This window comes from Armigeres subalbatus, chromosome 3 (genome assembly GCF_024139115.2).
Source record: "Armigeres subalbatus isolate Guangzhou_Male chromosome 3, GZ_Asu_2, whole genome shotgun sequence".
In the NCBI taxonomy this organism is placed as follows: Eukaryota; Metazoa; Arthropoda; class Insecta; order Diptera; family Culicidae; genus Armigeres; species Armigeres subalbatus.
This window is the reverse complement of record NC_085141.1, coordinates 88,955,234-89,099,412: the sequence shown is the minus strand read 5'-3', so window position 1 is coordinate 89,099,412 and position 144,179 is coordinate 88,955,234. Positions and strand designations below refer to the sequence as shown.

The 144,179-nt window shown below is 40.2% G+C and overlaps 3 protein-coding genes across 4 annotated transcripts; 2 read left to right on the top strand and 1 right to left on the bottom strand.

The window, feature by feature from the left end:
* Positions 1-46,911: 46,911 nt before the first annotated feature.
* Positions 46,912-60,084, top strand: LOC134220297 (nose resistant to fluoxetine protein 6-like). Its single transcript, XM_062699311.1, has 6 exons — positions 46,912-47,312; positions 57,421-57,619; positions 57,695-57,862; positions 57,932-58,220; positions 58,277-59,381; positions 59,929-60,084. Exons 1-6 carry the CDS (start codon positions 47,066-47,068, stop codon positions 60,027-60,029), a joined length of 2,109 nt encoding a protein of 702 aa, XP_062555295.1. The 5' UTR covers positions 46,912-47,065; the 3' UTR covers positions 60,030-60,084.
* An 11,083-nt stretch (positions 60,085-71,167) lies between these two features.
* Positions 71,168-138,399, bottom strand: LOC134221323 (YTH domain-containing family protein). 2 transcript variants are annotated; one of them, XM_062700521.1, is made up of 8 exons: positions 137,490-138,399; positions 137,372-137,396; positions 90,549-90,671; positions 89,514-89,653; positions 88,173-89,446; positions 87,464-88,116; positions 86,989-87,403; positions 71,168-74,269 (listed from the first exon to the last, which is right to left on the bottom strand). In XM_062700521.1, the coding sequence occupies exons 1-7, from the start codon at positions 137,508-137,510 to the stop codon at positions 87,003-87,005; spliced, it is 2,637 nt and encodes an 878-aa protein (XP_062556505.1). In that variant the 5' UTR covers positions 137,511-138,399; the 3' UTR covers positions 71,168-74,269; positions 86,989-87,002. The 2 variants fall into 2 exon arrangements, with proteins under 2 accessions (XP_062556505.1, XP_062556507.1); XM_062700523.1 differs by lacking the exon at positions 90,549-90,671 and having other exon boundaries at positions 137,490-138,398.
* Positions 138,400-142,661: 4,262 nt separating this feature from the next.
* Positions 142,662-143,736, top strand: LOC134226289 (large ribosomal subunit protein eL30). The gene is made up of 4 exons (XM_062706961.1): positions 142,662-142,755; positions 142,845-142,898; positions 142,964-143,109; positions 143,405-143,736. Exons 2-4 carry the CDS (start codon positions 142,878-142,880, stop codon positions 143,586-143,588), a joined length of 351 nt encoding a protein of 116 aa, XP_062562945.1. The 5' UTR covers positions 142,662-142,755; positions 142,845-142,877; the 3' UTR covers positions 143,589-143,736.
* Positions 143,737-144,179: the final 443 nt, after the last annotated feature.

Genomic DNA, 144,179 nt, shown 5'->3' with positions numbered 1-144,179 from the left:
GTTTCAAAACTCCGACGGTGCGAACAGTAGTGTCTGCAACTATTTCACCATGCATACGATCGGTTAGCCAGTTTGAAAAATTGAACAAAGTTATGCATACCTTTGCTCGAAAGGAATGTCGTCGCTTATGAGATCATAGTTTATCGTACAATTCAGATTTTTTTATATTAGGTGTTACAGGGCAAACTAAAGCTGGAAAATTGAACATAATGCAATAAAAGATCAATTAAATACACTCATACAAATGCTACCTCAATTAGTCGAGTTGATTCGATTATTATCAATATACGACTCCCAGGCCAAGATCCAGCAGGAATGTAGGTCCATTAAAGGATTGGTACACAAATTTCAAGAAAAAAAAAATCTCATTTGGCCTCAATTATTAAAATAAATACACTATGCTCAGAGAGTCGAAAATGTTTCCCACACGAAAACAGCCTAGACCTGGTGTCCGAGTATCGAACTCACGATCTCCGGATTGGCCATCCTTCGCATTTGCTCGCAAGGCTACATAGAGGCATAGGTCTTCAACATAAATTTCGAACTGTTTTTGGGAGAATCATAAGACCTTGAATTGAATTGGAATAGTGAAACTACCATAAGCCCCATGCAATGTACAATCAACGGCAACAATTATATCCTCGTTTAATTCGTTTAATTCAAACCAACTCTCATTGTCAGATTTGCTCCAAGTAGCACGGTGCAGCCAAACTGTGTACGTACGGAAACAGTCGCCTCCCCAATTACTGGTCCACTAAGAGAGTTCTTCACAGCTAACAGAGCTGGGCAGTGCGGTGGGAGCACCGGGGAGCAGAAATAAGCAAAACAGCTACATTCTCGTAAAAAGCGATAAAACCTATTGAAGTGCTTCGCAAACACTTTGACACCAGACACACTAGTAGTGCTGTACGCCAAAACACACAGTTTTGGTGCTATTGAACACGAGCAGCTTTCCACCGTTAACAGAACTATACGTACCCCTAAACATTCCGAACATCGTTTTCGGTCGTTGCAAATACAATTGTTCCCCATCAACGGAATGGATAATATTATTGAATAGGGTAAACGGGTGCCAAATAGAAACGTCTTATGGTTTTAGAGGGTTAAGGATCAAATGAAGGTTTATATTTCTGTTACGAAGGAAGGTACGATTCAAAGATCGGTTGAGCTCAAAATTTATATTAATGGGAGAATATTTAGCAGCATTAATCTTCCTAACGTGTTTGGGTCAACGACGTTTCTGAAGGGCTAAAAAGCTCAAGGTGTTCGGGTCATATTGATCCAGATTTAACTTCGCAATATGTCAGGCATTTGTCAGTCAAAGTCACATGTTTGTATACTAAAAAAAATCATTAGTTCATAAATTTTCCGAAACTGACCTCAGATTGTTGATCGGATATACCTACATCCTGTAATCGTCGGAAGAAAGATCAACTTTCATTTAAAAAACAGGAACACCGTCTTCGGCCATAGGTCGTACAGACTGGGTAATATGGTAACTGGGTAATGATCACTTAACACCTAGCATAAGACAACGGACAGGGCACATAACACCCAGTGGACCAGTGGAGAACTTTCCGTTACACGAAAAGATCCTCCTTACTGGGGCAGCAACCGACACATTCAATAGCATATGCACATAGCACATGATTGACGCCGTTAGCCGGCCACGAAGCCCACAAAATTGCGCAAGAATATCGCGCATGAACGATTTTCATCCGTTTTTTTCTCAAAAATGTACCCGGTTCTTTTTTTTCGCTCCCCTGTGCTTAAACGATTGTTCATGCTATTTTAATAGTCCTCCCAAATTTTTAGCTGATTTGGATGTAATTTGATTGTGCACGTGCCATTTGAAGGTTATATGAAAATTACTATGAGAATTGCAACTTATGTAAAGGATCGTTTCGTGAAGCAGCCCAGAATTTATTTGAATATATTTAATGCATCGCCATCATAGAATAGATCCTAAGCTGAAAGTCAGTTGTTGTTGCGAAGCAATCTGACTTTTGTGAGCAAAATTATAAAGAAAGCAGAAATGCTCATTATTGATATTGATGTTGTTCTTTTACGTGTTAAATTGAATTTCCCACAATTTAGTATCTTCCTAATAACTTTTGTTGCCAGCATCAAATCGTTTAGCAACAACGACGATATTTTCCCTTGTTAAATTTCCTATGTTGCTAACGTGTTCATACATTTTAAGAGCTTAATGGGCAATGATGAGGAACGCTTTTTCACAAAAGTTAATGTTTTCATAGTAATTTTCATACGAGCTTCAAACAGCTTGTGCTAGGTCAAATTACATCCAAATTAGTTAAAAATTTAGGACGATTATTAAAATAGCAAATGTCATCGTTTAAGCATAGGGGAGCAAAAAAGTCAAAATTTGAATCACTCCAATGGACAGGTTTTGATCAGTTTTAGATACCCCCTCCCCCCGCGTGGACAATTGCTGATTCAAATTTTCAAAAATTTGTATGAATCGTGAGCAATCGCCATACCCCCTCCCCATCCTCCCTAACTGTCCACGTGGTATATGGACAACCCCTTGGTACGAAACCAATAGCGACCCATGGTGTCCATACAAGCCCTTGGAGGCCATGCCCATGCTTTGCGATTTAGATCTGTCCAAACCGTATGTTCTAAGTTCTCCAAATTATTCTGGAGTTCAGATGAATTGGTCTACCAAGTTTACTGAGCTCAATACACAGCCAACACCAACCCATGAAATCCATACCTGAGCCCTTAGAGCTCATCTACATGATTTGCAATTTAGAAATGTCAAAGCGGATGTTCTCAGTCCTCCAAATCAATAGTTTTAGTTTAGTTTTAGTTTAGTTTTAGTTTAGTTTTAGTTTAGTTTTAGTTTAGTTTTAGTTTAGTTTTAGTTTAGTTTTAGTTTAGTTTTAGTTTAGTTTTAGTTTAGTTTTAGTTTAGTTTTAGTTTTTGTTTTTGTTTGGTTTTGGTTGGGTTTTTTGTTGGGTTGGTTTTGGTTTGTTTTTGGTTTGGTTTTGGTTTGGTTTGGGTTTGGTTTTGGTTTGGTTTTGGTTTGGTTTTGGTTTGGTTTTGGTTTGGTTTTGGTTTGGTTTTGGTTTGGTTTTGGTTTGGTTTTGGTTTGGTTTTGGATTGGATTTGGATTGGATTTGGATTGGATTTGGATTGGATTTGGATTGGATTTGGATTGGATTTTGGTTTGGATTTGGTTTTGGTTTTTTAGTTTTGGTTTAGTTTGGTTTGGTTTTGGTTTGGTTTTGGTTTAGTTTTGGTTTGGTTTTGGTTTGGTTTTGGTTTGGTTTTGGTTTGGTTTTGGTTTGGTTTTGGTTTGGTTTTGGTTTGGTTTTGGTTTGGTTTTGGTTTGGTTTTGGTTTGGTTTTGGTTTGGTTTTGGTTTGGTTTTGGTTTGGTTTTGGTTTGGTTTGGTTTTGGTTTGGTTTTGGTTTGGTTTTGGTTTGGTTTTGGTTTGGTTTTGGTTTGGTTTTGGTTTGGTTTTGGTTTGGTTCTGGTTTGGTTTTGGTTTGGTTTTGGTTTGGTTTTGGTTTGGTTTGGTTTGGTTTTGGTATGGTTTTGGTTTGGCTTTGGTTTGGTTTTAGTTTGGTTTTGGTTTGGTTTTGGTTTGGTTTTGGTTTGGTTTTGGTTTTGGTTTGGTTTTGGTTTGGTTTTGGTTTGGTTTTGGTTTGGTTTTGGTTTGGTTTTGGTTTGGTTTTGGTTTGGTTTGGGTTGGGGTTGGTTTTGGTTTGGTTTTGGTTTGGTTTGGGTTTGGTTTTGGTTTGGTTTGGGTTTGGTTTTGGTTTGGTTTTGGTTTGGTTTTGGTTTGGTTTTGGTTTGGTTTTGGTTTGGTTTTGGTTTGGTTTTGGTTTGGTTTTGGTTTGGTTTTGGTTTGGTTTTGGTTTGGTTTTGGTTTGGTTTTGGTTTGGTTTTGGTTTGGTTTTTGTTTGGTTTTGGTTTGGTTTTGGTTTGGTTTTGGTTTGGTTTTGGTTTGGTTTTGGTTTGGTTTTGGTTTTGGTTTGGTTTTGGTTTGGTTTTGGTTTGGTTTTGGTTTGGTTTTGGTTTGGTTTTGGTTTGGTTTTGGTTTGGTTTTGGTTTGGTTTTGGTTTGGTTTTGGTTTGGTTTAGGTTTTGGTTTTGGTTTGGTTTTGGTTTGGTTTGGTTTTGGTTTTGGTTTGGTTTTGGTTTGGTTTGGTTTGGTTTGGTTTTGGTTTGGTTTTTGGTTTGGTTTTGGTTTGGTTTTGGTTTGGTTTGGTTTGGTTTTGGGTTGGTTTTGGGTTGTGTTTTGGTTTGTTTTGGTTTGGTTTTGGTTTTGGTTTGGTTTGGTTTGGTTTGGTTTGGTTTGGTTTTGGTTTGGTTTGGTTTGGTTTTGGTTTGGTTTAGTTTGGTTTTGGTTTGGTTTTGGTTTGGTTTTTAGTTTAGTTTTAGTTTAGTTTTAGTTTAGTTTTAGTTTAGTTTTAGTTTAGTTTTAGTTTAGTTTTAGTTTAGTTTTAGTTTAGTTTTCACAGCATCTAGAATACCATTTGACCCAAGCTCACCGTACATAAATGTTTATTTCTCACTTTTCGGGTACGCTAAGTGTCGTTGAATAAAACGACACAGGACCCAGTGCGATTGTTGCGCGCACTAAACTAACTGTTGGAAATGTTTCCGAAGCAGAGCGGGTTGAGGCTTACCTACCCACACAATGATTATCATATTACATGTGCGCCGGGATTCAGAAGCAAAATGAAAACCTTTGGGTTACACCAAGATAGCGAAGTGCAGCAACTGACGAGATGAAACAAATATTGTTATATTGAAATTAATCCGATATTCATTTAAGCTTCTTGATTTACATTGCTTAAAATGATTTTAGAACATAATGAAGGGTAGTATTTCAATGGTTGTGCCAAAGTATTCAATTGAAACATCAATGTTAGTTGAATAACGTTTCTGTCAGTACCTGAGTAAAAATAAGAAGAAGACACACGACGGTGTGAACTTGGCAATAAATGTTCGCTTACCGTATATCAATTGTTTGCAACGCGGTACACTAGATCGATTTCAATATGATTTTATTGAACTGACACATTCTCTATCCAAGCGACTGAAACATCAAGTGAAACTTTCTCACAATATTCCGTGTTCAGTCCGCATGGCAGACTGAAAGATGAAATGCTTTACCACTAACAGCACGCGTTCCAAACTATCGATTGTTGCACTCGACGTTCAAAACGACGGTGGGAACATAAATAACAACAGCAGCACCGACACGACGTCTATCCATCTAGCGAAGCAGCACCCGTCGCCGACGACGCGAGAGAGTGAGTGTCAGCATATCATCGACGCGACGCCGCGGTGAGTACCACTGAAAGCGAGAGATATGTCACCGTGCAGTGGCGCGCAAGGGCAATCGTCATCATCAATCATCATTGTCATCATCGATAACGTACGCGGTACGCCTGGAATACTCCACGTGCTGCGTGATGTTTCTGGAATGCGCGTCAAAGGGATATAGGGTAAAATGCCCAATAGTGGACCCCCTAGTAGCGGAATTTTGCTTTTCCTGTCATAAGGAGTAGAAATTTTCAACATATTAATTCTTCTTGATATCGAACAACAAGCTCTGCATCTCCTCTTCTCGATACATACATAAAACACCCAAATACACGACGTTATTCGTCAAAATTATCATTTTAAAGTCTAACTGAATTCGTCCTATAGTAGACCCTTGGGGTCCATAATAGGAAACTGCTTCCCCATAGTCAACACTTCATTTGATTTTCATGTTCCGTTTCGTGACGCTCTTCTCTCCTATTATGGACCCCCGAAAATATTCGTATAATGGACACTCTCGTATTTATTTTTTATAGAATTGTAAAAAATCATCTAATTTTACTTTCCATAGCATTTCCAATGCATGTAATCAAATCATAGGACTGTAAGGTAGGTTCTCTCGATGGAATTTCATAGGAAAATGTTGACATTGTGCTGTAATAATGCAAAAATGGCTGGAGGGTCCACTATTGGTTAGGGGTCCACTATTGGGCATTTTACCCTAAATATGCGCGCTCGTCGCGCAGTAGATTTAGTACGAATTTGAATTTGACCTGGCTAAAGGTAGTGATAAGTAGTGATAGCATAGTTATTAATTGAAGCCTGGCGAAAGGCAAGTGAAGTATAAGCTTGAAGTTTAGCCTGGCAAAAGGCAAGTGAGTTTGAGTATTATAAGACCCGGCAAACGGTCTAATGAAGTGTAATTAGTGAAAGAGAAAATGCTAATAAATCTAGTGTAAGGTGAATTTATTCCGGTGTTTCGTTTCGAAGTCTGAAGTCCGCCCACATAGTACCGTGGTGCTCTAGGATGAGCACTTCCCTTCCGTAAAGTGTTTAGTGTTTGAGTGAAATTGAGGTGCTGCCAGTCGAGCGAGACTGGTCCAGTCCACCACCATCAAGGTGAAGTCACAGGGACTTCACAGCCTGAGGGCCATCCAGGGAAGGAGTCACCTAGCACTCCTGCTCCCACCCGGCTCCGTCACTGCGGGACGCGAGCAACAATTTCTAATCCACAGATTTGCTTCCACAATCCACACCATCCGAGAACCACCTATACAGTCCACTTTTGAGAAATCCAACATTCCGACTTTGGCAAAGTAACTGATTTCAACAAACACCAGAACAGCCGAAAAAAATAAGTCAGAATACCAAAAATTTGGAAATATATCTTCCCTTACTTATTGAAATTTTACTCTTTGAGCTTTTCCCGAGTTTTGCGTTAGAATTCAATAAACTTGTCAAGATGCTTCTTGATGCGCTGTTACAATCACTAACAGCAGTATAACCAGAAAATTTCACTAACTGCCGACAATGATGATTTACCACAATTTCAGAAAAATTCAATTGAGTGCTGATCATTGTGATAACAGCCAATCGTTGACGTACAACAAAACCGCAACAGTTGGCACGTTTATTCCCTGGCAGTAACCATCCCGCGCTACTCACGCCAGCGGCAGAAATAAAATTTCTGCAACAACTACGCCGACGATTCCGATGTTGGGACCACTCGCCGCGGATTCTCGAACAAAATGGCTCGTGCGCGCGGTAAAGCAGCAAACCCGTTATGCCCGCCCCTTTGTTAACCGTTAAGGGTGCACATAATATTACTACTGGGGCTACTGGGCTAACTTTACTGGACACAAGAAAGCTGCTTTCCCGTACGCGAGAGCCATTTGATTCGACATTCCATGGAGAGCGGTCCCATCGGCATCGGAGAGCGGTCCCAGCATCAGTGATGGTGGTCGAAGGCATGGCTAATGCAGAGAATGGCGATGGCGTGGATAGCGTTGTGTCTCTAGAAGCGTAACTCGGCTGTTTTCAGGACCACCAGATAAAGCGGAAGAGAGTTGATTTGAGACGAATTTTCTTCAAAGTGACAGAAAATTAAATAGCAATGATGGCGTTGGTAGTACTTCCAACGGCATCAGACATTTTCTAATGAACCTAGTGTATTGGATCGCAACGACAATCTTTGGAAAAGATTAAACAGTAAAATTTCAATAAGAAAGAAAATATAATTTTCTAATATTTGGTATTCTAAATTCAGTGAGCTGATTTCCAGCTGTTCTGGTGTTTTTAATGTCAATTATTTTCAATCACTGACTACAACAAAACCAAAGTCGTAATCTTGTGAGAAAATTTCACTTGAAATCTGCTGACGCCGATGATTTTCTTCCGTTTTGCTGCTGAATTCTCACAGACGCCATCCTAGTTAACATTTTTTGCAGCCTGTCGACGGTAATCACTGGGACCAATACTGACGCTATCGAGTTCTCTGCAGTCACCATGAGACTGTTCTTTGTAGTGTGCAGAAAATTTCCTCTCGATTTAGCATTGTCTAGTGTATAACAGTGTTCCTAAACAGGACCGATCAATCTCCAATAAATCTCTTTTACAAGAGTAGCAACAGTTTGCGAGAAAATTTCGATCGACAAATTCATGTAAGGCGAATCAAACCTTTTTGGTCCTGAAAAAGATCGATTTATTTTAAATACACCCGATTCTTTTTTTGCACGGGGGATGCGTTCCATGTAAAAAAGTTTTCAGTTCAAAATTTGAAAATCCGTGTAAAAAAAGTTTAATATTATCTCGACAAATCATGCAAAAAGCAGCAGCATTGAAAAAAAATTGTGTGGGATTTTTTTACAAGACCGTGTGGAAAAAAATCCGAGTAAAAACAGAATTGGGTGTAATGCGACTATGCAATCACTAACATCATTGCGTTTACTATTAATGATTCTTCAAAGATATTCTCTGTCTGATTTAGTCTCACTCTCTCCTCTTCTTAAGTAAAATGTTTGGCCATGAAAAGGACCGAACAACTTATAACCATGGCACGGCAAATGCTGGGTAAAGCGTACCATTGGTACTTCGCGTACCTGAAGGAATAAAATAGACCCCATCTCGCGGTCCTTAGCCTCTTACCCAGCAACTCCTATCCCTAGCTCCCCGCGGTGCTGGCCGGGATACGAGCAACCTTAGGGAAGGTCGGGTAACCAACCCCGGTGGGAACTATGGTCGTATACTGACAGGGAAGGGGGGTTTGCTCCTCTCCGGAGGTGCAAATCTTATTGAGCGTCTGTTCTCCATGTCAGGATCGGCTCACAACAGCGTATGTTCTCCATGTTAGGGGCGGCTGATCATCGTCCGAGTGCCAGCGAGGGACTCTAAGTGAAACTGTGCACCATGGTCCACCGGAAATAAGGAGGAATGGTCCTCCGGAATTTTAGGGGGTTTGGTGTCAGGCCCTGCAAGCCAGCCTTTAAAAAACCATAAGCAACGAACAATCAACAAGAGAGTACGGACCGGAATCATCGACGAAGACCACTGCGACGAAAAGGGACTAGCGATTGGAAACTCGGTTCGTGGAACTGCAAATCTCTCAACTTCATCGGGAGCACACGCATACTCGCCGATGTGCTCAAGGACCGTGGATTCGGCATCGTAGCGTTGCAGGAGGTTTGTTGGAAGGGATCAATGGTGCGAACGCTTATAGGGAATCATACCATCTACCAGAGCTGCGGCAACACACACGAGCTGGGAACAGCTTTCATAGTGATGGGCGATATGCAAAGGCGCGTGATCGGGTGGTGGCCGATGAATGAAAGAATGTGCAGGTTGAGGATCAAAGGCCGGTTCTTCAACTTCAGCATAATCAACGTCCACAGCCCACACTCCGGAAGCACTGATGATGATAAGGACGCATTCTACGCGCAGCTGGAACGACAGCTGCCCAAGCCATGACGTCAAAATCATCATACGAGATTTGAACGCTCAGGTTGGCCAAGAGGAGGAGTTTAGACCGACTATTGGAAAGTTCAGCGCTCACCGACTGACGAACGAAAACGGCCTACGACTAATTGATTTCGCCGCCTCCAAGAATATGGCCATTCGCAGCCTCCTTCCAACCCTTCCAACACAGCCTCCCGTATCGGTACACCTGGAGATCACCACTGCAGACAGAATCACAAATCGACCACGTTCTGATTGATGGACGGCACTTCTCCGACATTATCGACGTCAGGACATATCGTGGCGATAACATCGATTCTGACCACTATCTGGTGATGGTTAAACTGCGCCCAAAACTATCCGTCATCAACAATGTTCGGTACCGACGACCGCCGCGGTACGACCTAGAGCGACTGAAGCAACCTGATGTCGCCACTGCATACGCGCAGCATCTCGAGGCAGCGTTGCCGGAAGAGGGTGAGCCTGATGGGGCCCCTCTTGAGGACTGCTGGAATACAGTCAAAGCAGCCATTAACGACGCAGCGGAGAACAACGTCGGGTATATGGGTCGAAGTCGACGGAACGATTGGTTCTGACGAAGAGTGTAGACAGATTCTGGAGGAGAAGGACGCAGCGCGGGCGGTCGCGCTGCAGCAAGGTACCCGGCAGAACGTGGAACGTTATAGACGGAAGCGGAGACAGCAGACCCGCCTATTTCAGGAGAAGAAACGCCGCCTGGAAGAAGCGGAGTGCGAGGAGATGGAACAGCTGTGCCGTTCTCAAGATACACGCAAGTTCTATCAGAAGCTCAACGCATCCCGCAAAGGCTTCGTGCCGCGAGCCGAAATGTGCCGGGATAAGGATGGGAGCATCTTGACCGACGAACGTGATCGAAAGGTGGAAGTAGCACTACGAAGAACATCTGAATGGCGCTGAGAGTACAGGCAGTGAAAGTCAAGGCAGCGGAGGAGATGACTACGTCAGTTCAGCGGACGATGGAAGCCAACCAGCCCCCACCTTGAGGGAAGTTAAGGATGCCATTCAACAGCTAAAGACCAATAAAGCAGCTGGTAAGGATGGTATCGGAGCTGAGCTCATCAAGATGGGCCCGGAAAAGCTGGCCACTTACCTGCACAAACTAATAGTCAGAATCTGGGAAACCGAACAGCTACCGGAGGAGTGGAAGGAAGGGGTTATATGCCCCATCTACAAGAAAGGCGACAAACTGGAGTGTGAGAACTTTCGAGCGATCACCATCCTTAATGCCGCCTACAAAGTGATATCCCAGATCATCTTCCGTCGTCTGTCACCATTAGTGAACGAGCTCGTGGGAAGTTATCAAGCCGGCTTCGTTGACGGCCGCTCGAAAACGGACCAGATCTTTACTGTAGGGCAAATCCTTCAAAAATGCCGCGAATACCAGGTCCCAACGCACCATCTGTTCGTTGATTCCAAGGCGGCTGACCAGATCATTTCGTATTAGGCTGACCAGATCATTTCGGTGAAAAAACGGGACAAACGCACTTGCAAAACGGGACATGTCAGAAAACCTTGTGATGAAATCTCGCTTAACTTTTCAAAAGGACCTAAGTAACATTTTTTTCATGAATTAATTTGAGTACTGCAGTCAAAAGCTTTCATGTTGTTCTGTTGATTGCGCTATTCAAATGATTTCATGAAAAAAATGTTACTTAGGTCCTTTTGAAAAGTTAAGCGAGAAATCCAAGAGCTGTGGAAGCTTAATTTTCATTCCCCTTTTTACACGAGAGAAAATTTTTAGAGTGGATCATTCACCACCATAACCTTCTATAGCATTAAGTTAGTTGTGGAAAAAAACTAAACTACAAATATTTCACTTTTCAAAGGGGCGCGGAAAAAAACACAAAAAATACGCATTTCTCAAAATATTTTTAAAAAATTGTTGGGGTTTGATTTTTTTTGTAGACTTCTCTTACACATGGATTTTATTACTGACCAATATCAAAAAAATTGCAATTCTTAACAATTGAAAATGACAAAAAATAGTCAAAGTATCCAAGCCCAAAGCCGGTCTGGGCTTAGAGAAATAAAAAAAATAATAAAAAAATGTATTTTTTTTTAAATTCTTGTACTAAATAAAAAATCATGAACATAAGTGAGAGAAAATCTACGGATAAGAATATCAAGAATATCAACAAGTAAAGAACATAAATAAAATGTAATTTAAATTATTTCCATGAACATGGTTGGCGCATGTGAATAAATGTCAAATCTTATCGATTCACAGTGATTTTTGATCGAAATTGATTTAAATGACGCTAAAACTAGCCTAGCCTCACACCTCGGGAATCTTTTCCATTGATTTTGTTCCCATGTGCTTCCAAAAAGGTGGGACTCATGCAATTTCGTCGTGGAAAGTAAAACAAATCTTGGATAATTTATAGGCTGGTTTACAGCTCAACCTCTCGGAGATTTCCGCCGGACTATATTCTGGATCTTTCTACAAATTTCTACAACGAAATCCCAAAAATCCCACTCACTCATATACAAGTAAAATTTGCAGACAACCTCCTGATCTGTCTTAAGTACGTTATAACCGAAATTCCTCGGTTTGGAACTGCCTTAAACTCGATCTTGTTAAGGTGATGTATAAATTATTTTTTAATATCGTCGTTTTATTACAGTGGATGATTTTGAAATATTCAGAATTATTCAGAAAGACTTTGAATGATTCTCAATGTTTCGAAAAGAATCAATCAGGCCTTCGAAAAAGTCATTGGAATGGAACTGTATGAAAAAATCTGTTAAGAAAGTCGATCCATGCAAAATACACAAAGGCATAAATAGCATTCTCTTAAAAGCAACACTAATAACGTAACATCTCACACTTTTTTAATGGGATTCGTTTACTTTCTTTGTATTTGGTTTTAGATTCCTACCTAACATATTGAATTTGTTTGAATAATATCTTGGGGCTTAATGAGGAAGAATCAATGAAAAAACGGGACAAATTGAGGATTTTTTAGATTACGACGGGACAGCACAATAATAATGATGATGATGATGATACTACCATCTATTGTAGCAAGGCACCTGCCGATAGCACTGGCCATACCTGACAAACGATTTAATCATGATTATACTATTGTTTGTATTTCATCAAACTCCTGTATGAAGGGCCAAAAATGGGTGGGGTGGTTCCATAAGCAGAGACACTTATGCGAATCCACGGGATGAATAGAGAATCTCCTTCCAGAAGAAAGTTCGTACATACAATATTATAATTTAGCCCTCGTTTCCCAGATTGACCCAATAGATGGGGAGAAGAGCCCGCCCTCTATCCACGAGATGTTAACAACAGGAAGTTGGCGATTCCACTCTTCCTATCCAAATCGCTTAAATCGGGTGCCCTGATGGTACGCAGGACAGCACAATAAGGTCCAAAAAACGGGACTCTCCCGTTAAATACGGTACGTATGGTCAGCCTAGACAGTATAGACCGCGTAGAGCTATGGAAAATTATGGACGAGAACAGCTTCCCTGGGAAGCTTACCAGACTGATCAAAGCAACGGTGGAAGGTGTGCAAACTGTGTGAAGATTTCGGGCGAACACTCCAGTTCGTTCGAATCGCGCCGGGGACTAAGACAAGGTGATGGACTTTCGTGCCTGTTGTTCAACATTGCGCTAGAAGGTGTCATGCGGAGAGCCGGGTGTAACAGCCGAGGTACGACTTTCAACAGATCCAGTCAATTTATTTGCTTCGCGGATGACATGGACATGCAGAATTGTAAGCGAAGTAAGGAATGTTTCATCAAAAAACATTTCCTACTATGCAAAGCAAAATCACAAGAAGCTCATGAATCAGCTCACCATGCGTCTCCATATGCGTGTATGTTCAAAGGTTGTTGACATAAAAAGCAATAAATCTCCAAAAGTAATGAAATTACGAACTTGGTGTTTTCGACACAGTTTTTATAACTTTTGCTACAACTCTCGCGAAGGCATCTACCTTTCAAGTTGTAAATTGAAAAAAAAAAATCCATCTCACTTTGGGATTGATCAAAAGGCTGAATACCTCCAAAGAATCGCAAAAATGTCTCGAAGACGCCATTACGCTAAATCACATAATAAAGGTACTATAAACGCGGTTAAAACACGATTTTAGCCATCGTGCGGCGGAGTGAAAAACTGTCGAACTAGCAACGTATGATAAGTTATGAAATTTAGAAAATAATTGACATCACTTGAACTTTTTGCTTCCTTCTTATGGATGCAAAAAGCAAACAAGTTGAATTGGAATCGCTTGTGAAAGTTCGATTGGAAACAAGATGGCGTCTTCACCGATCTCATATATCACTTGTGTGCTACTGTTGGCCAATGAATTATAGGCAGTGGCTCGCCGCTTCCACATCCAGGCGCTATCGTATATGCGCAAATAGCCAGCATGAGTTAGCCGCCAGAAATTTGTATGGCGAAAGACATCTAACGCGGGTTTTCTCAATATTAGGAACTTTTCATGAAAAACTATTTGGTACCGGTTATGTAGGGAGGTGTCCGCTACTACGCCTACCAAATATTTTTTCGATGAAGATGCTTAATTTTGAGAAATCGAACCTTAGATGCCTTTCGCCATACTGATTTCAGAAAGTTAACTCCTAGTGTGCCGCTGTAATTACGCTCAAAGCAGGCGATTCATTACATGATGATTTCCCACTAGCTGCACACACGTGCCGCATCGATAACTGTAATTCATTTGTGACCGGATTCAGCCACAATCAAGTTGCTGCAACCATTTTGGTTTGACTTGTGCCGCTTGGGATAAAAAACTTTATATGCATTACGCGTTTCAAAAACTTACTCATTTTACAGACATTTATCCCTCACCAATTTATTGCAACGAGTTGCTTTTGACGATGCTGTCCCATTGTTTTGTATTTAAAATTATCATAAAAGATATAGTAAATAAAAGATATAGATATAGATATAGTGGAGTCTTAAAAAACTTTAGAGGATTCATTAGACATACAACTAATTAGACATAAAACTTTCTAGAAACAAATTAATGAGTGAGTTTAGTAGTTGACGAGTTCTACTTCAATCAGAGCAATTCAGAGTAACCTACTTCTTTCTACCACTCGCTCCTCATACACAACCGTAAATAGAATATGAGCTAATTTTGTCCGAAGTTTGAATTATAGTTAAACGAATAAATTTCATCAATATTATGAGCATTTGTGATTTCAAGGGAAATATATCAGGTTATTCAATTTTCTACTCTTTTACTATTATCCAATGTTGGAAAAGAATACCCAAATAATATTTTAAATAGGGTTACTGCTCCTGGACTTCATCTCATAGCTCCGATATTTATCCCACGAGGAACATAGCAAAGAAAATGTATTTGATTTGTTTCTTATTTTTATGATTTATTTCAGCAGTGTGCACGCATGTTAGCAAAAAGTAGCGACAAAATAAGTGTCTGACAAAATAATTTCTTTGTTTCGCGATGAGATGATTATATGTATGTACAGTGAGATGGAAAACGGAGCGGTTCCTCTATGTTGTAGTTTGTCAAAAATGATTTTTACATACATTTGAACATTCCTGGCTTTTCTAAAAGATGATGAAAGTAAAAATGATGCTTATAGTCTGTTTAGAATACGAGATTTATATCATGTTATAAAGTTAAACGACAGCTTCTACATCAAGAAACTCCTTATCATAGCTTGATTATGATAAAGCTTGTAACCGGAATAGGCTCTCAAAATAGTGTTAGCTACATTCTCAATATGTTCGAAGATTTTGTGAATTTCGTTCAGATTATAGAGCATATGTAATTTCACTTTATTCTCTCAAAAATGGACACTTTAAGGCTTCTGATTAATTATTTGTTTATAAGGCCGTCACAAACATTTAATTTACATTTTGTCCTACTGGTCTCAGGTCAAGGGGGGGGGATAATAAAAATAAATATTAAAATGAAAAAAATCAAAAAACTTCTCCGTTTTGTTAAAAACTGTTTTGAAAATCCTCAAAATTAACCGAATTTTATTTTGTTGCCCTCTCAGAATATTATTTTTTGGCAAAAAAATTCGAGGGGGAGGGAGACAAAATAGTTTAATACTCAATACTATTACTAAATAATAATACTGAAAGCAATTTATGATTTTCATCGTCTGTTGTTTATAATAAATTATTTCAAGAACTTGGAAGTCTGAAGAAGAAGAAGAATTATTCCAAATGTTAGACTTCCAACAGTCAAAAACCATTATTACTTTATATGTATTTGGACTTATTTAAAGATTTTTTTCTCGAAACATTTTATAATGAGCGAGAAAGGCATCATCACCACTAGATGGATAAATCTGTTTTTTCTTCTAATTTCCATGAATAAATCAATATTAGCAAGAAGCCATTACAAAATTTCCACAAAATAAATATTTTTTTCCATTATAAATTGAAATTTTCAACAAAATAATTAATAAAGAGCAATAAAAATATTTGAGAAATGTGTATGTTTTGCGTATACCCACAAAACAGATAGACATCATAGAGTAAACTGCAAGTTTCAAAGTAGGCTCTTTGTGTATCAATAATCGTCGATCGACACTCCCGTCTATCCGAGGCGACAGAATCATACAGCAAAGCATGCGATGCTGCCCTGGCTTATGCGCCACGCAGAAAAAACTACGTTAAGAACAAACATATTTTAGGTAAATCCAAACATAAATTCAGTTTGTTCTGGCATCAAAAATAAATATGTTTGGATCAAACATATTGTTGCATTTGAAGCGAACGAAAACATTTTTTGAATCAAATGTGCGTTTCAAGTTGTTTCAACCAGCTAAATGTTTGAAGCAAACATGGATATTATTGTTTTGGTTCGACCACTCATAATATTTTGATATCAATTCTACCAATTTTCATATTCTGGTAGCATTTGACTACCAGATTTCACAATTCGAAACGTTCATATTTCATTTACTTACCTTTCTATACCTAAAAAATATCCTTATCATTAATTTGGAAGCAAGAAAACATCTGCTTCTACTCCTCTGCTGCTTCCGATCGGATCCGATCCGAACTCGAGTGTTTGTTTACTTTTGCAAGAGCGAGCGAGGGGCTGCCCACTAGTGAATGTATAAAACAAACAGGGATTTAATTTGGTTTTAAAAATAAATATGTTTGATTCAAACATATTACCATTTTGGAAATAAACATGTATATTTTTGAAGCAAATGGATGAAATTTGTATCCGTGGCGTTGTTCAGTAAATCTTGACTTCCACCCCTAGGTTCGCTAGCGTTTCAAAATCATGGAAGGACCACATTCCACAGCAAAGATGCCTATATGTTATGTGGTATACCCTGATTTCTTTATTAGAAATTTCCTATTTTTTATGGAAAATTTCTAATTTTTAGGGGTAGTTTTTATTTTAGTAACCCGCAAGTTGCTACACTGGTTGGTTTACATATTTCTGAACGTTTATCAATGATAAATAATTATAAATCAATATTTATAGGAAGCTATATAGAAGCGTTGATTCTTGATGGTCCGAAAAAAATCTATCGAGAAACGACTGAGATATTAATCTTTAAAGTCAATCGTATTTTTGTGACGGTCCCCAATACTGACACGGATACAAATTTCATCCATTTGCTTCAAAAATATACATGTTTATTTCCAAAATGGTAATATGTTTGAATCAAACATATTTATTTTTAAAACCAAATTAAATCCCTGTTTGTTTTATACATTCACTAGTGGGTAGCCCCTCGCTCGCTCTTGCAAAAGTAAACAAACACTCGAGTTCGGATCGGATCCGATCGGAAGCAGCAGAGGAGTAGAAGCAGATGTTTTCTTGCTTCCAAATTAATGATAAGGATGTTTTTTAGGTACAGAAAGGTAAGTAAATGAAATATGAACGTTTGGAATTGTGAAATCTGGTAGCCAAATGCTACCAGAATAAGAAAATTGGTAGAATTGATCACAAAATATTATGAGTGGTCGAACCAAAACAATAATATCCATGTTTGCTTCAAACATTTAGCTGGTTGAAACAACTTGAAACGCACATTTGATTCAAATAAAAGTTTTCGTTCGTTTCAAATGCAACAATATGTTTGATCCAAACATATTTATTTTTGATGCCAGAACAAACTGAATTTATGTTTGGATTTACCTAAAATATGTTTGTTCTTAACGTAGTTTTTTCTGCGTGGACAAAGTATACCTGGTCATTGTTGAGATTTTCATTTTCATTGAGAGAGGTCACGTGATATTTACATTTTATTCTCCCCTGCTTTCACAGAAAACATAAACAATGAAACGAAATCCGCCCAATTTTTACGTGTGTGTGTGTCATCCTCTACCCCTCACCCAGCTGGGGGTGTTAGTCAAGTGTTAATGCGAACAATTTGATCAAATCTCATGCTCCGTAATGGTGCCCTTTTTGTTATGAAGGCTAGTCCTATAAAAAGGATTCACTTCTGAAGCAAGAAAGGTGTCTTCAGAAAGTGCAAGGGATTGGGATGTACTAGGTGTTCACAACAGGTGCAGCAAAACATCACAAGGACGCCCTTGTTCGCACTAACTACTCAGGGAATAGAAGGTCGAGAAGAGCCACCGCTGCCAACTAAAGCTTGAACCGGATACCTGGGACTCCCACAATATCCGCGGCAATAGCAGCAAACGATGCCCTGTGCGTATTTAGTTTTGGGTAATGTATGGAGCATATAATAATATACACACTTGAAATATTTTACAGTATATTAACAAACTTTGAACAGAACAACGTTCGGTATTCAGTAATAGAAACTTTTACAGGTCATTTGGTAATGTTAATTTGTGATGATTTGTCACAAGTACCATACAATTAGTATATTCTAAATGTAAAATCTAAATGTAAAATAATCGATTACTCGGGTAATAATATACATTGTATTTGATACATTCAATGATTGTTAACATATAAAATAAACTAAAATTGTTTTCAATTCATTTTTTTTGCAATGTGTCAGCACATGTGTTCATATGTGCTTAAATTCAAAATCAAACACATGTTCATGTATTTCTAACCATTTTTAGTGATTTCACTGACTTCTAGAATAAACCTAACGAAAACACCACAGCAGGAAAATGCAAATTAGGCGATCGTTGAAATTATATTTTTTAGCAAATAATGTTAATACAGAATGTGCAAGCTACTAGATATTCAAAAAATTTAATTGATAAATATCTGTAAGTTTTAACTCATGATGTTTCTATCACAACACATAACAACTCTCCAAATATTTGTTTTAATATGTAGGGTATCCAATCATGGTTTGAACCAAATGGCGGGTTTCAGATAAGCCGTCAAAATAAAGTTGATTTATTTCATTAAAGGGACATGTTAGAACTGCGATTTCTAGTTTGTATGGAAGCTTAGTTCATTATCTTTCTAAAAACATACTGGGTGTACATATTTATGCTTAGTTTCATTGAAAAAACTTAATAATTACATAATTTTGATTCGTACCATGGTTTGAACTACACTGTTCATGGTTTGAACTAAATTCGTACCATGGTTTGAACTACTGCAGCAGCCAGCAGCTCCTAAATATAATACTAATCACATGCATGAAACGCTGAGGAAATCTGTAGAAAAGCAAATTTGTTTAACTATTCATCTTCTCGCATTCGATTAGTAACTCGAAACGCGTGAAAATCGTCTAAATTATCGATATGAAAATTGCGATTTTTTCATATTGGAAATGTAAACAAAATGCTCCAGCTAGGCGCATGCAGCGCTCCTAGCGGACAGCAGCAGAACATGACTGCATTTACAAGTTCAAACCATGATACGAATTTAGTTCAAACCATGAACAGTTTTTACCTTGTATAAATGTTACTATTTTAACTATTTTAAACTGTTTCTCAATTGTATGATGACGTCAATCGATTACAGATGAAAATAGCGTTCTTTTGATATATTGATCTCACTCCTGTGTCATAAAATGCGTCCTTTACGAGCTTTTTGAAATTATGCCACTGGTGGGGGGGATTTGGCGCAAATTCAGGACGTTTTTTAATCGCTTTTTTTAATTACTTAAACAATATGTACGAATGTTTAAATAAACTCTATCACTTCCAGTATACCTAAATATTCCATCCATACTGTTTTAGGTTCTTTTCCTGCCAATGAGATGGTAATTTCTACTGATTTCAAAATGGTTCAAACCATGATACGCTTTTTACTAGTTCAAACCATGATTGGATACCCTATATTCCATATGATTTTTCTTTTATTTCATAATCGGCATAAATTATTCGGGGATCCTCACAGTTGAAAAAAAGTTAATCATTTTCTTCGTAAAGAATTGGAGACAGTCTGCAAGAAATTTCCGAATTGGCTCCGAAAATTCGAAAAAGTTTACTAGAATTCCGTACAAAACCGCGAAGATTCTATTTCACCGAACGAATTGCATATTCAAACTACTGAATTTCGAAAATTGTTATTACCGATGAAGTGTTATTACAGTACCGATACCCGAGGAATAGATCATCTCTGCCGAACTAACAGTATTTTTTAGTTTTACCGGAGTGTTTGGTGAAAATAATTGGCTACCAGCGAAATATATATTTCAAATGTGTATCAGACATCAAGGATAAGGCAATAACTGGAACGTGCTTACCAATTCCGTCCGCCCATCGGTATTCCATTAATAAAATAGTTTGATGAGGATCATTATCCTTGTGGTGGACATTACGCCTTTAATCGTCCTTGAAACAAATTGCAGCGATCAATCATTTCATAATTCATTACGAACATTCTTCTTTCTGCGACGTCCTATTCCTCTTGCTCCTTTCCGCAACAATTGAACCAGGAATCGCAACGCATCCAAAGGAGGGCGGCTCCGCCGGACAAACAAACATCACGAAACTTACCACGAAATCCGCCCAATTTTTACGGATTTTTATTTCATGACAGCGCATCAAACTATTGTAAACAAGATGTTTCTTCTTCGATAATGTTACAGTCACTCTCAAAATTGAGCGTACAGTATGGATTAGTTGACTACATTCGATAATTTCAAAGGAAATTAAATGGTTAGCTTGGTTGTTTTTAATGCATTTCAATATTCATCCCTTCCTTTAATGTATGTGTACATAAAATTGTTTAATTTTTTTCTCTAAAGTTCATTCATTTGAAAATAATTTCAAAATACGCCTATTAGATGTGACAAAATTGAGCGTACAGCTAATGTTTTTCTATAAAATTTCTTATTATAAACACGATTAATGTATTTTAATATTGTTTTTTTTCATGATTATATTTATAATAATAAACATCCGCTACTTAAACATTCAATGTTTTGAAATTAAACCATGTTTTGGTCAAAATGGCGAAGAAGTGAGAGGTAAGAACATTGCTATTTAACAATTCAATGCCCGTGGGCAAAATAAATGCTTAAATTAGTATGTTTCACCGGCATCGCATCTTATCTATCTTATATATAAAAATGAAATGGTCTGTGTTCGTATCCGCATAACTCGAAAACGGCTGGATGGATTTTTTTCATTTCTTCAGCAGAAACATTCGTTATAGTTTCCGACGGGTTTATATGATATTTTCTAATGCGAAAATTACGAGTAAAGTTGAGCAAATCGTGAAAAACTAAAATTGTGATTCCTATGCGAACTTTGCATGGGCAGTTAGGAACGCACATTCTCGCCTACTATGCAGGACAACGTCTGCCGGGTCGACTAGTATATGATAAATAATCGAAATCGAGCGAGACATACGATTAATTTGTCAAAACTCAGTCGGTAAATGATGAAAACAGATGTAAACATACAGAGAAAACGACAAATGTTAGGAGTGACATAATTCAAATTTAGTATGTCTTTAACATAAATTTGTTTTAAAGCTCGATTATTGTCTCAGGTCTATCATTAAGAGTAATATTATTGAATCCAATCATTCACAGTCAAATTCTAAAAGTACAAGGTGCATGTTAAGGTACCGAACATAAAAACAGCTTTTCAACCCCGTATAGAACTTCTGATTGAATATTGAAAAGATAGCTTAAAATCGTAAATTCATAATTAAATTTGGATTGAACTACACGGTCTGTTACCATAAGGGATACAATTGGATGATTTCCATGTGGCGAGTAAAAATAAACTTTATTAAGAGTTCGGCAGCTTATTTAATGATATCTTGGTGAATTTAAATGTTTCAACCAAATTTGTTCCTACGGTGACTGAGTCTTCAAATATAAAAGAACATCTTATAATGTATCCGTGTGCTGCTCTTTTATTAATATTATTATTAATGAGTGTCCTGAGCTTATAAGCTACCTATACATCGACTTTTAAATAAAGTTATACTTAACTTGAAATATGCCGTTCCCAACATTTGTCGTTTTCTCTATATGATTACATCTGTTTTCATCATTTACCGACTGAATTTTCCCAAATTTGTCGTATGTCTCGCTCGATTTCGATTATCTATCATACAAAAAAAAAACGATGCCGGTGAAATCGATATCTTAAGGTCACTCCTGACAGAATCCAAGTTCCAAAGTGCTCGCGTTTTCGGGGACACACCACTCGATTCAGAGGCGGCACACAACTGTCATTTTTGTTGATTTAGCTTTGCTGCGGCGCAGCATGCGTGAAATAATAAAAATGACAGTTTTGCGTTGCTTCCGTATCGAGTGGTGTGCCCCCGAAAACGCGAGCACTTTTAAACTTGGATTCCGTCAGGAGTGACCTTAAAGCATCTATTTTGCCCAGCAGCATTGAATTGTTAAGTAGCATTGTTTATACATCTTACTTGTTCGCCATTTTGATTAAAACATGGTTTAATTTCAAAACATTGAATGTTTAAGTAGCGGATGTTTATTATTATAAATATAATCATGAAAAAACAATATTAAAATACATTAATCGTGTTTATAATAAGAAATTCTATAGAAAAACATTAGCTGTACGCTCAATTTTGTCACATCTAATAGGCGTATTTTAAGATTATTTTCAAATAAATGAACTTTAGAGAAAAAATTTCAACCATTTTATATACGCATACATTGAAGGAAGGGATAAATATTGAAATGCATTAAAAACAACCGAGCCAACAATTAAATTTCCTTTGGAATTTTCGAATATATTCATCTAATCCATGCTGTACGCTCAATTTTGAGAGTGACTGTATTTCTAACTCGAAAATCAGGAACAATATATAATAATAATAATAATAATCATTTTAGCCACTAATCATCGTCATTTGCACAGACCTATTAAAACCATTTAGAAGTTTTGATTTCAAGACAAAGCAACATGCCCATCATAACTACTTGTAATGTGACAGGTGACCGGGAGCCTGCTACATTTTCATTTGGTCTCTTGAAAATGAAACTTTTTTCGCTTTTTCTGACGATCACGAAAACTACCAGTACTATACCTGGTATAGAAAAAACAAGCGTAGTCCTACGCCAAAAATTTTCAACAATCATGATTAATACCACATTTCGTTTGTATACATGTTTTAATCAAATGAACTTATAACCCATCCGGCCGTCTCTGTTTTCAGATCACGGTGCACACTCATTACAACAAAGTGATGTCGACACGTTGCAATTTTTGTCACCAACCTATTTCAGTCCTAAGCAGTCGGTTTCAGTTTCCAAAGCAGGAGAAAAGGATTGCGTATCAGAATTATGCAAATTTTTGCCCGAAAACCATCGCCAGCATCTGCTGTGGAAAAGAATTGTTAACGAAGACGTTGCTTTTACTGAGAACACACATCACTTTCCACCTTTACATTATAACGCCTGGCTATACTTTACTTCTGCATTCGAATAGAACAAAAAAGGATGCACACATCACTCATCTTGTGTGACAAACCGCGCTAGTTTGTCACTAGCTGCAGCAGCCACCCCAACCAAACGATCCACCACCAGAACCGATCCACCTGCTTCTGTCAAGTAGTGCGGAGAAAAACCGGATACGAAAAGGAGCGAAATAATACGGTTTATGTAAATCCAATGAATAAATAAGAACAGTTGTCGATGCAAACGAGCACAGATAATGCACCGCACCGTGTGGGTGGGTACCAGCTCGCTTGCGACCACAGAAAACAGAAGTGGAAAAAGACGTCCTACCGGGCTCACCAAAGCGCTAGGAAAAACTTTTTCCTCGCCTGCATAATTTCGTTATTCACACTTTCTCAACACAGGTGATAGTTGATTCAACGTGGGAAAAGTGCTATCAAAATTCAAATGACGTGGAGAACAAGCACGTAGCGAATCGCCCACGTGTAATGGAATATGATGTATACGGTCTATTAATACAAATATATTGCTACTAGAATTTGCGTTGACCGTGAACAAAGTAAACAGATGATCAAACCAACAGTTTTAAGCTTTTTGTAATTGCACAAATCGATTAGAATGATATTTTCAAAGCTCTGAATCGGAGAAACATTTCCAATTACAAAATATCTCACACCTTTTTGTGATTCGAATTCAGTCATTTTGGAAACCTTGCAGATGAGCATTGAGCTATTTCCGATTAATGCAACAACTTCACCACAGTTATGAAAGTACATTACCACCGAGCCAGCCGAACCACCAAGCCCTATAATAAAAGCGATAAATTATCTTCAATTTAATTGTCAAATTGTTGATAATAGAATCGAGTTTAAAATACAGTGCCTTCCCGATTTTGGCAACACGACTGGATTTTAATGTTGCCAAAATGGGGATGTTGCCAAAAACGGGAAAAAAATTTCAAACAAAATTTCATTTTTTTTTTTGGTTTGCATGATTGAAACTAAATACTTAGAATATATACTACAAAGTATGTAGAGTGTGTTTAAGTGATGCACGTGCATCATAATTGACATTTTTGCGATATCATAACTCGGAGATTGTAGTTCAAACAAAATTGAATCAAACTCTAGAATAGTAATCAAACGATAATGTAACTAATTAGCCAATTTCACAATACACATTTAATAATAAATAATATTTGAAATTAACAATAGCCTCGGCCACGTCCTTACAAAAATTAGTGGTGATAAAAAAACGTTTCTATTGTAGTCCATTGAAGTGCTGACTTCAATCTGACATCTCATATAAATTTTAGTCCACCAAAAATACTTGTTTTTACGGATACAAGATGACTTAATGTGCTACAAATTTCGAATTCTTATATAATGGATTTTGATGTTTTAGAAAATGCTAACGGAAATATCCATTTTGTGCATTGGTCAAACGTATCCAATGTAGTGTGAGTATGGGTGTAGTTACTCGACTCACTAAAACCAAATCTCTTTGCACTAGTCGGTCTCCTAGCACTCAACCCAGGAATATTTCAGACGGCAATGATTGATCCATAAGCACAATGTGCACCTCACACTACGAGTGACAGTGTGGCCAAGTGGAAGCTGGAAGACCATTTGCGGCATGTCACCTCTGATACTCGACAACAGTCAACCTACGGACAAACTGGTGCTCGCTGCAGGTCATCGCACTCCAGTTCTCCATGCACTACTTTCATTATTTTAACATTGAAAAGATGGAAGAATCCTACATCAGACTGAATAGGGAAGCAAGCAAGGGAAGCAGATCTGACTAGTCATTAACACGTTGAAGACGAAGTAGGCTTAAGAGAAGACAACGGCCATTCACCACGAACTTGTATCAATGGCGACAAAATCAAGGTGGTTGAAGAATGTGTGTACTTGGGCTCACTAGACCTCCGATAATGATACCAGCAGACAAATTCGGAGACGCAACGTGACAGGAAAGCGTACATACTTTGGACTCCAAAAAACACTCCGATCGAATAGTGTTCGCCGCCGTACTAAACAGACTCCCTCATTAAACCGGTGGCGGTAGTCCTCCTTGAATACGAGATGTGGACAATGCTTGTAGAGGACCAACGCGCTCATACCCCAGTATCATACAAGTTTTATATTAGTTTTATAGAAGCTTTGTAGAGCAAATATTGGTTTTCATGACCTTTATAAAACCCAAAATGTTTCTTGGGATGGAAACGGCATTGGACGTGTGAGAAAAAGAAAGTATCAACGCTTCCCATTCAGTGTTTTCAGTGAATCAGTGATTTTTTTCTCATGAGCTGATTTTTTTCAATGCCTGCGAGAGCCTTACGGTTATATGTTACCAAACTCTTACCATTACTGTTGAACTGTTGGAAAACAAGCTGAAATCAAAAGGCTCGTTATGCAATTGGCATATCAGGAAACTGGAAAAGCCAACAATGTTCTGATAATAATCGCTAGATAAATTTGCGTCAATTTTAAATAATAAGACTCTTTGAAATAAAATTGTTTCTTATTTTCTATACGGGAATGCAACAGAAAGACGGATTTTTTTTTAAAACGATAGTTTCTCGGCTGATACCAGAAAAGAGGCGCATAATGAGCAAAACGACCTGATGGCTAGATAGCGGGTTTAGAAAATCGAATTTGCTGATCATTTGTCTTTCTGCGAGCGTGTACTCACACGCACATTTCACTCACACTTTTACTCAGTTTGTTTGCAACAACGAGCTGCTGTCACGGCAAAATCAAATGGGATTGTTTGCAATCACGAACCGTGCGTTTGTGTTGGTGAGAAATGTCGGCAAGACCCTAATAAGCAATTAAACCTACTGGGGCTTACACTGATCCCATATATGGGTCACTTTGTAACAACTATTAGTCACTCAATTTTGCATGTTGATCAAATGGAAATGACCCATATTAGTGTGTGACCCATGATTGTGGGGTCAGTGTACTTGGTCCTGGATCACTCATGCAGTATCGGTTGCATTGTGATGTAAACAGCGGGCTTCGTTTAATAGGTGTTGTACTATGTACAACGGTGTGAGTCAGCTTGTCGATGACAAAATCAGTGCGAATGCCAAAAATACGACATTCTACGGTGGGCTGGTTAGATTAGGATAGTGTGAATAAGGGCATGGAAAACGTGAATAAAAAGAGTAGAAAAGTTCCAATAGAAATTATTTGCAATGAGCGGTAATACGGTGGTGGTTCATTATTTCAGTGAAAGTGCCCATTATTCGTATAGAGCCCATAATACGCATATAAACCTTAATGACATTCACTTTTGGTTTTGTTTATCATATTACATATTAATAAAAAGGTTTTAGCTCTGAAAAGTAATAAAATAGTAGTTTGTGCAACTAGTTGCAAAAAGATGATTTTTTCAGCACGAGTTGAACGTTTATCCAACGAGGCTTGCCGAGTTGGATAAATACTACGAGTGCTGAAAAAATCGAGTTTTGCAACGAGTTGCACACGCTATTTTTTGCAATGACGAAAAATGGGCTTTAATATGATAAATCTATACCAAAATTGTACAATAGAATTTACTCCACATGATCATTCATGCCAATAAATTATGTTGCGGCAGAGAACAATAAAATTCCATCTTATCGTGCCAAATTCCATAGCTTGAAAAGCTATGAAGCGATGGATGCAATTGCCTTTGGAAAATTGTGATGTTATGTCCAACAAACTATTTCATTTATTACGAGACGCTTAGAGTACACTATTTAAACACTCACCCAAACTAATTCAGCTAAATGTAGTCATGTAACTACTGTCCCAATGTAGGTTTTTCATTATAGCACCCAAATGAGTGCTATAATGAATATTATACAACCCATTTGAGTTGCATAATGGTCATTAAAGCACCCATTCTGTTGGTATGGAAAAGTAGGCCGTTTTATCACTAAAATGACAACTGTAAACCAGGTATTATGATCAGGAATTGAAAAAAAAATATTTTCGAGGTTGTTGCCAAAATCGGGAAGAAAATGTTGCCAAAAACGGGTGTTGCCAAAATCGGGGGTAGACAAAAACGGGTGTTGCCAAAATCGGGATGGGACTGTAATTCAGTTAGTCGGGCGCATTCATCTCAACCGCTTGCATACAAAATTGTTAAAGGGGAACAAAAAGTAAGAATTCGGTCACTAGTTTATTCTCAATAATGATTTTTTTTCGACAGTATACAGTTTCAGAGTCCCGATAACAGTATAAATATAGCTTAATATCATTCTTTTTATACGGATTGTTCATGTTTAATTGTGGAACATGACCAGGATGGGATCGTTGACTTTTTCAGATGTACATACAACACCATCATTAGCTTTTAGCGAAATCAAAGCATGATCGGCAAAGCGAACATCAAGAAATGGCGAATGGATGATGTATTTTTTTTTTGTTTGCTTCACCCGGATAGCGAAATAGTCTTTCATTAAAATTGCATATTCTTCCGGTACCGGTCGTGTACGTTCGCGGCCCTGCATTTCACTAATGATTTTTTTATTAGACCGACAGCCGTTGTTAGATGGGATTTACATCAGGCAAAATACAATCTTTTCAGCTCTTCGTCTGCATACATAGCTGTATATACAAAGAAAAAGAACTGTAATGTTTACATTTTAGTTATTACGCCCTTTTCATATGTTGGTCTAGAAATAATCTCAGCATTATTTACCTACCTATTTCTAATACAACGATTAGTACAACCATGGAAAAAATGCTTTCCCGTTCGTTAAAGCTGGCTAACAACAAGGCTAAGCACATTTACACGGGGACCAGACAGACAGAAACGCTGCCGGAAAGCCACTCAGGAACAGTTGAAAACATTTTACCCCAACTCTAATTAATGGGACCAACTTTCAGGCTGGAAATCACGTTTTACGTTTTATGCCTCTCGGGTGCAATTACTCCCGGACCGAGAGCAGCTCCTTGCTTGCTATTGGTTTAGCAGTAACAGATATGCTACGGCGTTCTTCGGATAGAAAACTGACTGACAGTGACGATGCCGAGTGGAGGCGGTACTTGAGAAATGGTTTCAATGTTACTTTGCCATTGTTTAAATGAATTGTACTTGGAGACCCAGATGAATCTTCCTAGTGGTGATGGCACTTTTCTCGTTTACCAAAAAAGGGCAATCAGCTTACCCTTCTTCCCTATTGGCATTCCATCCTTAACTGGGACCTTGTCGGCTCGCAGGTCTGTGTTAAGAACTCGAAAGGAATAACTGCAACGATTCGTCCTGGTAAATACTAAATAATTGTCGAAACAATGTTACGTTACCAAAACGCAAACAATCACGAGCAGGTAAAGAACGCGTTAACTCATATTCTTCGATTTTTTTAACGTTGACATTGCTATGATCTCTGTTATGAAAATTATTTCACATAGATCTTCGAAACTTATGACATATCCCTTATAGTAAATGCAATCTATGATCCCTTCGGTTCTAATTGTAAACACGTTTTCGATCAAAGTTTATTATCACCATAAAATGAAGTTAATCATTCTTCGCCTCTCAAGCCTCTGGGGCGAGAAAGGGTACACCAATAAATCCCTGTTCCGGAAATAGAAATAAATCTCAATTCTAACCCGTCCGTGTCAGGATACCGAACTCAAACGTGAGTACCATGAACTTACTTGCACCGTAAAGGGCTCGGAACGTTTTCTTCGAATGCACTTATCTTGGGTCCAGTCCCAACTTGACTTGAGTTATTTCGTTTTTCACTTTGCCCGGGAGTTTTCCTTCTGGAATTTATACTCATTTGAAGTTAAGTGCTTCCGAACGCGTTTCGTTCACACCCTCTTCCTTTGTGTTGGCAAACTAAACGAAACAGAGGTACGACTTTGGCTTTGGATGTAGTGAATGTGGGGAAAGTGGTTAATGTTAAATGTTTGTTATATATAGAATAAATAAGTCTATGTTATCATTCCGTGGCTCTACCTCGTGCTCATAGTGGAGTTACGATAAAGGCATTAGACAAAATAAATCATACCGTCCAAAATTTAGGTTTATGTTTGTGGAAAGGTCGTTTTTGGCACGTTTTTGAAGAAATTTTAGAAGATGTCTGTGTGAAAATTATTCTGACATAACTCTTTTAAGGTGCAAAAAGCGCAATATCGTCTATATTTCAAAAAATATGAATGATTAAAATGTGCCAATAGTGGAATAGTTATTCAAATTCAGAAAGTTAAATTTACAAAGATTTATTCATTCATGAGCATATGAGCATAATTGATCGCCAAAGGTCGCTACTCAGTTATTGCCAGGTCAGCTTACACAGAGAACCAACAGACGATGTTTGGGACTAACATTCATCTTCAGTTCTTACACACTGATGATCCAAAATTAAGCAATACCAACGCCGACCGTGTCCGAATGCAGGTCAATTGAGGAACAGGTAGGAAAATGCTGACGTGATACTCGCTTTGGTGGAAGCCGAAGACTCATCTGTACTTCCACGAGCCATCACTGGGATGTTGGATATATGGGGTAGGGAGTGTAGAAGGGTTCGTTTTGGTAAACCAGGTATACTGGGTGTATCGTGCAGTTTGTCCTGTTAAACGGACTGAGGCCAAATGAGCAACCAACTGAACAACACTGATTCCACGAGAAGAAGTAAACTCGCTGACATAAGCCAACTATTTGTCAACGCTTGGCCCGCCCAACGATGTCGACTCGCAGATGTCAAGTGGTGCAATTAAATGAGATAGTACGAACTCGTCTTTTGACAAGTAAAGACATTCCACCAGAAGCTCAAAATAATTTCCACATAAAAATATTTCGTTCTTTTCGAGGGATCGCAAAAGACAGGGCCCGACGACAAGAGGGGGGAACGCTCACTTGATTTTTTCTGAGGTATCACATTTTCTGCGCAATTAACTGCTCAGCACGCTTCTATTCTTATGTTCTATTAGCTAACTTGATAAGAGTCTCAGTTGCACATTTTTGTACGCAGGTTGTCCAATTCGAATTTCAAATAAGGTAAATGATCCCAAGTTCCGCAAGCCCATCAAAATCCTGGATTCTGCATCCACGGATGAATAGGATTGTAGATATGACGACCTAAGCGCAAGGACGTTTTTGATGGCATTACATGCGTTGAATTGTAGGATAATAGATCTTACATATCTTGACAGACGTCTAAAGGTCTGTTGAAAAGAATTTTGATTGAAGCCGAAGACATTTTGGATGCCTTTACTGTATAGGCCTTACATTACAACCTAAACTTCAGAACGTTTTGTGACTTCTAGAATGCCACTATTCATTTTTCATTTATTTAGTATACATCTAAACAGATAACACTGAATCAACAATTTGACGCCACAATACATGGTTCGAAGCCGCATCTCTCCATCCTTGAATGCGCCCCACGCTCCCCACGCTCGCCAAGTCGTTTTGCACCTGGTCTGCCCACCTTGCTCGCTGTGCTCCACGCCGTCTCGTACCTGCCGGATTGTAAGCGAACACCATCTTTGCAGGGTTGCTGTGCGGCATTCTTGCAACATGTCCTGCCCATCGCACCCTTCCGGCTTTAGCTACCTTCTGGATACTGGGTTCGACATAGAGCTAAGCGAGCTCGTGGTTCATTCTTCGCCGCCACACACCGTCTTCTTGCACGCCGCCAAAGATGGTCCTAAGCACCCGTCTCTCGAATACTCCGAGTGCTTGCAAGTTCCCCTCCAGCATTGTCCATGTTTCGTGTCCGTAGAGGACTACCGGTCTTATCAGCGTTTTGTACATAACACATTTGGTGCGGTGGCGAATCTTTTTTGACTGCAGTTTCTTCTGGAGCCGGTAGTAGACCCGACTTCCACAGATGATGCGCCTTCGTATTTCAAGACTTACATTGTTATCAGCCGTTAGCAAGGATCCAAGGTAGACGAATTCCTCGACCATCTCGAAGGTATCCCCGTCTATCGTAACACTGCTTCCCAGGCGGGCCCTGTGGCGCACGGCTCCGCCCACAAGCATGTACTTTGTATTCGATGCATTCACCACCAGTCTAACTTTTGTTGCTTCACGTTTCAGGCGGGTGTACAGTTCTGCCACCTTTGCAAATATTCGGCCTACAATGTCCATGTCATCCGCGAAACAAATAAATTGACTGGATCTGTTGAAAATCGTACCCCGGTTGCTACACCCGGCTCTCCGCATGATAACTTCTAGCGCAATGTTGAACAACAGGCACGAAAGTCCACCATCACCTTGTCTTAGTCCTCGGCGCGATTCGAACGAACTAAAGTTTACTTACTTACTTATGGATCCTGTACACCTCCGGTGGTGCAAAAGGCCGACTTGAAAGATCTCCATCCTAAGCGTTGCCCGGCTATCGCTTTAACCTGTTGCCAGGTTAGATTTCAGTCGACTTTTTTTATTTCTTTATTGAGGCTTCGCCGCCAAGAACCTCTGGGTCTGCCTCTGCTGCAATGTCCCGCTGGGTTCCAGTCTAATGCTTGGATACAGATTTCGTTCCCTCTTTACGTACCCTAGCAGCACACACATTCCACATAGGTTACTGTAACTCATATGTGACCAGATTTAGTCAAGTTGCTGCAACCAGATTTGCCTGACTTTTGCTGCTCGGGTAGAGTGTGGCCGACCCAGCCCCACCACCGATCCCGAATTTCTGTTGCTAACGGCCACTGGTGACAACGACGATGGAGCTCGTTGTTTGAGATTCAGTTGTGAGGCCACCAGGCCCGAATTATATACCGCAGGCATCTGTTGATGAATACCTGCAGCCGTTGAGTGTTCTCCACTGATACACACCATGTTTCGCTAACATATAACAGCACAGATTTCACGTTAGAGATGAAAATTCGTATTTTGGTGCGTTCACTTATCTGTCTGTTTTTTCAGATATTTCTTAAACTCGCAAAGGCAGCCTTTGCTTTCATGCTCCGTGCGCCTATCTCGATCTTGGTACCGCCGTATGACGCCATTTGGCTACCAAGATATTGGAACTTTCAACATTCTCCACTGGTTTCCCGGCTACTGTGAAACTGGAAGGAGTCACCGTTTTCACATCCAACGATTTGGTTTTGTTGACGTTGATGACTAAACCTGTCGAAGAGGAGCGCTCGGCAAGGTCGTTGAGCTTACTCTGCATATCAGAGCGCCGTTGCGCGAGGAGTGCAACGTCATCAGCCAATTCGAAGTCGTTTAGATGCTCCACGGTCAATCGCATCTACCAGAATCTCGTCGATTACGATGAGGAACAGTAACGGTGATAGAATATACCCTTGCCTCACACCAGCTACGACCCGGATAGGGTCGGACAGGACCCCATTGTGCAGCACTCTACACGAAAAGGCCTCGTACTGTGCTTCGATGAGGCCGATGATTTTCTTAGGAACTCCCTTGCGTCTCAGGGCGCCCCACATATTCTCGTGATTCAGACGGTCGATAGCTTTTTCGTAGTCAATGAATACCAGGTAGAGGGACTCTTGGAATTCGTTGACCTGCTCCAGAATGATGCGGAGCGTGACAATATGGTCCACACAGGATCTTCCGGCACGGAATCCGGCCTGCTGCCGCCGGAGAGTCGCATCGATCTTCTCCTGAATCCGGGATAGGATAATTTTGCATAGAACTTTGAAAACGGTACACAACAACATGATGCCTCGCCAGTTATCGCACACAGTCAGGTCACCCTTTTTGGGCACCTTCACTAAGATACCTTGCATCCAGTCGACCGGGAAAGTTGCGGTGTTCCAGATATTACGAAATAAACGATGCAGTAGTTGAGCGGATGTCATGGGGTCAGCATTGAGCGGATGAGCGGATGTCATGGGGTCAGCTTTGAGCATCTCGGCTGATATGCGATCGACCCATAGGGCTTTATTCGATTTCATGCTTTTGATGACTGTTTGAATCTCTAGCAGTGATGGAGCTTCGGTGTTGACGCGTGTTATACGTCGGATCCTAGGCAGACCATGCCGAGGTGGTTATAGCCTGGCAGGCACTTGAAAAAGTTGTTCGAAGTGCTCGAACCAGCGTTTCAGCTGGTCAGTTGGGTCGGTCAATAACTGATCATTCGCGTCTTTCACAGGCATCGTTGCATTCATCTTCGCTCCGCTTAAGCGTCGTAAGATATCGTAGAGGAGGCAAATGTCTCCGGTTGCGGCGGCTCTCTCTCCTTCGTCGGCCAGAGAGTCTGCCCACGTACGCTTGTCCCGTCGACGACATGAGCGTTTTACTTCCTTCTCAAGAGCCGCGTATGGTTGACGGGCTAAGACTTTGGCTCCTCTGGTTTTTGATCGCTCTATCGCGGCTTTGGCTTCTCTTTGCTCCTCTATCTTCCTCCAGGTCTCATCGGTTTTCCGTACAGTAAAGATCTGATCTTTTTGTTCCCACGAACTCATTCACTTATGGTGACAGACGACGGAAGATGATCTGGGATATCACTTTGTAGGCGGCATTAAGGAGGGTGATCGCTCGAAAATGCTAACACTCCAGCTTGTCCCCTTTGGCTGCTCGAGAAAGATGTATAACTGGTATGAAGAACATCTCTCTGTCATTGCAAGTGTGAGCGGGAGAAAAGCTTCCTAATGCATGCTGGTATAATAGAAATAAAGCCAAATTAATCCGGAAACATTTTTTTGAAAATTTATTTGTTAAATAATTGTTCTGCCTATTTGGGGGATAGCTAAGTGAATTTCATGGGTGTCTTTTTGAACCCAAGTTACACATATGTTATGTGCCGACAATCTTCTGTTCCCGAAACCTAACAAAAACTTTTCCAGAAACGAACAGTGAAAGATCGCGAACTTATTTAACGGTAACGATTTTGATTTGATATCGTGTCAAACCATCATCTTCTGATTGTTGAGATCCGACTACGCATTGCTCGGATCCAGTAGTGGGAGATGAAGTACGGACGTCGATTCAACACACACTGACTAGGAGATCCAGCTGGGAAGAGATCGTTACTTGAATAATTTGGAACTCGGGCAGCGGAAGTTCCTGAAAGTGGCATCGTAGAAAAGCATGCATCTTTTACTAATTGGATCTTCATTTATTTCGTAAACTCGCAAAAAAGCAGTCTTAGTCTTCTAAGCATTTTTTATTAGCAAATTAGTCCCATGACGTCGAAATGACACTTTACAACGGTAAATCAAGTTGGGCACGATTGACCTGTGTCAATCTGTGCACGGTTCTGTTAGTTTATTATTATGGAGCATCTGAAGGATTTGGCTTTATGTTGCTGCTCTATTTACTAGCGCAACGGCGCTCTGATATGCAAAGTATTAATTGCATATTATTCGGCAACTCGCCCGTACTAAAAAAAATTGTTTAATAACTTGGCTGCTCATATGCACAGCACATGTTTCCAAAATAGTGTTTCGTGTTTCGGAGGGACTATATTAAAGATATTCATTTTGCAGAAAGATATTCAATTTGCAGAAAAAAGATAGTTTTCCGCGGTGAAGGTTGATACTTGCATTCTGATGGATTTTCCGCAAACGTGACCTTTAAATAGTCTTGTTGTGTAGGGGTTATCACGCCTACCTAGAGAGTAGGAGGTTAAGATTCGAGACATGTGGATTCTTTTTCGCAAATTTAATTAGCTGACCTGAACGCTTCTCTGCGGCGACGGCGAGTCTCGCCATCAACGTCATCAAGACCAAATCGTTGAATGTCACCACGAAGAACTCCTCCAGCTTAACAGTAGCCGGGTAAGCATTGGAGAATGTCGCAAACATTTCAATATCTTCGCAGCCAGTTAGCATCTGACGGCGGAGCCAAGATGAACATAGGAGAACGGATCAAGAAGACTAAGATTGCTTTTTGCGAGTTTACGAAACAAAATTTTAATTTTAACAAACATTTGATGAAGATCCAATTAGTATAGAGGATGCATTTTATCTTCGGTGGGCGGGTTTTTCCCGGGTAGCAACATATGGCTCTTGCCATGACGACAATATTTTTTTCGTAAAATGAATCAGCTATATGATATACAAAAATGTAAAAAAAACTGTTTCGTTGCTTAAATTCAACAAAACAACAATCATTATCAATCGTCAATCAGGGCTACGCTCTATCATAATCCAACTCATTGTGAAAGTTTTTATTTCCCCATACCAAGGATGCATATCGTAATGAAAACAAATCACTTCAGCAGCAAGATACGACTTCGAGGGTTGATTAATATACTAATCGAACATTGATCTCTGGTACTTGAATTACGTGTTGTCTGTCCGTATCATGGCGCACATGGCTAAGCAGATGGCGCTAAATAAATGACTATGCATTCTACATATCTCAATAGCACAATCAATATCGATACACCATTTATCACTACAAGCAGGCTGAAATGATTCTATTTGACTTACATATACTATCGCTAAATGCATGACTGCCCCATATACATAGTAATACAAGGTACTTGAAGAGTAAATGTTCCATTTTAATATCTGTTTGCCTGTGCTTTATATGTATGTATTAAATTTACAATTTCTATTAGTGTGGTGACACGAATAACCAAAACTTTTTGGAACAATATTTGGGGCACCCGCAGCCAAGATATGGCCAGAGATTTTCATTTGGAGCAACACGTAAGTCTTGGTGAAACTCTAAAATCACAACATTACTACCAATTACCCGAGCTGTAGAAAATAAATTGATCAAAATTTGCAGCGGATAGAATATACATTAGTGCGTTTTGCAACATTTTCACCTAACGCATTGTTTATGTTTTGGGAACAAATTTTCAATGAGCCCATCTTTATCTTTTGTTACGTTCAAAATCAGCAATTACTTGTCCCAAATGGGCTGGAAAACCATCCACATGAGGGCCAAGTTGTGCTCAACCGCGGCATTTTAATTCTTTCAGGCCCACGGGGTCATATATGACCCCAACAGAAAAATGGATGTTTAAAATCACACGATGGATAACCCACAATGTCCCAAAACCATCTCACCATGTTTCTAGGTCTTCTGGAATATGTTATGAACATAGTTAAATACATATCCAGGCTTCTAGTGCCGAAAAAAGCTAGTTTCGTTGCTGTAGATCACAAGTTCTGAACTCAAGGATGGTTTCGATGACCAAGGATATCCCGCAATTATCAGACCATGTATCCTGATCTTCATGTATATGTTATGGATATGGTTGAATACATCTTCTTCTTCTTCTTATTGGCATTACATCCCCACACTGTGTCGTGACTCGTATTTTTTAATAATCGGACTTGATAAATAATTAACTTTTTTTTCGCACTTGTTTGGAAACACGTTTATTCCACTTCAAATCGTCCAACAAACTGAAGCTAATCTCCTAAGCCTGCTGCGATTCCAATATTTTTCGAATTCAATCACACCGATTCATTTTCAAATATCCTATGCTTGCTGCGATTGAATTCCATTGTTTGAATTCTACTCGTTCATTCACACCATCGATTTTCAAATATCCTACGCCTACTCCGATCTACCCCATTAATCTTTTATCATGGCCATTCAATTACACCATCTATTTTGAATACCTTATGCCTACTGCGATTCAAATGTATTCATCTATCATCCTCGCCTGTACCTGCCTTTTTTGGAATAAATAATCTTTGTTCCGATTCTTCTAAATTATTATTATTAATATTTTTATATAATCTCATTTCAATCTTATTTTGAGAGTTTCTTATACGACTTCAATTCATAATATGTATTTATTTATTTTAATCCGTGCGCTTCCCTACATTCTCCCCCACTCCTACTATTCATGAAAAAATTCGGTATAAAATCATATCATTAAATTTGTTTGGTTTGCGAGACATTCTCTTCGGCCTCCTGTCGTCAGTCCTGTTGATTCCATCGTTGATGTTTTCTGACATCTCCCCTCGAATTGTTTCAGCATTATCCCCGGATACTTCCAAATTTCCTGCAAAGGGAAAAGTTTAATCGACGTTCTTGTATGAGTTAAATATGTTGTTGCATAACTGTACTAAGTTTGATCACTATATCATCCTTACAAGTTTCCTACATCTCTTCAACAGCTTCAAATATTGTTTCTCGCTTTAGGTCCCGTATGTTCCTTGCTATTTGTACACAACTGTCGTTGCGTATAACAACCTTGGCTCCTTCTCTTGTCAAAACAGTGTATCTTTCCTTGGAGAAAGTGGGACCCGTTTTATATCGTTGAAACTTTGCGACTACTACCGTGTCTCCTACGGCAATATCAGATTCCTTCGCCCCTCTGTGCTGTTCTGCGTATTTTTTGCTGTTTAGTTTCGTAAGTGCATCATTCTCTCTAACATCTTCTCTATCTATTTCCTCAGCTGTTTCGGAGTCCCACAGACATGGAAAAGTTCCCCTGTATTTCCACCCTACCATTAATTCAAATGGAGTAATTCCTAGTCGCGAATGCTGTTTAAGTGTGTTATGAGTTTGGGTGTAGCACTCTAATGCATCCCTCCAGTTCTTGCCGTCCTGCTTAGCTCCTGCCATTGCCTTAATGATCCCCTGGTTTTGACGTTCGATGGATCCATTGGTTTGGGGACTTAGAGGAATGGCTTTCCGAATGTGACCTTGATGGGCCGTCTTTAGTGCCTTGCTACGTAGACTCTTCGGAAGAACTATTTTATCGCCCTTGAAGACTATTGGTTCCAATGTTCTTAACTCTTTCGTTTGAGACTCATATCTCCGTAAATGCTCGGGCCATCGATCTGTATGTATAGCTAATCGAACTGCTTCCAATTCTACATCGACCTCGGACGCCAGTTGGATATCTGTCCAGGTGATATCCATTGTTTCCGCATCCAAGGCGTAAAGAACATGCCTGTCGTTTTCTTCATCAAATGCTTCGTCAACTTGAGTTTTGCTGATCAACCGTGATAGTGCATCAGCAATATTAGAATGGCCTGGTACTCTTTTAACGGTGAACTGATACGGGAGCAGCCGCAAGGCCCATGACTCTGCGCGTGTCATTGCCCTCTTGCTAGTTCGATGATTACTTCCAAAAATAAACTGATTGGCTTCTGAGTCCGTTCGGATAACGAATTGTTTGCTTGTGAGGTAGTAGGAGAACCTCTCTACACCCCACACCATAGCAAGTGCCTCCTTTTGGGTATGAGGATACTTCTGTTCTGCAATTGTCAAAGCTTTGGATGCACAGGCAATTATCCTCGGTACATCCTTTTTGTCGTACTGCACGAGTACCGCTCCAAGGCCGATCGGAGATGCGTCTACGTACAACTCCGTATCGTCAACGTGATTGAAATAGCCTAGCTTTTTGATTGATTTCGGAGCTTTACTTAAAAAAAAAACGAATTCATCCTCTTCTCTCTGGTTCCAATATAATGAGTTTGATTTTGGAATCAACCTTAACCACTTTGTCTTATTCGCTCTATTCAATTTGAAGCGCTTCGAAAAGTATAGTAATCAAAGAAAGCTTTTCACTTCTTAAAGTGTTTCAGGAGTACGAAAATCTTGGATTGCTCTTAATTTGTCATCTTCAACGCTGATTCCGTCACGGGAAAAACGGAATCCTATGAACTTTACCGATTCCTTTCCAAAATTGCATTTCACATCGTTCAAAACAACATTATGTTGACGAAACCGATCAAGTACTTTCTCCAAGTTTGCGTTATGTTCCTCCATAGTTTTACCGTGCACGAGTACATCATCTAAGTAGTTCAATGTTCCGGGGCACTCAGCCAGTACCACAGTTTGAAGAATCTCTTGAAAGATATCGGGAGCGTTACACAACCCGAAAGGCAACCTCTTGAACCGGTATGTACAATTTCCAGCAAAGAAATTCGTGAGGTGTCTTGAATTCTCATGTAATTCAACATGAAAAAAGGCACTCGAAAGATCAATCGTTGAGAAGAAAGCCGCACCATGTAGTCCAGATATAATTGATTCTAATGATGGCATTTTGAAAGGTGTTCGTATGATACATTTATTAGGACCACGAAGATCCACAACTAATCTTATGTCGTTTCTTCCTTTCGGAACGACTAGAAGTGAGGAGCAGAATGACTTGTCCATATTAGTTGTAACCCGTTCAATGATTCCAGACGATAGTAATTCAATTAGTCTGCGCTCTGTCTCTTCTTTAAAAGCGGGTGGAATATTGGTGAAGACGTTCCGTGATGGAGGCATTGTTTTGTCATATGCCAGGGAAACTGGAGGAACATTGAATTTGGGAAATTCACCATCCGAATCCAGTGCAAAAACCTCGCATGGATAATGTTCAGCTTTTTGTGTCAAATGGTGTACTGGAAGAGCAAGACCTAATTGTAGTATGCTGTACCTTAGAGCTGTACTCCTTCCTAGCAAAGATCGTGTACTAGGCACAACGTAAAATTTTTCCAAATATCTTGGACGATCATCGGATATGAAGAGTTCAGCGACGAATGAAGCGATTACGGAAATTTCTCCGGGAGACGCATACGCTTTCAGCGACTTATCTGTTCCACTTCGTAGATCGTAAATCATTCGACTCGTCTGATCGCAATTCAACATCTTATCGAACACCTGATCACTAATCGTGTTTACTTCGGCACCTGAGTCAATTAGAAAATTAACAGCAAGACCCGCCACTAAACCAATAATGTTTTCCGAATTCATTTTAGGACTTGGAGAAAACGTCGTGTGATCTACGTGTAACTTGTCTTGGTTTTCCGTATTTATTCGGAAAACGGGTGGAGTGGAGCAACTATCCGCGGTATCGAGCTGAATGTTGCTATCCATCTTCTGAAAACCAAAGCAATACATTTCTTTATTTTTTAAATTTTAATTGAGAGGTCTGTTTCTGTACATGGCTGTTTTAATTCAGAGAAAATTTTATTGTTCGAAAATAACTAATTTAGTTTTAGATGTGATATTGTGTATGTGTATGCATAAAGAAAAGTATATGTTTACTGAGCACTCACAAAATCCTTTTCATCGATGGTTTCGTCTTGATCCGTCTCGCAAATTGCAGCGATCTTCCTTGCCTTTGACGGTGTAGACGATTCCGCGTCTTCTTGATTTGGTCGCTTCCTTGCAATGGTTTGTAGCTTCTGGCTGCATGCGCGTTCTATGTGTCCAATCCGTTGGCAATTACGACATACCTTGTTGATTGCATGACATTCATGGGGAAAATGATAGGTTCCGGTACATCTCCAGCATGGTTTTCGTCCAACACCATTACTTCGGTCCCATCCTCCACGTGCAGTTCCCCTTCCACGAAAGCTGCCTGCCGTTCTGGATTGGTTGAACATCGGCCCCTGTGGTTTACTTACAAATCTGAATGATGAAGACGGCCGGAATTTTCCGGCAGGATTGCGCTGCTCAGATGCAACGGTCGCTATTTGCTGATCATCAGATCTGTACTGCTGATGATTTTTCAAGAACGTCTGTTCGTTCAGCTTTTCAATTTCGTGTCCCCGAATTTTGTCAAGAAATTCAGTAAGTGAGCCGCCTTTTCTCATCACTTTTCGTCCTGCTTCACGTACTTTCAAATTAAGGGCATGTGACTGTACGACATCCGCAATGTTTTCCATCAATTGATCTTCACCATAGTCACAAAGTTTAGCGACCGCTGTTACTCGCTTGACATATTTCAGATCGGATTCATCTGATTGTTGAGTCATCGAGCGAAGTCTTTGCCGCTGTAGTAGAACATAGTCTCGAGAATTGAAGTACCTTTTCAATCGGCTCATGACATTTGAGTATGGAAACATTTTCATATCCGGATCATCGTCGCGAGTAGATGTACCGTCAAGTAGCTCCATCAATTTACATCCAGCTTTGATTTTGAAGATACTGATTTTGGAGAACTCATCCTTCACCTTTGCAAATTGCATTGACGCTTCGAGAAGTTCTTTCCAGTTCTCGAAGGATTTCTTGTCAACCTCATCTTCACCATCGATTGGTTTGCACTCCACAATGTTCAGAGATGCGAATGACATTGATGTGAATATGGACGTATCATGGTCAATCTCCGATGAGCTTCCTCGGCTTGAACAAGTTTCAAGTAGCTTGGTCGAGGAATCACCGTCATCAATTGGTTCTTCACTCCACTCGAAAGAATGCTTCTTTTTGCAACGAGTTTGTTTGAGTCGAGCCTCCAAGAGAGCGTTTCGCTGTTTTTCCATTGCCAATGCTCTCGACAAGTTTTTGTTAGTGGTCTTACTCATTTTGCTAAATAAAATACCAATAAAACCATTGAAATTTGAAATATATTTTTGAAACACGCATTATTTGCTTTCGTTCTTGCTTTAATTGATCGAATGTAACATTCAGTAATATTTTTTTCTCGTCTTCATCATTTAAGCGTAACTTTTATTGTATTCGTTTAAATATCAATCAAAAGAAGAGGCAATATTGCCTCATCTTCTAAGGGTTTTTTCTTTCACAGTTGCTTATTAATTTGTTTAAACATTTGACCAATCAGATTTCATATATTTCAATAACTTCCATAGAAAAATCTAGCTTTTTCAATTAAATGTTCATCCTCTAGTCAAAACTTTATTAATTCCCGTTTTCTCTACGTGCTATACATATGCTCTCGCAGGTAACTTTGCGTGCTATTGCAGGGTGCTTTTGAGTTGCTTCTTCTTCTTCTTCTTCTTCTTCTTCTTCTTATTGGCATTACATCCCCACACTGGGACAAAGCTGCCTCGCAGCTTAGTGTTCACTAAGCACTTCCACAGTTATTAACTGCTAGGTTTCGAAGCCAAGTTACCATTTTTGCATTCGTATATCATGAGGCTAACACGATGATACTTTTATGCCCAGGAAAGTCGAGACAATTTCCAATCCGAAAATTGGCTAGACCGGCACCGGGAATCGAACCCAGCCACCCTCAGCATGGTCTTGCTTTGTAGCCGCCCGTCTTACCGTTGGGCCCCTGAGTTGCTTAGAGGACTTGTATTTTCTTAGAGTTTACCCTTCCAGGAGACTATTCTAACAATACCCTTTCAGGAGACTTGACGTTTACATTGCTTACCCTCTCAGGGGACTTGCATTTTCTTTAAGCTTACCCTCTCTTGACTTTTGCATTGATTACTCTCTCAGGGGACTTGCATTATCTTTAAGTAAACCCTCCCAGGAAACTGTACTTGTTTCTACCCTCTCGGGGAACTCGAATTTTACATTGCTTACCCTCTCAGGGGACTAAACTTTTTTCTACTCTCTCAGGAGACTCGAATTTTATATTGCTTACCCTCTCAGGGGACTTGCATTTTTTAAGTTTACCCTCTCAGGGGACTTTTCTAATATCTACCCTCTCAGGGGACTTTATTTTTTTTTTTTTTGCATTGCTTACCCTCTCAGAGGACTTGCATTTTCTTTAAGCTTACCCTCTCAGGGGACTTGCATTTTCTTTAAGCTTACCCTCTCTTGACTTTTGCATTGATTACCCTCTCAGGGGACTTGCATTATCTTTAAGTAAACCCTCCCAGGACTGTACTTGTTTCTACCCTCTCGGGGGACTCGAAATTTACATTGCTTACCCTCTCAGGGGACTTGCATTTTCTTTAAGCTTACCCTCTCAGGGGACTTTGCATTCTTTTTTTAGGTAAACCCTCTCAGGGGACTGAACTTTTTTCTACTGTCTCAGGAGACTCGAATTTTATATTGCTTACCCTCTCAGGGGACTTGCATTTTTTAAGTTTACCCTCTCAGGGGACTTTTCTAATATCTACCCTCTCAGGGGGCTTTATTATTTTTTTTTTTGCATTGCTTACCCTCTCAGGGGACTTGCATTTTTTTAAGCTTACCCTCTCAGGGGACTTTTCTAATACCGTGGACCCCCGGTAATATGACCGTTTTTAATCTGAACACTTTTTAATTTGAACCCCGTTGGTTTGAACGTCGTTCAAATTAAAAATGGTTCAAACGTCATTTACCACGTGGAATCGAGAGAAGAAAAATGGAACATCGTGAAATGGAACGCAGAATCAAAACAAACCAGCAAAGAGAGCAGCCAGAAACCAGTTTTTCTGATGCTTATAGAGTAACCAGAAGTTCAAATTAAAAATGAACCCCGTTAATTTGAATGAGGTACCGTTCAAATTATCGGGGGTCTACGGTATCTACCCTCTCAGGACACTCGCGTATTGCAATGCTTACCCTCTCAAGGGATTTGCATTTTCTTCAAACTATCCTCTCAGGGGACTCGAATTTAGCACTTACTCTCTTAGAGGACGTGCGGTTTATATGAGTTAACCCTCCTTGGAGACTATTCTAAAGACTAATATCTACCCTCCCGGGGTCCCTCTCAGAACACGTTTGAATTGCTCATTCCATCCAATTTATTTTACTTACCATCCAACCCAGAGAATCCATAATTAATAATTCACTCGATTTTATCCAATAACTAAGCATGTTGTCCATTTTGTGCAAGAATTTGGTTAGGTTGGTAAATTATAATATAAATTTCTCTAGTAACTATTGCGTTCATTTCAGATGAGCTACAATCCATTTGAATTTTAGCCCAAATAGAGAATAACCAAAAAAGTATTCGACAGTATAGATTTTCTAAGGACACCATTTTCAGTGTATTCTTCGAGGAAACGCTTTTTTTTTGCTACCGGAAAACGAAATTCAATTCATAAAGTGTATATTTGTTATGCCATTAAGTCTGGTCTACTTGAATTCAGGAATAGTTATTGTAATATTGGAAAAATCAATGAGATGCATCATTATGTTATCAAGTAAGCCGATTTGTGGATAGCTGTAAAATGATATGCATATATCTATATACGCGATTTAGGACACTGACGGTCTGTCGATTTCACACAAATCTTTGGTGATACTTTAGTTATCGAGTAGAATAAAAATAAATAGCACCAAATACACATGTTTTTTCAATTTCTATCAATTTCTTATAAGCCGCATTATTTTTTAAAAAGATATGTTTATTATTGCAGTATACTTATCTTGAAACCGGTTCCGTTGGCCATATTAGTATCAGGCATATTGGATACTCATCACTAAGCACTGTCCTAAACTTCTGCTTTCCTTTTTTTTTTTGTAACTTTAATTCATCATCGATTATCTCGATTAGCAAAATATTATATTAGCACTTTTGATAACAAAATTGATAATACACATTTTTCAAGAAGCTCTATTGAACTTATTTGGAAATCATCGTTTGATCATATAATTGAATTTTTATCGCTTCACTGTCACAATGCATTTCAACAATACGATTCCCAGAGACACAACGAACCTACCATCACGAAATATTGTACACCACCTATTATCGGTAAAATCACTTTTTTTTTATCTGAGAACCGTAATAACACATCACATCAACAACGGTATACATTTTTTTTTAAGTAATACATCTACGTTAAACATCATAAACCAATGCTTTTCAGATTAAATTGTATGTTAATAATAAACAGCCAAGCACTGTTACACTTGTCAATGAATAAATCTATAAAGCCCCAAACATAACTTGATATGTGTGCGTGTATTTGAACTATTAACTTTTTTAAAACCGTTTCCCGTACACATCATACACACATTAATGTAAATTATCGCACGTTTCATCTCACAAATCTTTGTCCTTAAATCCACGTATCACCGGCATCAAGGAACACACCCATTCATCACCAGCACTTTTTCGAACAACTGAACATAATATTATTTAAGCTGAATTGAATTTCAACGCGTAAATTATGGCGGAAAACTAAACAAACGAATACAAATACCGCTCACTACTTTTCGATCAAAATAAGATGACATACTATCGTTGATTTTCAAGATTACACACTTGCATTCCTGCATATGAATTGGTGTAAATGAATGAACATTGTTTCTCGCAATGATGGCAATGACGGAATTGACATCCGAATGAACTCAAACGGTAAATTGATCATTAGTGTTAGTGAAGTACTCTGTTGTGGCATCTATGATTCGTAGATCAAACTGTTGTTCCAATACCGTTACTTGGGCAATGAAAAATGTTTGGCAATGAAAATGAAACAAAAAAATAATCGCTTCGAAGTAGTCTTATAATGAAACAATTCAACAGTGCTGTGCAACTGCGTATTTAGTGAAAATATTAAAAAATACCGTTCACAGTTCAAAATGCAATGTTGTGTTTTCACGATGCTAAAAGCTAGTGTCGCTTCAACCATTAAAATATACAGTTGAGCGATTCATATACAACGTATTTCACAAAATGTCTGCGCATGAGCACATTTCGAAAGCTAGCATATTGTTTTTTTTAATGGATCTTGCACAGTTCAACAATTAAAGCAGAATGAAAATGGCAATTCGCACGTTATTTAAAATCAATTATCCCACTTACTTCTTTTTAGATTCCTCGGGAGCACTAGCGCCAATGTCGTGACTCGTATTTTTTAATAATCGGACTTGATAAATAATTAACTTTTTTTTTCGCACTTGTTTGGAAACACGTTTATTCCACTTCAAATCGTCCAACAAACTGAAGCTAATCTCCTAAGCCTGCTGCGATTCCAATATTTTTCGAATTCAATCACACCGATTCATTTTCAAATATCCTATGCTTGCTGCGATTGAATTCCATTGTTTGAATTCTACTCGTTCATTCACACCATCGATTTTCAAATATCCTACGCCTACTCCGATCTACCCCATTAATCTTTTATCATGGCCATTCAATTACACCATCTATTTTGAATACCTTATGCCTACTGCGATTCAAATGTATTCATCTATCATCCTCGCCTGTACCTGCCTTTTTGGAATAAATAATCTTTGTTCCGATTCTTCTAAATTATTATTATTAATATTTTTATATAATCTCATTTCAATCTTATTTTGAGAGTTTCTTATACGACTTCAATTCATAATATGTATTTATTTATTTTAATCCGTGCGCTTCCCTACACACTGGAACAGAGCCGCCTCGCAGCTTAGTGTTCATGAGGCACTTCCACAGTTATTAACTGCGAGGTTTCTAAGCCATGTTACCATTTTTGCATTTGTTTATCATGAGGCTAACACGATGATACTTTTATGCCCAGGGAAGTCGAGATGATTTCCAATCCGAAAATTGCCTTGACCAGCACCGGGAATCGAACCCAGCCACCCTCAGCATGGTCTTGCTTTGTAGCCGCGCGTCTTACCGCACGGCTAAGGAGGGCCCTACATATTGAATTGGTTGAATACATATCTAAGCTTAAAATGACACAAAAAGCTAGAGTGGTGGCTGTAGATCGCAAGTTCTGAACTCAAGGACAGCTTGGATAACCAGGATATCCCAAAACCATCTGACCATGTCTCTTGAACTTTACTGCCGCTAACCGCAAGTCGAGCACATCTGTATATGGACGCCCATGTACAGATGTGCTCGACTTGCGGTTAGCGGCAGTTTAGGAATATATTATAAATACGGTTGAATACATATCCAAGCTTGGAGTGACGTAAAGACCTCGCATGGTAATTGTAGATAGCAAATTCTGGACTCAAGAACAGTTTGGATGATCTAGTACATCCCGAAAACATATTTTTCAACTTGTTTTGTCAGTTCTCCATTATTAATCACGAAAACAAATGGAACATATCAATTTTACTGGGTAACACCGCTTAGAAAAATTTGGGCCTGAAAGGGTTAAGTCAGGATTTGAGCTATATACCCTAAATAGTCGAGTGACAAAGTATCAAACGCCTATTGCAAAGATGATGCACCCTCAAATCAAAATTGACACTCTCGAGAGGAAATTACTCTTATTACAAAACTATCTCAACAATAACAAAATTGCACAATCATTTGCCTTAGTCATAGACCAATTTTGTTTGTGATTTTACTGGGGATCACTATCAATGAACAAATAATAAGCAGTAGTTGAATGCGGTATGCGTCACATCATAGTTTTTAGATATTGGCCCATTCACTCGAAGTGTTCTAGGCACTCGTAACTGTTCTCCAGTAGCCAACAGCCATTATCACAATACATAATCTCAGTGAGAACACTCCGGAATCGTCAGTTGATCAGAAGTGGTGGGCGATTGAACAGTGTACTAAACTAAAAATCAGTCAAATGTGACAATATTGTGCGACGCTTACAAATGAGTGCTGTATTGAGAGTGGTAGTGATTATAGGGGTCGCATTTTACGACCCAACCGTGGCCCAAAATGCGTACGAATCGATGAGCTTTCCCGAATGGATCGATAACTTCCCAGGAATTAGTGAAATTATCAACAATCTCACACAGCTAATTGATGCGAACTCCGCAAATGTGACACAATGTGAACTACAGTTGCAATACTTGCAACAAAGTATCGTACCAAAGCCGCAATTCTGGGCTTTACAAAGTAAGTTTGAAGTGGATCATTTATTAGTTGTTTAGTGTTGTTCATTCATAAATTATCCTTTGGAAAAATTGAAAAAAAAATTAAACCTACTGAACCATTAAGATATAGATAGAAAAACCCAACTTAATTCACCGAGTGGTGATACTGCCTTTCTCGCATATAGCCAAGACACCAACCTTATATGGCGCTTATATAGTTTGATTCCATTTTCTTAATAACTTTTAAACGCAATGGTCGATCGTTATCAAATTCAATAGTGATCAACAAGGCTTTATCCCCTGTCAAATGCAACTTGTTGCGAGAAAATCGGTTAAGAATTACTATATGAAAAAGTGGCTAATGTTTTTCGGTTTTCGTGCACACACACACACATACACACGGACAGACAGGCATTTGTTCAGTTCGACGAGCTGAGTCGATTGGTATATAACATCATGGGTCTCCGAGACTTCTATAAAAAGTTCGATTTTGGAGTGAAATGATAGCCTTTCGGTACAACTTTGTTGTACGAGAAAGGCAAAAACATTGAATATGAAAACTTGGAAAACTATGAAAGTGAATCAATGATGTACAAAAAAAGAAGATAAACAATGAAAAATGGGGCAAAATGTCAAACAATTTGATGCGTTCAGTCTGTAGGCAAGTACGATATGCCTATACACTCATATCGCCTGGTTGGCTATATCCACTACGTTTTACCTGTGTACGCAATCGTAAAATAAAACGGAGGATTCACAGTAGGTGAAATTCCTACTGTGGCTAGCAGAATATCAAAAAAACCGTTATGATTCATTCATACAATCAACTTAAACCTTACAAAAAATGTTACAAGGTCCAAAATACCCAAATTTAGCGTTGCGTAATTTGTGAACAAAATAATAGTGAACAGTAATTTGTAATGGATTTCCAAAAAATAATAAATAGTGAACAAATTGCAAAACGGTTTCGGGATAAACAACCTACATTGCTTTGTTTGGTAGTCACTGTGGACCATTGATGCTTAGTCGATGTTGATAAAAGTAATAGTTTTTTTTATTCTTGTGTCTTGTAATTTTGAAATTACTTCAGTTCTTAAGTAATAGTAATATGTAGCTGCAAACGAGCAAAGTTGCAGTGGTGAGATGAACTGCAGTGGTCCCCAAGCAGCATATAATGGGCCACGTGGCACAAAGTGTTGCTGGAGCGGTGTTTGAAGTGTGCGAACGTGAAAAAGGAGATCGAAGAATTTTGTTACAGTAATCATCATTGCCCCAAGTATTTCGCAAATAGAATCCACGTCAATGAAAATCTTTGAAAACTGGTTAACTAAAGCGTCTTTGTTCAGGGAAGCGTGATAATGTCGTTGTATTACGATCGGACCATAACGCATGCCGTGCTGCCAGAATGTCGCTGGCGAGAAGCCACTTAACGGTCCATTGCTACATTGCTGGAAATATGGGCACACCAACACGGGAATATGGGCACCAACACGAAGAAGATCGTCTCCGGGCTCAGGAAGACCTCATATTATCAAGTCAGAACTCCGTCCAAACAAGCGCTATCGGTAGCGACAAGCCCAATGGACGAGCCTCTTGCAAGAAACCTATAGGTTTCGTTTTGTAAAACATGTAAGATCAATGACCATACCATATCCAGCCAGAAATTCCGAATTTACGCAAAAGAAATGGCCATTAAATACATTAAGGTCACTCCTGACAGAATCCAAGTTTCAAAGTGCTCGCGTTTTCGGGGGCACACCTCTCGATACGGAGGCGGCGGACAACCCGAAAACGCGAGCACTTTGAAATTTGAATTCTGTCAGGAGTGACCTTAATGTGGATCAAGCTCCACCCGCAAGCCCCCGCGAATACGAAATTCTTCCAGAAGCATCTAGTATGATTCCAGCGCTTATGTTAACGTCTATGTGTTCAACTGGATCGACCGGGTGGACCCCGACGACGCCTGACGGACGATGGTGGCCCAAGGCCAAAATCCCAAACCTTCCCCTTGGTAGCCTCGACCCCCTTAGTACGGACGTTTGTACCCTACCGGCATTGTGGATCATCCATTGGCGCCGAGGGGGAGTGGGGTCGAGAGCAGGACACAAAAGGGGTTTACTCCCTATCTCCCGATGGATCAACGACGAACATGCAGACCGGACGTGCAATCCCCCATTGGCGTAACTACCTCCGATGCCTAGGGGGGGCTATAGCCCCTTTATATTTTTTCTCGAAATTTACCCTCTTTTCGAAAACTCTCGAACATTTTAACACCTCATCAAATTATCAGCGGTAATGTGACAAATGCAGTCTAACCACCTAAGGCAATTGCGGATCAATCACACTCATTCATATTTTATTCTTTTCTCAAGCACGTGCACGTATGCACGTGTGAACAACAACTCACAGTCTATGTTTAATTGCGCTCGATTAGCGTCAGGCAGTGGATATATTTGCATACTTCATAAATATTCTATCTATATCAAATGAAAAAAAAAAAATAGTGCAACTTTCCATGGATTCCGTCGAGAATCTTCCAAGAATTCTGATGAGAATCCTTTAGTGATCCTGACTGGAATGTTCCAGGGACTCCGATGGGAATCTCTAGATATTTCGACAGGAATCTTTCAAGAATACCGATGGGAGCCTCCAGGGATCATGAAGGGAATCCACCAGGAATTTCGACGGGAATATTTCAGGAATTTGAAGGGGAATATTCCAGGATTTTCGTCGAAAACCCTCCAGGAATTTCAATATGATGGTTTCAGGTATTTCATGAGCAATTTTCCAGGGATGAAGACGCATATCGTCGAAGGATTCCGAAGCAATCCGTCCAAGGACTTCGAAGCAAATCGTCGAGCGACTCCGAACTAATCCTTCAGTTATTTCGAAAAGAATCCTCCAGCGATCCCGACGGGAATCCCCCAAGGATGTTGAAGCAAATCTTTGAGGGATTCCGATGCAAATCATCAAAGGATTTCGAAGCAAATCGTCGAATGGTTCCAAAAAAAATTCGTTAAGGGACTCTGAACAAAATCTATGAGAAATTCTGAAGCAATCCGTCGATGTATTCCGAAACGAAACGTCGAATGATTCTGAAGCAATTCTTCGCGGGATTCCGAAGCTAATCGTCAGCCGGATTCCTTATCGTCTAGAGATCCCAGCGCAGATCATTTGCAAAACGTCGAGAGACTCCGATTTAAATCTTCAAAAGTTTACCAATACCAATCTTAAAACGAATCTGGAGTTATTCCGGAGCAAATCAACGAGAGATTCTAAAGCAAATCCTCCATGGATTTTAAAGGGTATTTTTCACAGTTTCCCAAGGGTATTGTTTAACAATACTGGAAAGAATCCAGTAGGAATTCTTCTGGATTACGATTGAAATATTTCGATGAATTCGAAAAGAATTCTTTAGAGATTGAAGTGAGAATTCTTCTCGGATTCTGATGAGAATCCTTTCGGATGCTGATGGGAATCTTTCTCAGAATTCAGGAACAAGCTAATTTTTCTTCCACTCATTTCATTAAGTATGATAGAGTGAATATGAGAGATAACTCTTTTATCTTCAAACTTTTTCGGTAATTCATTATGCTATATGTTGAAAACCGCTAACTAACTTATCAAATCCTAGGGGGGGGGCTAATTTTTTTCTAGGGAGGGCTAAGCCCCCCCTAGCCCCACCTTATTTACGCCAATGCAATCCCCCAACGACGAGAGCATCATATTAAACTTAAAAGTGACATTTCAATAATTATCAAATAACCCTGCTCGCAGAGCAAGATTACTTTTGACAGATATCGAATCATTTTGCATCGACGTCTTATTGGAATTGCTGGGCAGCACCAGCCATTCTTATTAGCGGGTTATTTGCTAATTTTCGAACTGTCACTTTTAAGTTTAATTCTCCAAATGAGACAGACCTTAGATTTTTTTGGAATGCACAATCGTTATTCTCTGTCGAATGTAGCTTGTTGTGAGAGAATCGGTTTAAAATTACTATGTGAAAAATTGGCTAATGTTTTTGATGGCACATGTGCACGCACACACACACACATACACACGGACAGACAGACATTTACTCAATACGTCGAGCTGAGTCGATTGGTATATAACACCATGGTTCTCTGAGCCTTCTATAAAAAGTTCGATATTTGAGTGAAATGATAGCCTTGAGCATGAGCATGATTGACCGCCTACGGTTGCTACTCCGTTATTGCCAGGTCAGCTGTAGTTACACAGAGAACCAACAGATGAAGTTTGGGACTAACATCATCTTCAATGTGTAAGAACTGGTGACCCAAAAAATAAGCAATACCAGCGCCGGCCGTGTCCGAATGCAGGTCAATTAGGGAATAGGTAGGAAATTGTTGACGTGATACTCGCTTTGATAGAAGCCGACGAGTCATCTACACTTCCACGAGAGATCACTGGGATGTTGGATATATGGGGTAGGGAGTGTGGCAGGGTTCGTTTTGGTAAACGGTATGCCGTGTATACCCAAGTAACAATTCTGTGACCGTTGGGTTTTATATGAATTTTAATAAGGTTTTATTGTGGGAATAATTAAAGCCCATTGTTTTATGGTGGTCATAAACGATGCTATCGAACAAAGGTTTTATATCACTCTTGAGATATCCATAAAACTCTTATAAACCATGTTTTAAAACTAAACTTTTTGCTAGCTTTGAAGTTTTGATAATAGTTTTATTATTGCTTTCAAATGCGTCATAAAACCAGTTTGGGTCACTGCTTTAAAACAACTCAACGTAACTCGATCTATTCGCCATGTTGAATTTGGAAAGCAGTGTTGTATAAATTATACCTGAATCATGTAATAAGACGCATAATGAGATTAGCATATTTTTACCGACATAATGTGGGTGACTTGTGTTTCTGATAAACTCAAGATGCTTCTGATCTCCCAAATTTAAAAAAAAAAAACTAAACAGCGACAGGTAAAAAATCCCCTGGTCCTAAGAATCTCCGGTGTTATCCAATAATACCAATAAAGGTTTGTCAAAAACAATTCCATTTCTGTCAATATTAATTATGTTCTATGAGCAGGGTTATTTGAAAATTATTCAACTGTAACTCTTATGTTTTGATATTGATTTGAGAAATGAGACACATACATATGAAATGCTGTTAAATATATGCACTTAATTGGATTGCGGCTTTTCATGAGAAGCCGATACGATGAAGAATCATTTTAATTCACGATGAGTTCGAGTTTCCGGTTTCTAAAAAAGGAAGAAAACACGAATGAGTAATATTCCATATATTCGTAGATTCACTAATTTCAGGAAATTACTAGCATTCGTGGATTTCTTATACAGATCCACCGAGAGCTTTTATTTCCACAGATTTGGCATCGTTGCCCGTAGGATGAAAAAGTGCTTCCCGCCTCAGCCACTAGGCTGCATGTTATCGAACCGAAGGCCATCTGTTGTAGGGAAGTGTAATCATGACAAAGTTTTATAGCATATTTAAAACGGTCATGAAGTAACCAATGAGAATTATTGAGGTTATCACAAAAGCCATTGAGCTATTTATCGCCAGATTTTTGTTTTCATAAAAAGGAATGTCGCCATGTTGAAATAATGATCAACGTCATAGCCGTGATTGAAAAAATACATCAATTACGATCAAATTGACTATTCATTAGTGTAATTAAATTATTTCAGAGGTTTTTTGATAGAAGCATGATTACTTTATTTCAAACTATTTGAAATTGAAATATTTTGAGTAGTTTGGAAAATTATTTTATTTCTTATTTTCATGTGATTATTCGATAATTTCGAAGCGCGTTAATTTTAAGCTTCTACAAACTCAATATTCACGATAAATTTGGTTGCGCATGTCATTCTGCTGTATGAACTACTTAAATAATGCTACATTTTCAACATCAAATCAGAAACATTATTTTCCACACATCAGATTTACATAGAGGACATTGTTATCTATTGAAAATAAAAACAAAGGAAATCGAATGGCAATAAATAAATTCCAAAATATGAAATTGAAACAGTTTTATTGTTACTCTTATGATGGTCACGACAACCTCTTATAGAGTATCAACAAATTCAATACAATGTTTTATTGTAGTTTTATTACTACTCTTAATACGGTTTTAATAACTTCTTCTAGGTTGGTCCATTAGGCCGGAAGGCTATCTTAATGATGTCATGAAGAGGTTTTGGTGGAGTTATAAGTTTTATTAGCAACTGGTCATGAAAACCTCTTATAGAGCATGATAAATCCTAAAATGTTACTTGGGTAGCGTGTGATTTGATCGATGAAAACAATACTAATTTTTTTAAAGCCCGCACAACGCAGAACAAAATTTCGGTGATCGGCTGATCGTTCTGCTTACCGCACAAAGCAGAATCAAACTATGATGACCGACCGATCGTTCTGCTTACTGAAGAAAACATGTCTAGACGCGATTTAAACTTTAACTTTCTAATTAATTTAAACACACGCACGAAGCAGAACAAAATTTCGGTTACCAGCTGATCGTTCTGCTTACCGCACAAAGCAGAACAAAATTTCGATGACCGGCCGATCGTTCTGCTTACTAAAGAAAACACGTCTGGATGCGATCTCCGATCGTTCTACGTCCAATCTTCTTCTTCTTCGTTGGTATTACATCCCCCACTGGGACATTGCCGCCTCGCAGCTTACTGTTCATTAAGCACTTCCACAGTTATTAACTGCGAGGTTTCTAAGCCAAGTTACCATTTCTGCATTCGTATATCATGTGGCTAACACGATGATACATTTATGCCCAGGGAAGTCGAGACAATTTTCCAATCCGAAAATTGTCTAGACCGGCACCGGGAATCGAAACCCAGCCACCCTCAGCATGGTATTGCTTTGTAGCCGCGCGTCTTAACGCACGGCTAAGGAGGGCCCCATTCTACGTCCAATACACAACACGAATAAATCTGCACTGAAATGATTGTTTCACTTTCCAGTTCACTCGCCTACACATCAGAATCAGATATTTTGATAACCGCGCGACCGTACTACGTCCAACACAAAATATGCAAAATACGAACACACTTGCACTTGCACACTTTACGATTTATCAACTTATATTTATTCCGCGATGAAGAAAAAAATCTCACAAACCGACGCGCACTTCAAAGCGATCTATCAAGCACTCTTTTCAAAACTAGGGGTAAATGATGGAAAAAATTGACGGATCTTCAAAATTTATACAAAATATTAAAAATACAAAATATTTTCAGAATTTGTTTTAGATATCTTAAGGGACTTTTGTTTTGTCAGTTTGTATACATGATATTTATCATAATACTTACTAGATTCTATCACGTTCAACCATTTAAAGACCTGAACCACAGAGAAACAGACGTCTCACTTAGAACAAAATGCAATCAAAATCATCGTCACGAAAACATTACCGCTCAATGCTAAAAGCACTGTAGGTGGACAAGCGGCAACCAGGTGGCGGTAGTGAGCAAACGTCAAACACAAGCAAAACCGATTGAAGCGCCATCGGTGGCCGATCGACCACCTACAAAAAATTGAATCCATCGTTAAAAAGATAAACGATGATACATGTGTAGAGTGAGACGTCTGTTTCTCTGTGCCTGAACCATATCCACATCCAGCGAATAATAAACCATGTCATTGCTATAATAAAGATCTTCTGAATTAAATCGCCTATCGCTGTAGGCTTGAGTCGAGACAAGTACGAGACACTGAAGACAGCCCCACTATTGAGGTCGAAACACGTATCCGTCAAAGGTACAATAAAGTAGTGGAACTAAATGGAATTGTACAAATTCGTCTTATGACAAGTATATTTCTGTACTGGAATTTTTCTTCATTGCAACCAATTCGTTTAAGATAATTATCATAATAAATTAGTTAACATCTCAACATTGATCACAAAATTGAACAGCAATGTTGCCTTTAAACTCAGGGTAGGTGATTTCGAATATTCATATTTGCTGAGAAAAACGATGATTCGCGGGTTCTTCATGACCGCTTAAAAGTTCGACAGAGGGCTCAACTTTCATGAAATATCCTGGAATAATGTATGTAGGGTAAGACGGTATAATATGCCCCCCCCCCCCGCTAAGGCAACTCCTTGATAACTTTTCACTTTTCAACGCAATTTATGCAAACTTTGTGTTATTTGGTAGTCCAGGAGGTCGCAAATACATTGCCCGTGAGTAGTCATATAAAAATATTACAGATAACACGTAATAAAGCTTTTTTGAAAAGTCCTGAAAAATGAATTTCAAAAAGTGCCTGGGCAATACGCCCCACCTTAACCAAAGACGTTTCATAACCCTCCATTAGTATTTAATCAATCCCATAATAAAAAGATTACAAATTCTTATGCGCTTGACATTAGAAAAGCAACATAGGTCCATTTAAGCAGGTGTGAATTACATTTCAATATTTTCCATACAATTGGGTTGTTTAGGGGTATATATGTTTTTACATATTCATAATCTGCATAAAAAACTGAGCCAAACCCCAATTTTTCAGAATTTTTGGAGCCCCGAAACTATTTTTAATTTGCATTTTAAATTTATATGGGACTAAAAATTTGTTCTTGTGCTGCATGGGCCAACTGTCATTCTATGAATGTTAGTGTCATTCTATCGATTGAAATGGATTATTGTTTGCTGTTCAATAATGTAAATAAAAGGTTTACAAACAAAATAAAAATATGGTGGAGATCAGGAAAGCATAATCTTTATGTTAAACTATAAAAAACCTCACATTTTTCTTTGCTAAACAACCCAATTTGGAAGCAACTGCTGCAGGCTCGCTGCGCTTGTGTCCAGTTGGTAAGGGCATATCGTCCTGCCTACACTGGGGCGTTTTAGCCAGTGAAACATGTTTTCGAAAATCGTTACATTTTTTAAGATGGAAGCAATTTTATATCACTTAACCACTGAGAAAAGTTATTTTGTTGCCCAACTGAGTGTTCCAGTGCAAGTCGTTCCAGTGCAAGTGCTAGAGTCGTTCCAGAATTGTGAGCAAACAAACATGAAAAGTTACATCAAAACTGTAACTTTTTGCATTTTGCTATTATTTTTATTGTGTAATACAAAAATACTTCCACATTCACATAGTATGATGGGTTCACAAATACTTATTGGTACCAACTGATTTTGACCCTTAATTAGTTAGTTTTCTTAGTTTCAAAGGGGGGCGTTTTGGCCAGGTGGGGCGCATTATACTGTCTTACCCTATACGTTGCTAGTTTTTCCTCTAGCTCTCAGAAATCAAAAATAACGAAAGAATAAAAAAAAACCCTTATTGGACTAATCTTACCAAATTTTACATCGGCCAGCCAGTACTCCCCATATGGTCCAGCTCGTTACTACCGGGGGAGCGTATGTCCGCAGTCTCTACACTACATATTACACTGCATCAAACACGACTATAAGCACAAATTTAAACATGTTTCTAAATTCATATTAAAATTTTTCTCTTCACCAGCCGAAACAGGAAAAAAATGACGGGAGCTGCTGCAACAAAAAATAGCGTCCATTCGCGAGCGCGGCATACTTCGATCTTCCCTTTTGAGTACAACTTTGTTGCACGACAAAGGCAAAAATGTAATAGTTGGGTAATCCTCAAGCAAAATATAATCATACAATACTCTTGCGACCATCACTTTCAAGTATAAACAAGAATAGTAAGAACTAGAGCAAAGTGTGATAGATCTTACACCGTAACACATCACGAAAAGGTGGTTACCCAGCGTTTTGGAAAAATACGGCCTTACAGAAGAGGTCGAAATACGTATCTGTAAATATTACAACGTACAATTAAATGGAATAGTAACTAAACTCGTCTTATGAGAGCTTAGCCAGTCAACCTGCATACAAATATACTTCATTCATTGAAAATTCAGGTCAATTCAAGTTGGGTGGTTAAACTGGATTTTGTTCGTTAGGAATTTCTGATCCTCGAATCCTCTGATCATTTTGCATGAAAATGGTTGCTGACATTATATTTATTTTCATATGTGTATTTTAATCGATTAATTTTCCATACATAATGCGATAAATAATAATGAAACTTAATATTGCTGATTACAATATATTTCCATTTTACTTTACTTTTTTGCAAAGTGCTCGACGCATGGTCCAAGCTACCAGCTGGAATTTTCCAGGGCAATACGGTGGACTTCGGTAACTATGATGAGTGTCATAAGGTGGAGCATGTGGCGAGCAACGAAACTATTGGTCTAATCAAGGGTCGTTATTGCACGATGATGATCCCCTTGGAATTAGGCAGCATTTATCAGCGTCAATTTCCTTCAGACAACAGGTAACGGTAGCTTAAATAAGCCTATGCAGAATTCAGCATAAGTTCAACTGAAATAATTCTACTCTATCTAAATAGCAAAGCAAACATGCTGCAATTGGGAACGTGCTTTCCAACCACGTGCTCAGCGGCTCAGCTTAATTCAATATTCAACGGCTCATCCGTGGGGGCGCTGACCCTGCCGGAGATAACGTTTACGTGTGAAGCTCCATCACCAGCCCTAGGAACTAAAGAAATTGTGGCAATGTAAAAGCGATAAACATCATTGTACTGATAAGATCAAATATGTTAATGGATGGATTTTGTTCATTTTAGAGTCATCTTCGGTATAGTGGCTGCTCTGCTACTATTTAGTACCCTATATGAAGTGGCGATGCTGATCTCGTCAAATCAATCTAATCCAAATTGGGCTATGTTCTCGATATACTCCAATGGAATAAAATTATTCAGAATTAGCGAACGACAGTCACGCAGTCAAGTGAAATCCAACCAAATTGATTGCTTGAATGGAATCCGCGTCATTTCGATGGTTTGGATTGTATTCTGCCACAACTACATGATGCAAATGGTGAAACCTTCTGTTAACAAAATTGGTATTTATGATGTGAGTTTGAATTAAATCGATTTAAATTAATTGTTGACCCCAATCCTTATTTCCAGTGGATCAAATCGTACCACAGCATGTTGGTAGTGGGCGGAACAGTATCGGTGGATTCATTCTTTCTTCTCAGTGGACTACTCGTCTGTTGGACTCTTCTAAAAGAGCTTGACAAAAGTCGCAAGCTGAATCTTCCAGCAATGTATTTACATCGATATCTTCGTCTCACTCCAGCTCTAGCAGCTCTGATACTAATTGGTTCAACGTTGCTGAAATACGTTGGTTCTGGTCCTTTGTGGAAAAATTCAGTCACACTTATGGAGAACGCTTGTCATAAGTATTGGTGGTCTGCTCTTCTCTACCTTCAGAACTACGTCAATCCAACGGAGATCTGTATGGGCCACACATGGTACCTATCCGTAGATATGCATCTCTTTGTTTTATCACCACTAATAATCTACCCACTGTGGAGGTGGGGTAGAAGAGCAATTTACGCCATCGCAGTTCTAATAGCATTGTCTATGGGATGTGTTATAGCAGCAATGCTTTTGAATAACCTACGGTTAGCTTTCGTAGACAGCGGCAAGCATCCACCAGACAGAAACCGACAAGTTCTGGTGTACTACCCTACTCACATTAGGATGGGAGCTTGGCTGATCGGGGTGATCCTTGGCTACATCTTGCACTCAACCAAGCAACGAATAGTACGGCTATCCAAAACCGTCGTCATATCTGGATGGCTAGTCTCCCTAACTATTATGCTTGCCATTCTACTAGGAGACTACCCGTTGCAGCAACCGGATACCTACGAAGAGCATCCGGTGATCGTAGACGCCATTTATGAGTCCACCAACCGAATAGTGTGGGCCGGATGCCTCGCATGGATCGTCTTCGCCTGCGTAAACGAGTACGGAGGTCCAGTCAACACATTTCTTAGTTTATCAATATGGCAACCGCTGGGCCGGTTGTCCTACAGTATCTACTTGTTACATTTGCCAGTGCAAACAATGCTTTTGGGATCACTCAGAAATGCGGGATATTTTTCCGACATCGTTGCAGCGCACAGCTTCTGGGGAGACTTTGGTCTTACAATCACGGTGTCGATACTATGGTGCCTAGCGTTTGAATCTCCCATCGTCGGATTAGAGAAGATTCTTTTAAAAGGATGTAAGTTTCAACTTTTTTGTTGCTTCTCTCATACTGAGATCGCTTCAAAAACGAATTTTTCAGCACATAATTCTTGTTTACGGACAACTGATATTTTCTAACGAATGCGATTCGTTCGAATTATTTACCCATTTGATTTACAGACCTGGCGTAAACGAGAATACGTATCAGCTTTCGTTCGAAAGAGCATTCGAACATCAACAATGTTTGAAGAGTTTGAAGGGCTGAGTCGTCTGATATATGGTCGAGGTTCTGCAAATCTGCACCCAGCACCTATGAAAAATCACTCAATTTCACGCACAAATTTAGTGAATGTAGCAGTTCTAGTTATTGAATTATTTCAATAATGGCATTAATAGATATTAATAATTTTTCGTGTTTATTTTACTAGAAAAGATACAGTCAAAAGGCCATTTGCTGCGGTTGAGCAAAACGCCGATCATATATGACACTCGACTCTTCGGGCCTTATTGGCATTGAATTTTTGGACCACTTTGTTATGAGAAAGATAAAGGCAAACATATCTAATCCAATATTTATTTTTCAGTGACCAAAACTAAATCAAATATAGTATTAGTTGGAGAGCAGAAGACTGACCATCATGGATATGGATCAACGGAAAACATCATAACCAGAGAACAAGTGTAAGAATGGTTTTAATAATTAAACAAACTCAACTAATTGGTTTTATGCATTTTTATTATCCCGATCAGACCCACGAAAAACCGGCAACAAGAAAATATAGATATTAAAACTATAGTTATGTACCTTGTAATTAAGTACCTAGTGAATTAAATTCAGCTTTAGCCTTTAGAGTAGAGTGGGGCAAGAGTGTGCGTGGGGTAAGAGTACGTTTTCGATTTTTTTAAGTTATAAAAAAAGATAAACCAGCTATTTGGTTTCGCCGACGACATAGATATTATGGCACGTAACTTTGAGAAGATGGAGGAAGCCTACATCAGACTGAAGAGGGAAGCTAAGCGGATCGGACTAGTCATCAACACGTCGAAGACGAAGTACATGATAGGCAGAGGTTCAAGAGAAGACAATGTGAGCCACCCACCGCGAGTTTGCATCGGTGGTGACGAAATCGAGGTGGTAGAAGAATTTGTGTACTTGGGCTCACTGGTGACTGCCGAAAATGACACCAGCAGAGAAATTCGGAGACGCATAGTGGCTGGAAATCGTACGTACTTTGGACTCCGCAAGACGCTCCGATCGAATAGAGTTCGCCGCCGTACCAAACTGACAATCTACAAAACGCTAATTAGACCGGTAGTCCTCTACGGACACGAGACCTGGACGATGCTCGTGGAGGACCAACGCGCAACGAGTTTTCGAAAGGAAAAGTGCTGCATACCATCTATGGTGGGGTGCAGATGGCGGACGGTACGTGGAGGAGGCGAATGAACCACGAATTGCATCAGCTGTTGGGAGAACCATCCATCGTTCACACCGCGAAAATCGGACGACTGCGATGGGCCGGGCACGTAGCCAGAATGTCGGACAGTAACCCGGTGAAAATGGTTCTCGACAACGATCCGACGGGCACAAGAAGGCGAGGTGCGCAGCGGGCAAGGTGAATCGATCAGGTGGAAGATGACTTGCGGACCCTCCGTAGACTGCGTGGTTGGCGACGTGTAGCCATGGACCGAGCCGAATGGAGAAGACTCTTATATACCAATGGTGAAAATGGTTCTCGCCAACGATCCGACGGGCACAAGAAGGCGAGGTGCGCAGCGGGCAAGGTGAATCGATCAGGTGGAAGATGACTTGCGGACCCTCCGTAGACTGCGTGGTTGGCGACGTGTAGCCATGGACCGAGCCGAATGGAGAAGACTCTTATATACCGCCTTAGTCTGAATAAATAAAAAAATAATAGGGTAAAGTGGGCACTTTGCATAGTGAACCCTCAACCAATAGTGGACCCTCCAGCCATTTTTGCATTATTACAGTACAATGTAAACATTTTGCTATGAAATTCCATCGGGAGAACCTACTTTACACTCCTATGATTTGACTACATGCATTGGAAATGCAATGGAAAGTAAAACTAGATGATTTTTTACAATTCTATAAAAAATAAACACGAGAGTGTTCATTATAGGAATATTTTGGGGGTCCATAATAAGAAAAAAGAACGTCCCGTATTTTCAACGAATAACGTCGAGTATTTGAGTGTTTTATGTATGTATCGAAAAGAGGAGATGCAGAGCTTGATATTAGATATCACGCCAAATTAATATTTTGAAAATTTCCACTCCTTATATGCCAGGAAGAGCAAAATTTCGCTACTAGGGGGTCCACTATTGGGCATTTTACCCTATACGTTCAATCAGGTGAACACTATACCATTTCGATAACCTATTGTATAGAGTATTTTATGGTGCAGAACATCAATTGGGTTGGTTTTCCAAGAGGTCAAAATCATTAACTGTATAAATTTTGGGGCTGTACGCAGGAACGTGTGGGACAAGAGTACGCATATTAATCTTCAAGTTCTAATGCCAAACCCGCATTTTCGGCCGAAATAAGACTACCTCCGAAGCGTATCCATAACAATGAAAAAGGGATAGAAAAATTATTGATTAAGTTCTCCTTCTAAGGATTAGCTGTAGTCATTTGGTTTTAGAAGCGACTTAGCGAACAAAGCGCTGAAGCGAAATCATGAAATTGTATTAGGTATTGTTTTACATCTAAACATAGTGGGGGGGGGGTTGTTGCGTTGCGAGATGTATGACGATTTATATGCAATTTTTTAGAGGATTCATACAAAAATTGTAAGATAGGGGGAGGGGTGATGAAATGGTCAAATTTTGCGTTACGTAATTAGTGGACTTTCTTTAAGGAAAATTCCTTTGTTTACGCCACGCGAAACCTGATATATTTTTACCTCCATAGTTTTTTGGTATTAAAAAAAACACAACGTTTTTTTCGTTTGAAAGTTCACATTTCAAGGACCCCCTCCCTCTTTCAGAGTTACGTAATCTTTAAATATTCCACAATATACTTTCACTAAACATCAATTAAATAAATCGTCGACATTGATTTGATGTGCAGAAGCTTGTTTCATAAGGTCCCCACGTTCGATTGAAAACTAAGTGCGTACTCTTGCCCCACTCTACTCTATCGTATACTAAGTATATGTAAATGCTATATGACTACTCCACAACCGAAATTTCGATAGAAAGCTCGAAGACCCATAGTTTCATATATGGCCCGTTTACATATGAGCTAGTTCTAGCGGACAATGCACTGTCCGACAATACTAGCACGATATTAGCATCATGTAAACAGGAATTGTCCTCGCTAATAAGCGTTTACATTGCGCTAATATCGCGCTAGTATTGTCGGATAGTGCATTGTCCGCTAGAACTAGCTCATATGTAAACGGGCCAATACCAAACCAATCGACTCAGCTTGACGAATTAAAGTGATATCTGTTACGTGTGTATTAAAGTGGGGCATCATAATCATTTTTTCAAATCAATTATTTTTCGATACCATTCGGAGTCCTAAACAACTGTGTAGAATTTGGCTGAAAAAAACAGTTGACCGAATAGCTCAATTGGCCGAAATAAGCATTTGACCGAAAGTGTCGTTCGGCTGAATTGGTCATTTGGCAGAATATGCTGTTAGGCTGAAATGTGTTTTTCAGAAATGACATTTTCGGGCCAAACTACTCTTTCTGCCAAACGAGCATTTCTACCAAATTACATATTCAGCCAAGTGATCAAGTCGGTCAAATGACTTTTTCGGCCAAACGACTATTTCGGCCAAATTACTTTTCCAACAAAAAAAAAGCTGTTAGAGCAAAAAACTTTTTCGGTCTATTACCAATTCGGCCGAATGAGGCTTTCGGCTGTTTGTCGCTTTCCAGCAAATGTCATTTTCGGTCAATCCATTTTCGACCTAATACCGTTCTGGACAAACGTTTGTTTCGAAATTGGTGGAAATGGAAATTGGCTAGAAGAGTTTTGGCCTAAGGGTTCTTTCTAAAATTACGTAACACTAAATTTGGTGATTTTGGACCCCCACCCTCCCCCTCGTAACACTTTTTGTATGGAAGGTTTAATTTTTTTGTATGGATCGTAACGCTTGGCTTGACCCCCTCCCTCCCCCTTCAGCGTTACGTAATTTGTGAAAGGCCCCTAACCAGTTATTCGAATAAATGGCTTTTCGTCGAATGATTTTCGACCAAACGACAGGTAGGGCCATTTGGCCGATAGACACAAGGCCGAAAGGTGTTTGGCCGAATATGTTATTTGGCCGATCAAAATAATAAGCCAAAGTCCATTCGGCCGACAATTTTATTTAGCTGAAATAGACATACGGCCGAAAATGTCATTCTGCCGACTAGCCATTTAGCCGAAAAAGTCGTTTGGTCCAAAAGTTGTTTGGCCTATATGGTCGTTAGGCAGAAAGGCCATTTAGCCAAAAATGTTATTTTGCCAAACGGGTGGATATTTTACCGTTGGCCATATTACCGTTCAGTAATCAACATTTTCGACCAAATGACCCTTTCTGTCAAACATCAATTTCGGCCTTATAACCTATTCAGCCAAACGACGTGCAAGGGAAGAGTACTTTTTCGGCCAAATTACCAATTCAGCCGTATGTTGCTTTGGCCAAATGAAATTTTTGGCCAAACTTTTTTCATTTTATAACCGTTCTGCCCAAACGTTCATTTCGATCAAATGCAATTCGTAGAAGCTCTGAAATATTTTGTTTCAAATTTCATAAAATTCACCACCAATTCAGAAGAATTTTACATAGAAAATAGGAAAAAATCCGGTGCAAATTCCAATTAAATTCTCATAAAAATGTCTATCAATGTGCCATTGAAATCTAATTTTGTTTTGTTGATGTTCACATTTTAAACAATCTTGCGCAGAAAATCTGAAGAATTTTTTGTGTAAATTTCGAAGAATACTCAACAGAAACTTTCCTTGGAATTTCAGAACATTTACCTGTAGAAACTCAAGCAATTTTTCTCGGAAATTCCAAAGTGCTTCCTTGGAAATTCCAAAGTATTATAAAAACTTTAAAGTAGTTGTCATGGAAAATCTGAAATTAATTTTGAAATTAATATTTTAGAGAAGCTCAGAGAATTTTCGAGAGAAGTTCTTCCGTTGAAGTCTTGAAAACATCCTGGAAAATGCAGAAAAAAAAAACTTAAAAAAACAAGCGTTAAAAATCTCCACGCCGATTCACGCCGCTGCCGACTAAATTTCCTACAAACGCCGCCGCCGACGATTTTCGGACCGGCGCACACCTCTAGTTATGATAGTGGATCTTGTGCCTTAATTCACAACTTGCACAAATGATAATGTGACACGTAAAAATCACGGTGCCCCGGTAGACCGTTATTATAAAATGAAAATGTCCATCAAAACCAAACACAGGGCTCGATTCCTGTGGTAATTCTGCACCTCTTGACCAATTTAAAAAAAAAATCCCTAGGAGGAATCTCGAGAAATCTTGATTTGAAGTTTTCAATTAAGAAATTTCAAAAGAATCAATATTTTAATTCAATAATATCCCCAAAATACCTTCAACCATAACAAATTACAATGCGATGCTTTTGCTTTATGTGAAACATGGCTAACACCAGATGTGAACCTTCAATTTCCTGATTTCAACATAATCCGCCGCGATCGGGCAAATAGATATGGAGGGGTGCTTTTAGGGATCAAAAAACAGCACTCCTTCTATAGAGTCGATCTTGCGCCGATATCTGGCACCGAAGCTGTCGCATGTCAGGTGACTATTCGAGGAAAAGACCTCAGTATCGCCTCGATATATCTTCCTCCGAACACCACGATATCTCGTAGTAGAGATCTGCCGGGTTGCTCTTGGGAGATTTTAACTCCTACGGAACAGGCTGGGGGGGACTGTACGACGACAACCGTTCAACAATGATATACGACCTCTGCGACGACTTTAATATGTCAATTTTGAATACAGGAGAAGTTACACGATTAATCTTTCCATTTGTTCGAGCTCATTATCGTTGGACTGTACTTGGAAGGTGGTCCAAGATCCCCATGGTAGTGATCATTTGCCGATCGAAGTCTCGATTTCCAATGGACGTAATCAATCAGTTTCTGTCGACCTCTCATATGACCTCACGAAGCACATCGATTGGGGCACATATGCGGAAGCCATCATTGATGGCGTAATGTCGATAGAAGCACTTCCACCGCGAGAATAGTACGAGTTTCTATCCCAGTTGATCCTTGACAGTGCTCTTCAGGCACAAAGCCGGCCAGTACCAGGAGCTTCGGTTCGTAGGAAACCACCCATTCCGTGGTGGGATGTCAAGTGTACACAACTTTATCGCAAGAAATCCGCCGCTTTCAAAGAATTTCGGAAACACGGTTCGATAGTTTTTCACAAACGGTACATCGCGCTCGAGATCCAGTTCAAGAAACTGGTCAAAGTGAAGAAACGTGGATATTGGCGCACTTCCGTTGAAGGTTTATCGCGCGAGACTTCAATGAAAACTCTGTGGACCGTCGGGAGAAGAATGCGCAACGCGTCGTCCGTAAATGAAGATCGTGAAAGCTCGTCGCGGTGGATACTTGACTTCGCAAAGAAAGTTTGTCCGGATTCGGTGCCGGTGAAACAAGAGCTAAGTGATGCTTTTGCTGACACGGATGAAATGGATCGCCCTTTTTCGATGATTGAATTCTCGCTTGCTCTCCTTTCATGTAACACCCCCAATCCAGGGATGGATAGAATCAGGTTCACTTGGCTTAAACCCCCCCTCCCAGACGTCGCGAAGAGGCGCTTATTGAGCCTGTTCAACCAGTTTCTGAAGTGCAACATTGTTCCGGATGATTGGAGGCAAGTGAGGGTGATAGCCATCCAGAAGCCCGGAAAACCCGCGTCGGATTATAATTCGTATCGCCCCATCGCGATGCTGTCATGTCTTCGGAAGTTGTTGGAAAAGATGATTCTCTTCCGGCTAGACAATTGGGTTGAATCGAATATTTTTTTGTCAGATACACAATTTGGTTTCCGCAGGGGCAAGGGAACAAACAACTGTATTGTATTGCTTTCTTCAGAAATTTAGCTTACTTTCGCTAAAAAATTAAGGGGGCTTTTGATTCAGTTTGCGTTGATGTCTTATCCGACAAACTCCACTCGTGTGGACTTTCACCAATTTTAAACAATTACTTGTACAATTTGTTGTCAGAGAAGTGTATGAGTTTTTCTCGTGGTGACTCGGCAACTTCACGAATTAGCTACATGGGTCTCCCCCAGGGCTCATGTTTAAGCCCCCTTCTTTACAATTTTTACGTCAGAGACATTGATGAATGTCTCATGCCAAAATGCTCGTTAAGACAGCTTGCAGATGACTGCGTTGTATCCGTTTCAGGGCCAACCGCAGTTGATCTGCAAGGACCGTTACAAGATACTCTGGACAATTTGTCCACTTGGGCTACGAAGCTGGGTATCGAATTCTCTCCAGAGAAAACTAAGATGGTTGTCTTTTCAAAAAAACATAAGCCGGCAAAGTTCCCGCTCCAACTGATGGGTAAGACAATCACTCATAGCATGTCTTCTAAATACCTAGGGGTCTGGTTCGACTCGAAATGTACCTTCGGGAAGCACATTGTGTATCTGACACAAAAATGCCAGAAACGGATCAACTTCATGCGATCAATAACCGGAACATGGTGGGGAGCGCATCCCGAAGATCTTATGACGTTGTATAGAACAACCATTTTGTCGGTCCTCGAATACGGTAGTTTCTGCTTCCAGTCCGCGGCTAAAACACACATGCTGAAGCTTCAACGGATTCAGTACCGCTGTCTCCGTATCGCGTTAGGATGTATGAATTCGACACATACGATTAGCTTGGAAGTACTTGCGGGAGTACTGCCACTAACAGATCGTTTCGCGGAATTATCGCTCCGGTTCCTCATCCGCTGTAAGGTTCTCAATCCATTGGTCATTTACAACTTCGAGAAGCTGCTCGAACAAAACCCTCAATCTCGATTCATGAGTATTTACCACTGGTACATAACGCTGGAGGTAAGCCCTTCTTCGGTAGATACCAATCGTGCTAACTTCTTAGACTCTTACAGTTCCTCTGTTACTTTTGATCTGTCCATGAAGCAGGAGGTTCATGGAATACCAGACTTTCTGTGTGCGGAGGTCATACCTCCATTATTTACAAGCAAATACGGGCACGCCAGTGAGAGAAGCTTTTTTACAGACGGGTCAAAAATGGATGACTCCACTGGTGTCGGTGTTTTCAACGTTTTTCACAGCGCCTTATTTAAGCTCAAAGAGCCTTGTTCCGTGTATACTGCTAAACTAGCAGCTATACACTATTCACTCGAGCAAATCGCATCCCTACCTCCTGACCACTTTTCATCTTCACCGACAGTCTAAGTTCCTTGGATGCTGTTCGGTTAATGCAACTGGTTAAGCACTCAGCGTATCTTCTGAATGGGATACGGAAAGCTTTGAGTGCCTTATCACAACGGTCTTACACAATCACCATGGCTTGGGTCCCTTCTCATTGCTCGATCCCGGGAAATGAGAAAGCGGACTCTTTGGCTAAGGTGGGCGCTATGGAAGGTGATATTTACGATCGGAAAATCACCTTCGATGAATTTTTCACATTAGTTCGTCAGGAAACCTTGAACAGCTGGCAACAGAAATGGACAAATGGGGAGTTGGGTAGATGGCTGTATTCAATTCGCCCGCAGGTGTTATCAGGACATCGATCATGTCGTGTGGGCGTGCGAGGAGCATCGTGGCCCCAGATCTGCGCTTACTGAACATCTCCGGGTCCGAGGAAAACAACCAAAGCCTATTAGGGAAGTGTTGTCGGGCCTTGATCTAGAGTACATGTCCCTGGTCCACCAATTTTTGAAAGTTGCTGATGTAAAACTGTAATCATTGTCTGCCCATTCCCTTGTCTGTCGTACCCCATATTGAATATCTTCCTCTTGTTGTACATTTCCATGTCTGTCGTTAATCCCTTCCGTATGTCTTCCTCTCGTCGTTGTTTCCCAAAAAAAAGTTTGTTTGTCCCGTTACAGATGTAAAAATGCGAGGAATGTCAACTTTGTGAACATCAGCATCGTAATCACTTAAGCACCCTAAAATCCTTTCCTTTCCTACTGTATTATTGTATTCCCTAACCTCGACTAAACCGCGAGTCTTTCGGTTCCCCAAAACTAACACTATGTATAAGAATCAAAAAATGTATTGTTAAACTTGATTTCGGCTCCGTAACGCTTCACGGCAAATGAGCCTTCCAAATAAACGAAAGATTAAAAAAAAATACTAGTCGGAATTGTTAATACGATTTGAAAGTTGCTCGAGAAGCGCCATGTTGAGTAAATTTATGGGTGAACCAAGTACAGATGAGGCATCAACAAATTGCATAGAGTTCACTAGAATCCCGATCTTTCGTATTACGTCATAACTCTGCTTAAACATTAACAATTTTCTTATTAATATTTCAATCAGCAGGTTCTGAATGATTTCAAAAAAGTGTACGCAAGATACAGCTCTTTGAAACTCGAACATGATTTTGAGGAAACAATTGATAGCTTGCTAGCTGTAAAAAGCCGCAGCTTCCATTCACATCAAAGTACCATATCTTGAATTATCATGTTTCAGAGTTCTGTAGAGGTACCGGAATAGGTTTTGGCTTACATATCAAACATGCTTTTTCTAGTCCGTTGATTAGAACTTTGACGTGATTTGGCAGCAAAGATCGGTTAATAAGTGCTGTGATCGAGTATAACAGCTTCTAACTACTATTATTCTACACGAACTCTGGTCTTACTTCTCTCCATTATGAACATAAACACAAAATTAAAATTGATTTTTACCTTTCATTCTATTAAACATTGAAAGCAACATTTATACTAAACTCGAGCAAGTTAGCCATACAAAAACATACTTAAGTCAGTTTGGTAAGATAAGTCAGTTGTAAATATTTATAGTTCTAATAAAGGCAACGCGTGCTTAGGGCCATCTTTGGCGTTGTGCAAGAGAATTGGCCCTGACGAAAGCGAGAAAACAAAATGGGGGTCAGCTGATGCTTTTTTATTTCACCCAGCAAGGGATATAGGAAGTCAATTTTAAAATGCTTATTAAAGCGTTAAAACACATTTTAGCCGACAATTGTTCATTTTTTTGGGTTAGAAATTTAATTTTCTTTTATATAGCTAACGCGAGAGTTGAATTATTTTGATTAAAAAAACATGTGTAGATAAGGAGCCTAACACGTAGTTTTTCAAAATTCTAACCATATGTTTTTAAAAGCTTTCAACATATTACTGTTAATAACATTTTAAAAGCATTTTAAAATACACTTCCTATACTTCACCATGTTGAAAAACAGTGATTTCACGCACACGTCCGTCGCCGGTAGATGGCAACAGCGCGGCTGCGTCAATGCGAATGGTGTGTGGCGGCCAGTGGTGCGAATTCTCAATCTCAGTGACTGAAATTTGTTGGATATTGATACCATTGCCTCTTCACACTCACTTCCTAGCAGTGAAAACTGAAAATGGTTAGCAGCAGCAATCAAAGATAAAGTAAACAAAAGACCTCTCTTCTCATTGCACACGCAGCCCGCAGTGACAGTCTATTCAGTTCACTCGTTGCTGTGTTAATGCGACCGCCCTATATAAATGCATGGGTGAATGCTATCACTTGAAAGACAATGACAGGAAATTTGTTCCGAATGATCATCAGCTTCAGCCCGCTGTTGGCAAACCGAGTTTGCTAAGCTACTCCTGCTTTGTCGTTCTGACTGAAAGGCACCGTCATAGGCAAAGAGGAGCAGAGAAAAATGCAAAACAAAAGAATCACACTCAGCAGGCATTGTTGATAAATTGCACCACTGACCCTTCCAGCTTTAGCTACCTTCTGGGTACTGGGTTCGCCGTAGAACTGGGCGAGCTCTTATTTCATCCATTGCCGCCACTGGCGGCCCAGCTCTACGGCGAACCCAGTACCCAGAAGGTAGCTAAAGCTGGAAGGGTACGATGGACAGGGCATATTTCAAGAATGCCGGACAGCAACCCTGCAAAGCTGGTTGTTACTTCCGACCGGCAGGTAGGTACAAGAAGAATTGAAGGACATCTATCTAGGTGGATTAATCAGGGTTTTTGGTGATATTTTTGGATTCTTATATGGATTCTTTTAAAATTTCTTAACTTTAAACTTTTAAATCAAGATTTCTCGAGATTCCTCCTAGGGATTTTTTTGAAAATTGGTCCAGAGGTGCAGAATTACCATAGGAATCGAGCCTTGTACTTGGTTTTGATGGACATTTTTATTTTATAATAACGGTCTACCGGGGCACCGTGTAAAAATGTTCCCCCAATCAATCAAACTGCAAAACAATTTAGTTCAATTCACGCGAGTCAATATTCGAACATTTTGATTGTCAGCTGAGCACTCTACTGCCTGAACCAGACACGCTAGACGTTGATGTAACTTCTAGGTTCTCTGAATTATCTTGGAATTTTGATCATTTATCTACCAGGTAAACTTCAGTCAGTATGAAACCGAAGTTAGCTGATTACAGGTTCAGAGTCCAATAGTATCATGTACAATTTATTTATGTCCTGCGTAAATGTTCCAGATACTCCTAATTGTTCTGGAACTCATACCATTTGGTCTACTTGATCATTTTTTTTTCATGCTAATATTATTATAGGAAATACACAAAACAGATGGCTAAGAGACAAATAGAGACTTCTTCAAAACCAATCGGACGATAATAAATGAGCTCTTGCACATTATAATCAATATGCCTTTTATTAGTTTGTTGCTTCAACTCTGTCGTCCTCACATTTTCCAATTTATTATATTCCTTACTCTATGTACACATCCTTTTCACAGTAGATAATAAACATCTTCCTTCCTTCCTTCGGTCATTTCTAACTGTTCCATTTTGCATCATTTCACAAATCTTAGCAATTGTTTAGCATAACTTTCATTATTTCAATTAATATTTATTAATCATCTCGTTCTACGCTGTTTCGTTTGTGTTTTCTGCATTGCATCAGTTATATTTGTTTCAATTTATCACGAATAATTCAATCAAATGAAAAGAGGATGAAAGAATCAAACTTTGTGGATAAATTATTGTTTTTCTTTTTCGTATCCTGTTTTATGTTGCGCATGGTCATTTTCGCATTCGCTTCTATGCTAAATAGAGCTTAGCGCACAAGGGCGCGACAAATTTATTTCGGCACAATTATTTCCCTATCGAGGAAAAACCAATAAATTGGTATTTCTAAAATTAACCATTTTTATTAAAGTTTCATCATCATTACAAACGATAAATAAACCGATCCGCATTGGAAGGAATAAAATAGTAAATTGAATGTAATATTATCGCAAGAAAATCCACCAACGACAGTGAAACAAATCCTCATATGTTAATTTAAAAATAAAGACTTGCATTATTTGTAGGTTTCTATCGTGGTGTTTTTTTTTTTTGTTGAATGCAAAAAAAGCATCTTAATTCTTGTTTTGCTTCAGTAATATGTATTTGATTAATCAGTTTTTATTTGATTCCCTAAACTCGTTATATCTAACATTGATAGTAAATGTTGATGCTTTTGTTTCTGTAGCACGATTAATGATTTTTTTTCTTTTGCTAGATTAAGTTCTAAATTTTTCGTGTTCTCAATTTATTTCATCAAGTTTCGTTCGCGCTGCTCTAGACTTGTGTAGGGTCTGGAGATGGGCTTTTTTTGTTTCATTTTGTTTTATTTTATTTTGAACTCAGAGTCTCATTTTATACTACGCTTTCATAATCTTTAAGTTAATCTTAATATTATTATACGAGAAAAAAAAACATTAGAAATGTTTTCTTAAAACAGCTTTGAACCGATGAATTTGAACAGTGATTTCCTTGACTAAATGTCAATTTTAATTTAAACTTTTTGTCGTTAGTTATCTTTAGTTGTAGGGTTATAGTGAACATGGTATTTGAGAATTAAATAGCACAATTTTTGCTTACTCTTGACTTTTTCTTCATCGAGGGAAAAAACTAAAGAAAAACACCATCGTTTTCGTCTCCTGCGCTGTCATCCACACAGCCTCCATGTTCCCCGCTGATGGCCGCAGAGTCGGATCGATGATGGGGACACTGAGTTTTCATTTGTCGTGTTCACTCCTGCTGTCCACTTTTCGCCACGTACTCGCACTTTCGATTTCGGATTTCTCACGCTATCACTCTCACAGTAAACTAGTAATCAACATGTGTAGTATCACAAATAGGTTTCCACTTGATTAAAAGTGTCCAGTTTCGCTTTGTAGAAAACATGTCCATTTAACTTTTCGATCGCTTCACGGAACTATTAATGTCCATTTTTTTTCACGCATGTCTTGCTTCGATGGGAAGCCGGTGTCCCTTTTACTGCTACACGAGGCAGTTTGTTCAGGAAAAATGAACTGAACTGCCACTTGACTATTTTGTAATGACGATGAATTTTTCAACTTTTGGAGGAATACTTTTTGTTCGTTTAGATTAAAACGTGGGACAAACACTAAGTTATGGTTAAAAAGTAAATTATCAACATAAACAAATTCGTTTCTTCACAAAAGAAAGGGAAAGTCTTGCTTGAACTACACTTAATACTTGGCAATATGTTCACGTGTCTTTATTTAGCAGGTTTTTGCGATTCAAGGGTACTTCTTCGCTCAGTCGACGTTAATGTTAAATCCTTTAGTTTTGTTTTTCTTTGAAACTATACACACATCCCGGTTTAGTCCTTCTTCGGCAGTCTTCTGTGGGCGCTGTGGCCTCAGAGCTCGTTGAGTATCTCGTTAAATATTCACTATCGAAAGCACTAATTTAGGTCTTTTTTATCTCTCTGTTGCACAAAATCGTCTTCATCATCATCATCTTCATCACCACCGTCCAGCAGCGGAGATACAGTTCGGAATTAGCGACAAAGCGGAAGCTTCCTCTGCAGCTAAATCTGGAAAGTTGAGAACCTGTTGCTCGTCGTTCCCGCATTCAGGATTAGGATCAACCAGTCTTACAAAAATACATCGTAAAAGAAAATCAAACAAAAACTGTGCTTTAGCATTCTTGTTTCACTTCAAGAATCTTTGTTATCGATTGGACTTCCTATTGTTCAGGTTGTAACTAACGGCAGCACTTTGTTAAAGTTTTTCGCTTGTTCGCTGATTTGTTAAGAAATAGTAAAAGTAAAGTATTCCCGGTAGGAATATCATAACATCATGTTAACATTTTCAAATTTAGTGACGTTCTTTTCAGTGTGATAATAAAAATGTTACGTTATCACTTCTTTGATTACTTTGTGTGACTACTTCATAGGAGGATTAAATAAGTTTAGTTCTGATTCTGCATAATAATTTAACAAGTCGTACTATTTTTGCCGTGCTTTATTTTGTTTTAAGAGCATTGTTTTATTAACGTTTGTTAAATATTTTGTTTTCCATAGTTATCATCATTATTCGATATAAATTAGTTATCAGTTTATTTTTTCCCACACATAATTCTTCCGTTGCGTTATATTATTTTATTATTTTTTGCTCTAACGGATAATCTTTTGCACTTAACTGTTTATTTAAGATTTTTACGAGTTTCTTTTTGCTTACTTTATTTTTTTCTTATCACGTGTCTCTGTATATGTGTTTGTCGCTCCTATTACATATTACTGATCAATCAAGTGATTAAAAATGTTCGTGTGTAGATTTTCTGTATGTGTGTGTCATCATCATTATTATCGCCTGTTGACTTGAGCGATTTAGAGCACCCCATCGGACATAGAACATTGGGTCTACTGCTGTTGTGGCTGATAAAGAGTGCTTCTCGAGTTGCCACGACCACTTTCTTGCGGATGCTGGTCATTCGGGTCCTGTAAATGAGATGAATAAAAAAAAATTATTATTGCGTCTCAATGAAAGCGTAAAAACCTTTAAAAAATAGATATGAATAGATGCTGAAGATGCCTCAGATAATGAAGATGCTGTTTTAATATATTTATTTTTATTAAGTACATTGCCTTTGATCGTATATATGTAACGGGGCTACCCCAAATGACATTACGAGTCAAACTGCCAGGGGCTACTTGGCATAAAGCTCATTTGGCATAAAAATTATAAGAAGTACAAAATTTCCAGGTAAAGGCGTTCAGTACAAGAGTCGCCTGTCTTTTTATCTTATTCTAAGCACATGCATATTCTTAAAGAGAAATTTACTCTTTCGCCTAATTCTGGACAAAATCGTGATATAAGTACATGAAGAATTCCTCTATTAATTTGCATTATTCCTGATAAATGCGTTCAATTTTTAAAAAGGAGTAATATGGCCCGTAACGCTGGGTAGACACCTTTGCATGGTGTGTTACGGTGTAAGATCTACCATGGTCACATTGTCAACTACAGGCAAATCCTGACCCAACGAATACCTCCCCCAATATCTATTTCCGTCGAACTTATGAGGGGGCGCTGAGTCGGGGGCCTCTTATTAAGTAAGTGCTACATCAACACTTCTATCCCCTCCTAAGTTACGGTGAAGATGGACGTGGCCAGGAGTAGTAATCCTCAAGCTTTTGTGATTTTTATCCTTGATTGAAATCAAGGACCACACCCACCTTGATTTCTGATAGCAGTCTGAATAAGAATTTCAAAAGAAAAAAATTGAGTATCACTAGTGTCCAATCTACGAAGTACGCCGTAACTATGATATGCATGCTATGCTTTTTTCAAGAAGGAGTAAAATGATGTGTTGCCATGTTACCGGCAAATGCGTGCAAAAAGTCTCGCTTTCTGCGTTCTTCGGATGCAGTTGACATCCCCAGTCGGGCCTGAGATTTTTTCATTCCCTCGCATGGCCTTCAGGACATCGGCGTAACTTTTACCGTCCGTCTTGTCGCTGGCCTTTGCTTTATTCACGACGTCCACCCACGGCAAGCCTTCCTCCCAGCAAACTTCAGCTACGTTCCTCTTCGGCGTACTGTTTTCACGTTTATCTTTAGTGACGGAAACGTACACGGCATTCTCCTTTCGTTCTACAGCCGCCTTCTATTTTGGAGCTGCTGGTTTAAACATACTTTTCGGCTCGGCGAATGGCCTAACCTTACTAAGCTTGGTAGTTACAACTATGACAGCCATTCGTTGACGCAACTCCTCGATATGGTTTTCCGCTGGCTGTTTTGACGGATCTCACGTTCCGCCTCCTTAGCAGTCTTCTCAGCCTTTCCGTTCGTCGGTAAGGAGACGAATTTTTCTCTGCGCTTCCTTACTGGACTTAAACATCAGCACTGCCTTGCTGGACCTAAACGCCACCACGACTAGGTGACAGAAGGTCAGCACGGTCTGTTTAAAGTCCCTACTGTAACGGCCGTGGTTGTACGCACAAAGTGCGAGTGAGATAGTATGTATGATTTAGTTGAAACATTGAAAGCCCTAAATAAATTTACGAAATGGGTCATTCCGCGAAAAAGACATTCTGCAAAAATGATTTTTTGGCAAATGTCGCGTTCCACGGAATGAAACTCCGTGGAATGGCATTCGCCCAGCTCGGGCCGACGGTTCGAAAAAAAATTCCCGTTATCGGCCCCCAAGTTGGAGGTAAGACTTCTCTCTTTACTTTACTTACACTACCTTTCATCTACTTAGTTACTGAGTAAAATTGTATTACCGTCTTTTTTCCCTACGGAAATTTCATTCAATTTCCGTCAAGACAGGATTACTCACAGTTCTGAGTAGGGGAACCCGGAGGCAAAAAGGACACCCTTTAAATTTCTATGTAAAAAACTGTTATTTTTGTAATTTCGTAGTGACCGGTCAAGGATGATAAGTACATACATGGTATGAATTTCGCGGAAACAATGGCCTTACGCAAGCATGAGCGCAACAATAAAAACGGTGATCGAGTCCGGCATGTCTGCAAAGTGAGCAGCACAATGTTTCTCGTCGAATACTGACGAAATATTACATCTGGATCAAAAGTTTGACGCTTGGGGCTTGGGTCGCTATGAATCAGTGTATAATCCGCAACCGGAGCTTAAGCTAGGTAGTTCAGCACATATTCGGTTCTATACCCGAGCAAAGGCAGATAACTGAAATGATATCAAACTGATAACACGCTAAGTTATCCTTATTATCGTTTTGATATTTAGTTATCAATCATGTGATTAACTGATAACTGAATAATAACAAAATTTATTATCAATACAAATTTGGTATTTTCTTCTAAATTTCGCGTCGTTTAGATATCGGGCTAAGCATTATCTATTCTTTCAAACATATTATACATACTAACGATATCTACTTATTTGTTTATTTGTCTGTCAACAAAGGAATTTGCACAAAAGTTGAAATTTTCCTGGTTGTTTTATATAGAGTAGAGTGGGGCAAGAGTACGCACTTAGTTTTCAATCGATCGTGTGGTCCTTATGAAGCAAGATTCTGCATATCAAATCAGTGTCGATGATTCATATACTCTTGCTTAATGTTTCCCAGTGGAAAAAATATTGAAATTATTGAGATTCGTTTTAGTAGAACCCTTATTGCAAGACAAGTGAAAAACGCACTCTTACCCCAACCGGTGGGGTAAAAGTGCGCATTGGGTGGGGTAAGAATACGCATTTATCCAATCATGTGTTTCAAGTATATATTAACACAAATAAGAGTTAATAACATTTAATTGATGTTTAATGAGCATATATTAGGGAATGTTTAAAGATTACGTAACTTTTAAAGGGGGAGGGGGTCCCAAAAATGTGCACTTTCATACGAAAAACCATTGTTTTTCATATATACAAAAAACTACAGAGGTAAAAATATATATCAGGTTTCGCGTGGCGTATACAAAGGCTTTTTCCTTAAAGAAAGTCCACCAATCACGTAACGTAAAATTTGGCTATTTCATCACCCCTCCCCCCTATCTTACACTATTTGTATGAATCCTCTAAAAATTATATGGATCGTCATATATTTCGCAACCCCTCCCAGCTAAACGTTGCGTAATTAATGAATGTTTCTTTTGATTGAATAAAAATATCATTTAGATGAAATTGTGTTTTCGTACTATGTTTAAGTGTACAACAACTCCTAATACAATTTCATTATTTCGCTTCAATGCTTTGTTCGCTAAGTCCTTTCTAACACCGAATTACTTCAACTTATCCTAAAAACTTGTGATAATTTCGAATTCTGACCCTTTTCTCTTAGTAGTGGATCTTTACGCTTTGGAAAAAGTCTTATTTCGGCCGGAGATACGGGTTTGGCATCATAACTTGAAGATTCATATGCGTACTCTTGCCCCACCGGTTCCTGCGTACTTTTACCCCACAGTCCCAAAAATTATTCAAGTAATGGTTTTGACTTCTTAGAAAACCAACCGGATTGGTGTTCTGTACCATAAAGTACTCTATACAATAGGTTATCGAAATGGTATAATGTTCACCTGATTGAACGTATATATGGTAATGAAATACTAGTTGCGGAAACCCAATTATTTTTAGCAAAATGACCAAAAAGTTATCTAACTCCATATCTCCCTTGTTGTTTATTCAAATCGATTACAATTACACATGATAATAGTTGGCCAGAATACCTGTCAAACTGATGCAGTGCTGCTAGTTTATCTTTTTTTATTACTTCAAAAAATCGAAAACGTACTCTTACCCCACGCGCACTCTTGCCCCACTCTACTCTACTATCCTTTGTAACTTCACTTTCATTTCAGATGTCGTTGAATAATGAAATATGTATCTGAGAACCAAGCGTTGTAGTTTAATAAGAACTTAAAATGGCCTTGCAGCTTCCGGAACATGTGATCCAAGGGCATGTGTTAATTCAGGAACGGTGAATAGTCTTGACTAAGCGCAATATAATTGGTCTTGGGATCCACAGTGCTTATGTATATGGGGAAGCGGAAAATTTAAGTGGAAGTGTCAGATAATCAAGAAATTGCAACGATCTGATGTGTTGTGGAGAAAACAATCATGCTCGCACTTTAGTCGATCTAGTTTAAACCTAGGTTTAAACGCAAACGAGCAAGATCATCTGCAGTCAAACCTCCAATAGACGATGTTGAAAGGACTCATGGGAATATCGAGATGTGAAATAGAAAATCCTTTGGAAGGTGTTATTCGAATGGATTATCACAGTAGCCCAAAAAATATGTTTAACTAGTCGACCCGGCAGACATTGTAGGCGAAAATGAGCGTTGTGGCCTAGGCATCCATACGAAATTTTCATTCGAATCCTAATTCCTAATTCAACCTTTTCGTACATATAAGGCCCCCGAAAACTGTCCGGCCCTGGAACCACCGAATAGCAAGAAAATGTTTTAAAGCTAGTAAATGTTTTAAAACCTAATGATTGATAATATTCGAGAGAAAAACTAACCTAAGCCTATTATATAACTGGTCACAACTGAAAACAAAATGTATTCAATAAAAGCACGACGAAACGTATTTATCCTAACTGATTGTTGATTAGCTATTTTGAATTCATTTCAGTTATCATTTTTGTTAAGTTGACTTGTAATTCAACCAGAATGATAACAATTCTAGTTATCAATATAACTGGATAATTAAGTTTGTTATAAATAATTTATTCTGCTTTGCACTCTGTCCCGCCGACTGTTACTTACATAAATGGTCATGGCATCATGATTTGATTATATAAATAGTCTTCAGTCAATTCAAGATCGTAGAAAGCGTAGTGTTGTTCTCTTTTGTTCCTCAAGAAAGCGTAATTGGGTGAGTGTCTAGAGACGACGCCGTACAATCACTCGATTCGAGTTCGAATCCCAGTGAATGCCAACATTTTTTTCAATGCGTAACGAAGTCGGCAAAGAAGATTTAACTATTTTGGTCGATAAAACAGTGATGGCTGATAACTAAATAATAACTAAATTAGTTATTTGAGTAAATAACATGTATAACAAAATGTGTTATCAATTTGGTATCAGTAATAACCTAATTTGTTTTCAAGTAGTTATTTCAGGAACAAAATTCTGGTATCATTTTTGTTATGTTGGCTGTTAATTCAGCCAAAATGATAACAAGTTCAGTTATCAATATGTTCGATAACCGGATAATAGAATTTGTTATCAATTAGTTCTTCATTTTTGCTCGCTATAGTATACTATTCCCCAGAAAACCGTTACCCATAAACCATACCCCAGAATGAACCGTTCTCCAGAAAATAGAATATATAGATGAAAAATATTACATTTTCTTGATTTCTTATTAAACAGCGTAAGACCATACAATTATACACAAATAATGGAGCATACAATTGTACATACATAAAAGCATTTATCTTGATGAGTTGGATGTGCAAGGGCCATTATAATATTTGTTCGAAACTACAGTTTTAAATACGATGGGCTTTATGAAAAGATATTTCAGTTACAAGATAAAGATTGTCGCTGCGGTTCCCTTTGTTCTGCTGTCCGAAACATGTTGGGTACCGAACTGTCAAACCGTAAGTATTTTTCCTTCATTGACATTTAGCACCCTATCCTCGTCAGCAAAAAAAGTTCCGTACAGCGACGACAACGAGAATCTTTTGGGCTTATTCTACGAGTGGAGTGACGTGAGATTGCTCGAATGACGTGAGAAGAGTCGTATGGCCCCATTTGAATAACATGGTCACCTCACGTGAGAATTGCTAAAATCGACTCACCTCACGTCACTCGACTCGTAGAATAAGCCCATTTATCTTGTAACTAAAATATCTTTTTTTTTCAATTCAATTAATTTTTTTTTTTAGCTTTACATTGGTGCAGTTATTATCCAAAGCTGAGTTATGGACTCCCTTTCAAGCAGCTCATTAATTCTACAGGCAGGCTGTGCTGGTATTATAGTTACCAATGATACAATTAAACATATTGATAGAAAAAAGTTAAAAAAAACCTTCGTAATAGCAAAAAAGGATAGGGATAGTTAAAGGAAAGAGAAAAAAATGAACTATTCTAATATCACAGACTACAGACTCAGAGCCTCCAGCAAAGGGTTTGCTGAGGAGGTACATCCCATCCAAAACTTTGGAAGTGGAACCAACTCTGTGGAACCATTCGTTGATTTCTTCAATTTTCGCGATCCTGTGGACGTCTTCAGTAGGGTGAAAAGGGTCCAAGTTGAGCATCATCTTTAGAGTTCGATTCTGCTTCACCTGGAGTTTCCTCTTGTGACTCTCAGCGCAGTCATCTTCTTCTTCTTCTTATTGGCATTACATCCCCACACTGGGACAGAGCCGCCTCGCAGCTTAGTGTTCATTAAGCACTACCACAGTTATTAACTGCGAGGTTTCTAAGCCAGGTTACCATTTTTGCATTCGTATATCATGAGGCTAACACGATGATACTTTTATGCCCAGGGAAGTCGAGACAATTTCCAATCCGAAAATTGCCTAGACCGACGCCGGGAATCGAACCCAGCCACCCTCAGCATGGTCTTGCTTTGTAGCCGCGCGCCTTACCGCCCCCCCCAGCGCAGTCATACCAGGCTGGAAATCCGTAAGTTATTGCTGGCTTAAATACCGTCTTGTAGATTAGCAGTTTCGAGTTGACGTCTAGATGTGAGCGCCTGTTAACCAGCGGGTACAGTAGTCTGGTAAGTTTGTCGCATTTACTCAGGGTCTTCTTGATGTGGGTGGCGAACGTGAGTTTGCGATCGAAAGTAAGCCCTAGATATCTCGCGTCGTCCGACCAAGGGATTTGGCGTCCGCATACGGCAATTTCACACTGAGGAAGCTTTTGCGGACTGCGTTTGCGAGTGAAAAAGATTGCCTGCGATTTATCCGCATTGGTTTTAATCTTCCACCTATTTTGGTAGTTTTCGATCGCGTTTTGAGCTGATTGGAGTTTGGTGGTTACAACGATCGGGTCGGAATCCGATGCAATGTATCCCGTATCGTCAGCAAAGAGGAAGTACTTTACATCGTCGAGCATCACCAGGTGAAGATGTTATACAGCGTGGGACTCAGGACAGCCCCTTGTGGTACACCAAAGGGTACATTGCGCCGGCTTGATGAATGCCCATTCACAGACACGTGATAACTGCGGTTTAGCAGGAAAGAACGGATCATTTTTAGGACGTAAAGTGGGAAGTTCCCACGTTTCATTTTGTGTAGAATTCCTTCCTGCCACACAGAATCGTACGCTTTTTCGACGTCCAAAAGCACCATGCCTGAAGACCTGCCTCGCGTGAAGTTGGTACGTATCTCCTTTACAAGGCGCACAAGTTGATGGTTGGTGGAGTGTCCTTTTTTAAAACCAAACTGTTCGTCAGGAATAATGTGGGTGTTTTCCAGGTGTTGCTCGATGCGTATTAGAATCACTCGTTCGAGCAGTTTGCTGAAAGTGGGCAGCAGACTTATTGGCCTGTAATTGGACGCGTCCGTAGAGTCCTTATTGGGCTTGGGAATGGCAACTACAACAGCGTGTTTCCAGCTGTTCGGAAAGTATCCAAGTCTAATGCAAGCGGAGAAGATTTTGGCGAGGAAGATGTGCGCTTTTCGGGGCAGTTTTTTGAGCACACAGTTACGGATGTTATCTTGGCCTGGAAACTTTTTGGATTTAGGGCTTCGTATGGGTGAGCATCAGTCAGCTGTGTGTGGTCGATGAATGCGATTGACTCGTTCACCGTGGTAGTAGTTTCAGGATCATCTGCCATTTGATTGGAATGTGCGAAGCTCGTGGCTAGTAGCTGCGCTTTCTCTGTGGGAGAGGCTATGATGTTGTCACCTTGTCGCAAGAGGGGACTGTATTCAGAGGTTTTCCGCAGCGCCTTAGTGATCCGCCAGAGGGTGTCGCGGTTGGCGTTCAGTGCGCTAAGGGTTTCTTTGAACTTTTTAAAATTGGCTTGATCGCACTCCTCGCGAATCCTGCGGTTCAGTGCCGTTACGATGTCCTGATGGATGGGATCTCGTCGACGTTTGTTACGCAAAGCGATCAATCTTCGGGTGTCATCTAGAATCGTTGCGACCTGATAGACGCGTTGCTGGAATTCAGGAACCGAAACAGCTTCTCCTTCTAGTATGCTCGTCGTCAGGTATTCAATAGCAGCATCAATCTGTTCTTCGTTGGTCAAATTGGTGGTGGCTGGGTCTAACAAGTCCAACTTTGAGTTGATCTCGCGTTGAAAACGAGGGCAATTCGCATGGGCGTAATTGCGAAATTTCGGTATATTATATTCAGTTCGGTTGGAGCTGATCGGCTAATGTTGAACAGTACCGGGAGGTGGTCCGATTACAGTTCGTTTAAAGTGACCGGCTAACTCATGTCCAGTAGGTTATTGGAAAGTGCCAGATCCAATGTAGATGGCCGACCACGACCAGCGGGATGGAAAGTGAAGGAGTCCGGGAAATGGATGAAGAAGTTACGACTAGCTGCTTCCTGACATAGTAGTGTACCTGTTTTGTTAGCCTTTGAACAGTTCCAATGGCGGTGACGCGCATTCAGATCGCCCACTAAGAAAAATGGGTCGGCTCTTCTGGTGAGAGTGGAAATGTCACGACGATACTGTGTCCAGACCGACCGTCGTTTCGCTCCCGGAAAATAGGCGGCTATTATGTGTATATTTTTATTCACAGAGTTGATCGAGATACCCACACTTTCGATGACCTTGGTTAAAACGTTGAGATCGGAAAATTTGATCCCCCTTCGGATCGCAATTAGAACACCTCCTCCTCTGTCAGCATCATTAGAGGTTCGGTCGAACCGAACGCACACTAAACTTGGGTGGAAAAATGAATGTTTTTGTTGCAACCATGTTTCGGTCACGATTCCGACATCCACATTGTGACGTTGCAAGAAGTCGAAAAACTCCAGTTTCTTTAAAACATTTCTCTCGCCAGAGCAAGAAATTCTGACATTGTGAATAGATTGCTGTTGTTTGTTTGGCCTTGAAGCACATGGGCATATGAGCTTCCGAGTAACTACTCGAAGATAACGGAGAAAAAATCGATAAAAGAGGACCGCGAAAAATCCGGTTTGTTTACTTGGTGCAACAGGGTTGCCAGTCTATGTAAAATATCTTTTGCTTTATGGCATGCAGGCATAATGACCATGGTCAAAACATAAAGAGTGAATTTCTTTTTGTTTTGAAACACGCATTGATTGAGGAAACAACTCGACAAACATTGGAAACTGTTAAAGTGCTTATTTCGTTCAACATAAGCTTCTTCAGCTTAAAAACAAGCTTATTCATTTACAATGTTATGAAAACTCATATGTATGTTTTCATAACATTGTAAATTAACGTCAAAGTCGGGTGGTTTAATCCCCGGAAATAGGCAATTAACTTTGATTGAACTAGCTTATTCAGCTTAAATTGTTTGTTGGGAAATACCACCCACTCACGACACACGTATATGTCCGGAATAAGGCAAATAAGTCGATAATGTTTTCTTTTGAAAAGCGCATTTTCCCGGAATAAGGAAAATGAATCTATAATTTTTTTAGTGTAACGCACGCGTGTGTCCAAAATAAGGCACATGAATAGATGACTTTTTTTTGTTTTACGGCATTGGCGAGGAATATGGTAACAAAGGTTAACGGAATAAGGTTAACGAATAGATGATTGCTACTTTTAAAATATGCATTTACATATGCATATGACACGTCGAAAGATCTGGTATCGGTATTGATCATTTGCGCCTGGTCTGGTATCGGTATTGATCATTTGAACATTCGAGTCATTGAAACTTGCACACTGAGAATGCTTGAACAATCCCAGTTTATCATTCAGTTGATTTCTTGTGCAATTTTACTGATTCTGGACAATCACGGAGTAGCAACTCTAACTATACATGGGTCTACTACGAAAGGCCGAATCACAAAAGGCCGAATCACGAATGGCCGAATTACAAAAGGCCGAAAGCAAAAAAGGCCGAATGAACAAAAGGCCGAAACCACAAAAGGCCGAAATCACATAAGGCCGAATCACAAAAGGCCGAAACCACAAAAGGCCGAATCACAAAAAGCCGAATAAAATCGGCAGACCAACAAAGTGGACCGGAGCGCGCGCGCTCGCTCCGGTCCACTTTGTTGGTCTGCCGATTTTATTCAGACGTTTTTTTATTCAAATACTTAATATAATTTAGAATATGCGTATTATTTTGTGATTTCTCAGTGAAGTCTTGTGAAGTCAGTTTCTTTCAAATTGGGAAAAAATGATATGCATTGAGGAACACCGCGTTACTGCAAGTTATACAGCTTTTGGTCAAAAGCATAATAATTGAAAAAAGTCTATTTTGTTTAGCTTCTGATGTCGCAATTAGATCATGAGTAGTGCGCATCATTAGCACAATGCTCAACCATGCATCATGAAGCGCACAACTCCTACATTGATGCAAATCGGCAATTCGATTCTGTGAGCCATGAATCCGGTGGAATTTAACTCGGGCTCTCGGGCTCCGTTACTTTAAAGTGATAATATTTATCCGTATGTTCATGCTTTCATTACTGCAATGAAGATTGATCTATTATGCAATATATAAGGAATCAAATTGACTCTGTAAACACCGTCATACAACTTCTTTCAATTGAAAGATTGAGCTTCGACGTTGAACTGACGTTAAATACCTCAACTGAATAAGATTGATTAAGATCGCTGCTAGTAGTTGCAAAACACGTGGACAAGTTTTTCTTAATAGGGCAGCATAATATAAGTAAACGTAAATTTGCCAATATTCCAAGTTCTCTTAATTGAAAGATTGAAACTTTTTGTAATGATTCGGCCTTTTGTGGTTCGGCCTTCTGGGTTTTCGGCCTTTTGTGGTATGCTAGAACATTTTCGGCCTTTTGTGATTCGGCCTTCTGTGGTTCGGCCTTTTGTGATTCGGCCTTTTGTACTGATCCCCTATACATATGTGTAGTCAATCAAAGCTAAGCTAAGCTAACTGTCCGTATGTACATAAGAATCCCAGCAAACATGGGACAAATATGCATATGATGGCAGTATAGGAGAATCCACATAAAGGTTACTTTTAGCATTTGCCGGGAATAAGGCTTATATCATAAATGGATGCTGGACGCACACATTTGCTGATACTTTGACTTTTTTAAGCATGCGTTTAGTGTTTCATTGCAGATTCTATTTTTTTCTGGGAAGTTTGCTTATATCAGTTAGGTAGAAGCGAACATTCATGTCATTCGTTCAACGACGTGAATGTATGTAATAGGTTCCATTTTTTCAATGATTGATTAAGGTTTATAGAAATCAAATATTTTTTCTTCATTACAGAAATCTATTTTAAGGCATAGGGTGCTTGGTGGCCTTGTGTCACTGCTTCTGCCTCATAAGCAGGAGATTAAGGGTTTGATCCCTGGCCCTTTCCAATTTCCTATTAGATAATTTTCATTAATCATATAACTCAATCTCTTTGCAAATCAAATTCTCATTGCTAGCAAGTATGATTCTAAATATAGAATTGTTATAAAAAAAAAAGCTGCCTGTTACTTAGTAGCAGTAAATAAAATGTAAAAATAGATTGGTATTCATTTGTACCCGCATACGAATGCTATATACGGTTGCTATGCTCGTGCAGGCCTCATACAAGTAAGAATGTGTGAGGTTGATGTGCGGGTAGCGATGGTATGGTAGACGTGTGCGTGGTATTAGAATCCAATAGCATTCAAATTCTAATTGTAAAAAAATGAATCCCATGAGAATTTACTTTAATACTTTCTCATTACTCTAGTACTTTTAATTCTCATTCATATATTCCTATCCCATAGATCGCATCACTTACCAAAGTGAATCCAGATAATATATCCCTTCATACTAACACAATATCCTATCCTAAGACTATCGTGGAGATGCAGAGGTATACTCGGTCTCTAGTAGCAACGAGAGTTGAACTAATAATCCTTCCTTCCCTTGATGACCGTAAGGACGTGGCCGGCGCCGTAATTGACTAAGTAAAATGCATTGAATTTCCGAAATTTGCACATTGAGAATGATAGCTAAACCCAAACTCCATTCAATTGGTTCCCTGTGCAATTTCGCAAGTTCCAGTCAATCACGGAGTAGCAACTACGAATTGTACGGTTATCCTGCTCATGCTCATGCTCATTACAAAAAATCGGGGATATGGTGCATTCTGGAGAATGATTCAGTCAGTTGAATGGTACATTCTGGGGAGTAGTTTTCAGGGGAACGATTTCCTGAGGAATAGTTTTTTGGGGAATGTTATAGAATCGGAACTAAACATATTTTGAAAATAACACGTTATAGACCAAATCCGAAACAGTTTTCCTAAATAATATAATCGAAGATACGGAACATTTTTATATGATTAGCAGCTATTACAGGATGCTATCTAAGGATCCTATGAAAGTTGAAAAATTCATTATCCTTATAAAAGTCTGTCCGGAATAGAAAATTTATGGATGAGATCCAAAAAATATATATTATCCATCCTTCAATTGAACCGGGTTACACATGTAATTCTAATTTAAACGATCACCCTTCTGATGATCCCAAAACAAAAGATACTCCAGGCGGATATAGTATGAGTTTCTTGGTGTTACTGGAAGGAATCACTCTGTTACTATAAAACTGCCCAAAGCGACTACGTAAAAAAATCCATATAAAAAAACACCTACCTTAGTTTGACGTCTTAGTTACCCACCCGGTAATTATCTCTCGAATCGCCACGATAGCCGCCACCACCACCACCACCGCCGCTAGTACTGTCCAATCCATCCCGAGAGCCCCCGTCAGCGTCCATTCGACTGGCACCGCGATCCATTCCGTCACGTGATCTGAATCCACCATCTCTATCCCGGTAATCATTCCGACCGCGGTTGTCATCACCCCTACCGTAGTAATCGCGATTCGGGCGACCGTAGCTTCGTTGATAACCACCTCCCTCGTGGCCATCCCTGGAGTAGTTGCTACCACCGTCCCGATCGTCGCCACTGTTGCTACCATTTCCGCTAGCGTTATTGTTTCGCCTATCGTAACTTTGGTACCCACCTCGGCCTCCGTCCTGATTGTACTGATTACGGTTATAGCCACCTAAAATAATATCCGCTGAGCATTAACAAAAACTTACCGAACAAAAATAATTACCCTTACCATAGCTTTTGTTGTAACCGCTCTGGTAATCTCTGCCATAGCCGCCCCGGTTGTAACTATCACCGCCGCCATCGCGATCGTTATACTTATTGTAGTTGTTGTGATATTTGCTCGGAGCATCGTACCCTCCGCCGTACTGCTGCGGTCGATACGATGGCTGCGGGTCATGCTTCTTGGTGTTCTCCTCCAGCTGTCGCTGCTCGTAATGGATAAAATCATCGAATATCGACATGGTGTGCTTGAAGCCGTGGATAATCTTCAACGCTTGGATTCCCTTTGCATTGGGCACCTCCTGGGTGTCGCGCGAATTTGTGATGGGCTTATTTTCGTTATTCTCCAACCGGACCTGCCTCAGCTGCGCATTTGGGACGTCTTTGACGTAGATCCAGCGCACCTTGAACGTGCCCTTCCACTTGTCCTGGGACCAAACGTTGGATACGGAATTGTAATCGACGGCCGTCATCATCTGTGCAATGCCACAGAAGTGTCCCGACCCATTCACGGAGAAGAACAAATACACCATGCCTCCTTTTTCTTCGCGTTCGCGATATGCCTGATCCAACCGTTGGTTGCCATGTTCGGTTGAGCACCAAATCTCGTACTTGATGCTTCGGTGGATGTCATCCTCCGAGTACGATTTGATTACGAAGAATCTGGAAGATTTTCAATTGAGAAAACCGTAAATGATAAAAATAGACATTGTTCTTACCTGGCCAAGTTTGCCGTGTCGAGCATATCAAGATTGTTCGGATTGTAGTTGTTTTTGTTCTGCAACTGGTTGAGGATTGCCGTCGGAGGGTTTGCCGAGGCAGCTTCGCCGCCACTAGGCGTAGGAGAGAGTGGCGGATGAACCGGTGGCTGCTGCGTAGATTGTTGTGGCGGTTGTACAACTGGTTGAGGCTGTACAGGTGGCGGTGTTTGTTGTGGTTGCTGCTGTTGTTGTTGTTGTTGTTGTTGCTGTTGTTGTGGAGGTGCCATTGACTGTGGCGGCTGTTGAGATACCTGGTTATCTTGATTATAGTTACTAGGCCCATTGCTTGGTCCTCTTCTGTTGTCGTCTTGCGGCATGCGATGCTGAGGTGGTGGCTGCTGATAGCTTCCACGTTCATTTGACGGTTGCTGCTGCTGCTGGTGATGAGCTGGCGGTGGTTCATGATGATTTTGGTTCTGCCGAGAGTGGTGATGCTGCATTGCTGGTGGCTGCTGATGGTATGGCGGAGGTTGATGGTAGCTCTGGCCACCGTGTTGGTTCATCGCTGGTGGCGGTCCTGAATAGTTACCGCGGCTGTTATGCTGCGGTCTATCCTGGTGGTACTGGCGTTGATCAGTTCGCTGTGGATGGTGCTGTTGGGCCACCATCCCCGATTGGTTCTGTTGATGTTGGGGTTGCTGTGACTGTTGGGGCTGCTGTTGCTGGGGAAGGGGGTTTTGAGCTTGACCAGGTGTTGGCCAACGAGAGTTCTGCACTCCTGGTGGTGGTCCCATGTTCTGTTGTTGCTGATACTGCTGCTGATGATGTGGATGGTGTCTTCCGCTGCCACCGTCGTGACCGGCTCCGCCCATCATTGAGGCATTATTGGGGCCACTCTTTCCAACGGTTGGTGGTTCTGCAAGCGGAGACGGTTCAACCACCGGCGGGGGGACAATTGGCGGCGGAGTAGGCGTGGGTACCATCGCATTAGGTCCGTTCTTGGACGGTGAGTCCCAGGTGCCGATGTCCATGTTGTGTTTGCCGGGAACCATTGGTGGTGGGGGCATACCGGGGCCCTTCTTCTTCACCGTTGTACTCGTGGTGTTCACTTGCGGTTTAGCCGGTTGGGATGCAATCGACGCCCAAGTCATCTTTTTGGGAGCTTCCTTCTGCTGCTGGTGATGTTGATCCGATTTGGATAGTGAATTGTTGCCATGCGAGGAGTGATGGTTGCCGTCTCTGTTTTGGCGCATCGAGCCGAGGCCCAGTCCCTGCATTCCTTGCTCAACATTCTACAGAGGGTTTTAACACTGTTATTGTTTGACCACAATGGATTATGCATTAATTGTTACAACTTACCTTAATTCCATCGTGATAGGCTCCCTGATTCCGGTGGTAATAATCATCGTACTGCTTTCTTTGCGATTGTCCTCCGGCACCAGCACCAGCATGACCGTGGCTCACTTGTTGCGATCCCCATGAGTTATTGTAATCATTTCCTGTTTGTCACAGAAAAGAGACTTATATTAGTAATTTTATAGAACAAGTATCGTATGGTGCAATATTTGCAAAATGGATATAAAATGTTGCTGTGAATTTCAGTGTGCATTGTATCTAAAATAGTTGTAATGAGTCAAAAATTATATATGAACAAAAAGTTGGTTTTCAATTATTCGTACGTTATCGTTTAGCGCTTCGGTTCCCTCTTTCGATGCAAAGGGTTATAAGTTTTTGAAATGTAGTTTACATGCAAAGTATTGAAGTATCTTCTTTTAGTAATATTTTCACATATCACTATCAGTGCATTTTAAACTGAATGAAATGTCATATTTTATTATAAATCGCGCCTCAACAGCAGTTTTATCGCTGCGATCGTTGCGCAATTTCTTACGATGCTATTAGCCAACTTTACGCGAAGTTCGTATATTGATCAATAAGAAATTGTTGCTGTTGGCTCGGTTGGAGGTTAACGTTAAAGAGTAGGAGAAATAATTTTGTATAATCTTGTGATTATATAGTTTATTTAATGTGCAGCCATCCGGTTTAAAGAGTGAAAACTTGGAATAGTTATCACAGTCACAGATATTGAACAAACACATAAATGATGAGACGCAGAAATGAAATTCGAATAAATTCGATAATGATACCAATCTCAGAAGTATGAAACGGAAAAAAATTATGACAGTGTTTTCAATGTTTTTTTATTATCTGTTGATGAATGTATGTACCACGTGAATGTTCAAAATAAGAAAAATTATGAAACTATTCCCAGTATTATTACTGAAGCACCCCGCTAGTATTGTCAATTGATTAGTGATAGAAGTGCGTTCAGAACTTGGTGTTTGTGTTTCGTTTGTTCGTGTCAGTGAGTGCAGTTTGAGGCAAAGTACCCACCACCTATTATAGCGATACTTTCATTCCCATTCGACCAGGCCGTGGTTGTTTCGCCTACACCGCTGAACGGAGGATATTGGAACTGTGCACCCGATGTCGTCTGCTGCGAGCCATAACCATAACCTGCGCTCGACAGAAGAACAAGAATCCAGAAAAAAGGAAATGCAGAGAAGACAAAGAAGAAGAAGAAAGAGGACAAAAACTGTACAATCGACTACTATTGTTATTATTTTCATTGATGACATTTTTATAATAATAAGAGTACATTAGAGTGACAAAGAAAATAAAATATTCATAAAACAAGTTTGAAAACGGAAATAAGGCGGATTGATTTTTACAAAGTGTTTGTAAAATATTTGAGTCTTTCCTAAACATTTCAACATCCCAATTACAAATATCCGAATGTTTAAAGATGAAAACATAACATCAAAATTAAAGTTCACTACAATATTTTTTTATAACCTTCAAATCACGAATGAATTTTGATCGATTGTTATAAAATTTCACTTTTAATCTTCCTCCCTCATGTATTTTTCCTAGAATAGGTAGGGGAAAATACCTATTCTTGGCAGTCTAAGACATTCGTCAAAATGAATGATAAAAATAATGAATAATTACACTAAAACACAGGTACAGTTTAACTGGTATACATTTGTATGCTCTTTCTTTGATGATTGGTGTTCACTAAATATAACAGCTTTTACCACAAACTCAGTAATTTTAATATAAAGTAACAGGTCAACATTTCTTCTATTGGCATAGCAATTTCTATTATCAGCAATGAATTTGCTCCCTTTAGCAACTAGACATGGAAGTAGAAAATTGAAAATGTATTGGTGCCAAAAGCTGGTTGTTTATATCCTCCAGTAGTAAAATTCATTCATATTTATCGGCCGCACGCTCATCTCGCTTCACTCAATTTTGGAACAAACTTTATTGTTTATCAAAACTGGCTTAAAACAAAGCAGGAATTTTAGCCTTGGCATCAATTTTTATGTCATGTAGGGGTCGTTCAAAAATGACGTCCACAGTTTGAGGGGAGGAGGGGGGTCATGATTTTGTGACAGTGTGACCACTCGGTATACAAAAAAAGCGTGACAGAGGGGGGGGGGTCTGAAAATCTCAAAAAGTAGTGGACGTCATATTTAAATCACCTCTAGACAGATAGGCAAAAGCATTTAAACACATTGTAAAACAAATTTAACCCTTATGCGGCCAACAAAAAACAGACGTGAGTGGCAGATTGGGTAGCCGTGTTCCCAGATATTGACAATTTCATAACTTTTACCATTTTCAACCTATTTGTATAATGTTGGTGTTTTTGGAGAAGGGAACTTACATGCTTTTTGTCCGTTGCCAAGATTTACATCTTTTGTCTTTTGTAATGCCTTATAGTCGTAAGCAAAAGTCTATCAACCAGTTTCAAATATACAACTTGCTCTTTGCGGTCCTTACATGATATGTTTGTTTCATCAAAAAAAAAATCATGGTTGTTGTGTACAAGACACGACCGCTCGACGTAAACTACGTAAAACCAAATCTATACACATGAGAAGGAATTTTTGTCTGTCTGCCTTTATAGACTAGGAAACGGCATGAACATTTGTATGTAGAGGTTTTTGGGAACAATGAAGATTCTTATAATGGTATTAGACCCCTCCTCTTCTGGAAGGGGGACTCCCATATAAATGAAGTACAAATTTCTGCTTTAATCGAGAATTAATCTAAAAAAATGGAATCCAAATTTGCAAATTTCGAATACTTAGCCGTCTTTTAAATAATGTAAAAAATATATAATTAATCAATTTTAGTTGAAACGAAGCTTGTCGATTCTGGAAGTATAGTATATTAACAATATATTCCACCTCGGAAGTCTTCATATCTCGCTTAACTTTTCAAAAGGACCTATGTAACATTTTTTTCATGAATTAATTTGAGTACTGCAATCAAAATCTTTCATGTTTTCTGTTGATTGCGCTATTCAAATTAATTCATGAAAAAATGTTACTTAGGTCCTTTTGAAAAGTTAAGCGAGATATGTTGAATAATGGGCAGCTGTAGCACTGTCCTATCCAGCCGCTGGAGCCACCCCATTCTTACACTACGTTTCACAGTTGAATATTGTCTATGCGAGTCATCGCTGGAACGTCGCTGGACCGTCGCGTCGCTCAACCAGCGAGCGCTTTCCAGTTTGGTGCTGCGGCGACGCATTGAATTTGCCTGCGTCGCTAGAGCACTTACTGGAAAGGGTCGCCAGCGACCAGCGACGTTTCAGTCGAGCGACGTAGTTGAGACAATTTCATACATGTTCTTGATTTTAACTGCATCGACAATAATAGATAATACCCTAAAAGTAGGCAATTATTTATGGTTGAAATGCGCTATGTAGGAATGAGAATGGTTATGATTTTTTTGATGAGCTTAGAAATTCGCCATTCCAGTTCGAGACAGCAACACGTACGGACGTGTTTTTTGCTCGCGCATTTTTTCGAAGTGTTTTTTTCTCGTTCTTTCGCTGTTTACGTTTTCGCTTGTCGCGTTGGCGTTATTTTCTCCCGGACCCGTCATGGGAGACTCGGTGGCCGATTCGGTCGCTGGAAAAGTGCCTAAGCGCACTGCTCTTGGAGGCGCAGGTAACCCCTCAAGCAGCTTTTGCAGAGCAACGTGTTCTCGCCGTTGCCGCTTGATGACGCCGGCAATCCGCCGAAAAAGAGGAAGAAGCAGCAATCGCAGCTGCCGCAGGTGCAACCGGAGCGGAAGGAGAAGTGCCCGCCCGTGTTTGTGAAGGGCAATCCGCCGGATTTACGCCCAAAAATTCGCCAGCTGATCGCTAAGGGGCTGAAATGTACTTTTCGGCTCTGCAGCGAGGGCGTGAAAGTGATTCCAGCCAACAGGGACCATCATCAATCCGTCGTGGAGTTCCTCGAGGTCCACAAGTATGAGTACTACACTCATGACCACCCCGGCACGAAGCCGCTCAAGGCTTTGCTGCGAGGACTTCACGACATGAAGCAGAGCTTGAAAGTTGCGGACTGAAGCCAGTAGCCGTCCACAAGATCGCTCGTCACGACAAGGCGAGGAAATATCGCGACCAGCTTTACCTGATCCATCTGGAGCACGGCTCCACTACCTGGAAGGACCTGAAGCTGGTTGGCGTTATAAATTACACCGTCGTTGACTGGGAGCGATATCGGCCAGTGCACCGCGATGTCACGCAATGCACCAACTGCTTCAATTTCGGGCACGGCACCAGGAACTGCCGCATGAAGCCGCGCTGCAACAAGTGTGGCGAACCCCATCGGACGGACGAGTGCGACAAAATGGAGGTGGCCGATCCCAAGTGCGCCAACTGTGGCGACAAACATCGGGCCACCACAAAGGGCTGCCCAAAGCGAGCCGAGTTCCTGGAAATCCGGAAGAAGGCTTCCACCAGGACCATCCCGAAGAAGAACAGTGTTCCTGTAATCAACGAGGTGAACTTTCCAGCCATCCCGGCTCCCCGTCGTGTGATTCCAATACTCCCACCGCTACAGCCGCACAAGCGACTGGCAGCGGCAGCTGCATCGGTCCAAGCTCCAGCATCGTCGGCACCATCCACCAGCGAATGGCCCCCGCTTCCTCCTCCTGGGTTCCGTCGGCAGTCGGAGAACGAAGCCGTCCCACCGGATGAATCTGCCCCGCTGTACACTCCGGAGCAACTGATGCCGATCTTCGCGCAGCTCGCCACTCGACTGCGCGGCTGCAAAACCCGATTCGACCAGGTCTTCACACTTGGCATGTTCATCATTGAAAATGTCTGCTAGGGTGGGACTGGTCAACTGGACCTCTTGCTCCCTAAAGAGCAAAACAATCTTGCTGAAGGATATCCTTGAGGAGAAGGAAATAGACGTGGCGTTCATCACCGAAACGCACCTAAAACCGGAGGTGAACATCAACATCCCGGAATTCCGCATCGTGCGACTCGACCGGCCGACCAGGGAGGTGGTGTGGCCATCGCTCTTCGCTACAACATCAACTGTCGTCTGCTTCCAAGCTTCCAGCTCAGTGTCATCGAGGCCATCGGTGTCGAAATCACCACTTCGGTCGGCACAATCGCGCTCATCGCGGCGTACTGTCCAACGCAAGCCAAAGCCGGCGATGGATCATCGGCTGCCCTTCGGAGGGACATCGTCAAGCTGACGCGGAGGCAAGGCCAGTATGTCATTGCCGGCGACTTGAATGCCAAACATCAAGCCTGGGGCAACAGTCGCGGCAATCGAAACGGCACCATCTGGAGCAACGACATGGAGGAAGGCCACTACACGATCCTGAGCCCGGATTCCCCCACTCGGCTGAGTCGGTCCGGTGCCCACGCAACGCTCGACCTCTACGTAACAAACCTGAGTGACCACGTCTCGCAGCCGGTTGTATACCAGGAGCTCAGTTCGGATCACTATCCGGTGGTGGCGGAACTGGGCTCCTCGGTCAATCGGCACCAGCAGTTACGGCGGAACTACCACCGAGTAAACTGGCAGCGGTTCCAGCAGTGCGTCGATAACACCGTCGACTACGAGGTGCGTCCGGAGACGCCGGAAAGTATCGACCGCCAGCTGTGCGCTATCGAGGAGGCGATCACGGCGGCCCGAGAGCAACACGTACCGACGGCTCGGCAGGTAAGCAACTCCTTAAACATCGATACACTCACCAAAGATTTGATTCGATTGCGGAATGTCACTCGCAGGCAGTTTCAGCGTACTGGACTGCCTGAGCGAAAGGCACGCTGCAATCGAATCACAAAAATTATCAAGGCCAGAATGGTGGACCTCAAAAATAACGACTTCTCGAATAAGATCCGCACTCTCCCAGATTATGCTAAGCCGTTCTGGAAAATGACCAAAATTCTAAAATCCAAGCCTCGGCCCATTCCACCTTTGATCCCACTAGACAATAATGGCTCTAAGGATCGCTTGATAACTCCTGCAGAGAAGGTCGCTGAAATAGGTCGTCACTTCGTCAGCTCACACAATCTTGGACAGAACATCGTCAGTCCACACGAAGCAGCCGTCAACGAGCATGCTAACAACATCCATTTGATTCCCAACGACTTCTCGGAGGAGTTGGAGATCTCAACTGACGAATTGACGGCCTATATCAAATCGTCAGCGAAGAACATGAAGACCCCAGGCTTCGACAGCATCCTGAATCTCGAGCTCAAACACATGAGTGCTCCGTTCTTTGAGCACCTCTCGCTGATCTTTAATCAGTGTCTCCGGCGTAGCTACTTCCCATCGTCCTGGAAGTCAGCGAAAGTCATCCCCATCCGGAAGCCTGGGAAGGATCCTTCCTCCTCCAAAAGTTATCGACCCATCAGCCTTCTCTCAGGGTTATCCAAGCTATTCGAAAAAGCTATTCATCATCGGTTACTTGAATCTGCCGAAAATCTCAACATCTTGCTCGAGGAACAGTTTGGTTTCCGACGTGGTCGATCAACCGTACACCAACTGACTTGAGTTACCAACGTCCTCAGACGGAACAAGTTTGTCACAAAAACATCCGCCGTGGCCTTACTCGGTGTCGAGAAGGCATTCGACAATGCATGGCATGATGGCCTGGTGTATAAACTACAACGCTACAATCTTTCCAGCTACTTGGTGAAAATCATAAACAATTACCGGTCGACAAGGACATTCTGTGTCTCAATCAGCGGAACGAGTTCCAATTCGCATGACTGCTTTTCAATCTGTTCACCTCCGACATGCCAGAACCTCCAGAATGCGGTATTCTGCCTCTGTTCGCCGATGACACCTTCAACGGTGTCAGAGCGCTAGTGGCAAAACTCCAACGAGGCCTGGATGCCCTGACAGAGTACCTCTCCAGCTGGAAGATCTGTATCAACGCGGCGGAGACCCAGGTCTTCATTTTCCCCACTCCAAATCCCTAAACTTGTTCCGCCTGGGGACTGTAAAATCATCCTCAATGGCACGACCGTGGAATGGGCCAATGAGGCCGGCTACCTTGGCTTGACCCTCGACAGCAAGCTTATTTTCAGGCAACAGGTTGACAGAACGGTGACAAAGTGTAACGTCTTGTTGAAACTACTGTACCCTTTGATCAACCGCCGGTCGTCATTGTCCCTGAAAAATAAGCTTGCTGTCTACAAGCAAATCATCCTCCCTGTGATCGAATATGGCATGCCGGTCTGGGAGAGCTGCGCTAAAACCCACCACCTCAAACTTCAACGGGTCCAAAACAAATTCCTGAGGATGATCTTCAACACCCCTCCCAGGACAAGAACATCCGAGGTCCACCGTCTGGCCGGAATAAAAACCTTACATGAACGCTTTGGTGAGTGTAAAGAAAAGTTTAGGGTCCGTTGCTTGCATTCGGATCAGGCTCCAATTAGGGCGCTAGTTCCAATCTAGGTTATCAAATTTTTATTGTAAATATTAGTGTACATAGTAGTTAGGTTATCAAATTTTAAAAAACACACCAGTGCCTCCTAAAGGCCGTCATGATACATTATATTTTAAAAATTAAGTAATAGCATAATAATAATAATAATAACAATATTTGAAATTGAAGTTGGAGGGCCAAGCCGGCCGATCACTGTACATGTATAAATTGATTGTAGAACAAAAAATGTTTTAAATAAAGAAGAATTTTACTACTACTACTACTGAGCTTAGAAATTATTCAAGATGCCAAAGGAAAACGGTCCTGTCAGCCACATAAGGGTTAAACTACTACGGTGTTGCTATCACTTTTGATATAATTCATGGTCTGCGTAAAAATCTGAATAGAAGCATTTGTATTTTAACACTTTTTTTTTTAAATAAATGCCATCGCCGGATATTTTGTTCGTATTTTTGCTAAAATCAAATCACATAGAATTGTGCGTGGTATCTTTCTAGCGTGTGTTTGATATACATTACATTCTCTGATATACATACATTCTCTCGCTCTATTCCGAAGTGTGCTGCTGTCAAAGAAAACTAACAGTCCCGATTTTATTTAGTGAAACATAGATAATCAAGTGGTGATAAAGTGTAAAAAGTAGTTTACGTACTTAATTTGTCGTGTCATACGCAATAAAGAGGAGAAACAGGCGATTCAAAAAAGTAAGTAACAGTTTGCTTTTCGTGCGCTGCTTTCTTTGGCAATGCAATAATGGCAAGGATTTCGTAGGCGCAAATTTGTTTCGGTGATTAACACATCAAATCTTGCTACTTTTACACCAACAACTTATTCAAATGAAAGCTTAGACTTGAAATTGTGTGACTGAATCAAAATTATGTTCATAAATAGTGCATGTTTGCTGGAAAACGCAAATATTGTTGAGGGTGCCAAAAACTGTCGCACCCTGCCAATGCCGTATTCTACCCTATATTGATTGCGGGACGTACACCTTCTTTGGCTGATCGTTGAGTATTTGTCGTATTCAACTGTAATTCAGTAAGATATCTAGCAGACTGATGAGAAATAGACAGAAAAAATATACCAATACACAGGATTTTGTTTTTACACGATTTTTTTTTCGCTCGTATTTTTGATCGTGTGACTTCAATTTGCCACCAAACTCTTCGCAACATGTTTCAAAAAATCCAGAATAAATCAAAGAAAAATCACATGATAATTAATACACGTTGAACATTTAGGATTAGTGGAAAATTGAGAAAATGTAAATCGCGTAAAAACAAAATCCAGTGTAATTGACATAGATGACCTATTTAGATGAAGGGTGAGAAAGAATCTAATAAGCGGAAGTTGACTATAATAGTAACAAAAGGGAAAAAAAGTCTCATACTAGCAGTAGGTAATGCAATTAAATAGACATCCGCAAAGGTAATGTACGGCAGCAATCATATACTGCTGATGGTCACGCCTGATGGCCACCTTTAGCGTAGACGGTATTGTCTGTGTAGTACCAAATTACAATTCGGAAGTAGAGACTGCGTTGTTTAGTACATCTTTATGCGAATCCAGCACAATACTTCCGATGTTGGGTAATTTGTCTGTATCTCGAAAAAGTAGGACCTCATAAAATAATTGATTACTCTTCTTTCGTCTCCCTTATACAACAAAATTGTACAACAAAGAGGGCTATAATCCAATACCAAATTTTCAAAGCGACTTATCTGCTTTTGTAAACAAATATTTAAAAGTTGATTTGACGAATTTGATAGCACTCACCAATACAAACCAACACCATAAATGCGTAGGTGAAGGCTTCTGCTACCTGTTGTTTTTTGAAAATTTTGGAAATTTTTGGTATTGAATCTTACTCATGTGTGTAGTATTCGTACTTTTCAATTTAAAAAATATTTTGTGCAGATGTAGGTACTTGGCCAATTCAAGAACCACACGTTTCCTTTTTTGATGAATGGAAACCTTCCTAGTTTAGTTATATCGGCATAAAACATTTCTCTCCGCTCGCTCTAGAATCTACTTCTATAAAAAAAAACTTCATGGCTGCCGTATCCTAACGGAACTACGGAGAGGGAAAACGATCTTTTGGACAGCCTTTTCTCGTCCCCAAGGTTCATTACTCGGCCGAATTTCAGTCAAATGGCTCTATTTTCTGTAAATCATACAATTAAAACTCAACGGTTGAAAAAAAAGTACCTAATTTTAAAAGTACGTCCAACTTGATTGACGAAAAATACAGAATGATTCTTTATTACTAATCAACAGTCAAAATAACTAGGAAGTTGCTATACAACAGTAGTTCTTGACCTACTACGGTCACCACGGTACCACGGTTGAGGAACACCCAACATCACTTCTTCCCAACAAGCTAGTGCCGGTTTGGAATGCGCATCGTCCTATTGCTTCTAGTAACGTACACTGAGGAAAATGGACGTATGTTTTTCAATCAAACGCCTTATGAAAATTTGCCACAAGAAATCGGTATGAATTTCAATATGTTGCCTTATGAATGATGATTTTCATTTTAAAAAAAGTGAAGTGCGGCAGACTGGATTCGAACCATGGGCGTCGGGGTCGGGAGGCCGGTATGTAGACCACACGCCCATCGACGCTTAAGGTTTCATGACATGTCATTCAGAATGGCTGCCTTGCGGCTTATCAACACAGTCAAACAATCACCTACCCCACCCACCCCGATATGCACAGATAAATTTAATTCTTATATTGCCAACATACCTGACCATCTTCTCACTAAAAAAGTAAATCTTGAATTAGTTCAAAGTTCAATCTATGCAGCGATATAAGGATATTATCACATAGCGCTAATTTAGGGAAGATAATAAGCAAGTTAACAAAGTGAAAAAATTCCCCCCAGTAACGCACCATGCTAACGACGTCGCCGGTTTCAACACTCGGCACGTCGTCGGTAGCGTCGTATGCAAGCAATCATTGATCAGCAGCAGACAGTGATGTCGATATGAATTATTGTGAAATCATAGCAGAAACATGTAAAATATCGATAAAATTAATCAATCTTTTCCTAACGCATTAGGTATTGATGCAATAATAATATCTTATTGAGTCTGTTTTGAAGTGCGTTGTAAAAATTGAAAAATCGGAGCAAAAAATGATCTTGTTATTGGTGCGTTTGAGCAGCTGGCAACAACGGTTGAGGATGTAAACATAAACAGCCAGCATCGTGAAAACATAATCCATGATAATTCACCTAAATCAAAGAAAAACTAATGCTTTTCTAACAAATTCCATCAGCGAATCCCATACTTAGACTGTATTGATTATTACTGCGCCTAAATTGGGTTGAATTCTTGCGAATGCGTGCAATGTTTACTGTTGTCGGATGTTAACAAAAAATTAATCCCACGTGCATGCATACTGAATTGGTATTGGAAGTTTCCACCACTACAAATATACAGTTGATGATTCTTATGGCACAATTACATACAAATTTGAGTGTCACAACGCTTCACCTTAAATACTCGGGAAGGTAACTGCGTATAAGATGCACTGCTGGTGGAGTAATCTCTCCAAGATTCATAGGGCGCCAGTTATGAATTTCGATAGTCCAGTTCGCTGAGTGTATGTTCCATCCTCACGATAGTGGCCTCGTTGTGGTAATGCTGGAACTGAATCTTCGAAATTATCATCTTCTGCCGACACATATCCATCATCGGGAACAACTTGACCTTGAGCTCGATCAACAATTTCGCATTTATCACAATCATCGGCTTCTTAATCATCTTAGTTGTATTTTAGCAATCGATGAGTTCTCCTTATGAAGGTACCAAGTTCTGTTGCATATAGATTTCAACCCATTTTGAAAAAACTGTCCTTTACAATCAGGAAGTTTATATTCTTTTTCGCTTACCCGTGTCCTCTATATCCTTATCGATGTTTGGCCACCAAAAATAACCTCTTGCTAACGATTTTTTTTTTTTTTTTTTTTTTTTTTTTTGACTTTATTAAGGAGACTTTCAGCCCGAGGCTGGCTCGTCTCCGGAAAAATTCATTCATTCAAAATGATTTCATCTTTACGATACCCAGAAGCGCTGAATGCAATTCTTGCAGCAGAAAGTGTCGGAGTTTAGTAGGTACCACAATACGATAGCCCCACATCAGCAACCCTTCTTCAATGATAAGTTCCGTTCTTCGCACGTGAAACATTTTCAGTTCAGGATCTTGCACATTGGTTGGCCATTCAGACTTGACATACACTGAGGAAAATGGACGTACAATTTTCAATAAAACGCCTTATGGAAATTTGCCACAAGGAATCGGTATGAATTTCAATATGTTGCCTTATGAATGATGATTTCCACTAAAAAAAAAAGTGAAGTGCGGCAGACTGGGTTCGAACCATGGACGTCGGGGTCGGGAGGCCCATCGACGCTTGGATATACGAAGAGGTAACTGCGTATAAGAAGCACTGTTGGTGGAATAATCAGTCGAATATTCATAAGGCGCCAGTTATGAATTTTGATAGTCCAGTTCGCTGAGTGTAGTTCTCCACTCGATTTCATACAACATCTCGTCGACTTTCAATGATGAGCTGTTTTCGTTCTACTAATGATCTTGATTCCGATTCTATGATCAATTGGCATCCTTGATTTCTTAATTGTAATTTGCCAAGAAGACGGCCCAACGGTCCAAACACCACATCCGGGATACCATTTCTTCCAAATAGTGATACCAACGGTGATGATCAGTTAGGATAGTGAAAGAACGTCCCAATAAGTAACCACTCAATCTCCTGACGGCATAGTAAACGGCTAATGCTGCAATATCCAGTGGGACTATTGTTCATGATTTTTGAGCACTCTTGAAAATATGAAGATAATTGGTTTCTGATTTCCAGCTGGATAAACTAGCAGTAGCACAGCGCCAACACCTTTGCCCGAAGCATTCGTGACCAGTACTACCTTTATAGCAGATAACTTCGGAATAAACTTTTTGTAATATTTATTTATTTCTTTCTTTATTTGGTAGGCACTCTGTGTTACTCAACCGCTACTGTGCCGAGATCTACTGTGGTATTCTGCTGTACAGAATCTATTTTTAGATTTCCCATTATTCATTGTTGTTGTCGTTGCTGGTCCATATCACCGTGAGTCCATTGTGTCCATTTATCCGTATCGTGAATCCAATGATCGTTGCATTGTTCGGTTGCCATTTATCCGGGTACAAATTGGTAAGAACAAGTTGTCAGTCGTTATCAGGCAGTCGTGACGGTAAGGCGCGTACCCCAAAACGCCACCGTATGGGCTGCGGATCCGGCGACTGACGAGGGTTTGGTGGAGGGGCTGGGAATCGAACCCATGACCATCCGCTTATAAGGCGAACGTATAGCCAACTACGCTACGGGACCCCCCTCTTTCCGTAATATATTACCATGCCATTACCATCAACGATGTGTCCTAAAAATTGAAGTCGCAACTTGAAAAAATCATACTTCTCTGGGTTGAGTCGGAAACCAGCTTCTAACAGCTTTTCCAAAACTCTTGACAAATTGTTCAAATGTTCATCAACAGAAGCATCAGTTACCAGTACATCATCCAGAAAGTTGACACAACCCTGGTAATATTTCAATATTTTTTCCAAGATTTCTTGAAAAATCGCCCAAGCCGGTTTCGTTCGAAAGAGCAATCGGTTCACGTAGGTAGTAGATTATGCGTGCTCCATGCAAGCATTTTCTTCTATTCGTCGTCAAGCACAAGATGGTTTTAGGCTGATTTCAGATCTAGCTTTGAAAATAATTTGTCGCCGTTGAGTTTGGCAAACAGATCTTCCTCCACTGGCAGTGGATAATGTTTTTCTAACTTCTCTAATTCTTCTTCCACTTTTGGCTGGAAGGAAATAGGTATTTTGCTTGGTTTCACAAATTTCGGAACGGAAATTGGCTTTAGTTGCAAGATTGACTTTTGCATTTTTAGTAACCCAAAGATTCTTCAAACAATTCTCCATAGCAGTCTAACACTGTATTCAGTTGGAGGTCGTATTTCATTACTTGTTCAGCATCAATCTGTTAAACTTGAGATCCAGTAACTCACCGATGAAATGTCGTCAAATCAGTGGGTTCCTTCCACCTTGAATGACAACTATTCCCAAAAGCCTGACGACCTTGATATTTAAACACAGCATCAAAGACCTCTTTCGATATGGCTTCTCCACCAGTGTAGAACATCAGAACCAGCTCTACATGGTCCATCTGGAGCATAGCCCCACTAATTGGGAGGACCTGAATCTGACCACGAAGATTAACTACATTACACAGTTGTTGACTGGGAGCGATATCGGGCTGTGCACCGCGACGTGACACCGACATCAACTGCTTCCACTTTGGTTTCCAAAAAAGCGACTGGCAGCTGCAGCCAGCCACCAGCGAATGGGCCCCGCTTCCTCCTTCTGGATTCCGTCGGCAGCCGGAGAACGAAATTATCCCACCGGATGAATCTGCTTCGCTCTACACCCCGAAACAACTGATGCTGATCTTCGCGAAGCTCGCCACTCGGCTACGATATTTCGATCATGTATTCACGCTTGGTATATTTATAATTGGAAATGGCTGCTAGCGTGAGCCTGGTCAACTGGAACGCTTGTTTGCTCAAGAACAAAACCATCGAGCTAGAGAATTTTCTTGAGGAGAAAGAAATAGACGTGGCATTCATCACCGAAACGCACAACCGGAGGTAAACGTCATCATTTCGGACTCTCGCTATCGCTTTTCACTACAACATCAACTGTCCCATGCTGCCAAGCTGAGTGTCATTGAGGCCAGCGGTGTCGAAGTTACCACTTCTGTCGCCAAAATCACGATCATCGCGGCGTACTGCCCAACTCAACCCAAAGCGATGGTTCTTCGACTGCCCTGCGGAGGCAAGGTCAGTAGATATTTGCCGGCAACCTGAATGCCAAACATCAAGCCTGGGGCAACAGTCGCAGAAATGGAAATCACATGAAGCAACAACACGGAGGATGGCCACTACACGATCCTGAGCTCGATCACAGGCAGAGAACACTGGAACAGACTGGAACATTAGTTAAAACTCGAAGTTCAAAATTAATGTAGGAAAGCAGTTAATTATCAGTATGTCATCTGCCAAAGTTTCTGAGACTTTAAATACCATAGAGCAGTCCGAAACTGGCTTAACGCTTACGGTGTCGTTCCAAGCATTAATCTGTGTCTGTTCGATCTGCCGGATCGTTCAATGCTCTTGATTGCCAATCCTACCTTCATTTATTGGTCCAGGTGTACCAGATCGTTATCTGCAGCTAGGGACATCAGCAGAGCATACCGAATCTGGTTCAACGCGCAGTAAAAGGGCAATCAGTTGATTGGTGTTTCTCCATCTCTAGCCGAGGCAGTTCGGTCTAACAGATGTTTTATAGTTCCAGATCTCAAAATTTGAAATTTTAGAATTTAATTCTTCGATGTTATCTGTCGGGAACAATTCACAATCGCAATTCACCATTCTGTATCACCAAAAACTACAAGTTTCAAGTAGCCGAACGAGGAACAACTGATTGGTTTTCATTTATTTATTACCAGACTAAGGCCGGAGTGGCCTGTGCTGCAAATAAAAGTCTTCTCCATTCAGCTCGGTCCATGGCTGCACTTCGCCAACCTGATTGGTTTCCAAAGACCATCAATTTAGTAATTTGTAAATATTGTACATACTACAATTTTAACTTCTAGCCTAAGCTTTAAAATAAACAATCCCACAAAATAGTCAATTGTTTTGCTAGTTTGGTTTGGTTCGTTCTTTCGTCTGAATAAGTAGTACTGTAGGCAGTAGCGACCACTCTCCTATTCTTGAGCCTGTTGGACCAGACAGTGTTAGTTCTTGAATGCCGTTCTAAGAAACGGTTAATAAATTCCTCTCATTTGCCAGCACGATCCGTTACTCTTGGGTCAAAATGATCGTTAATCATGTCTTTTATACTGAATACTTTGCAAAATTTCTTCAAAATCGGAACGGCTGGTGTCAAATATTGAAATATTCTGGCCAGATTCGCGTAGCACTGCTCTCTAACTACATATATAATATGCTCACTTCTGTTGACTATTCACCGAGTCTTTTTTTAGGGTTTTGGAATAAAAATCGTGGTTCCCGTTCCAAGACTTAAGATAAGACTTTTGTTTTTCAGTCTGAAATCGCTGTGATTATATTTAAGTGATATTCTTTGTCTTCAGCTAGAAATTTATCACATGAGACATTTAAATTCTAATTGAATTGCGAAACAGTTTCATCAGATGCTTCGTTAGAGACCGAGTGCTTTTAAACAATTGTCAAACTCTGTCATCATGCAGTATGTAGTCTATGGAATTATGCAAGCAGCGACTTTGCGTCAGACTCACGACAAACAGGAAGAATCACATCGTGTCTGTTTAGGGGATCCATAAATTAGATAGCAGCAGATAGAACAGTTTTGGCTATTTTCTTGACAAACTATAATTAAAAAAACATGCAGTTTAAGCAATATAAAGATGTAGTTTTGACAATACAAAAAATAAAGAATAATAAAGAGGCTGTTTTTAGAGATACACACAATACTTACAATGCTTCTCTGACCACAATTCATAAAACCCTCTCCACCCTTCCACCACCACTCAAAGATGCACAAGATGTAGAGCATTACTTCGATTATCTGAACGCTGACGCTATCGGTTTCCGTTAGTCGTCCAATTCATCAACCGTCGTACGTTTCCGCTGTTTTATGCCGCACCGATCGGAATGAGAGGATACTCTCATACCAGACAATAAGTTTTTCTGTTTTGCGAAATATGATACACTATTGCTTGGCTTCTTGCTGTGTATATTACATTCAAATGTGAGCAGAATTTTGCATAAGGATCACCAACCAAAGGAAGAATTTAAGGGGGGATTAATATACAAGGACAAATATGGGGTGGAATACATCCAGAACAGAAAGAAGATTTACATAACAAAGCGTAATGTGAACTGTTTGGGGATGCAATTCTAACTTTATGGGTAACGTTACTGAATCAAGCAAACGGTGAAGTGTTTGTGTTCCTTTTTTTTTTAATAAATTCATTTAAAAATGCAACCTTCAGTCTCATGTATGATATTACCCATTTATGTCCCATCTGATTATTGATTTTCATACATTGATGTTCCGACGTATTGTAAGATCAAAACAGAGAAACAGAATGGATTGCTTATTACCAATGAAGGGAAGTATCATAATTCAAAAATTAAGCGCACAAGATTTATTTAATCAACTAGGGGTAATGACGGCTTTGGCAGGTTTTGTTCTATTATTGTCAGGGGGGTTTTTATGACTGATTATGCTCAAATTTGGCCCGAACATTCTTTGCATATCAAAGAATATTGTAGCCAAATTTCATAAAATTCGGTCGACAAAAACCCCCCTGCCAATAATAGAACAAAACCTGCCAAAGCCGTCTTTTCCCCTATTTGAATACGTTCAACTCCCGAATTTCAAACAGTACATTTACCACCGGTAATCGATCATATAGTAAAAATAGAACCTTTTCTGTTCGCAAACTCCGAATCCAATTAAAGTACAACAGAAAGAGAATTTCCTGTGTACCCAACCATCATCTTTTCGTTCCTCGGCGGTAGGCACGTCTGCAAACTTTTATGAACTTTCTGCGATGACAACGATATCAATTTCCTCATGTAAGCCACAGCGAATAAAAAAAAACTCAAAACAAATCACGAGACGTGACCGTACGGCCCACTTCGAGACTTGACTTGTTGACGTTCGTCGTCGTTATCGACAACTCGCGACATGTAGGTTGGCACTCATTCAAACCCCATCAATTAAACCAATAACATGGGCACGATGAGCTGGGGTACAACGTTTCTTATTGGTTTTTATATCCGTGAACAGTATTTACATTTGCAAATTACAATACGTTTTCTGTCAAACCTTACTAAGTGTTTTTAAAAATCGAGGTTTTCAAGCAAAGTTACCATTAGATCATTCGTATGTGTATCATCATGCGGCTAGCACGAGAAAATGTTCGCGGTAAACACAAGACCGCTTTTGCTGATAAATTCGCATGATAAGAAAAAATCACGAGATATGATCTTTAATATCATTGTCTAGATGATAGTTCGTTGATTGTTATATATCAGCAAAAGTTTTAGTTTTGTTTTCCCGAGGTCGATAAAATAATTCACAGCCATTTTTCTCGAAACTTTAGTAATACCCGAGTAGACGAAAATAGCTCAATAATATCAAATGTTGATTAGATAGCAAAATTAAATATGGACATGATTGATATTAGAGATAAAAGAGCATACGACAATATCAATATTTTGCACTAAAATATCATGAAGAGATCAAATTATGATATTTGTAAGAAGTGATCAATATCAAGTGCCATTAGTTTGTTCTTATTCATAGCATATCTTGATATTTAAATGATATTTCGGTGCAAATTGATATTGTATTGTTGTCTGTTCTTTTATCTCTTTTATCAATCAAATACATATCATGTTTTGTTTTTCTGTTTATGGCTTCTGCCCGGGTAATGATAATATTGTTTGATAAAAAAAAAAGTGGGCAAACTTCTCATATCATTGAACTAGAGGTTAATCGCAGTTGTATACTGGGTTAAGAATGGACCAGTCCACTCACGAGGAATGCATTGTACTATCCTTCTTCTTCTTCTTCATTGGCATTGCCGCCTCGCTGCTTTGTGTTCATTAACCACTTCCACAGGTATTAACTGCGAGGTTTCTATGCCAAGTTACCATTTCTGCATTCATACATGATGAGGCAAACACGATGATACTTTTATGCCCAGGGAAGTCGAGACAATTTCCAATCCGAAAATTGTCTATACCGGCACCGGGAATCGAACCCAGCCACCATCAGCATGATCTTGCTTTGTAGCCGCGCATCTTACCGCATGGCTAAGAAGGGGCCCCTTATCCTTATACTATCCTTATTGTCCCTAATATGTGGAGTGCATTCGTCATTGCAGCTGGTCATGAATGGATAAAGTGTTATGCATCTGTACAAATAACCTGGCGGTCAATTCTAGATGAGATAATTATTTTTATTCGGAGGCTCAAACTGAGAAATCGAATTGTGTTCGCCTATTCGACGCAACCAATCCAAATATCATTACTTCAGCCCAACGGAAGGATTTGTCTGCAACTTGCATGGTGCCTTTTGACTTGACCTTACTTCTTAAAATACCACACCGAATGCTTCGAACGCTGCAGTCTTTGTTCTCTAGCTCGCTCCATCGTCAAATGATGCTTTACACTTGCTCTGCGGGCATGTCATATTTAATACTTCTTCGCATTTATCTTTCAGTATTGGTCTGCTTGTTAAATCCCGACTAATCTTCAATTACATCAATATCATCATTTTTGGTACTTACATAGTTGTAAATGAAAATGTAAATATTGTAGATGAAAACTATTTTTCCCTTGCACAAACACTTGTAGAAGAAAGAATCACAATCATTGTAATAATTAAATCGTGTCTTCGATATTTCGAAATATTCTCACACAGTCACTTGCGGTTTCTGTTACTAAGGAATCCATCATTTAAATTTCGCACAATCCCAAAATACGACCGGAAAAAAATGTGCCAATTTTTAGCGCCAAACATTTTGTTTTACGGATAGCGAAGGCTCTAATGAGTTGCTGCACGCTCCGGCAAACATTGCTAAATAATATTAACCACAAGTTTGTGAATGAAAGACAATCGGGCAGTCAATTTCATTGACTTGTAACTTTATTATTTTAAATAAGGCGTTTTCCGCAGAGAAGCGAGCTTTTTCACATAGAATACATGGTCCGATTCTTCATCTTATAGCTCCTGTTTGATACTATTGAAAACAAAGCAATAAAAAACTGTTCGGTTAGTTTCTTATTTCTAGGATTTTATTCGGCTGTGTTAGCAAAAACGAAGCGATGAAATTGGTGCTTCTTTGTTTCGAGATAAGATAAATTTGTTACTTCTTCTTATTGGCATTACATCCCCCACTGGGACATTGTCGCCTCGCTGCTTAGTGTTCATTAAGCACTTTCACAGTTATTAACCGCGAGGTTTCTAAGCCAAGTTACCAGTTTTGCATTCGTATATCATGAGGCTACACGATGATACTTTTATGCCCAGGGAAGTCGAGACAATTTTCAAACTGAAAATTGCCTAGACCGGTACCGGGAATCGAACCCAGCCACCCTCACCATGGTCTTGTTTTATAGCCGCGCATCTAACCGCTAGGCTAAGGAGGGCCCCATAAGATAAATTTGTTACAATGAGATGAAAATGGGAAAAAAATCCCCCACTTTCTGTATGAACAAATATTAATTTCGTGTTTTTGTATTTTAATATTCCTATAATATATCTTATTTTTCATTACCTTCGTATTATCAGCTACTTCGGTACAACTTTGTTGTACGAGAAAGGCAAAAATATTGGTGGAAATTCTGCAATCCTTACTGTCGAATTGAAAGAAAAATCAGAAGGGTTGTGTACAAGGCACGACCGTAAGGTAGACGTTGGACAACTTAAGGATATATGCATTGTAGTTTATTATGGTTATGATTTTAGTGTTAACTAAAGTATTTTTGTTTTGTTGGTTAAAATATGAGTATGGTTAAAGTATGAATATCTGAGACACATTTCGATCAAACAAGTTATAGATTGTGGAACACTGGATCCAGAAAGCTCCACGTGAAATAACTTTCTCCGACAGCAATTGGGAATATCGCAATCGAAATTGAGATAGATTTTCTTAAATCAGAACATTTGTATTGGGTAAACAACCAAGTACAATCAAATACGCAGAGTATCAATCTAGATTGAGCAAAGTAGTTCACAAAATAAGTCCAAAAATAAGATTTTGCACAAATGCTTCGAATCTTTGATTTTGCACAAATTTTAAAATTATTTCCCACTTATTTTCTACTCAGTAGAACGAAAGCACATACGCACTATTGGAGATCTAAAAAGAAATTGTCTCTCTATAAACACTTTGTTACTCAATTTTGATGTTTGTGTTAGGGAAGCGCTTTAACATCAAACGGTTTCAGGAGGCATAACTTTCTCATCGTCCATTGCCGGAATCCTGCCTTCTTTTTTTCCTGTTGGGTGATTATCACCGCCTCCTTAAGCTTACTTGTTAGGAGCTGAATTGTCTATTTTTGGATTTATTGATCGAATCGTATCAGCCGAAACCTATATAAAAGTTCATTTAATCATCATACAATGTTCTGTGAAATTGTTCTGTAGCATACCAACTGCAATTCTAAGGTCAATCGAGCAATCAGAACCTACTTCCTGATCGAATGAGTGACGGAGGTGTATTTTCCTATACATTTTGGTTGAAATCCCCATACAAACTTCAATTCAAATGCGCCAGCTTATGCAACAAGCGATTGAGCTGAAAATTTCAGAGATCGATTTTCTCACCCAAAGACACAATCCTGGCCAGTCTACTACCCAGGATTACGGGTAACAGGGATGACGCCTCCTGGATCCTGGTCAAGAACAAGAGGAAACCGAAGACGTCAAGGGCCGAAAAGAAGGCCCAGGCGAATGAGGGTAGCAAGAAGTCTAGGGTGGGCGCCAATCGCTCCAGGGGCGATGCCCTAGTCATCAAGACGGACGAGGCTAAGTACTCGGACGTCTTGAAGGCGATGAGGAGTGACGTCAAGCTCGGTGAACTCGGCGCCGACGTACGTCGAATAAGACGTACCCGGATGGGCGAGATGATCCTCGAGCTGAAGCGGGGCGTCTCGCAAAAGGGCGCCGCCTACAAGAAGTTGGCGGACTAAGTCCTAGGCGAGACGGCCAAGGTGAGGGCACTCACGACGGAGATGAATCTAAGGGTTAAAGACCTGGACGAGATAACCGAAGTCGAAGAGCTCGTCACGGCACTGCGGCGACAGTGTGTAGTGGAGACGCCCACCGCAGCCGTTCGGCTACGGAAAGGTCCGGCTGGGACGCAGGTAGCATTGGTTCGGCTATCTGCAGCGGATGCCTCCAAGGTAGTCAAGTTAGGGAGCGTCAAGGTGGGATGGTCGGTGTGCCCTGCGGGCATATACGAGCAACCCGAAGTTTGCTTCAAGTGCCTGGAACCGGGGCACAAGCAATGGGACTGCAAAGGCCCTGACAGAAGCAATCTCTGCCGACGCTGCGTATTGGAGGGACATAAGGCACAATGCTGCACGAACCCTCCCAATTGTTTGATTTGTTCCAGCAAAGCTATGAACAGCAAGCATCCCATGGGAGGTTCGAAGAACCCGGCGTTTAAGCGTGCTGCAAAATCACAGTGCAGGTAACGCAGCTGGCTTTCTCGGCATTGCCTGAGTGTTTGGTGTGCGCAGGTTTAGAGGAAACGGCGGAACACGTGTTGTTAGTGTGCCCACGTTTTCACGCAATGCGTGACCATATGCTTGCCACATGTGGTCTGGACACTATCCCGGACAACCTAGTTCAGGGAATGTGTAAAGATGAAGGTGGTTGGAACGCCGTTTTATCGGCTATCGTCCAAATCGTTTCGGAGCTACACAGAAGGTGTCGCGTGGACTCAAGGATGGCTAGTTCAGGCGCAAATAAGAGGTGGTCCAAGGGATCGGAGTCGGCTTCATGGGTCATACCGGTGGTCATGCTCTGTGGTCGAACACGATCCTTTTATCGAACAAGTGGCCGCGCGAAGAACAACATGGTATCGTCGCTTTCGCGGCGTCGGTCAACCGGGCGGGTTCCGAGCCCGAGGACGGAAAGGGGTCCTCGTCAAGGCTGGGGCAGGTGTAGGCACCGCGTCGGCAAGTCCCTCTGTGTGTTGGCGAATAGACCCTACCGCAGAGAGGTCAATTTGGGGTGCACGCGGCATCATCATTCTTGATGTCAGTCGTGCAGAGGGAAGCAGGCGCGAAGTCGACCCTTCCCACCTTCCGAGGACATAGGGCGTGGTAAGGCCACCTGGAATACGCTGGCACGATATCATGGTGTTCTTCTAAAAAATCGAGTCACGATGGTCGGTGCTGCAAGGACACGCAGCTAACCTCGAGGGTGCTTTGTGCACTGGTCCCCATTTGAAGCATTACTTTCTAGTTGTACCGAAGCGAAGGGACGATAGGCTTGGCGGCAATGAAAACGGTTTAGCGGGTCGGGGATGTAGTCCTGCCTCCCTCGTTTGCTGTTGGAAGTGGTCCCTAACCCCGCACTTCCTGGACAACCCAGGATGTCTGTTGAGCAGATTCCCCCTCCATTGCTCAGGAAGAAAAAAAAACAGACAGACATTTACTCAGTTCGTAGATCTGAATCGATTGATATATAACACTATGAGTCTCCGATGCTTCTATAAAAAGTTAATTTTTGTGAGTGAAATGATAGCCTTTCGGCAAAAATATCAGATTTTTCCAAAAATTCTTGGAATAAGGAGTTAGAATTTTAAAAGCACACGCACAAAAGCACAAGTATGTTATCTCGGTTTTCACATTATTTAAAAAAACGCTAATTCATAAGATTTCTAACCCCACAGACCAAAAATTGTTCGACTGAAAATTCTTCATCACGTTTTAGAGGCATTTCCTTTATCATTCCATGTCAAATTTCCATGTTTCTTCTTTCAATAGGTAACAGCACTGATTTAGGAACCGCCCCTATTATCGCTATTCTCTTTTGTTGCTTGTTTTTTGCATTTCTTCAGCGACAAATACTCTCCTTGCTGGTTACAAATTATGGCGATAACGGGCATTTACCTAATAAATTGTAATTCACCAGCAAAAAAAATCAATATCCGTACACAACCGATCAGTATCAGATATGACTATTTTTGCACGGCTACGGGTTTCCGGACAAACTGAAACGTTTCGCCAAATAGAGGTCCGCAAGGGTATTCGTGTCCACCATTCAACTACAGCACTCTAAAGAGTGGGAAAGATAAGAGGAAGGGATCAACACGGGAGACGCAATTCTCGAGAAGCCGTTTTACCGATAATGACGCAAAACTATGTGAAGACGTTGGTAAAAACGAATATCTCATTCGTTGAACCCAGACGCAAATTGAACCGAATTCGTTGTCTCAACACAAAAACAAACCATATACCAGGGAGACAGATGAACGTATGTACTACCAAATAAACCATTTGGGAGCCCCAATTTTCTACAATGTAAAAGCCGTTCTAGACAGTACAATTTATTGATCTTATCTCCGAAGGCTCAGAATTACTCTTGGCTATTAGTGGCTTTTGCTGATGCATCCTGGAGCTTGTAACAAAATTAATAACTCGTACGAATTGCACACTGCCTCAAACAGGAAAGTTTATCTGCAATCATTATTCGGTGTAGACAACGCGACCATAAATCGCTTGTCTTGACTTGATCATAGAGCGGCAAGCCGCCATATCGCCGCGTCAAATGCAGTGCAATGTTTGTTTTGCTGCACCCGCGCCGCATTCCTTATCTATAAATAACGGTAAACATAAAAATATCCCAAACACGAGTTCGCCGTTGTTCTCTCTGAATGCCCGCAGTCACCGAACTAGACGAACAGGAAGTGTGTGTGTGTTCGACCAATTGATTGCAATGATTACCATAGTAGAACGCCATTCGAGGTAATACCATCAATAATTGAGGCCAAAGGGATCTTCGACCTTCGCGGAAGCTCCATGCTACGTATTCACCATTCATAACTAACCGGCTTCGTATCGCTGAACTTTCCGTTATCTATCGCCCCGTATCGAGTAGCGAGGCATAAACGAAATCTCCCAACGGATCGCACGGTTACGACATGTCGACTTCAACAAACCGAATGAAGAAGAAATTCCCTTTCTGTATCGGCTAGGGTTGCTCGCATGTTCTCCATATATTGAGTTCGAATCTTAATATTGTATTACCCAACTGAATAGCATCTTTTAAATTTCATGGAACTACTGGCAGGCTGCCAGTGGCAGCTCAATAAAAAAAATAATTAGATCTAAGCCTGCTTTTGATAGTAAGGATTACAATTCTGCAAGTATTTAATAAGTGTCGGATGGATGCTGGAAATGGTTATCATTTATATATTTGTTTAGTTTAGTTTTGGACTAAAAACCCTAACAAAACAAATACCAACGCTCAGATGCGATACAATGAAAGTCGCAATGATGAAGCAAAAAATGATGATCTACGGTACGTAATGGCTTTTTTCTGGCGCTGGTGTTCAACGACATCAGAGTTCGGGTTCGGACGAAACATACATATTAACGATGGTGATGATGATGATGACGATGGTGTGCATCAGCGATCATCATTCAGCAACCGTCGTCGTCGCCGAAGGGAACCCCACGGAAACTGGTCCGCGATTCACGTACCCACGAACCACTACCACAACGACGACGACAGCAGTTGCGTTCGCGGCAGACATTCCGCGTATTTATATTTACTGCTCCGCGCGCTGATGGGGGTACCCCCGCTTCACAGCCGTTGTTGGTTTGATTTGGTAATTTGCCACATTCGAGTTGCAGCGAATGGATGAATGACGACGGCAGAAAAGAAACAAGAGTACATTGAACTTGAAACCGAACTAGTTTGAGTGGTCGGCTCTGCTGTGTTGTGGCGAGGCAGGAGCGCGCACTCGAAAAGGTTCAACCGCGTCCATCGCCAATCGTTCGCGGATGAATGGAGCAAGGTATTTGCTGGAGGCGGAGGGCGCACCGCACTCGGTTACTAAACGTCAATAATTACGGGAATTTGGCAATGAAAGACTCAATACGGAGCGGGCGAAACGACAAAGAAAACAATCACCTCCATTGGCATCCATGCGGTCGGTCAACCGTGCTACACATGCCAACAAGTTCAAGGTCACGGATTGACCGCGCATCGCAGATGTAACGGAATATTCGCGATATACTGACCCTGCAGCTATGAAACTAATAATAATCAATCGATGGCACAATTATTTCTATAAATAATAGATGAAACGGTTCAGTTTCTAAAAAAAATCAAAACATGGCTACAAGATACTTTAGTTTACATACAGAGATCGTTTGTGCAAAATGTAAACGTCGAAAATCTCTAAAAACTCCTATCAATAAAAGAAACAAATTTGATTTTTTTTAGTAGTGCAATGGTAATCTATTAAACTGGATTAGATAATCAACTTGGACTGTTACCCGTTTGGTACACCCGTTCCATTTTTTGCTAGAAAAAAATCTCATGGGTCAATGCTGAATAATTTTTCAAACGAAAGTTATGTAAACAATCTAATGATACAACACTTTCTTAAAAAATCAAATAAATATTCGATTTTGAATAGAAAGGATTAACAAATCAATGAACAACCGATTGAACATTTTGGTTTCAACAATATTTTAGATTGAGATAAATGCTACTTTCAAAGCGTACTTCCCTTTAGCTATCTTCTGAATACTGGGTTCGCCGTAGAGTTGTTGGGCAAGCCTATGGCTCATCCTTTCCCGCCACACATCATTCTTTTGCACACCACCAAAGATGATCCAAAGCACGCATCTCTCGAATAGTGCTTGCAAGTCTTCCTCAAGCATGGTCCAAGTCTCATGTTCGTAGAGGACCACCGGTCTTATGAGCGTTCTGTACATGACACATTTGGAGCGGGTATGAATCTTTTATGATCGCAGTTTATTCTAGATCCTGTGATAGGCTCGACTGATGCACCTTCGTATTTCACTAATAACATTTCTATCAGCCGTTAGCAAGGATCCCAGGTAGACGAATTCGTCGACCATCTCGAAAGTATCCCCGTCTATCGTAATACTACTGCCCTGTCGCGATCGATTCCGCCCACTAGCATGTACTTTGTCTTCGAAGCATTTACCATAAGTTCAACTTTTGTTGCCTCATGCTTCATACGGGTGTACAGTTCTACCGCATGCCGCCTTGAAATCGACGAACAGATGGGGCATTAGAACCTGATAGTCACGGCATTTTGAAGGATTTGCCGTACAGTAAAGTTCTAGTCCGGCGTCGAGCGGCGGCCGTCAATGAAGCTCCCACGAAGTCATTCATTATTGATTACAGACGGCGGAAGATGATCTGGGATATGATCACTTTGTAGGTGGCATTTAGACATTTGGGATAATAATCGCTCGAATGTTGTCGCCTTTTTTGTAGATGTGGCATATGACCCTTTCCTTCCACTCCTCCGGTAACTGTTATGTTTCCCAGATTCTGATAATTCAGACAATTTGCCAGCTTTTCCGGGCCCAGCTTGATGAGTTCAGCTTCGACACCATCCTTACCAGCTGCTTTATTGTTCTTGAGCTGTCGGATGGTATCCTTAACTTCTCTCAAGATGAATGCTGTTCGGTTTCCATCGTCCGGTGAACAGATGCTCTCATCCTTATCTCTGCACATCTTGCCTTGCGGCACGAATCCCTTGCGGGTTGCGACGACCACATTTAGAAGCTGAAATATTTTGCAGTAATTAATTCTAGCAAATTTCAAGAGAAAATATACCTCATTCTCGATATTTGGCTGGTGTCTAATATGCATTGATTCGAAGCCAAACCTCATAAAATTAATTTCCCTAATAAAGCTGAATTGTTCTACGAACGCGTCTTTTTTGCATACGAAAGAGGATGGTATGAAAAAAACGGAAAAATCTGGCAACGCCGGTTCTCTGATCGCGGAAAACATGTGAGCGTACGCAAGGAGAGAATCATTCAACCAGTTTCTTATATTTTTACGCGAAATCTGAAATTTGACATCTGATAGTGTTACCTTTGGTTTACACTTCTGAATCGTACGACTAGCGAAAGGATTATGTGGCGTTTTCTATCTGTCTACAACTCTTGCTACAATGTTATCGTTATCGTTATCGTAAAAATTTCTAAATCCGAGACCGTCACTAAATTAGACGAAATTGCAAACGCCAATAGCGCCCTAATCTTTCGATGGATTTTCTAAATTGTCTTATCAATCGATTCGGAAACTCTCCAGCAATTTTCCAAATCCATTGAAATTATTGATAATCAAGGCTAAAATATTGAAAATTTCAATTCTTTACAACCAATCCCGTTCATGCATCTCCAACACGGACATCAGATTGATGTGGACTACGAGTCTTTTGGCACACCGCTTCATTTTCTTTGTTCATACAAAAAAAAATACGTGTCTTTTTCGTTCGAGCATTCATGGAGAGCGATTGAGCGAACATGAGTTCCATTGCTAGTGGTGAGCCATCAGCATCGGAGGCGAGTGGTCATCTTCAACGGAAGCAGTCAATTTTTTCTCGTGATTTGAAAAGCACATTATTAAAAATAAATCGGGTCTTTTTGGGACCACTTTTATGATTGGAAGAAGGTTAAGTTGAAAGTTTTTTTTTCCCAAAGTGCAACTCCCGGGTAGACGATAATAGCTCATTAACAGTAAAACGTGATATTGGTAAACAAAACATGATATGAACATGTTCGAAATAAGAGTAAAAATTAACAATTAACGTGTTGAGTTGACTAGAGAGTTGATTCGAGGCGAACTTTCTCCAATTAAAACCGTCCAATTAAAATCGCTTGGCGACGGCACAAAGTTGCCTTCGGTAGCAAAATCACAAGCGCGTATCGGAGGGAGAAGATCCAATAAACTTGTTCGCATGGATGGCATCTATAAGCCAAATGAAAGTTTCTCACAATCAGGGACAGAAAAAGTCAGTTCAACTACACTCAAACAGCTGACATCCAACATACAATCAAGTTGCTAGTCCTTCCCGAATTTGAATGTGCGAATGAATAGGACGGCATGTGCACGAACAGCAGCAAGCGTCGACTCTCGGTATCAGCGTTGTTTTGTGCGGTGTCAAAATGAATCTTCAGCTTGGCACATTGATATTCAATTTGAAATCTCAAAATATGAATATCATTTCATACTGCGGTACATGGATTCAACATTTTGAAGTCAGATTCCTGAAATATATGCATCTGTTTAGTATATAAAGTAAAATAATCATCATTTATCGGTGCAAATTAACCGCAATTCAAAATATTCATTTCAGCCCCGGTAGATATTCATTTTTTGCGCTCGATTATCAATCGGCTATTGAAGATCGGGCGGTAAATTTGGTATGGAAGTTTGACAGCATGCTGCGAGATGTTCGTGCCTGCATCGCCGAGCGTCTGATCAAAACAAACACGAATCTATGACGAAGCTGCCTACTGAGCATCGATGCAACTGATAGTAAAACGAAGATTTCCGTCCTTGCTCACAAGATTCTGATTTTGGATTTTTAGTTGTTAAGCATAGCAAATGCGCATGATTGAAGGTAAATCACATCTTTTCAGAATCACAATTTTATACAAGAGAATATTAATTGTTTAAGAGAATGTTTTGATGAGCTCGGTAGGGGATGGGGACTGTATTCTATGCCCTTCGGCTGAAGGTCCTTCGAGTCCATATGATAGCGACCAAAATTATTTCTTAACCCCAGAGGCGTCGCGTCCGCATGTGCAACCTGTGCACTGCACATGTTGCAATTTTATCCCCAACATTTAAACTCTAAATAGATTTCTTGTCTTTCTAATCCAAGCATGTATTTGAATTATGTGCATTTGAAAGATGTTTCATGCAAATTTGACTATTAGATACATGAACGGAAAATATGTATGTTTTTTATAGGCGGCATGTGATGTGAGGCAACCAAATGCTGCGATGGGGACGCGTTATATTTTTCTCTACGGTACCGAACCGACCCACAGACACCACATGTTGTACATATCAACACGGAACTTTCAGCCGAGAACGTTTTGTCATGCATCATACACGCATTAATTTGCATGTGTAGATCATCTGCTCTAATCGCAATCGGCGATGTATAGGTAGTCAAAGCGTTCCTCGCAGGCAGTGCACGGTTTGGTGCCTATCGAGAACCGCTTCAAACAGCGCATGCGCGATTCGGTGAAGAGAGCGCAATCGGAACAAAATCGAAAGAGAAGAGTAAAGCGCGAGCATTTCTGCTTCCTCAAAGCGTTCCATGACGAAAGTTCCGCTTTGTATAAGCAACGCGAAGCAAAAGCGCTTTTGATATTTGATTAAATGGGATGGCCCGTTTACACATCCACTAATCCTGACAACAATGTACTGTCCGATAATACTAAGGCGTCATTAGCTCAATTTAAACAGAAATTGTCATCTGCTAATAAGCGCAATATACCCTGTTTACAAATACGCCTATTTTATTAGACATTGAAGTATCCGACAATATTAACATATTGCAAACAGACATTTCATCTTCTGATGAAAATCTATATTGTCGCAGAATTAGCGAATATGAAACGGGTCAACATTTTTAAAGAAATTTATTTTTAAAGGTTTTTATTTTCGAGAAATCCAAAATATTTAGTTAGGGAGGGGGTAAGTCAAATGTCAATGGTCCACACTGTAGTAGATAAGATGAAGTCATAAGCAATCGGTAACAAACAAAACATTATTTCACTACTGGTAAATTCTTAATTGGAATGTACTCTTTTGTACAGTATTTTTATCGAACGTGTAGCATATTACCTTAGATTTGTAGACATATTGGTTCGACCCAACGGAAAAGATTTTGGAATGATCGTGGCAAAACAAAGAGACGCGAGAGTCAATCAGTTTGCTGAGTATTGTTGCGACGGATGGTCGAGTCTTGCAAACTCGTCCGGGTCACGACAATGACGCAGCCGGTAGTTTTGAAACCGCGTTTTGTTTTGTTTTGATTAAGTATATTGTGTTTCGCTCCTGGAAGAGAATTGTGTTAAAAAAAGGAAGTGGAAGGAAAAAAAGAATAATCAGGGAATGGTTAAAAAAAAGGTAAATTTATACTAGCGTCCCCGGTAGGCTCTCTGACAGAAGGGCAGAGTGGTAGGTCGGGTGACCAAAAAAAATGCAAAACAGATGGCATAACGAATAAAAAAACAAAAAAAACGTAAAATGAATAAGAAAAAAACAACAGATAAATAATGCTAGCGTCTCCGGTAGGCTCCCTGTCGGAAAGGCAGAGGAGTAGGCCGGATGACAAGAAGTTGCAAAAAAGATGGCAAATTGGGAATAATGCAGCAAAAGATAGCAAAAAAGAGGATGCTTTGGTCCCCGGTAGGCTCCCTGACGGAAGGGCAGAGGAGTAGGCCGGGTGACAAAAAATAGTGCAAAATAGTTGGCAATATAGAAAAAAACGCAAAAAAATATGGCAAAATTAATAACAGATGAAGAATGCTAGCGTCTCCGGTAGGCTCCCTGACGATAGGGCAGAGGAGTAGGCCGGGTGACAAGATTGGTACAAAACAAAGACACTATAAAAAAAAAAAGAAAAAAAAACTCGGCGAAAAAAAAAAACGAAAAAAGAATAATGCGTGCTTTTGATTTGGATTTCATGAGATTTGAATTGGATATTGATCGAATTTGCATTGGATTTGAATTAGATGGGCTCGATCTGGATTGGATTTGGTTTGGGTTTGAATTGGATTTGGATTGAAATGAATTTGGATAAGATTTGAGTTCGATCTAGATTGGATTGGATTTGGATTGGATATTAACTGGATTTGAATTGCATTTGGTTTGGATTTGAATTAGATTTGGTGGGTTCGATCTTTGATTTGAATTAGATCGAATTTGGATTTGGATTGCATTTGGATTGAATTGGATAAGATTTGGGTTCGATCTGGATTAGATTTTGATTGAATTTGGATTGTATTTAAATTGGATTTGGATTGGATTAAATTGGATTGGATTTGTTTGGATTTGAATTGGATTTGGATATGGATGGGATTTGCACTGGATTTGTATTGGATAGCATTTGATTTGGATTTGGTTTGAATTGAATTGTATTTGGATATGATTTGGATTGGATTTGGATAAGATTTGGCTTCTATCTGGATTGAACATGGATTTGGATAGGATTTTGTTTTTTATTCGTTATGCCATCTGTTTTGCATTTTTTTTGGTCACCCGACCTACCACTCTGCCCTTCTGCCAGAGAGCCTACCGGGGACGCTAGTATAAATTTACCTTGTTTTTTTAACCATTCCCTGTTTATTCTTTTTTTCCTTCCACTTCCTTTTTCTAACACAATTCTCTTCCAGGAGCGAAACACAATATACTTAAACAAAACAAAACAAAACGCGGTTTCAAAACTACCGGCTGCGTCATTGTCGTGACCCGGACGAGTTTGCAAGACTCGACCATCCGTCGCAACAATGCACACATATTTATGAATTTATTTATGAGCAAGTTTCCATGCTGATGGACGGAAAACTTCTCGACATCTGTCCAGTCCAGAATATTGATCAAAGATATAAATTGTAAATAGAATAATTATTAATTGAGAAGAGTAAGGGCTATGAACTTCATTGTTCTCTTTATTGTACAGACTTTATTTTTCTGATATGACATGCTAATTACAAATTATTATTAGAGCCTTTGCATGATTTGATATATTCCAATTTCCTTTTCTGTATTTAAAACTTCGTCTCATTTTACGAATAACTCAAATTAGAATTGAAAGTGCCAGCTCAATAATTTCCGAATAGATATATTGCTTATTTGTCACATTGGAAACGATTCTGATGATTTCTCGCTTAACTTTTCAGAAGGACCTAAGTAACATTTTTTTCATAAATTAATTTGAATAGCGCAATCAACAGAACAACATGAAAGCTATTGATTGCTGTATTCAAATTAATTCATGAAAAAAATGTTACTTAGGTCCTTTTGAAAAGTTAAGCGAGATTTTTAATTTCACTTAAATCACTTTGAAGCTTAGTTAAGTTTGAGTTAATTCAGAAAATAAGAAGTAGCTAAGAACCAGTTAGATGCAACAAAATAAGCAAAGATATTTGTAGTATTCAGACCAAGTAGAGTCAGTTTGTCAGCGAGTAGAACTCAGCGGCATGTTGGAGTAGGGCTTCGTCTGTGTATTCAAAAGAAGAGTACACTTTGAAAATGCAAAGCAGGATCCAAGGCATTTTGTGTTCATTCCGGAGCGAGTAAACATCAGAGACATTTTGACGTAGGACTGCATCTGGGTATTCTATAGAGGAGTACACTTTGCGAATGCATTGCAAGATCCCGAGACAATTTTTGTTTCTTTTTCGGAGTGAGTAGAACTTCGAGTCATGTTGACGCTGTACTACGTCTGTGTATTATGTGGAGTACACTTTGTGAATGCGAGCCGACCTTCGAGGCATTTTCGTGTTTGTTCTGAAGCGAGTAGAACGCCGAAGCATATTGACGTAGGACTACGTCTGTGTGTTCTATACAAGAGTACACTTTGTGAATGTTTGTTTATTCCGGAGGGAGCAGAACTTCGATGCATCTTGACGTAGGACTACGTCTGGGTATTCTATAGAGGACCACACTCTGCAAATACAGAGCACGACTCCGGGATTTTTTTTCTATTTTCTGTTCATTCCGGAGCGAGTAAAAATCCGAGGCATTTTGACGTAGGAATACGTCTGTGTATTCTATGGAAGAATACACTTTGCGAATGTGAAGGACTTCATAGCATTTTTGGTTATTCCGGAGCGAGTAGAACTCCACGGCATTTTGAGGTAGGACGTCGTTTGTGTATTCTATAGTAGAGTATACTTTGCGAATGCAGAGCAGGACTCCGATGCAACTCCAAGACATTTGGTGGGGTTTCGGTCACCGTAAAACTTTAACTCCAAGACATGTTCGTCTGGGTATTCTATAGAAGACCACACGAATGCAGAGCAGAACTTCCAGACAATTTTGTTCGTTCCGGAGCGAGTAGAACTCCGAGACATGTTAACGTAGGATTACGTCTGTGGGTTCTATGAAAGAATACATTTTGCAAATGGACTCCGAGGCGTTTTTCTATTTATTCTAGAGTGAGTAGAACTCCAAAGAATGTTGACGTAGGACTACGTTTGCAAGTTCTATAGATTATTGCTCTTTGCGAGTACCGAGCAGGACTCCGAGGCATTTTTTGTGTATTCCGAATTGTGCAGGAGCAAGTAGATTCCGAAAAAAAAATTAAAATGTGACCCACAATCATTATTAGTTTTAGCAAAAAATACGACGGTTCTTAACATATCAAGTTTGTTCTTCTTTGCATTAGATGTTGATGGTATTACAATATTATGAATTATTATAATTTATTTTGAAGCAATTTAGGTATGATTTTTCTTTATAATGAAATATTTATAAAATTGAAATCATATTCTTGCAAAGTTGAAAGAGTAGGGAAGGAGAAAGATGGAGTATTCAGAGCAAGCGGCTAATGATTTTAGTTTGTATAAGTGACGAACTTTGCTTCATTTAAGCGTGTGCCAATGAATCGGTGGCTTGTGAGGGGCTGGGAGAGGTTGCGCGGCGGGGTATGGCAATGCTAGCGCATTGCTGCCACCGCGGTGGTGCACCGCAGTGTGAGATGGTGTTGGTAGCGCCATCGGGTTGAGTAGCAACGACGAAGATTGTACCGGCAGTTTGTTGTCGAATTTTAAAACGATCAGTCACACCGCTCTTCAACGGCGGATTCCATTCAGCCGTCTTCGGCTGGAATACGACAATATTGAGAAACGCGCTGGAAAATTATTTGTTTATCATTTCAGGTCCCTTTTATGTGTTTTTCTCGAAATATTAAAATAGTGCACAGGTTGAAGAATTGATCACGCGACGCCTCTGCTTAACCCTTAAAAAAGGATGATTGTTTCGGCTTGTCCAAGAAAAAAATCTGCGGATTAAAATTTGACTACGATGTATTTCGAGTGATTGTTTACAAACAACTGAATGCTCTAAGATTGTTGTTGTTGTTGGTGACGGGATTTGAATCCTTTGGATCATTCATCCTCTGAATGCTCTAAGACAGTGATCCTCAAAGTGCGGCCCGCGGCTCTCGAAGCCTTTTGATGCGGCCCGCGAAGGATTTCAGAATACAGCATGTGGCCCGTTGATCAGCATTAGATGTCACGAAATGCTTTTCATCATGCCCAGTTTTTTTTTGTTGTACTCAGTTAATCTGTCAAGTTCACATCATTACGATGTTTAAGCACCATCATGATTAATTAAATTCATTACGTAGGACAACAACAAACAACTTCGAAGGTATTGCCCCGGGCTATGAAAATAGCAAATTCGTGCATTTTTTCACAGATTCAAACGAACTAAATGTTGAACTTGAGGTCAAAATAATGTTGTTATACACTGCTCTAAAATGAGGAATCTTTCAATACAAGTTAGGTTTTAGCAAAATTCAAATTGCTTTACTTTTAAGATCCAGAAAATAAGCTGAATATCACTGAATATCGCTACCTAAAATATAAAAAAAATCTTTTTTCTGTTCAATGACACAGAATTGGGAGATTTAAATATTTCAACTGCCCAAAAAGGAAATAAAACGATCAGAATCAAATCAAAACTTATCAAAATTTCTTTTTTCCGCGATTTTAAGCTCATTTACATATTGAAAGCCCTTAAACCGATAGAATAAGGTTAAGGAATCTTTACTGTTTTATATTGAACAATAATTCTTCAAAAAAAATGCAAAATCTTAGATTCGGGCAACATTATGATCATTTGGAAAAATAGCTTAATATATGTTCTGCAAACTATTCTGAAAACATATTGTTGCGAAAAGATGTTTCTCGTCCACACAAAAGAATCTGTTAGTATCAACTAAAAGTTATCTATGGCGAGAAAACCCGTAAAATAAAATTTGGTTACAAGTATGCTGGGGACCACTGCTCTAAGAGCTAATGCACAAACTGCTTCCTGATTGGTCAGCCAATCAGCGTGCGTCATGTTGCCAAGTCGTCATCGCTGTCGGTGCTCTCGTCTTAGGCTTCTTCTTCTTCTTCCTTGCTGGTGGCGTCAACTTCATAACGGAACCTCTCCTTTTCGATAACAAGCCAAGCATGCAAGCTATCAATTATTGCCGTTTGGATGAGGAGTGCGTTTTCCAAAACATGGTTGTTAGTAGGAAGGGGACCGAAACACCCGCGATCGACTCGGGGTTAGTAGGATGGGATGTGGGATTTTGGGTGATTCACTTTAGGATTGGTAACTTGAGTGAGACAAACATTCAATCACGTTCGCTTTGGGCGCGAACAGTCAATGAATTTATTCAATTTTTCTTTGTTAGGGTTCTCAATTACTTCAACTAAACTACTTATATCAACTAAAATTCAAGTGTTCAGTGATTTTTTAAGTGTTAATTTATTTTTTTCATATCTAACAAATTTCATATTTGAACCAAAATAATGGGCATGTTTAAAACAAATCAAGTGTTGGATATATCGACGCTCAAAGCCAGTTCGTCATCTAATTGATGAGATTTGCATCTTAGCAGACTTCAACATGCATGGCATTTGGTGAATACCTTCGCATAATGACTTTCTCTATCCACAACCTGAACGCACGCGCAATATCACACCGATGTTGCTGGACTCCTTGATAGTTCGATATAAGTGCAGCGGTTTGTCTACACTTTACTGATACTAAATTTAAAAAAATAAAATCAAAATGGGTGTGTATAAAACACGACCACAAGGTAGACGTTGAACAAGATAAGACCATTCGCTGCGATTGACGTTTCTGCCGTCGCCAAGAGATTATGTTTTGCACTTTGAAATTATTCTCGGATCAGCTTCTTTTGTATAAAATACATTTTAAGCTATCGAAGGCGGTTACTCACGCCTTTCAATGTTTTGCAGTCTCCCTGGGGTTATGTTTTGCCCTTTGGAAAAAAAACTCTTCTTCGAATTTGCTGCAATCACATGACGACAAGCTATTTTATGAGACAAATTGCGTCAGCTGTTTGGATTATATGATTGAAGGACCTATGTCATATACGGCATCCTAGATTCGTAACTAGTATTCAAACAGCACATCTCGTTTATCGTCAACAAAGCATCCTGAACTCTGGGATTCATCGTTGCAATTGCATAGAATTACACCGACATATGTATAAACTGCTTAAAATTGCCCTCTGCCCTTTGGTGCGCTTTACTCTAGAGTATTGTTCTGTTTTCTGGAGATCAGCTTACAACAATGGTGTCAAATAAATCAAACCAGTTCAACGCCGTTTCATTCGAATCCGATTTAGCTACCGAGTTAAGAAATTCGATGACAGCTGATCAACCTGGAACTACTCCGCTCAAGGAAAGATGTCTATAAAGCCATAATGATCGCCAATACACTACAGAGTGCAGAGACGACCGGAACGTGAAGTTATGCTAATAAAACGAGCAGTGGGTAATGTTTTTAACATAACCGCAAGTAGACGTAGGACTTATATAAACGTAACGTATTTACAAATTGTAATGACTCACACACGGCAGGCACTGCTTCTTTCATACACGAAGAAAATCTTGCGGTGGACCCGAAGGCCCGTAACATACCGCATTCTGATGTCCGTATTAGGAATGCACGGGATTGGTTACATATGAAATTTTTGCTGGCTTGACAAGTATTGAAATTTTCAATAGCTTATCATTAATAATCTTAAGTTTCAATGAAATAGGCAAATTGCTGGAGAGTGTCCGAGTCGATTGATATATAAATCTTAAAAACCCATCGAAAGATAAAGGCGCTAGTACCGTTCGAAATCTTCCTTTTCAGCGTAACGCTCTCGATTTCCAAAAATCTAAATGACATTCAGTATAGTAAAGAAAGACGTAAGTCCTACGTCAAAAAATAGCATTGAACGTCCAGCCACGTACGCTCCGGAACAGTTATATGCTGAGACTGCCACTTCGCCGTACAAATTACGGCTTGCTGAAAAACGTGCCATATAATTTTAAAAATAGAGTCTCGAGTTCCTTGATATTATTTTCGCCCAACTTTTTTTATAAAGGTAGATAAGAACCTGAGGATCATCGTCAGAAATAACGGAGCTCAATTCATTTTCACATTTAGTAATGACAATGTCTTTTTCTCGATAGTCATTTTTTAGGGTACGAGATAACTGTTAGTATCGCATTTGCACTCCATAGGGATATCATTATCTGAATAGCTATCAATATTTATTTATATAAATCCTAATCAGTTATATGGAAATCTAAAGTTGAGCTAATTGGATTACGAACGGCTTGAAATCGCACAATTTCAGGAAAGTAATCAGAATTGAAACCAACACGAGTTAGTTATCAGTGGGCTGCAAAGTTGACTTGAACCAGTAAAAACCCGAAACCAATGTCGTACGTTCTCCAGTGGGTGCAAAACAGATTGGTTGGTTTGGATATTAAAATTTATAAATCCCGCAAACTTAACAAAAATTTACCGTGAGAATGTGTTAGAGAATCTTTCAAGAATGGTATTTTGGCAAACTTATTATTTTATTCATAATTCTATCGTCAACAGGTACACATTTCAACCATACAGACATAAGTTAAACAAACACTGATGCTAACCCGTTAAAAATCTTAAAATATATTTTCCTATAGTCGTCCTAGACAGGCTAAAATCAAATGCACAAAAACACTTATTAAATACACGACACATACTAACTAGTGGCGCGTTATATCCGTAGTTGGTCCTGGTTACTGGAACATTTAGAAATGTGTTGGTGCGAAGATAACGGCTTCTGATGCGGATGTTAATCAGTCAAGTCAGCCAATGTGTATTTTGGCATCAAAGTCGCCAATTATGAAACATTTGAAATAGACAGCTACAAAGGAAAAAAATGCGAATTGTAATGTTTGATTTATGTTTGTTTCGTCCATTAAGATGACCGACTGTGGTTCTTGGAATCTATCATACAATCGCGATGAAGAAACGCTTCGACTTTTACAAGGAAGCACAAGTAACAAAGATTCTCCAGCGATTCGGAATGGTGAAGTACAACCCTTGCAAAACCCCGAAGGAGTTGTTATTGAAGGGGACGGAAGTATGTCCGAAAAGAATCTAAACGATTGGATAGGAATAAACAAGTTTACTACAGTGAAACATTCGTTTCTATATTTCATGGAAAAAGCATGACTTGCTATCGGAAATGACTGCAATGCAAAAGCTTATCATTTCTTGAACAGGCCCCTGCGATAAAATAATCATCATTCATGATTTGATTTTTTTTTTAGCTTGGATTTCAGGAGTGGTAAACGTAAAATAAAATCTGGAACTAAGCTGAAATGGTTTCCGGAAACAACTTCAGGAATAACAGATCTACCAATGAGGTAACGACTGTTTACTTTGATGAAATTTACTTCCAGTTGGCAGCAGCAGTAAAAAGTGTAAACAACAACCTTCCGTGCACCATGTTTACGCTACTCGTCACTGAGTGGCGATACCGGCGTTTCTATCTGCTTTGTTAACCCTTTATAAGGCAGACGAATCTAAACAATAAATTAACAAAAACAACAATAGGACACAATGTTGACATGGTATTAAACTCAAATGTATGTTTGTTATACATTAAACAGTTCAGAAACATTGAAAAATTGGTGGCAATTTGTAGTTAGAATAATCAGCGACTATTTAGAATGATCAATGCATTCGATCCGGTTTATAACACCCTTGTAGAGCAAAAGAGTCGTTCTTTAAAACGCAGTAATAATCTGCGATTTTCGCTACATTTGTAGGAAACACTGTTTAAAATATTGGAAACGAAGACTAAGTTCCAACACAATCCAATCAATTTCGCTCAGGACTCTGCTCCACTCATTTTGCGTGCTCCATCACCGCTAGTTGAAGTAGTTAACCATCATCCTTCGTTGATACTCAAGCTGAACAACATGCGAAATGTTGTTGCATCGATCAAGCCCACAATCTACAATTTCCATAACGTCGATCATCATAGCATTGTTGAGTTCTTTGCAACATTGGACTGGGTTGACATTCTTGACGGTTGCAATGCGGGATTGACTTTATCGCATATTATTGGACACGCGATTGAAAGGCACGTGCCTAAAAAAATCGTCGCCCCTCATAACCCCTCAGACCCGTCAGCTTCGTAGAATGAAAACTGCCAAAAGAACTGCTCTCAAGCGCTATTCCAAATACGATTCTTTCTCGTTGCGAAAGCAGTTAGAGCACTATAAAAAAAATAAACTCTGCTTATAAGATTGCTATCCGCCTCTGTTTTTCGCAATATCAGCAAAATATTCAGCGAAACTTGAGGGCCAGACCTGAAGCGTTTAGAAAGTACGTGAATGAACAAAGGAAACAAGCTGTGCTTCCTACCACAATGACTCTGGACGAGGAAATGGCTCCAACGCCCCAATCCATCTGCCAACTATTTGTCGACAAGTTTGCGAGCACCTATTGTAATGAAGTCATCTCTGATGTCATGTCAATAACGTTCCTTCAGCCGGGATCACTTGGGCCACGTTTTCCGTAGATGCAGATACGATCCGTAGACCTAGCTCACAGTTAAAATCATCCATGAATCCAGGTCCGGACGGAATTCCGTCCACGTTTTTGAAAAAGGCACATCGAACTTCTGCTCGCTTCCATTCAACTGATTTTCAACAAATCGCTATCCAGTGGACTTTTTTTTCGTCCGCGCGGAAAACCGCTACAATGTTTCCCGTGTACAAAAAGGGCGATCGAAAAGATGTCAACAATTATCGTGGTATCTCATCCTTGTGCGTTGTATCCAAATTATTCTAGCTAGTGATAACAGAACCAATCATGTCTCACTGTAAGCAACATCGGAGTGGCGATCAACATGGGTTTATCCCAGGCAGATCGACGACTTCTAATCTCTTGTGCCTAACTTCGAGCATTTCCGACAGGTTTGTGCAGAAATCACAAACGGACGTTGTTTATATGGACCTATCTGCAGCTTTCGATCAAATTAACCACGCTATTACAGTTGCGAAATTGGAAAGACTTGGCATTGCTGGTTATCTGGTTCCATTCACATCTTACTGGACGTAACCTGTCTGTTACGGTGGGTGATTCCCAATCCACCGAATTTTTGACAACCTCAGGCATTCCTCAGTGATCTCTTTTACTCGTGTACGTCAGCCAATAATTTACAACTACGAGCTCAACGCAACTGTGATGCAACGTCTGGACTGCATAAAAGATTTTATTCTGGAAACGCTGCTCTCACCGATGTTTATTACTTGAAGTCACTGTACTGTTCGCTGGTTCGATATACGCTGGAATATTCTTCCGCTGTCTGGCATCCTAGTTACCAGAACTGATCAACAAGAATTATTGAATCTGTTCAATACCGCTTAATTCGTTTTGCTCTTCGGTTGCTTCCATGGCGAGACCCATTCCGGTTACCCAGTTACAGCAGCCGTTGTCAATTGTTTAATCTGGAAAATCTACAACTGCGGAGGCACATTGCACGGACAATGGTTGATGCTGATACGCTCCAAGGCAGAAGTGACTGCCCTAATCTTCTGGATTAGTAAACTTTAACGTACAACCTAGGGCACTGAGAAATAACGGAATGCTGAGGATACCTTTTCGTAGAACGAATTACGGACAACGTGGAGCGCTGGTGGGTCTACAAAGGACATTCAACGAGGTTTTGATTTTAATCTATCCCTACAGACGATTCGTCGTAATTTTACAAGTGCTTATTCTGCCATGTGAAACAATTAACGATGTTTTTATTATCATGACTTTTATTAGTATTAATTGGGAGTAGGTACCATCATTAGAACCTAGTCGTCTATTGATGTAACAAACAATAAACAATAAACATTTTTTTTAAGAGTTTTTGCACCATTTCGTCGAAGGCCCTGCTCGTGATCTCCGATCCATACATTAGGCGGCTATTGATAATAGCGTCCGCCACACGCCTCCGTATGTCTCGGTCACTCCCGGTTCGTTTATTGGTGATTACCCGTAGTAGATTAATCCGAGTCCTATATGCCTCTCTAATCCTTTCGAAGTGAGGTCGGAATGTTAGGTACCGGTCGAGTGTCACTCCGAGAACTTTTAATGTCTTCTTAGTAGGGATCGGGTTACCTGCGATTTTGATGGGCTCACGCGGTGGTGTATGCCTCAAGTCACAGATGTGAAGCCTACATCTTGGGCCCAACTGGCGACTGCTGTCACTGCTGCTTGTAGTTTCCTCCTAATGCTCTTGGGGTGCTTACCGGTGACGATCAGGAGAATATCATCAGCATATACTAGAATAAACACCCCTTTTGGAAGCACCAAGAAGACACCGCTCATCGCCACGAGGAACAACGTAACTGCGATCACCGATCCTTGCGGGACTCCGGTTTCTTCCTGCGCCACTTTTGACTTGTGGTTTCCCATCAGTACCTGGCTCGTTCGTCCATCTAGGAAGTTCCGCAGAAAAGCCAGCATATTTCCAGTAATGCCCCATTTCTTGAGTTTCTCCAGGACCCCCGTAGTCCACGCCCAAGCAGTCGTCCAAGATCTGGCCAAGGGAAGCCAGGTACGTCCCAGTGCCAGGCCGGAAAGCATGCTGTCTGAAGTCCAGTCGTTTGTGCTACACAAGATCCCCATCCTCATCCCTAAAGGCACCGGTTCCGTCAACGAGGTCGGCAACTACCGTCCAATTGCCTTTGTCCAGTTGTGTGGCAAAGGTGATGGAGAGGATGGTGAACCGCAGACTAATGAACCGTCTGCGGTTCACCATCCTCTCCATCACCTTTGACACACAACAGGTCAATTGCCGACCTCGTTGACGGAACCGTTGCTTTTAGGGATGGGGATTACGTAACTGTGTTTCCAGCCTTCAGGAAGTGTTGCCTGCAGCCACTCTTTGTTCATCCCTTGCAGAAGTGCTGCTTTCCTTTTAAGAGGGAGAGCCTTTTAAGCTTTGGGTAACCCAGCTCATCGGGTCCTGTTGATTTCCCTTTCGCGTTCTGTAGGGCGAATTCCAGTTCCTCCATGGAGAAGGGACGGTTGAAAACCTTCGTCGGGTCGTGAGGCACTACGAAATTCTTGATTGCCTGTTCTGGTGCAGGGTACCGGCTAAAAAAACGAGCGGGATAGCGCCCGAAGGATGAGAGATCTTGAAAATGGTCAGCTAGCGCGTCGGCAATGATGGCTTGGTCCCTACAGGTAACGCCGTTTATTTTTAGGGCCATACCATTCATGCGCCTTTTGCCCTGGATGCAGTTTATTCTCCTCCAGAGCTCGGAAGACGAGAGGTTGGGATTCAGCTCGTCCAGAAATTCCGCCCAGCCAGTGGCCTTAGCCTCCTGCATGGTTTTACGGCATACGTTGCGAGCTGCTCGGTAGGATTCTAGAATTTGTGTTCTATCCGGGCAATCTTCTGGCAAAAAAAACAAAAAAAAAATTTTTTTGTTCAGGAATGAATGAATTATTTTTCGTTTGTTTGAGAAACTACATATGTCCACGTACTTTGAAGGTCAATTGTGCAGTACTGCTTACATTTTTTGCACTGAAAGTGCCCCAGGGTGTTGAGTTTTGCCAAAAACTATTGATCTGTATCGAAGAAATCGAAAGATTCGGTGCAAATTTGTTCAAAAACAGTTTTTTGTTGTTTTCTCGAAATAATGTAAAATGGACTTATGCAGTTTCTCAAACAAATGGTTCACTTAGATTGTTAGGGCGACTGAACAGCGATTGGTTCGAATCTAAACGGTGAGATCCATCGACTCCGCGGAGCTATTGGCCTTCGCCTTACGCTTAGCGTTGAGGGAGCCGGTGGAGTCGTGGCTGGTGGTGTGTTTGGTAGTCGATCGTGTCCTTTTCGATTGATGAGAGGAAGTGGACGTAGTGTCTTCGTCAGAAGAAATTTCGCATTTTGAAGTCTTCTTCTTTTGAGACTTCGTCTTTTTCTTCTTTCCTTTCGCTGGTGCGGTGGCTTCGTTCGTTTCGGACATGTGTTTTTCGAACCATGCTCTCTACGGTTGTAGGCGCGTTACCTTTTCTGGATTGCGGCGTTTCGGGTATGGTGAATTGTGAAATGGAGCGCGATTGCTGTCATCAGACATAGTAGCAGCGGGAGCAATCAGCCTCCTGATCGTCTCATCCTTCTTCACAATTGCAGCACAGTGAAGACACTGTGGTTGAAAGTTCAGCAATCTGCCTGACCAACTCCTCGATTGTTCCATGCTCCTTTACTTTGTCCATTCGGTCGCCGACGCTTTTGTGGTGAAGTGCCTTCTCCATTTCCGCAATCCTTTTGTCCTTGGCCTTGGAATCGGCAAGAAGCTGTGCGACCATGGTTTTCAGTTCTCCGATTTCGGTATCCTTGCTGTTGGCGACTACATTTGCGTACGCATTTGGATTCCGGTTGGTGGCTCCGATTCGAATTTCGTGTTCTCGGCGGGCTTGTGGGTACCGAGATCCACACGGAGATGTTGGATAGCAACCTCCTTTTCGTATACCGGGCACTTACGGCTTGATACTGCGTGTTCATCGGTCTTGCACAATTTGCAGTAGGTCGGGTTTGTGCAGAGCGGTCGTTCGGAACGTTGTACCTGTGTGACAGTTGCGCCGAACCTCCATAACGCCATGAGGCGCCAGCTGCTTCCGGAGATAATCGTCCTTTAAGCCGACCGAATCGAAGTTTGTCACAACGCATTGCCTTTTATTTAGTTGGGGGTGTCCGGAAACATGGATGGCTGTACCATAGTGCAACTTCTGCATCTTGCTGCGAATTTTCAGGACGTAGTTCATGCCACGATTCTCCTTGAAGGCTCCGTCGATGGGGGTTCCCAGGTATTTTTCGACGGAAAACCTTAACAAGAAGGGGCCTTGTGGCACTGGGCCATTGGTTAAATAAACGCCGGTAGGCGTGGTCCAGTGAAATCTCCGTTGATCCAGTTGCTGCTACCACCGGGATCCCCAGGGTCTCCCGGGCGGATGTGTTGGCCGCTCGCCAGCGCCATGCTGGCAGAACGGGACGGATATCGTTCACAAGAGTATTCGCGACGCTATTGCACGTATGTCTTTACGTCGGTATTTCCGTAGGTGTCCACAAAATTTTGTTCCACACTATGGTCAGACACTTGCGGGACACACTGTAGTACGCCTTATGCGTCAGTTGACTACTTGACGTTTTTTTTTTCGTATTTTCTTAAACTTTTCACCACTTTTTTTTAGAATGTTTCCTTCTGGCACACCGCAACCCACACTGCCAAGAGAGTGAACGAAAGAACGTCAGCCGGGCAGCCGAACAACTTGTTGTTTTGTTTCTCGAGGCACGTGGAGCACAGAAGAAACTCGCGTTTTCGAATGTTTTTGCACCGATATTTCGTCAAACCTTCACTGTGGATCACTTCAGCGGTACTTCATGAACTAGCACAGAGAAGCTACGACCGCCGCGATCGCGAAAAATCGGAAAATACGCCTAGATTTTCTAGAGCGCGTGCGCAATAAGAACCGAGTTAACGACCATCAAAACATGAACTGAGGATCGATCGTTAAGAAACATCCGAATAATCTTCATTGTGGCAATTGGAAAGTTACCCAATTTCATTTTATAGAGAATAGCTTCTTGCCAGACTGAGTCTTAAGCTTTTTCTACGCTCAGAAGTATTATTCCAGACGATCTTCCTAAATCGTTTCACTAAATTTACGGAAGTGTGTCTGATTGCATTAATCTACAATTCTACGGTTCAGCGACAGAACGATGTTCTTGTACGTTAGATCCCTTGTTCTAATCCACTGACGCCGATGTCGGTTACGTAGCGCGATAAGCAATCGAGTTTTTTCAGGAACTGTTGTTGGTTCGTATGGCCGACTAATTACTAGAGAAACAGCAGCATTTTCAGCATCTACCAGCATCTAGACGCAGGGCGCAACCAGGTTTCAGTGACAATTGCCACATCGATTTTAAAACGAAGCAGGAAGTCGAAAAATTCGATTTTCTTATTCGATACAGATCTGCTGTTTCAGTTAGCCACATTTAGAATTTGTGAGTTTGACATATTTTATCGTCAGCTCGGATAGAGCCATGAACTTTGAGGCGTGTGATCTCTGACAAGAGCTCGACTTTGCAGATAGTTTTTCCAGGCAACACATCCTTGGTAGTTAGCGGTATGGTTACCACTACAGTTTGCACACCGCACTTTCGAACGAGTAATGGGTGAATCGAGCTTTTCGAGGTCTGCTTTCGCTGGGAGGCTGCATGCCGCCGAGAGATGTTTTTCCCCGCACAGTGATATTACAATTTAGCATACCATGTCCTAAGCGTTGACAGCGAAAACATTGTACCGCATCGAAAGGCTTACGAGTGAAATATCGCCATTTGACCACGATACTGAACAGTGCTTTAATTTTCTATAGTTCAAGTAGCTTCACTTTACCTTTCTCAAAGAACAGATGATAAAACGAGAAATTCTCGATGTTTGCCGCATTCAGTGCTGCGATAATGTTTTCATGCCGAACTTGACCGTCTTGGTGGCCGTGGACCATAAGTTGCACGCCAACTTTCACTGCCTTCATGTGATATGCTTGCTGAGGAATATTTGCAACATTGAGCAACTTACGAACTTGCTTGGTGCCTTTGTTTACAATGTTAATTGGGGTATTCAAACTTGTTTTGGCTGCACAGGTGTGTCGTTCTATTGTGACACTTGCGAATCAAATCCATCGGAATATGCAAGGAGGCCAAAACCATTGTGAGTAGTGACTTCCGTTTTATTTTCGCTTAGCATCTTGGCTGTGAGAGATTAAGTCGCGCACTGAACCTTTGTAATCGCGGCAAATCATTGCGAAGGGAGCACTTTGTGGCCCAACGGTCAATGCCCTGGCATTGTCCAGCTCCCCGGACGCCACTTTCGCGAAATTTGACGGTAAGAAATGAATGGAAAGAGTTTTTTTGCAAACAATACGCGAGACTTTCGTGAGCTTGTAAACACGATGAGTTTGACCAGATAAAGATTAAAAAACCGGGAGAACGTTCGGTTCGGAGTCCCTACTTCCTAATTCTAATGTGGTGCACCGCAGGCAAGACAACTACGAGCTCAAGGGTACTGTGATGCAACGTGTGGACTGCACAAAACGAGACAAAGAAATATAGCACCAATCTCGTCGCTTCTTTTTGCTAACACGGTATTGGTGAAAAAATCACAAAAATAAGAAACAAACCAAATTCCTTTTCATTGCTTTGTTTTTGATGGGATAGAAATAGGAACTTTGGAAACCGTTCCCCTATGTGTAAAACCATTTCTTTGATGGATAAGCGACCCTATTGCACAAAAATATGTCTGAGTCCTTTTGAGATACAAAAAATACATTCTCGCTCAACTTTTCAAAAGGACCTAAGTAACATTTTTTTCATGAATTAAATTGAATACTGAAATCGAAAGCTTACATGTTTTTATGTTGATTCCACTATTCAAATTAATTCATGAAAAAAATGTTACTTAGGTCCTTTTGAAAAGTTAAGCGAGATTTGATTACACAATCGCGTTCCGTAATTTTAATTTAGACCTTACTAAGAAAAATATTATTTAAAATTCATTGTTTAATTAAATTTTCAATTAAAAAAACGAAATCGAAAGCGGAAATCCAAATTAACAGGTTTGGGATATGTCGTCAGGGACCAGAGCCTAAAATATTCATCTTCATGAAGCAACTTCGGTCCGAATTTTGACAAACATCGCATGAATATTCAAAACATAGAATGACATAGTCAGACGACTACTCCACCAACTCATTCATTCGACTGTCACTGAGTGTGTTTACTATGTGCAGAAAAAACATTATTAGCATTGTTTATGTTGATGTTTACCGTTGAAAGTGCCTCGCGGATGAAAATCAGATTCAGTCCTGTGTGATAAATCACTTTACTCATTTGAAACGTGTTCAGATTTCAGATAATTTATCAGTTTGTAAAATGTGCATAAATATTCAATGACTAATATTCAACTGAATATTGACTGTCCAGAGCCGACTATGAATGTGTATGAAGTGAACTGACAATTGAAGGAAGGTGGACTTCACCAAAAATTTTCGATTATTTTACACTCTGTCAGGGACAAAACTTATGTTTGAAAATACATTACAGATTAATCATACAACCATATTAGGGCAAATCATATTCAACTTAAAATCACTTTCACTTAGGGCCAATTTCTTCACCGGTGCTCACCCATACGCTTAAACTAGGTTTACCACCCAAGCGGAAGTGAAGACATTGACCCTCAGTTAGGTATCAGTTTAACTACACCGACTATTAACTGAATTCACAAAATTACGGTTTTGGTCGATTTTCTGTATCAATCTACCAGTGTGCTACGCGTGAGCAAGCGAACAGTACAAACACACAAAGATTCGAGCTTTGATAGAACGACAAAACACTGAACTAAAACGAAATTGAAAATGCTTGGAGCAAAATTCTCAAACAGGGGATGTTACACTTATCAACCAACTAATCTTTCAACAAATACTAAACGCTAAGTCTCGTGATTCCAAAGTCAAAATAGAACCCCTGCGTTTGTGCATCTCTAATCAATTAGCTATAAAACTAAACTTCATGCAAACATGGAATAAATTCTATTAATTTCAAATCGCTTATCGCGAACTGAAAGCTTTCGCTTTCGAAGACGTGTGCCACTTTTCATCACCATTTTTGTTCTTACCGTGATTTCCTTGTCCTTTCATCCGCTGAAAAAGACAAAGATTAAAATTCAAACATTAGAAAATCGAAATTAGCTGGAGGAACGCAACTAGCAGTTCGTCCTAAAGGCGAAAACTCACCTGATCTGACACGGTTGACATTGGTGAATTGGTGGATTTCGTTCCGGCCGCTGGGAGTCAATGGATAAACAAATTTAGTCCGTACGTTTCCCCCAAAAGTATCAAAACAGTTCGCTTCGGTAGACGTCCAAGAGGATTCAACTTTGGTCCTCCTTTCCGCTCTTGGTGTTCCAAATCAAAACACAACACAAAAACAAGATTTTTCTTTGCAAAAGACGCACTCTGGTTGGTAATCCGACTGAATGTAGAATTTGTTGTTGGGGAGGTCTTCTCCACCGAAGGGGGGCGCTTTTTCTTCCGTCACACAAATCGACTTGCTGTTGTTATTCTTCTGGACCGAGCCAGAGAAGAGACGTCTCGACGGGCACTTTTTCCTCTTCTTTCTTTGCACTCTTTTCTCCCTTATTCTTCGTCCTCAGCGGAATTTTCCTCAGCTCAAATTGCGAACTTTCCAGCAATACAAAACGAAAAGAAAACTCAACCAGTCACCAGAAAATTTGGAGCCACAAAGGCCAACTGACACTAACCAGACTGCTTATCTGGATATCTTCCGGTGGGCACCTTTTCGCTAGCAGTAATTCCACCAAATAAAACGACGTACGGCGACAAAGAGAGCGTCCGCCACCGCAGAAAGCACTTCACTTTCCCGTTCGTCAAGCAACCAATTTTTTCTCCCCTCAACACTCGTGAAATATTCCCGGACCGAAACACTAACTTCACCCCCGAAAATCGGAAAATTTTAACCGCCGGAGCGTCACACAAAAATCAAACCGAAACAGTCCGTAAAAAAGCGGCTGAAACACAGCGAAAGTGTCCTCAATTTTCCACCAAAAAGTTTTTCCACACCGCGAACAAAAACTTCCGTCGTCCACTCGAACAAGCTGCTTGAGCACGTATTAAACCGATGAGAGGTCCGAGGAGGCCACGAACGGTTTTGTAACGGGCGAGTGAAAAGGAAAGGAGGTAGCGGCGGCGACGTTTCACAATATGGCCGTCGAGAGAGAGTTTTGTTGTTGTTGATTCTTTCTGGTTGCTTTGCGAGGATGTACGAACGAAAGAGAAAGATGGAGATGTTTTGGCTGCGAAAAACAATTTGTTGTTGTACTGTTGGCAGCGAACATTATTGAAATGACACTGACATATGGCCCTTGCAGCACAATATCCACTCCAGAGTGATATTCAAATATTACGTAACGGTAGGAATATGCACGGTTAGAAATAAGTACCTAATTTTAGGTACTTTTTTTCTCTTGCATCTCCCTCCCTCTTCCCTTTGTTGTCATAAAATGAAGAGCAAAACCACTCAACAATGGCATTAAAGTGTGGGAACCCAACGTTGAGTTAGAGTCCTATAAGAAGAGTAACGTCATGTGCCACGTTTGACAGGTCTCCTGCTCGTTTGGAACGTGCATTTGTATGGAACTGACAGACGATTCTGTTCCAATTCTGACACTTGACGACACTGTTATTATAGTCACTGTACGTTGAGTAATATAATGTTTACAAAAATTGAGTGAAATTTACCTAACTTTTGGTTAGTATCTATTTAAAATTAAGTATATTTTACTTAATTTTAAGTGAATTTTGCTGAATTTCAAGAAAAAATTACTTAATTTTGGGTTCCCACACTGAACCCCCGATTTGAGTGAAAAGTACCTAATATTAGGTACTTTTTTCTAACCGTGTGCCTTTTTACGACTATGTTGTTTATCTATACGCGGAAATAACGTGCAGAGGTATTGCCTGATTTTCTCAATTTGGGTTGTTTAGCAAAGAAAAATATGAGGTTTTTTATAGTTTAACATAAAGAGCATGCTTTGCTGATCTCCAACATATTTTTATTTTGTTTGTAAACCTTTTATTTACATTTTTGTACAGCAAACAATAAGCCATTTCAATCGATAGAATGACACTAACATTCATAGAATGACAGTTGGCCCATGCAGCATAAGAACAAATTTTTAGTCCCAAATAAATTTAAAATCCAAATTAAAAATGGTTCCGCCCGCATAATTAAAAACCATCTGCAGTAATCTTGTTACTATTCACCTGTATTAAGGAATACTGTTACTAATTGTGTAATCATAGATTTACAATGTAACTATATTTATTCATATAACCAATATTATGCATCCCAAGATAAACACTCAGATCGTGATCATCTCAATCAGCCTCCGATGAAATGCGCTGGAGCGCGCCCATTTACTTTACACACGGCGGCTATTCAACTATGGCAACCCCAATTCGGCGGCTTATTAAATTAAACAGCACAGACTCACACCCTGTGTAAAAGCTTATGGGCGCGCTGCTGCGCAATCTTTGCTTGCGCGTTATCACCGCGAAGAGTTGAGCGTTTAAGAAGAGCGCGACAATACTATACAGCATGTTTCATCGACAATACTGTATGCATTAATATCATATTTTGTTGTTTATTTTATATATGTTATCTTCCATTATTTCGAGAGAAAACGATAATATACTATAAATGAATCATAAATTATATATCAACCATATGAAATATGTCTATGAAATAATTATGTATCTTCTAAATCTAGTCTAGTTTCCTTGCCGTGTGGAATCGCAATTAAGAATTATATCTTCCAATGATAAAAACACAATAAACGTAAAAGATCTGCAATGATTTTCAACAGACCGCAGAATTATTTTCCCGTGTAGCTGCCATTGGTTTAGTTTGTAAAAATAAACAACTGGTTCGGTGAAACCAGAATGTTAAACTTTTATGCTTTTTTCAATTATTTCTTGTACTGAAAATCAAGGGTAAGTAATGAAATGCGTAATTCATTCAAATATTTTTGAATAATAAAAAATTTTCACAGTTCTCAACAGTTTTCTTGGCGGAAAAATGTGGAAGCAAAGTCCACTTAGCTGCAAAACAATTTCATTGAGGCGTGATATTGGTAAGTATTTCATCAATTTGATAGGATATACTCTGCATGTTCACGGGGAAAATCCCAAAAAAGAAAGACGGTAAATTCTGCACAAAGTATGCCATCCGTTTTGCGGGATAGACAGTCTTTTCCGGGATTTTTCTTCAAGGAAAAACGTGTTGTGTGTGCATATTTATAATCTCGCGGTTTTCTTTCTGCGTATTTTCAGGTCAGAATAATATTCATTTGGATGCAGCATCTCGGACGCTCAAACAAAGACAAACTGATTATTATACCCATCAATTTTATTTAAGGAAAACGAAACATATATCATACAAATAAATAATCAAAATGTAACAAACACTTGTTTTTATTTTTCGTGGGAGATTTTTTCATCTGCTTTGCTTCTAGTGAAAGATAAGGGATACGGTGTGTAAATTTATCTCTAATATCATTCTACTGTTTATATACTACATCCCATATTGTTCTCATCCAAAACACGGATTATAACTGGACCATACCACATGCCATGTTAGAAAAATTATGTACTGAAAAATGTCCCTTTTTATATTGTAATTATACTTAACCGCCCATTACCCGTATGGTCGATTTGCCAATCACAACATATCATACAGTGATTATGATTTATGGTGAGGTTAGTGTATCTTTGATATGAACAACAATCAGATCAGTAGTGGTAAAGTTGTTTATATTCATAAACGTTATATTGGGTTGTTTAGGGGTATATATGTTTTTACATATTCTGAATCTGCATAAAAAACTAAGCCTAACCCCAATTTTTCAGAATTTTTGGAGCCCCGGAACTATTTTTAATTTCCATTTTAAATTTATGTGGGACTAAAAATTTGTTCTTATGCTGCATGGGCCAAATGTCATTCTATGAATGTTAGTGTCATTCTATCGATTAAAATGGCTTATTGTTTGCTGTATAAAAATGTAAATAAAAGGTTTACAAACAAAATAAAAATATGCCGGAGATCAGAAAAGCATGCTCTTTATATTAAACTGCAAAAAACTCGATATTTTTCTGAGCTAAACAACCCAATTGCCTATATGCCGGGTATTAAGCCACCCGGAGTGGAAATTAATTACTATGTCTGAAACTTGATTATGCATATGTACAACATGTGATAGATTTAGTTCGGAAAAGGTATTGGAGGGTAACCGCCCCTTCGGTGGGGTTTGATCCCACGACCCCAGTTCGCATGACAGGTGCTTTCCCTACTAAGCTACGAAGGACCTCCGTCGTCCACCGCAGCTTAGCGGGTACTGATGAAACCAAATTCCCAGCACCAGGTACCAGCCGATCTCTCGCAATACATTTTCAGAACTAACTCTCTCAAATGTATTTTTGTACACAATGTCAACCAAGTAGGATGAGTATTTAATATTGTCCGGCTCCTACACACTTGCTTCATCAGCAACGGCGCTCAATGAAGTAGGGTTGTGTGAGGTTGTGTCAGTTTGGTCGTCAGATCCCAACACGACAGTAGGGAAAGCACCTGTCATGCGAACTGGGGTCGTGGGATCAAACCCCACCGAAGGGGCGGTTACCCTCCAATACCTTTTCCGAACTAAATCTATCACATGTTGTACATATGCATAATCAAGTTTCAGACATAGTAATTAATTTCCACTCCGGGTGGCTTAATACCCGGCATATAGGCAATTAACTTTGAATGTACTGATCTCGAGTGGCGATCTCTCTTCGCTTGTGTGGTCGTGTTGGGATCTGACGACCAAACTGGCACAACCTCACACAACCCTACTTCATTGAGCGCCGTTGCTGATGAAGCAAGTGTGTAGGAGCCGGACAATATTAAATACTCATCCTACTTGGTTGACATTGTGTACAAAAATACATTTGAGAGAGTTAGTTCTGAAAATGTATTGCGAGAGATCGGCTGGTACCTGGTGCTGGGAATTTGGTTTCATCAGTACCCGCTAAGCTGCGGTGGACGACGGAGGTCCTTCGTAGCTTAGTAGGGAAAGCACCTGTCATGCGAACTGGGGTCGTGGGATCAAACCCCACCGAAGGGGCGGTTACCCTCCAATACCTTTTCCGAACTAAATCTATCACATGTTGTACATATGCATAATCAAGTTTCAGACATAGTCAAATTGGTCGTTAGTCATGGTCGACGGTATTTTCTATAGTGTTACGTCTGTTTGTCTGTGCTAATAGCCTGGTGAAGACCCTTCAGATTTTTTCCGTGTAGATCGATAAATATTTGTGCTGCATAGGAATGTGTCGATATTTATGACGTTTCTCTGTCATTGTTTTTACTTTTTTCAAGTTGGTACTCGACACGCAAACGACCGATCTCTTTATCATCCGGTCCTTGTAAAGTTCAGACGTGAGTGAATTCATTCCGAAAAAATGTTTTTTGATATTTGATTTTTCTACTGTTTTCATTAATATCTTATCGTTTTATTGCATTTCCAGTTTCTGTTCTACTTTTAAAGCAGTGCTTTCAAAATGGTTACCGCCAAGAAGCAGGTAAAATTGATTTTAAATTACCCGAACCCACGTGGAATTTACTTTTGCTGTTTTGCTTCCCACAGAAAAAGGCTTTGGAGAGCATCAACGCTCGTCTGGCTCTGGTTATGAAGTCCGGCAAGTACTGCCTGGGCTACAAGCAGACTCTGAAGACCCTCCGTCAGGGCAAGGCCAAACTGATCATTATTGCCAACAACACCCCCCATCTCAGGTAAAATTAAGTGACCGATTACAGAGAAGTAGCATTTCCCACAATTTATCCTGGACGAATGCCAATTTCAATTTTGGAACCATATGGAGTTTGCCTTTGTCGGGTTGAACTGAGAAGTATGTTTCCAAATACCGTTGGGAAATCTATGGAGTAATCGCGATGAAGTCGCGGACAGGGCTCTCGAAATATGGTTCTAAGGTTGCGAAAGGTCGGCCGCCGGAAGTTGTTGCTGGGTATACTACTGGTAAGTACGGATTTTGATTTTAATCTTGCATTCGATTTATGAACCCGATAGGAAATCCGAGATCGAATACTACGCTATGCTGGCCAAGACCGGTGTCCACCACTACAACGGTAACAATATTGAACTGGGAACCGCCTGCGGAAAGTACTTCCGCGTGTGCACTCTGTCCATCACCGATGCCGGTGATTCCGATATCATCCGTACCCTGCCGGAAGCTCAGGCTGCCCAGCAGTAAGTTGTCTTATTCGACAAGTGTTTGGGGGGAGATGAGTTTTATTGATATTCAATAAAAGAAAAATTAAGGGTGAATGTATCAAGTGATCAATATTTATGAACATCTGAAATAAAGCGATTGATCTCCTGATCGAGGTCTCCTAATTTAACCATGAGGGCATGAGTTTATCCGAAAGCACGTCTCAAATTCCAAGTTTGATCTTCGATAATTTTATTCAATTCATACGGTCGTAGTGTTCTTGTAGCACTTAGCCAGCGGGTAGTGTTTCCACTTTCTGCTAGTCAGGTTGCTATAATCCACCTGAGCTGGTTACGTAATCTGAAAAAGGTCCTATTTGCAGCAGAAATACGTCTTTTTACTTCACGGAAAATGTCATTGTCACATATCGCAAGCGTTCCAAGATAAACAAATTCTTCATCAAGTTCAAACACTACCTCCTCAGTACTAACACCACTAGGTCATCTCTATTTCTATCCGCAACCATGTACTTTGGCTCGGTAGAGTTAATGGTTAAGCATATCTTCGCTATTCAGTGGGACAAAAAGCCACAACCACTGCCCTCAGGTCGATGTCGTCCGCAAAGCCCACGAA

What these genes read in the sequence shown, in the direction of transcription:
- LOC134220297 (XM_062699311.1), top strand. Translation starts at nt 47,066, where the DNA reads ATGAGTGCTGTATTGAGAGTGGTAGTGATTATAGGGGTCGCATTTTAC. An exon ending in GCAATTCTGGGCTTTACAAA is followed by an intron (nt 47,313 to 57,420) that starts GTAAGTTTGAAG and finishes TTTTTTGCAAAG; the next exon opens with TGCTCGACGCATGGTCCAAG. An exon ending in ACAAAATTGGTATTTATGAT is followed by an intron (nt 58,221 to 58,276) that starts GTGAGTTTGAAT and finishes CCTTATTTCCAG; the next exon opens with TGGATCAAATCGTACCACAG.
- LOC134221323 (XM_062700521.1), bottom strand. Translation starts at nt 137,510, where the DNA reads ATGTCAACCGTGTCAGATCAG. An exon ending in TGTCAACCGTGTCAGATCAG is followed by an intron (nt 137,397 to 137,489) that starts GTGAGTTTTCGC and finishes TGTCTTTTTCAG; the next exon opens with CGGATGAAAGGACAAGGAAA. An exon ending in CGGTTACAACAAAAGCTATG is followed by an intron (nt 87,404 to 87,463) that starts GTAAGGGTAATT and finishes ATATTATTTTAG; the next exon opens with GTGGCTATAACCGTAATCAG.
- LOC134226289 (XM_062706961.1), top strand. Translation starts at nt 142,878, where the DNA reads ATGGTTACCGCCAAGAAGCAG. An exon ending in TGGTTACCGCCAAGAAGCAG is followed by an intron (nt 142,899 to 142,963) that starts GTAAAATTGATT and finishes TGCTTCCCACAG; the next exon opens with AAAAAGGCTTTGGAGAGCAT. An exon ending in AACAACACCCCCCATCTCAG is followed by an intron (nt 143,110 to 143,404) that starts GTAAAATTAAGT and finishes TGAACCCGATAG; the next exon opens with GAAATCCGAGATCGAATACT.